General features: G+C 39.4%; 1 protein-coding gene across 2 annotated transcripts; it reads right to left on the reverse strand.

Moving 5' to 3' along the window:
• Positions 1-7,123: 7,123 nt before the first annotated feature.
• Positions 7,124-104,398, reverse strand: CALCRL (calcitonin receptor like receptor). Of its 2 annotated transcripts, XM_046019647.1 has the most exons (16): positions 104,144-104,398; positions 85,233-85,300; positions 45,263-45,353; positions 45,002-45,092; positions 43,454-43,546; positions 40,364-40,499; positions 37,605-37,715; positions 37,383-37,495; positions 35,893-35,984; positions 25,617-25,743; positions 22,520-22,673; positions 20,872-20,932; positions 20,721-20,787; positions 16,411-16,629; positions 16,217-16,258; positions 7,124-10,186 (listed from the first exon to the last, which is right to left on the reverse strand). In XM_046019647.1, exons 5-16 carry the CDS (start codon positions 43,502-43,504, stop codon positions 9,971-9,973), a joined length of 1,389 nt encoding a protein of 462 aa, XP_045875603.1. In that variant the 5' UTR covers positions 43,505-43,546; positions 45,002-45,092; positions 45,263-45,353; positions 85,233-85,300; positions 104,144-104,398; the 3' UTR covers positions 7,124-9,970. The 2 variants fall into 2 exon arrangements, with proteins under 2 accessions (XP_045875603.1, XP_045875604.1); XM_046019648.1 differs by lacking the exon at positions 85,233-85,300.
• Positions 104,399-114,210: the final 9,812 nt, after the last annotated feature.

Genomic DNA, 114,210 nt, shown 5'->3' on the forward strand with positions numbered 1-114,210 from the left:
AAGAAAGGACAAATCTACTTTCGTCACGAGATAGAAGAGACAACAGACTTCCAGGAAAGGAACATGCCTGTGCTTTGTAGATGGGTCATTGAGCGAAAGACTTTTTGCCAATTCCGTGTTTCAGAAGCTGTTATTTGAAAGTCTTGTCTTTCCTTCCAGCTCATTTCTTTTGACAGATTCTTCCCCCACACCCTGATTTTTAAGGACATTTTAAGGTCTTCTGAAGGGCTTTCTTACGTTTTCTCTTCTACATCTTTCTTGTTGGCTTGAATAATTTGATCTTGTTTCTAGTATCAATTACTGACATAGATTTCTAGTCTTGGCTTTTTAATCTGGAAACAGAGTGATATTAACACAAATTTTCAAAGGCTCAGTTTTATTAATTATCTGAAGATTACATTTTCCCTACTGATTCAAATATAGCTTTTCATAGATAAAAGAAAAAGAAGGAGTATTTATTGAGTCGCTGCCATGTGCCAAGCTCTCACAATATAGAAGAAGCTGTATAATACAGGGAAGGGGTCAAGGTATCCCGTTGGGCAGGTGGAGAAAAGGAAAAGATAGAGAAAGAAGGAGAGAAACATTGGCAGATGTTACAGCTATTCAGGAAGCCAGAGAGAAGTGAGAAGGCAGAGAACAGAGGACGGTGTAGGGAGAACCCATGGGCATCTTAATGAGGTAGAAGCGTCTGCAGAAAATCAGTAGTAGTGGGAACCAGCCGAAGTATTTTAGTTATGTCGAGTGCTGAGTTTTCTCCGTCAGCTTTTTTGTGGGTATAGAAACGTCCATAGGCAGCTGCAGAGAGAAAATTAAGAAAGTTGGAAGACGGGATGAATCTGTGTAATGCGGAGCAGCACAGACTGCATTTTTAAAGGAGCAAGAGGAAGGACAGCAGTGTTTTCTGTTAGTTTCTATTTATCATACATAATGTCTGCATTTGGAGAGTTGAATAAAAGCAGAGAGGAGAAACAGCGAAGCTTACGACTTTCCAGGGGACCCAAGACAACTCCACTTCGCAAGTCAGAAGAAATGTTAGTCTTTTTCGGGACTGGCCCGTTCCAGACAGGACCAGGAGACCTAATATTTGATCAGTAAAGTTTTAGAATAGCAGTTGTAAAAACAGCTATTTTCATGGTTATTGCCAAGAATTGTTGAATTGTGACTGATTGAAAATAGCAGATAAACATGGGGTTGTAAAAGCATGAAATAGGGGCGCCTGGGTGGCTCAGTGGGTTAAGCCTCTGCCTTCAGCTCAGGTCATGATCTCAGGGTCCTGGGATTGAGCCCCGCACTGGGCTCTCTGCTCAGCAGGGGAGCCTGCTTCCCCCCCTCTCTCTGCCTGCCTCTCTGCCTACGTGTGATCTCTCGCTGTCCAATAAATAAATAAAATCTTAAAAAAAAAGCATGAAATATTTCTCTGTGAAAAACAAAAACGGTCTTAACCATTTAATAAGTACTTTTCGCTGGAGGCCAGGGAAGGGTTAGAGTAGAAGTGAGTTAGGAAACATATAATTCATTATCCAGACCAAGAAATGTTTATCTAAGAAAACAGCTCAGGCTCTTCCCTAGTATCTGTGGAGCCTGAAGGAAGAGCATACACTGAGCACATATCTGACACACCTCAAGGGTTTAAAGGAAGCCAGAGAAATAATAGTATAATATTTAATATAATATCATATAATATATATAATATAATATAATATTAAGTAGCTTTCTCTTCTATCTTGACAAATAAGTATTCAAAATAGCCAAAAATATTAGTTGCAAATTTAGATTTCTCAGGATTCTTAGAGTTTTGTGCAGGGACATGCTGGTATTGGGTGAACCAGCCCCCGACGCAGAGAGCCCTTTCTGTCCGTCCTCAGCTTCTCCTTGCACTGGGGGCCTCCCATACAGATCTGATGCACCCCTCAGCCTGCATATATGAATTTATTCACTTCTCAGTATAAACAATGATTCTACAGCGACTCCTTGAGACTAGGGGTGGACATGGAAGAGGCAAGGTCCATCATCAAATAGAAATACAGCCAAAAGGCTGTGTAGTTCCTGGGTATGAGCATACGTGGTTGGGGCTGGAAGCCCTGGGTTGCAAGGTGCCCAGGGCATGGTTACAGCGGGAGGATCAAGCTCTGGGTAGACCTGTCTTCTTGGCTTGGATAACTCCTAATCACATGGAAAGACGTCAAACTAGAATAAGGCCAGAGTTGGGATCACTAGAGTGCCAGGACAAGAACACGGTCCCTTTCTCATGGATCTGAGACCAGCACTGCAAGTACCAACCTGAAATGGACACCAGAACAACAAGCAATAAACCAGACTCTTGAGGAAATTGGAATGCTCGTCAGCTTAAATTTGTGGAGCACATGTTGGAGCGTGAACAGCAGTCTGGAAAAGCATCCTGGGTGTGTAGACCTGGATCAGGTGTTTCATAAAAAGAGCTCTTTGTACATCATCAGAGACGAAGAGCGTTCTTACGCAAACTTTGCATGAGCAAGTAACACTGACAAAAAGAGAGAGACAGCTGGAGAAGCTTTCTGGACACAAAGTCAGAAGGAGAAAAGTTGACTCTGGCTGCATCCGTTACATGAGCGTGAAGAAAGAAAAGGTTAAAGTGACCTAAATGAATTCTAAGGAGAGAGAATCTAGAAGTTTGTGAAAAACCTGGATATCCTCTGAAGAGAGATCAAGAAGACGGCCATCACCATCTGGACACAGACTTATGCAACAAGATAACGTTTGCACAACTCCTCTTTCAGAAAAGGAAGCAATATCTGATTTGCAGGAAGAGTGGAAATTTTAGCTTTGTTGCTGTGCTTTATTTGCTTTAGTATGGGGTAATGAGCAGTACACAGAGAACTTCTGAGGAAACAATGGGTGTTATGAATTGAATGTTTGTGTCCACACCACTGTGACTGTATTTGAAGACAGGGTCTCTACGGAAGTAATTAAAGTTAAAGGACATCATAAAGGTGGGGCCCTGATCCAATGTGATTAGTATCCCGATACGAAGAGGTCGCCGATTGCTCACTCATTATGTCTCCACTTGCCAAAGAAGTCACGTGAGCGCACAGCGAGACGGCAGCCGTCTACAAGCCTGGAAAAGAGGCTTCAGAATGAAACTTTAGTCTTGGTACTTTGTTGGCACATGAGTTTGGACTTTCCAGCATCCAGAACTGTGAGAAATTAATTTCTGTTGATTAAGCCACTCAGTCTATAGTATTTTTTTGTGGAGCTTGAGAGACCACAATATGGAGTAAATAGTAAGAGACTGGGGATTAGGTATACAAATAGGTTTCCAGAAAATTTTGGGAAACAATGGAATGAAATATAACACATAACCTGAGCTAAGATAAAGAGGCCACAGGAGGGGTGGCCGGCCGGCTTGTAGCTCTTGATCCAGCTGTCGATCCCAGGTTCATGTGTTCAAGCCCCACATTGGGCATGGAGCCTACTTGAAAAAAATTTTAAAAACGTAAAAAAAAAAAAAGGGGGTAAAAAGAAATTTTGAAGGACAAATTGAATTAACAAAAATATTTAAGAAACTACTTAAAATAAAATTACATGATAAAAATATTTGAGCTTTCAGGAAGTGAGGAAATGCCTTGTAACTGGGGTTTGAAAGAAGAGAATTATGGAATTTGGAAACAACAGAATATCCATTCAACTTTGCTATAAATGTAGGCTCACGGTGGTTACTTGGGGTTTAGGTGCTCCGAGATCTTCCACGTGTCTGTTTGGAATCCCTGAATCTATTAACTCAGTGAAATAAAATGCAAAATCTTCTATGCTTGTACTTGTAACTTGAAACAGACCATTGGCATCCCCACTCCTTCGCAGGCAAAAATTGAGGAGGAGGACGGCTTTTTCCTACAGACTTTGGCGCTCACTGGATGATCATTTCTGCATGTTTGCTTTTCTAAAGCCAAGACAGCAGCAACAGCCGCACATGCATGCGGCAAGTCTGTCTCATACACCTGGTATTCCAGGGAGGGTGTGTTTTTCAAAAAGAGAAACTGAGAAAAGAGAATGAATGATTCTCTGGGGTTAGTGTCATTTCATTCCCTATTTGGATTAACATTTCTGGCTCTGTCTCCAGCAAAATACTCATAAGAGCGGTCTACACACGACTTCTCTTGCATTCTCTCTGTCCTTTCCCCGTGTGCTATGACCACTGCTTCAACTGTTGGGTCCCAACTATGTCAAGCCTTATTTCCTCCCTTGTTTAGTGCTTTCATGACTTTTTTTGAAATTTAGAATCATCACGTTTGGTTTCAAAATAATTACGTATCGTTATTTTTACTTGGATCATAGGTACTTCACAGTTTATTTAGGGACAGACTGACATCTTTACAGTGATCTTCCGATTCAAGAACATGAGATCTTCCCATGACCTCATTGATGATTTCTGTTTCAATTGTTCATAGTGTTAAAATGTATTTCACTCATTTCTTATTTAATTTGTTCCTACATATTTTACCTCCTCTTGATGCTGCTATAAATCTGCTCCTTTTTACCTCACTGCATCTTCCACCTGGTCGTTATAGTTCTACGTGGGAAATACCGATCTGTGGACATTTACTCTGTGGGTTGCTACATTGCTGAACCCTCCTCCTGCTCAGATTAGTGTGTCCACATCTGTCACCTGTGTGTGCACACGTACAAGCATGTGTCGTCTGTGTGTGCGCACATACAAGCATCTGTCATGTGTGTGCACACGTACAAGCATCTGTCATGGTGTGCACACGTACAAGCATGTGTCATCTGTGTGTGCTCATGTACAAGCATCTGTCGTCTGTGTGCACACGTACAAGCATGTGTCATCTGTGTGTGTACACGTACAAACATCTGTCATGTGTGTGTACACGTACAAGCATCTGTCATGTGTGTGTGCGCATGTACAAGCATCTGTCATGTGTGTGCGCGCACGTACAAGCATGTGTCATCTGTGTGTGTACACGTACAAACATCTGTCATGTGTGTGCACACGTACAAGCATGTGTCATCTGTGTGTGTACACGTACAAGCATCTGTCATGGTGTGCACACGTACGAGCATGTGTCATCTGTGTGTGCTCATGTACAAGCATCTGTCGTCTGTGTGCACACGTACAAGCATGTGTCATCTGTGTGTGTACACGTACAAACATCTGTCATGTGTGTGTACACGTACAAGCATCTGTCATGTGTGTGTGCGCATGTACAAGCATCTGTCATGTGTGTGCGCGCACGTACAAGCATCTGCCATCTGTGTGTGCACACGTACAAGCATGTGTCGGCTGTGTGCACACGTACAAGCATGTGTCATCTGTGTGTGTACACGTACAGACATCTGTCATGTGTGTGCACATGTACAAGCATCTGTCGTCTGTGTGTGTGCTCACGTACAAGCATCTGTTGTCTGTGTGCACACGTACAAGCATGTGTCATCTGTGTGTGCGCACATACAAGCATCTGTCATGTGTGTGTGCACATGTACAAGCATCTATCTTCTGTGTGTGCACATGTACAAGCATGTGTCATCTTTGTGCGCACATGTACAAGCATGTGTCGTCTTTGTGCACACGTACTATCATCAGTCGTCTGTGTGCACACGTACAAACATCTGTCATGTGTGTGCACATGTACAAGCATCTGCCGTCTGTGTGTGCACATGTACAAGCATCTGCCATCTGTGTGTGCACACGTACAAGCATGTGTCATCTGTGTGTGTACACGTACAAACATCTGTAATGTGTGTGCGCACGTACAAGTATCTGTCGTCTGTGTGTGCACACGTACAAGCATGTGTCATCTGTGTGCGCACGTACAAACATCTGTCTTTTGTGTGTGCGCACGTACAAGCATCTGTCGTGTGTGTGTGCGCACGTACAAGCATCTGTCATGTGTGTGTACACGTACAAGCATCTGTCATGTGTGTGTGCGCATGTACAAGCATCTGTCATGTGTGTGCGCGCACGTACAAGCATCTGTCGTCTGTGTGTGCACACGTACAAGCATGTGTCGGCTGTGTGTGCACACGTACAAGCATCTGTCATCTTGTGCGCACGTACAAGCATCTGTCATGTGTGTGCGCGCACGTACAAGCATCTGTCGTCTGTGTGTGCACACGTACAAGCATGTGTCGGCTGTGTGTGCGCACGTACAAGCATCTGTCATCTTGTGCGCACGTACAAGCATCTGTCATGTGTGTGCACACGTACAAACATCTGCCATGTGTGTGCGCGCACGTACAAGCATGTGTCGGCTGTGTGTGCACACGTACAAGCATTTATTGCACGTGCTGCAATGCGTCTCTCATTGTATAGGCAAAATATAGGTTAGAGTCATCACAGTGTCCTTTCTAATGTTTTCTAGTATATTCTTTGAGGTTATCTCTACCTTTCATTATTTTGAGCTATTTTATATATTAGTTGCAAAAAACTGGTCATGATGCATGTTATTCTTGATCATAGAAATACACATTAGTTATTCAAGAGAATGCAACTGTTTAATGCCCTAAAAAGAGAGCATTTATTTATAAATTCATTTCAGCATTTCTTATATTTTTCTGTATGTGTGATATTTTAAATTCTTCCATGAATTTGTAGTAACATCTTATCCCCCATCAGTGAATGAACTAAACAAATTCTTTGACATGTTTTCATTTTATATATGTGTCATCATTATGTTCTTTTTAAAAAATTATCTTTAAATACTTCCTTTCCTTCTTTTTCTTTCTGCTATTCAAAACAAAACTATGTAATGGAATATAACGGAAAGAGGAGAAAAATCCCTGTATATTGTCCAATGTCTGACCATCCTTTCCCTTCTTTCAGCCTAGGAAGGAATTTGAATATATTGCAGTTTATTTGGAGTTTTCTAGCTTGAAAAACAGATTCATAATCTTTTTTTTTTCAAACTCATAGTTTTAAAAAATTGGTTTGTGGTACGTTTTACTTGCTATTGAAGATTATGAAGAGAATAATAGAGATAGAGTTATTGATTTTAAGTAGTATTCCATTGACTGCTGTAAAGAACTATGATTATAAATTATTCAGCACTTCAGCACACATGAGTGAAAATCAACTTTAACTCACATACTTTTAACATTTTCATACAATCAAAAAATTAAGATATACACTAAGTAGACATAACATGACTTATTTTAATTGATCAGAATATATTGTTTATGAGTTACAGATAAAAGAAATGGTGGTTTCTATTAGCCGACTAAAACCAAAAGAAAATTAAAGTAAGTTCACCTTTTAAAAAAATTATGAGCAATAATTCCAGCACTACACCTACCACTAATTCTGCATACACTGGACTACAGCTGAGCAAACGCAAGTTCCAGAAGGGACATTTTACAAATAAATACACTGGAAAATAACTTTGGAAAATTCAAAAAGGACAGATTAGAATTCTTTTTAATTAAAATGTAACTTTCACAAGTACAGAAAAATAGATCTACATTTTGAAGGTTGGAAATTACCCCAATTAGTTTTTAGAGACCAAAAAAGTTCCCTTTTAAAAAGTATTGATTTTATTTTTCTTCATAAGTAAGACATAAAGGAGATCTTAATAGCACTACAGATTTAGAAAAGTCTAATATTTAAAAATATTACTCATAAAAAATATGGGTACAAAAATAACACTGAGTAATTATTGGATGCTTTCATTTGAAGACTGCAGTAGATGATTCTTGGCCAGAAAGGAAATCTGATCTGAACTTAATATGATAAAAGCACAATGAAAAATACTGGAAAATTACATATAACTTTAACAGAATGCTCATGGAGAGTTGACATTTTCTATGTCATTTATGGTTGACACTTGACAGTTTGGAAGAAGGAGGAAACGTGAACAGTATTGAGCAAAGGATTTGAATCTGTGTCTTTGAGTAGTCATAGCTAAAAAGTGAGTTTATTTCAAGGAATTTTTGTATAATTTAGATAATAGCAAGTCCAGAACAGCCAAATTCTTTAAGACAGTTGCAATAAAATCCACAAATTTGAAACTAACAGTAAACCTCTGCATGTATAAAGATAAATTATGAATCTGTCGACCAGACCATTCAATATTTTAATTCTTGCAGATTTAGGTGATCTCCTGGACAATTTCAAATGACTACTGAACTCACAATCCGTTGGCAGCTTAAGAAAGAAGCTATGATTACTAAGTCATTAGTTTAATCCATTTAAACAAATTAACCCACTAGGAAATCATATACACATAGTGAATTCTCCTCAAATTGACTTTTACTAATTGAAGGCATTTTTGTTTTCCAGAAATTTGAGTGGAAAATAACATTAGGGAATATGAATCCCATTTAAATATCACTTTAATTCATTAGTAAGGTTTTCGTCCATCTTAATTACTCCCTGAACCTTCTGAAAAGCCTTCTTCACTGACACATTCAAGTCTTTCACTGATTTTTTAGTATCGTACTATCACAGCAGCTCTATTAAAGCATTGTATATGATATATACACATATATAGTATTCCTCTAGCTGTGTTTTTAAAAAAATAGTCTGGAACATTTCCAAAGCCATATATATTTATACAGTAAGAGTCAGAAAAGTAATATTTTTATGGGTGTAAAAACCTTAAGAGTGGCACTTTGACATTTATTACTGTAGGAATCCTTTAAAGTTTCTGGATTAGAATGCAAGTTCGTCGTCAAAATAAAAGGAGAAATATGTCAAACATACTTATTATTAAGTTATTAAAGAATCACCTAAGCTAATGTAATAAAACAGTGGCCTTGAGTTTTTTTAATAAATATTTTATATCGTATCATAGATATTTCTATTCTCTTGGTTCTCAAACTTCTGATGCTGGCATCTGGTTGTCTTTAAAATATTTACCAAAATTCCAGACTCTTTTTTCTTATAAAATCAGCCCAGACACAGTATCAGATATCAACAAGCATACATTGTTACATTATGATTTGTTTTTTAAACTTATCTAGATTATATGCATTTGATTGAAGACTATAAAATAGAATAACAGTATTTACAAGCTTATTTTTACAACACTTTTTTTTTTTTTTTACAAACTTCCAAGAAAATTAGAAATCCTTCACTGATTTCCTTCATGTAAAATAACTGCTAATTTGTCTACACAGTAGAAATGGAAGGGGCAAAGTTTCTATTTACAAATACAGGGAAACTGACTCCCTCCCACTTGTGTAGTAAGATAGGAAAGTAGCTGACAAGTTGTTTGTAGCATCAACCAAGATGTCTCCCTAGTGACCACAAAGTAGGATTGTGCGTCCTACAAACTATTCACCGAATCTCAAAATCAGACGCCGTTGGCTATGACTGTGCCGCACCAGCCAGTGGAGAGCCAGTAGCAGTTCTGTTCAGTCACTCCTCTTGGAGAGAAAAGGCTAAGCCAACAGAAATAATTACTTCTCTCTCCAGTCCGTCTGAAAGGGTAAATACAGAAAGGGCTAGAATACTTACTGGGGGGAAAAAAATCAACAGCATCAGTGAATATGGGATAAAGACTTTAAAAAGAAATGAAAAGCTAGTTTTCCCTTGGAGTCTGGAGGCCTTACCTAGCTCTCATTAGTCAGTAGGAATAGAATCATGTCCAATGTGTATGTGAACTTTGATAGTCCTACGTAGTTGTGAGTACATGCGGGGGTGTCCTAGAGCTGGTACAGACCAGCCTGTGAGAGTTGATTGTACTTGTATTTTCCCAACTTCAAGTTCAGGAATGTCAAATTTGTGGCCTGAAATCAACCATGGTGGGAATACACCACAGAAACTGGAAAACATTACAAATCAGGGTGTTTTTGTTTTTGTTTTTTCTCCCAAAGAGCTAGCTGTTAAGTATTTAACAAGACACTACTGAATCAATGTGGGGGTTTTCTTGGTGGCATCTGAGACTTTCATTGAATAGTGAAGTCTTGTGGTTGTCAGGTCATGGATCCACGTCTGTTAGTAAGGAGCAGCACAAACAGTCCCACAGTACTCCCTCGATCATCAGTCATATAACTTTTCTGGTTTTAAGGCAACATTTTCAATATCAGGGATGCTTTTTCCATTTAAGTGTTCGCTAGGACAGTCGTGACTGTAACCTGTACCATCACTGATCGTTGACACCGTGTAAGATGCGCTTCGGAGGGCATCTGTATGGGAAAAGCTGTTACCAAATTGGATTTTATATTGATTCCAATTTCTTTTCAGAATTGCTTGAACCTGTCAACCAAAAAGAAACAGAAAGAACAAGAGCAATCCATTATCTGAAATAAAGATATTGTATTTAAAAGCATAATGAAATAACTTATGTAAAACTTAAACAAAAGCATTGATGTTAGTGAATAATACTGCTTTATTTTCTTTTTTTTTTTTTTTTTTTTTTTTTTTAAAGATTTTATTTATTTATTTGACAGAGAGAGATCACAAGTAGACAGGCAGGCAGAGAGAGAGAGAGAGAGGGAAGCAGGCTCGCCGCTGAGCAGAGAGCCCGATGCGGGGCTCGATCCCAGGACCCTGAGATCATGACCTGAGCCGAAGGCAGCGGCTTAACCCACTGAGCCACCCAGGCGCCCCACTGCTTTATTTTCTTAATTAAAAGAATTAGGGGCCGCCTGTGTGGCTCAGTGGGTTAAGCCGCTGCCTTCGGCTCAGGTCATGATCCCGGGGTCCTGGGATTGAACCCCACATCGGGCTCTCTGCTTATCAGGGAGTCTGCTTCCCCCCCTTCTCTCTGCCTGCTTCTCTGCCTACTAGGTGATCTCTCTCTGTCAATTAAATAAATAAATAATCTTTAAAAAATAAATAAAATAACTAAATTGGTAACATTAGGAAATTTACATTTAGGAAATTCATTGCATTATTCTTTACTCTTAGATTCCATTAATATTTTTATGCTTTATCTTTGAAGCTGTAATAATGCAGATGAATGTATTATTGTCAAATAAGTAGTTAATCCAGACCCCCATTTCCAAGGTTGCACGTGTAACATTTAGTTTTATATCAGTATCTTAATAATAGAATGAGAAGACAATTAGTGAAAGTACAAAAGGAAAGAGAAAAGAGATAAAAAAAAAAAGAAGTTAGAGATACAGGGACTGCAAATCTTCATCATCATCATTACAAGCAGCAACTACTTTTTACTGAGTGATTATCATGTGCTAGGTATCATGCTACAGTCTGGAAAAATAGGTTGTTTTTTAAGATTTTTGTCCTCCTGAAGCTTACCACCAGAGGAAAGAAAGTGTTGAACAGGTGATTACAAATGGGATTGGCCTGTGAAAAGTTTCGGAATGTCACCACTCCCCTTTTTGATGTTTGGATCCCCCTCTAACTGGGTGAATCTGATAATTAGTGACTTCCTTCTTCTCTAGGGCTGGAGATCACGTCTCGTAGGCCATGTGACTCTGGTTTTAACTGAGCATGAGACACTAAGGTGATTTTCTTCACATTGAGTCAGTAAGCAGAAATGAGAATATTCAAATACACCTCCTACTTGGTAACCTGGATATTTCCAGGTATTGGATGATTGAGGAGACCAGTGTAGGTCTGTCTGCTTCTACTTTACCAGTATAATAGCCACATCCCTGTGACCTAAGCTAGGTCTGTCCAAAACATGTCTGGTTTTGAATGGTCTTCCCTAGGCTCTCTACTGCTCTTTGACGCTATGAATGCTACCTCGGAGGCAATCTGAGCATCACTAAAAGCAAATTTCCAGTAATACATGCACTAGAAAGATACTCATGCAATAATTGTCTACCTTGCTACTAGTTACATAGAATCCCTCAACTTTCCTTTCTCTGTATTCATTGTAAAAAATAGTATTAAACTCTAAAATAGGGCTGGTTTACTTGTCTACATTCTTTTGCCTAATAGATCTAGAAAACTTCTCCAAATTAGGAGCAATCTATTACTAATAGCTACCACAGGAGCTCTTTTAGGGAGAGGACTCTGTGGGACACTCAAAAGCCCTTGTAGAGTCTCCTGTACTTCGTCACTGAAAATGAGCACAAAGTTTTCCCGTGTCACTTGGTGTTTTACATATAGAAAAATGGGAGACACAAATACAAAGTCAGTGGGTTTCTTTAGTTATAATTCAGAATGAGTTATTAGAATTTCAGCTATTAATTACGTAATTAGAAATGCAATAAATGTGTTTTAAAGGCTGTATTTTTATGAAATTCAGAACTTCAGGACCTTTAAGCTTATTTATATATAAACGGTATCTCCTTGTCAATTTTCTTTGAAATAAAAGCATTTCTAGGACAACAAATACATTTATGTTGCAAAAAGATTATATACTACTGCTTCCCTCGTGGTTTCGTAGTGTGATCCTTAATTCTCCAGTTAGCACGTTTGAACTACAGCAAATCTAAAATAATGTCTACATATGAAACATCTTCACAAGCATAAGCAAAGGACAAATGGAATGGCTTTAGAGTATGCTTTTTAAATAAATATTCAAACATTTACAGAAAAAATTACCTTTGGTCGAATATCTAGATACTTCTGATGGGAATTGCTTTTGATCCTGATTTTCTGCTAAATTCATTTCTCTTCACTTTGTTACTAAATGATGGACGGACTGAATGCATTTACTATATGGTTTCCATTTGAAAGGAAATGGAGTGTAACTTTATACAAAATATTCTACATCAATGTTGGCAAGCAGCTGATAAGAAGAAATATTTTAGCTGTGAATGTAATAATTATGTTCTTAAAAATGAAATGAATTCAATGAATTCAATTCCAACAGTCAAAATGGCTTCTGAAATATCTGACTTCTCTTGAAATCTCTGTTTTGATTGCAGTCATCACCCTATTGCTCCCTTATGACTCAATCATCAGAAAAACCATGGAAGTTCCGTTTCCTGAACTGTGGGGACTTATTTATTGAGGTTAAAAATGAACCTAATTAAAGCTCGGGCCTTGTCAGGCATTTGTTTGTGTTATTCTCTGTAAGGATTTGTTTTTCACCGGCTTCCTCTAACGCAGCATCATCCCTGTTCAACAGAACACTGAAGTGGCCACTCTTAAGACACTTTCAATGAGAAAACGGTAATGGGAAAGGAGAACAGGAAACTTGCCATTGGAAGGGAAGGTAGCCTGATGTTATTAAAGATATGGAAATATTTTTCATTGTGTTACACGAGTGTTATACAAATAGTGAGGCCGACTGTTTTTAGAATTAACAACTTCATAGGCCCATTAGCATTTGATAAGGAATCAACTCTATACTCCTCAACCTAAGTTAATGAAAAAATAGTTACTAGAGCTTCGTATAAAAATGCTACCTGGTGGGGCACCTGGCTGGCTCAGTGGGTTAAAGCCTCTGCTTTCGGCTCAGGTCATGATCCCAGGGTCCAGAGATCGAGTCCCACATCGAGCTCTCTGCTTAGCAGGAAACCTGCTTCCTCCTCTCTCTCTGCCTGCCTCTCTGCCTACTTGTGATCTCTGTCTCTCAAATAAATAAATAAAATCTTTAAAAAAAAATGCTACCTGGTTCTCATTATAGAATACGGGTTTGGTTATTCTCAGTAAATCTTTTTGTTCATTTTTTACACTTTATAAAGTACCTTCCTCAGGTGTCGTTAGATTGACCTCCGAGGCCAGGGAGGACCTTCCAATCATCTCTAGTTGATGCTAACAGTCCCCACTTTCGGCTGCGTGGGCTGGAGGTGAGATGAATGTGGCCTGAGCATGTATCGTGCCGCAATTATTTAACTAGTGAGAATTGTAAATAGGAATATTTTGGCTAAAAAAATAAAAACAACGTGAGAGTCAAAACAATAAAAAGAAGAAGAAGAAGAAGAAGAAGAAGAAGAAGAAGAAGAAGAAGAAGAAGAAGGAGAAGAAAAGGGGTAGAGAGGAAGGAAAAGGGAAGCCCCCTGACCTCCCGCGGAAAGCAAGGAGGAAACGTAAGCGTGAGCGATGATTTTAAGAAGGACATGGCATAGTTGGAACCACACAAAACGAATCTGGCCGCTGTCTTCATGTTGAGAGTGGGAAAAACCAAGAGGCTAAGAGGCAAAAGAGGAGGGATTATAGTATTTCTTAAGATGAGAAATGAGTCATCCACATGACGGAACTGTATCTTGAGAGATGAAGAAAAGGGGACACATATTGGAGATGTTGTAAAGGACCAAAGGATTTGGCAACAACTAGGCTCAAAAGATTCTGTATTATTGTAATTTTTTACTGCCAACATTTTCTCAATTTTAGGACACGGCAGGAGATCACAGTCTCTGTCTCTTCTGCTCGCACGGAGAGAGTGCAACCAGAGCGCCGGGCACCCGTTGAGATATTCCCTAGGCAACCTTCCCAAACAGAAAGTCCGGTTTGAGATTGACTCCAACGTGATTAATGCTTCCATTCGTATTTGTATTTTTGAAAATGAATGATTTGACAGATCTAATACGGAATCTGTAAGGTCCTGGTGATAAACTAAGGGAGCGTATGGTGCTAAAAGCTCTATATTCCTGCCCCACACTGATCTTTGTGAGACTCGTGTAAGGAACTTGCTTCATTTCCTTTTAATAAAAGTAGACGCCGAGGCTCCAAGAGGTTCAGAATATTGCCCAGAGTATTACAGCCAGGAGCGGAGCGGCGTCCTCGGATTTAAGTGCACTGATCTGTACCTGTGCTCTTATTCTACCCTGCTTCCCATTACAAAACCTCTCACTGGTGATTAAGATTTGTACACTTAGAAATTACCCTTCGTAAAAATGAAGTCTTTCTGCAAGTGGAGAGCTGTATTGTTCATATTCTCTGTGGTCCATTTCTTTCTCGTCTATTTTTAACTGTAAAAGCCTATATAGGCAGCAGATGGGATTGGCTAATCCAGCTCATGCAATCATATGTTTACAGAGGTACATAATAAATGCTATTTGAATTTTATTATTGAAACGAATGATTTATCTATTCTTCCTCATTGAATTTTGCATTTGTACTTCTCATTGACTTCAGAAAAAGTCACTCTTGTACACTGTACAGCAGAAAACCATAGAAACACCACTTAAAGACATGAAATATAGCCCACTATGTTTGACAGTTCTAGACTGCATTATAAATAAATAAATGAAATAAAATTTTCTAAAATCAGTTTAATAAAATCAAACATGAAATTTCATTATATGCTAAGAGAAAGTAATAAACTATTATTAGGCAAAGGAAAGCAATATTTTATAGTTTTTCATGACATGCACCTGATTTCTAATGTTGGTTTTTTTTTTTAGGACTAGTTCTCATAAAGTTACACCTACTGGTTCATACGTTTCCCACCTGAAGCTTTGTGATAAGCTTCACGGTTACCAAGTATTTGAGTCTCACTCAATTGCTATCTAGATTTCTAAACTTGGTTGAATTTCCCAATATCCTCCAACAGGTTGAAATTTGTCAAATAGATTAAAAACATAAAGAGCTAAATCTGTACAGCCCAAATCACTGAGCATGAAAACCACAGCACCAGCTTCTAAAACACCTGAAGCTTCTAACTCAGAAAGCCTTGGATAAAAATCTTGAAATATCCAAGAGCACATTGCCCTGTTACAAATTACAGCATTCTGCTCGCATAAGTTTTCTAACTGACTGCATGTCCTCCCTGCATAACTCAGAGTTTAATTTTTTTTAAATCTTTTTGTAACCACCATAAAACTATTTTCCAAAACCACATTGTGAGCCAGTCAAAACAAAAAACAGAGAAAGGGGGAAAATGAAAATGAGCCAATTCTATTTCCTCTTAGAGTGTATGTTTTATGAGGTTAAGGATTGTCTAGCACACTGTACCTAGGACACAAGCCAGGCTTAATGGGATTAGTGCAAAATGTAGGTCAAAGACTGCATGACAAAAATCATTGATGGACTATTTTATTTTTAAGATTGTATTTACTTAATCGAGAGAGAGAGTGAGAGAGAAAGAGAGCATGAGAGGAGAAAGGTCAGGGGGAGGCTCCATCCTGGGACTCCAGGATTAGGACCCGAGCCAAAGGCAGTTGCTTAACCCACAGAGCCACCCAGGAGCCCCCAGTGGACTATTTCAAAGTGAGGCTGGATTTGTCCTGCTCTTGAATTCCTGTATGACCCAAGCCTTTGGGAAATAGAGTTTCATCCATGAAAAGAGATTCTATATTTTTTTCATGATCAAAATTGAATTTGGAGTAATTATCCCTAGGGAATATAAAATTGTCTTTCTTTTTAAGAAAAGGATAGATTGCAAATATAAAATGATAAAAGGAATAAAAAGGATTACCATACCTCTCCATTAAAGAAACAGAAAATTGTAGAAACCAAAAGGCCCTGTAAAAGAAAAATAGAATTTTCTGATTCCAAATGGAAAAGATACATTATTTGTAACAACTTGCTACACACATTGTCAAAACTAAACCAAAGCTATAGGCAATTTAATGCCCAATTTCACAAGCTGCCTTCCTGATTCAAGAGTGCCTCACCTGGTAGTGCATAAGGATGTGCATGACGTAATCATATGTCTCCTCCGCGATCCTCCCTTCCGGCCGCCACGGAATCAGCACAAACTCAATGCCGAGCAATGGCACCAGGATAAGCGTAGCTCTCACGGCTTTCATGTAGAGATTGGATTCTGCTTGGTGGGTGACTTTTAGCTTGGTAATGAGAACACGCACAATATTCAATAGAAAAAAAAGATTCACCTGAAAAAAATAAAATGGCATATTGAAAATTATTTCATATTTAATATTAAGCATTTTTGAAGGATTCTTTGATTTTATAAGTCATAGATTATTTTCCATGTACAAGAATATGTTCTACTGCAGAGAATATACACCTAATATGTTAATTTGTATTTCTAGAATTGTGATTTATTAATTTAAAAAGCACATCAGTGTTAATGGACTTAAGTTTTTGAAAAATAGAATTTATGGTGGAATTATTGTGAGCCACATTCAGTTAAGGAACACCTGAGTGTTTTTCTCAGTTCATTTTCTTACGCAGTTTTTTAAAATTTTGCAATGATCCAAAAACTAAGTATTTTGAACATTTTCAGCTGAAACAAAGAATTGTTTACAACAAATGCTAATTTGCATCATTGTTCATATTAGTACTTTCCACGTACGTATCATACCATAATAATCATTTTCGGTTTTTTTGGTTTCTCCTTCCTGTGTTTCTTTTTGTGACAGTAACCCTCACAACTGCCCAAGATAACTCTGTAAGCTGCTTTATCTTTCCAAGGAGGCCCAGCACACACCTAACCACGTCGTGTTCAACCTAGATCATTCTTGAGTTAACAATTTTGGCCTCCCACGGGGCTTTCTGTGAATTACATTCCTTAATTACATTTACTGTGTGTTAAAAACTTTCCTTAAGAGAAATCATTCTCTTTGAAAGGGAGTTAGAAAATGTCAAAGTTATAAGGTGGGTAACTAATTCCTCAGGAAATGGAGTCTGCTTTGATACATCTCGTGCTCTCTTACCGTGAACACGGCTGTCTTACGTTCATTCAAGTCAAGACCTTTCATGCCGCTCTGTTTTCTCTGTGCCCATATTTTGCATCTTCCCTAAGATTGTGGCTATTCACTCCAGAGGAGCCCTCAGGGCTCTTTGGTTATTTATATCCTCGTTGCTTTTCTTCACCCTGACTTCTGGAATCTGTGCTTCGATAATCTAAAACTTGAACTACATGCTGTAGGTAATGTATATCTGCTCACCTCAGTAAATTGGAATAATAATGATAGCACCTCATTTAATACAGAAAACAATGAATAAATAACATATATTTGCTGGTTTAAGGCAGGTATTATGAAAATAACTGGGCATTAAAATAGTCCATTGCTATTCTTGGAGAACCTAATGGAACATATGCTCCCAAATTCACTACAATCCCGATGGAAACACATCTATGAAAAGTAACATGGTTGTAGGCGCAGGAATGTCTCTGCTGAAGACAAAAGCAGAATAAGCCATTTCAACAGGTGCAAGAATGAAACACGACGAACCAACACACCAGCTGCTTCCCACCCGTCCTATTACAGGCCCTTCCTAAGCACTCATGGCTGTTTTAAAGTTTTGACTAAATGGAAATTACTACCAACCCAGGAAGAAAATATAATAATGCCCTTTTATCAGCTTATAAATTTAGAATATAAAATATTTTATAATCCTTACATGCAAAAATCATAAATTATAAAATCAGTAGAAATGTTGCAATTTAGATGCTCATTCTTTGAAAATCTCTAAATGCAAAGTGCTTTTCCAAAATGACAAATCTGATGTTAAAATGCGAAACTAGGAAGTCATCCTCCTTTATTGTATGCAAATACTTCCATTTATTTTGAATAGGAATGGAAGAAGAATTTTAAATCTCAGATGAACTATATCTGAATTTCATCTATCTTAGAGCAAAACTAGTTAAGGGGAAGAAAAGAAACCTGTTTTTACTCCAGCATCAGAAAGATCACGTAACTGGTAGGCCCCACAGGACATTTTCATATCCTGGTGCCACACTCGGGTCATGAGAGGAAGCGACGTACCCCAGCACAGCGACTGCGGGAGGGTTCCGAGAAGCCATCCCAGACGAGAACAGCCAGCCACCACTTACCCATGCACCGAACTGACTTAAAAATCCCTCACTGAACACAAATTAAACGTATCCTCTCTCAACTTCCCTGTGGCAAGAGCTCAAAAGTGCTGCAGCCACTTGAATACCGTCCTGCTCAAGAGGAAATAGGACAGGGAAGTCTGAATGGAAACAAACTGATTGAGCTTGAAATATTTTATTTATAAAAGTTGTACTTAAGCATGTGACCATATAAACAATTGCTAAGGCCCCTCCCAAGACCTTGGAATTGGCCAGAACCAGTGAAGAGCCCTAGAACCTAAACAAAGACAGAACAATTTATGCTGTTAGAAAAATAGGCTCCTGTCCTTTTTTAAGCAAGAAAATGGAAAATGATTTATGCAAATACTGTGGATTTTCACTTTCTTTCTTACAGAGCAGCTCGGTGGGTTATATCTCTGTGTGATGTTCCACTCTCAAGTGCACTGTCTTCCCTGCCCTTCCAGGAGTGGCTGGCGGGGCCTTTCCACGGACGGCCCGAGTGCGATTACACTTGTCATTTGCCGGGTGCTTTCACTTAATTTCCTGAACCTCTCTGGTTTCGGCATTTGAACTGCCGCTCTGAAGAATCGGTCAGGTCTCCTGTAATAACGTTTTGCCTCATATTTGTTCTGTAAGCTCCTGGGTGGCCCAAACAGTGTTTCTTATTTCTTTGAACAGTTCTCAGAGCAGAATCGTAGCATCATGTCGAAATTACAAGAAACTATTTAAAGCATTTTTTGGGAGAGTTTATTATATTCTAGGCACTGTTGATGAGATAGATCTCATTTGATTCTTACAATGCCTCACGTGGTATCTATTCTCCTTATTCCCTAATCACAGAAGAGAAAACAACGGCACCAGGAGGTTAAACACAACGAGGTTAAGCGCACTGAGAGGTTTATACATGCCAGGCTAAGTCCTTTATAGTTATTAACTCCTTGGGCTCCTTGTTAAAAATGTGAATTGTGTAAGACTGATGAATCACAGACCTGTACCCCTGAAACAAATGATACATTATATGTTAATTTTTTTAAAAGATTAAAAATCAGTACTATTATCTTCTTTATTTCACCAGTGAGACACTTGAAATGCAGAGTGATTAGTTTAGTTGCCTAACGTCAAGCCCAGGCCTTCAGCCTCCAGAAGTTTCTCTCTAATTGTGACATGCTTTTGAGAATGGCTCCAACACTAGTTTACCATCATCGTGCGCTAAACTGCAACTAGCAAATATAGTAAAATAACAGAAGAATCTTTGTCTAAAAAAGAATTTGAAAACAAGGATTAGGAAGTTCCGAACTTTAACTGAGAAATGTAACACCTTTATGTGTCTCTGTACAACTGAGTATCAGCTGTAATTGTAATCTTGGGCATTAATTGCATCCTGGTCTCTAAGGCTTAAGAAAAAAACCATGTTAATGTGCATGAATTTATTTCCCCATGGACACAATGTAATACAAGCATTGAATGTGACTTCTGTTTCCCTGTAACCATAATTAAAAATGTCCGATGGGTGTATTCATACTGAGTGATGATCATTATCATCTGAAACAATACCTTCTTTCTCCAAATCAAAGTCTTTTTTTAATTGGACTGTGACTCTTATTACCAACATAGGTGTGTGGTTTTTCCCATTTGCCATTCCCTCACTAGATCTCTCCTCTGTCCTTCTCTGTTCTGCTCTGTGTCCCAGAGAACTCGGAGGCACCTCAAAGGACTGCGCCCCTGCCCAGGCTTCTTGCTTTCCGACATTTGCTGCGTTGGCCAAAGGGAGAACTGAACAATCAGGGAAGAGAGATGTTTGAGTAATTCTTCCTCCTTCTTCCCTGCCAGGCTGCGGTTTGGGCAGCAGATATGTTTCCCAACTCAGGCCAGACCTCCTGCTGGGCCACGCCTCCCAGCACCAGCCCACACCCCACAACGCTGTTGTGTCCTCTCTGTAGGTCTAGAGCATTAACAGCTTCCTGCAGCAGGTCCCTGGTGCCTGGCCATTCCTGATGAATTAGCTCCTTTCCTCTTCCTGCCAACACTTCAAATTAACATCTTCATTAAACTCTCTTCAATTAAACACTGCGAGCATGTCATTTACGTCCACCAGGATCCTGAAGGATACCACAGGCCAGATGAGTCAGGAAATAAAGTTGAAATACGAACAATGATGAAACAAGGAAAATTTTCGTTACATACCAGTAAAGCAGCACAAATCGGACCATGGATAATGTAGAGGAGATGGGTATCAGAACTGATCCAGCAGCTTGGGGGAAAAAACAGCAAAATTATGTTGAAGATTTTCATTTTACTTAGTTGCAATAGAAATCAGAAAGAGAGATTATCTTACTTGTCATTATAATATAAGCTTCTCGCAACAGCATGTATACAAGCAGGGATCAGTGGAAATCCTGTAAATATCAAACAAAAAGAAAATTAACAGGCAACTTTCTCTGTAGATGCAATCCCTATAATGTGGTCCCAAAATATGGATCTCAGAGGACTCTGGGAGCAAAAATAACTGGTCACTATATGCTTAATGAGTACTATTGCCTGTATAGTCAAGCAGTAAATATGGCAAATATCAGGTATTTCTATATCCAGGTCTGGGTGTCTTGTGTGTGTTTTCTCCTAATAGAAGTCATTTTGAATCAGTGCATTTCAGAACCTAAGTCCATAAATGTGCTGTTTGAGCCCCAAGGCTTAGCAGAAGTCAGGTATATTTTCTATGATATGGAATTGGTATTTATTCAATCGATGGTCTGACGTGGGAAGTTCAGACTGATCAAGTGAGAGAGATGGTTTATATATTAGGTGTTTTTCATGTTTTTAGCATTCTAAATCCGACCTTTCCAACATGAAATGAAGAAAATTTTTTTAAAAGATTTTATTTATTTATTTGACAGAGAGAGAGATCACAGGTAGGCAGAGAGTCAGGCAGAGAGAGAGAGAGGAGAAGCAGGCTCCCTGCTGAGCAGAGAACCCGATGCGGGGCTCCATCCCAGGACCCTGAGATCATGACCTGAGCTGGAGGCAGAGGCTTTAACCCACTGAGCCCCCGGGCGCCCCTGAATCAATGTTTATGAAGCTGAGCTACACTAACTGTACTGCGCACACTGCCGCGCGACTGTACGTGGCTGTGTCTGTTGTCCGGCTGGTAGACGGTAGATGGACATAGGAGAGGTAAGTGTAAGTTCAGTTATGTTTCTGGAAACTAGTCCAGCTGAATTCATTTCCAGCATTTCATATTTTGAATTATTCTAGTTGTTTTTAAAAATACACTAGAGGCACAAATCAAGAACAGTTTCTTAATTACGGAGAAAAACCGGCGGTGGCCAGCGGACAGTGGGCCTAGGGGAGCGGCTGCAGGGCCAGGTATGGAGTGCTGAAACACTACACCGTACACAGGAAACTAGTACAATGCTGAGCGTTAACTAACTCGAAATAATTAAAACCGAAAAAACGGGAAAAATATGTTAAAATGTGTCATTTGCATTGTGAATAATATTATGTCAGGAGATTCTGTGGAAAAATAGCTCTTTTGTGTGCCTTTATTCAATTACTGCTCCCTCTGTTCTTAAGATAAAAATGACATTTTTTTAAAAAATGAACTTTTTTTGACTGGAATTTCAAAGCTGGCTTGGCCAAATGCCCTCATTTTGCAAAAGGAAAAAGGAGAGTCGAACAGTATGAAGACTAGATCCTAATACATGACTTCGGCTCTGTCATGCTGGCCACTGCCTACGTAGCCAAGACACACACTGGGATACTGAATAGAAAAACCCCAACAACATTGTATTATTGACCTGTGACTATGAAAACAATGAGTCAGTGGTTCTTTGTTTAAATATTTCAATTTACAGCAATAAGCAAAGGTTGGTCACCTGATGTTGTTGAAGAATGATTAATAATAAGTATATTTTTGTTACAAAGGAGCCCTGCATCCCCTGAGAGCTTTCTTAAAAAGTGAGTCAGCAGACACCCGTAATAGCACTTACCCCAGCCAAGAAAATAATACCACATCAAGTGTTGCTTCTCTGCGAACACAGCCACCACAATGAGTGTGTGTAGGTAAATGCCTTCACAGAGCATCCAAAAGTAGTTACAGCCCATTAGGTAAAGATGAATGAACTGAGATACTTTACAACTAACCTGTGAGGAAAAAAAGAAAGCCATCAATATTTAGTTGTTCATGAATTCGCATGTAAAGCAATGGTCTAGTTTAGGTTAGTTACACAGAAACATGGAACTTTCTCTCCTCTATGAGAAATCTTTATACTAACAATTATGATTTGCAAAATGCCAGTCTTCATCCTGATCTGATGGGGCTTCTAAAGTTTTTAAACACTGACTCTAAAGTTTTATAATGGTATACCTCCCAGGAAATGTGTAAATTCCAAATTTATTACAGCAAATGGAGGTGTATTTTCCAAATACATTTTTTCATGAAAAATGGTCAATAATTAAAAGTCTTCCAAATTACTGCTACCAATGCAATTAGTTAGTAAATGATAACCTAATGGGCTCATATTTTATATTATTCATATATGAGGTTGATGATTTCATGTAAGTAAAAAGAAGAAAAAGTTATGGTTTCCTTCCTCTTTTCCTGAGATATTCACTTTCTCTTCTCTATTCTTTAGGAGATCAGAAGAGGAAGCTTCAAATACAGGGTAAAATAAGCATGAAGGAGTAAGAGATTGATTTTGCTTCCTTAGAGAGGAGAGTAAACTTAAAACTCTCAGAAATATGTGGCCAGTTACTCCCAATGGCTCTAGTCTGGTCAATAAATACTTAGTGGCAATTATCATTATTTGTGAAATAAATATTTTTTCACTAAAAAGAAAATTGGAAGGGAGGTACACTAGAAAATAAATATTGGGTTCTCATAGAACAGTAATCATGACATGTGCCTATTAGTTAGCTTAAAATACTTTTAACATGTTATTTTATTTAATCCTGAATTCTGTGTGGCGTAATTTATCGTCACATATTTTACAGATAGAAAACTGAGAAGTTAAGTGATTTGCTAATATTCATGCAACATCAATCAAAGCTATACCCTGAACACAAGTCTTGTAACTACTATTTTGTTTCATGATTACACACAATGCCTTCTGCCGTAGGGCATTTATAAGACCCGTTCTTCCATTAAACACATTGGCAGAATGCATACATTAAGCTTTAAGTACCTTGATGTCAAATATCACGTTATATTAACAAAGTCTTTCTTCTCAAGGGTAAAAGTGAGTTATTCAGCTATATTATATAGAAATAACGGACTTCAGCTTCAGATTTTTACCTAGAAGCATTTTTATTTAGAAACAGTTTTTAGGCGTGCATATCTAATTGGGCTTCTTACTCCTGATTTCACGTAAAAAATTTATCTGTAAGCCACCATGATAAAAAGAACTTAAAACATGCTTCAGAAAAGTGTTTTTATGAAGGGCGTTGCTGATATAAACAAACAATAAATTTTCCAAGAATATATTAAAAATATATTACAACTCGCAATTTGTACGTTAAACACAAGGTATATCTAAACGTGAGCCTTGGACTCTCGTCCTGCAGCTTCATGGCAAAACTTCTGATCTCGTTGCTCTAGAGAAAATCGCTCTAAAGCGGTAGATCATCGGCCAATTTTTTATGCTGCTGGTTCTATCCCAGGGTGTCTCCTCACCCAGTGAGGCTGGAGTGGAACGGACACGAGATCAAGCAATCCGGACACACGTGTGCAAACAAGGCAGGGAATTGTAGGGTTTTGGAAATTATCCTAAAACACACGTAAAACACATAGGAAAGTATTGTTTATTGACCACTGAGTGAAAATTCCTTCCCTTCCGTGATTCCATTAATAGATAACTTAATCTTTAAAAAAACTACTTTACGTACACCATATATACATACGCTCTTCCACAGACCCATATCCAAAACTCTAGTGTGGATACTATAAACATTATGAGAGCAGATAATTTTAAATACTTGGAAATGTGTTTGTTATTTATGCAGATACTTTAAATACAGCTCACATATGCATATAGTTTGCATAAAATATATACACTTACACAAGTAAATTTTAGCTTATGTTTTAAAATATGGCTTTTGGGTATTATGACAGTCCCTGTACTTATTTTTATGTGTCTTTCGATACTCATCCTAAAAATCGTGCTTCCAGAAACAGACCCCAAAATACAGAGAACAAACCATGTACGGTTACCAGGGATGGAGGCTAGGGGAGCAGGAGATGAGTAGACTGGGTAGACGGGGCGGGAAGTCCAGGCTTCCAGGTACGGCGTGAGTGAACCGTGGGAATGGAGGGGACAGCACGGGATGACAGTCAGCGACCCTGTGCTGCTGGTGGATGATAGATGAAGAGGGGCTACTCTTGTGGTGAGCAGAGCATACAGAGTTGTTGACTCGCTAGGCTGTACGCCTGAAACGCATGTGTGAACTATACTTCAGTTAAAAAAAAAATTCTAAAGAAAAACAAATTGTACTTCCAAAGGTATGATAAGGAAATAATTTATAAATATTTGCTGAGATACCAGGACCTGGTAGAGTCCTTTAAAAGTTTCATGTTAAGGCCCTTTAACATTACATAGGGGATGTACAATTCATTTTCCCCTGGTTTTATGAACTATTTAAAGTCACTTGATCCCAAATATATAATTTAATTAAAATGTTTCTATTTTCATGCCTTGTGTTTTCTAACTACATCTGTAGCTAGTTGTTTTGATTGATTTTTTAAATTCTATGGAGTATATGTTACGTGTTCATAAACCTTATGTCCCACCAGCAGGAGGATTCTAGCCATAACAGGAGGTGAAGATGTGTACAACATGTATAAATAATTGAAGCAAGAAATGTATTCCTCCTTTTGACAGTCAACCTCTATAGCTTGGAAAGATTGAGACGTATTTACCTTTAGAGTATAGATACATTACTCTCAGAGGCCAGACCTTCGGATACGTATACGGGTACTTACACACATTTACGTGTATCGGGATCCCTGCCCGCTACCCCGCACTCCAACACCCTCAACATTTCTTTCCCTCTAACCTCTTGAACCTAAGGGCACAACCTCATTTTACTTACAGGATTTGTGGCCACTAAAGCCTGGTTGTTGGCCACTGCAGTGAGATGAATGATTGTTACAACAGAGTTACAAACGAAAGAGAAAAACAGATTTTTGTGCAAGGTAATCCTTTGGCAACTTAGGCTCCTAAAAGGCAAAAGAAATCAAATATTTTATTTTTATTAATAATCATTCAAAGAAGATACATTCACAATTCATAGTAGGTGTTCCAAATCTGGAAGAATTATTTTATTCTCCCCAAGATTGACTCACGATAAAATCTTAATTAGGGAAAACCTATAGTTCCTTAAAAGAGAGACAAACGAGTTGTTTCAGGACAGGCAGACATTCATAAGAATAGAAAATTGCCCATACAAATATTCTACATACATTTCTTCTGTGAATCTCTCAACATGATTAATATTTTGATTTATTCTGAAAATGTAGAAACTCAGGTTCGGTGAAGTTAATTGATAGAAAGATCCTGCAGGTAATCAGTTTGAAAACTTTGGATTTGTCTGTCAGAATCTTACACAGAAAATGCTGTTTTCATTATACCACATAGGTTGTTCTGTTTATGAAGCCTGTTTATGAATGTTTATGTAAGTAAAATGAGGGCGCCAGGGTGGCTCAGTGGGTTAAGCCTCTGCCTTCAGCTCAGGTCATGGTCTCAGGGTCCTGGGATCGAGCCCTGCATCACGCTCCCTGCTTGCCAGGGAGCCTGCTTCCTCCTCTCTCTCCGCCTGCCTCTCTGCATACTTGTGATCTCTGTCTGTCAAATAAACAAATAAAATATTAAGAAAAATAAGTAAAAGGAAATGCTAACTGTAGTTCGTTGAAAACAATTTTAATTTTTTGTGTACACTGAAGCTTCCTTCTCTCGACACTGTGATAGTGAATATTTCTGTTCCTCTCAGAATTCCCACTTTTTTGATCACTCTCCTCCCACATCAGTCTGGTTTGAACATTAATGACTTAAAAATGACCTGCTGGCATCTATGCTTCTAAAGATGTAGTTATCGTAGGTCCACTAGCAAAAAAAAAAAAAAAATTGCTTGTTACTCTCTTACTCTATGATAAATTGAAATACTGCATCTTTCCCTCTGAAGGCCAAGATAATGCCATAATATGGGCAAAGTTTTGAAAAATGAAATCCTTTTGTAAGTAAAATATTTAATATAAAATCCAAACAAATACTTAAGAAGATTCATGGAATCATTTCAGAATACAGAAATAAAGTTTATTTTGAGTGTTTTATAAAACCATCTAACTAATGTGGTCAACATGGATAATCTAGCCTGTATAATGCAAACCAAACACTTCTGCTTTAGAAACCTTGGTAACCCCTTTAGCTGCTCATATGGTTGTGTCGAACTGAACCATTGCAAAACAGACCAACTTTGTGTGAGTCCAACGATCTGTAATATTAGCCTGTGGCTATTGTTTTGGCTTCTTCCATCCTCTAGGTTCTGTGCAACTTAAATGCAGACAGATGCTATCTGACATGCGTTTTCTATCAATGTCTAATGGTAAAAATGCTCAAATTTTTCTAGTTATGTATGTTGTTTTTCTCTAAACATATTCGTTAACACATGTAAGTTCATCAGTATGAATAAAATCAATTGGAAAATGGAAACCAAAATATGAACTTGGTAATAAACACATTGGTTTGTCTAAATAAAACCCTAAAAATACCCAGGTTTTTTTCAGATGTTAACCTGAAACCAGTTTCACCTACTCTAAGCTTTAAAATGTGCTTATTTTACTCAAAATATTAAAACAATTGTTTTATACACTTGGAGAACGTTTTACAAAAAGCGCTCTGCTTTCTTTATGAGTTATAATACCTCTTTCCCTCTGAGCAGACCCACAGAACAGAAAATGTGGTCTGTGGGTTTGGGTTGTCTCCATTTCATATTTTTGCATACAATTATTTTAGGACCCTGTTTCGGGATGCGATTTGACAAGCAGGTGGTAGAGGCGGCTAAGGCCGCGGCGCAGCCGTCCTTCACTCTCCGCGGGTCAGGCCTCCACCCACTCCAGTTCTCCTTCAGCCTGTTGGGCCTGGGTAGCGTCCGTCAGTACAGACTCCAAAGACAGCTTTGAAATGGGCCTGAGACTGCATCTGAACTGTGTTACCCCCTGACCCTATGACCTCGGGAAAGTTACTTGAAAACTCTAACCCTTAGTTTCTGCATCTGTAAAATAGGGATAACAATGGTACTTCTGGGATTGGCCGCAAGGTGAAGCGAGAGTAACCCTGTCTAGTGCTCAGCCTGGGATCTCAGCACGTTAAGTGAGCTATTGCTTTTTCAACATGGTTACTGTACGGCTGATTTTTGTCAAGTTCTCTAAGGATTTTCTCTCAGAAATAACACAGTAGCATCAAGGTTCCCCTTTGTCATCTAAACTGTCACATTCTAAGTAGCACAATGGAACAGTGAAGTGCCGTCTTCTCGTCGCAAAGCAGAAGAATGTAGCACTGGAAAGACAGTTTCCTATGAGGAAGGGCAATCGATGGAGCAAACGGACTAGTTTCCCAAGGAGTCTCCTCCTTCCCAGAGTTGTCCCCACATGACCGCTTTCATTATCATACAGGCCCCAAGTTTTAAAGATTTACCTATTTGAGAAACACAGAGTAAGCACAGGTTGGGGGGGGCAAAGAGGCGGAGAGAGGGACCATCTCAGGCGAGTCCCCCTGAGCCCGGAGCCCCATGCGGGCTCCGACGCGCCATCCTGAGAGTCTCGAGCCGAAATCAAGAGCAGGACCTTGAGGCAACGCATGCAGCCCAAGTACTGAGCTGCTCCGTGTTCAAACTCGGCCACAACACGAACAAAACACTTGCCTTTGCTTCCCATTTGGATGTGAGGGAGAAATTTCCGGACTGCTTTCACTCAGTCCTGATCCTGAGCAAAATCAGTGACAAAAAGAGCAAACACAAGCAAGGTAAAAACTACCCAGGCTGCAGGGTCCTGCTTTCTCAACGCGGGTGTAACGGATTTAACTCCGTAATGCTGAGCCGTTTCCCAAGAAAGCACAGACCACGTATCTGGGAAGAAAGCTCGTGCCGGCTGGGTCACGGCCAGAAGAGCAGGCCGAAGGCAACCAAGGTGTTAAAAGGAAACGCAGGACAGCCATCTGCTGTCTGCTGAAGGGGACACGGAGCTGACGGTTCACCTGGTTAGGTGTGACCTAAGCTAGGTACGAGCTCTACCGACGGCTTCCGAGGCTGCCGGTGATCCCCTCCGTCAGGTTAGAGAGAGGACAAGAGTGTCAGCCAAGGTGGTCCCCGCAAGTCCCGGAGCCAAGTGGTTGCTCTAGCTCCGTCACACTCCCTCCCCCTCACCCCTGCCTGTCGCGGCTCCTCCGTTAAGGCAGCTGCTGGACACGGGCTGCAGAAGGAGCAGACGGGCGCCTGTTGTGGGCTACATGGCTTTCTCACGTATGAGCTGCCCCATGCCAGAGCTCTCCCTGGTCTTCTGATGGGCAGGAAACCAAGGGGAGAAATGGGCTTTCTGAATACCTGTGACTCTTACACTCCCCCAGATTTCAGAGATAAAATTCATCGTAATAGCTGCCACCATTTATTGAGCTTTTAGAATACCCCGGACCCAGAGGTAAGTACTTCACATTCATGAGGTCATCTAATAACCTTGAAGCGTCATTAGCCTTCAGTAGAAGGTCAGTATGTTGCTCCAGATTACAACCCTATTAAGTCATCTGCTGAACTTGAATGTTGCATTTTAAGAAAATGTCAGGCTTTCGTCTCTTTTAATATTAATTTAATCACTATAACTATTGATGCATAAGTAATATATTGGACACTATTTCTAGAATTTGAGGAAACACTTCTGAATATTATAGATGGCCTTCACGTGGCGGTAGGGATAAATATACAAGTTACATCACGTAATTCCTGAGAGTGTTATATGCTTTTTAGTAATTAAAATAGAATTAAGAAATACAGACTGTAGCCAGAGGGGAGACTCAAGATAGACCTGAAACAGGAGAAGATAGGGGAGAAAAGCACTGCAAGCAGATTAAGAAGTTACTCAAAGTCAAAGTTCAAAAAAAAAATTGAGCTTAGAGTTTTTACAGGGCGCAAAGAACGATGTGAGTAAAGACATAGGCAAGACTCCACGTTGTTTTTTTTTTTCCCTATTCTAAGACGAAGAAAACTGAAGAGCATAATTTACTAAAAGACTTTTTGATTATAAAGCTCATACTCATTTGTGTTCCGTTTTAATGTTCTGGTAGTGTTAGCAGTGTACTATCCAGTCACGTCCGGGTTTTGTCTTCCCCAACTCCTGCAAGGACGCGGCACGTCGGAGGACTTACTGTGGTTTCTCCGCTTCTGCGGTCATGTCTGTGCGTACAGTCTAGCAAAACAAACTGTGCCCACAAGAGTAGAAAACCCAGTTGCAACCTACGTTATGACTTTGAGGAGGGCAATGGTATATTATTTATGTTCTCTAGTTCAAATTATGAAGTTTTAATCCATTCAAATGACTATCCTTTTAACCTCAAGCAATGGATCATGTGTTTTCTTAGAAGGATTTGTCATTCTGTTCCCATGAAAATGTAGTTATGCTTAAATAGCACTCACGTTTCAACTTGCTCAAGCCAAACAGATTACACCTATAAAGAAGTTGCATATTTGTCAAAAAAGATTAACATAAATATGTGACCTTTACCATTCAGTTACAGCTTTAAATAATAAATTTGCTGTTTAAAATAAGTCCAAAATCTTTAATTCAGTTATTTACTTTACGTATCCATACTTGGGACTCCTCACCGCAAACCAGTGACAGCAGTTACCTTGTAGCAGAGCTGGTTTTGTTAGAGTAAATCTGTTAGTTCTCCCGCTCTCTTGCCCTATTCAGATCGGACACTAATGAGGAATTACAGTGCTTTATTACATAATCACAGCAAGTGTTTCTAAAAAGCCTTCCAACTAAGACTTTTCAGTTCTCACCATGTTTAGTTTGAGGGGGATAGACGTTTCAGCACATTGATCAAAACTCATTAATTTGGAAATAGACTGAGCATGTTCTAATAAAATGGTACATGAAAAATTACCAATATTCAATGTTAGGTTGAGGGAAGCCTGGGATGCATAGAGCAGAATGAAATGTGCTCAGAACGGCACTGCCTCCAAGGACTGACGCGCGCCAAGGAGCTGAGAACGCCGAGATGACGCCAGTGGCCTTGAACCATGTGATTCAGGGCCACCGGCTGATTGTTTCTGAACTCGGCCGCTGTCGAACCTCTGATGGGCAGATTTGCCTGGTTTTCAACAACTTACGGAAGTGAAAGTTCTAATTTGCCAAAACAAAAACATAAGGATATGGTTTATAGAGTTAAGACTTTTTGTTCTCTATGTTCCTATGTAGGATTTCTTTGACTAGTTAGCTTTGTTTAAAATTGATTTGAAGATTGAACCATGAACAGTTTTCAGGACGAATGTGTCGCTTAAAGAAGAAAACCATACTTTGTTCTAGTTCGAGAGACATGTGAAGAAACTGGAATTGAGGTAGGTGTTCACAGCATTGGTTGGGCATGTTCAGACAAGATCTGAGAAAAAAAGGTGAGAGTGAATCACTTGTCCTGAAAAGCAGAAATATAAGCATTAAAGGATTATCTTATTAAGGAAGTTTAGCCTATCAACTGGATAGATTTTTGTTGAATTTTATTTAAAACTATCTCAATTACCTAAACATGACATCACTGCCTATATAGTTGCAAATATGCAACTTGGCTTTGAAACTACTTGGAATCAGAGTCTAAAAGTTGACAACAATTAAGATGTCAAAAATAAAAAGAACCATTTTCCCCCATACAAGTCAGATGTTGTATGTGCTCTTTTATGTGCAAGAAGACGGAGCCCTTTATCTGGGTTGAAAGTCAGAGCCAGATTTGCTCTGCTCTCCAATTTTAAACAGTAATTAAAATGTAATTTATAACTAATTCTGGTAAAGTTTATTTTTTTTTCTAAAGGGTTGTGCTTTGTTTTTCTAAGGATCATTATGAGTAAGAGTCATTGCCTCTCAGGGCTTGGCAAACCCCAAAGCTCTGTCTCTCTGTTCCCCTCCCTTTCAGTTCCTTCTCTTTTTATCTCCCGCTCTGATTCTTTCCTCTGGCTCTAACATAAAACTGAAGAATATCTGGTAAATAGTATTTTGAGCTCTCTCTTTCTAATTTAAAGCATGGATGAGTAGGAGACTTTTCTCTTTCTAAATAAACATAACAAACAACACCCGAAATCAACTTTTTTGTTTGGTTCTTGGTTTTTATTAGGACGGGTCAGAAACCCTGGATTAGCAGACCCCCAAAAACGTTACCTCTACCAAAGACGAAGCACGAACGACTGTGTTCTGGGGAACTGGGGCAAACAGCAGAAGAGAGATACTGGTAGCTTTCAGTACACAGTGATTTCGTGTGAAACATCAACTCCTACAGGGTGTTTCCAGGTTGGTGGGAAGAAAGCTACAATTTCTAGTGCTCTCGACTGTTTGAACGTGCTTTATTAACCCTTCAATTCAGCATCCTCTGAGGCAATCTGTGTCTTCCTTCAGTCCAGCTACAGAGTATCCTATATTGTTTTACACAGATCCTCCTCCTGATTAGAATTTTAAGGAGTCTTGCTCGAATTCCTTTCTTTGTTGATGGAGACAACAAAGGCCAAACTCAAGGGACTTGTCCAAGGTCATAGATAAGTCATGGGAAAGTCAGTCTTAGAAATAAGCTTCCAAGTCACTTCATGTCCTTCATTCCTCAAAAATGTATTAAGAGCCTACTGTGAGCAAAGCCTTATGCTAAGCCCCGGAATGTGTTTAAAAAAAAAAAAAAAAAGCAGAGATGATTTGTGCTGTCATGGGACTAACTTTGTGATGTTCTTTCTAGTTCTTGCCATTACTTGCTGTCCAGCGGACGGTTGTTTTCAGTAGATGGCGGCTTCGACTGTTCTGGTAGACAGTTTTGAGGAGTACATAGTATAAGTGTCTTAAAATCCAAGGTCCCAAATTCATCACTATGGTTTCAAGGACTGAATAAGCTAGATGGTATCTTGTGGGCATAAAGAGCTTTATTATTTTGGGCTAGTTTAATTAAGCATAAATTTTTTGATATAATTATATTAATACCTTTAATAAAATTTTTCATTCACTGTTTACTTATTTTCCTATGTGAAAATTATAACAATTTCTTTATAAATTGTGTTTTTTAATTTTGTTTTTTTAAAGTGCCCACTGGTATAATGTGCCTAGCAGGGCTGAATGTTTATATAAAAATATTTTAATGGACTAATAAGAGTGATAACTATACCAATAATAGACATTTCCAAATTAGGCATTCCACTTAACACTGAATATTTACTATGTTAGTCCTTACGCCGAATCTATGACATAAATCTGATAGAATAAGATGTGAGGGGCACCTGGGTGGCTCAGTGGGTTAAGCCTCTGCCTTCGGCTCAGGTCATGGTCTCAGGGTCCTGGGATCGAGCCCCACATCAGGCTCTCTGCTCAGAGGGGAGCCTGCTTCCCCCTCTCTCTCTGCCTGTCTCTCTGCCTATTTGTGATCTCTCTGTGTGTCAAATAAATTAAAATCTTTAAAAAAAAGAAGTTAAAAAAAGAATAAGATGTGAAATTCAGGATTACAGAAATGAAAGAAATTGCCACACAGCAGGTCAGTGACGGAGGTGGTATCTGTCAAGGAGAACACTCTTAACACTCTGTGCGTCAGGATGTCCGGAGACACGAAAAAGGATTTCAAATGTTATATGTAGGTCTTAACTTGAAGAGAGTTTTTCATGTCTTATATAAGGCCTGAGCATGTATAATAAAAAATAATTTGTATTTTTACTTCTTTCTGTCCAAGTGTTCCATTTTTAAAAGAGAATTAAAGTCAAATAAAATGACTAACAAGCAGAAAAAAACAGAGATTGGGAGGAAGTATGGATAACTTAGTTAACGACTTAGAACACAAAGAAAATTAGGTGTTGGACTAGGTAATCTCTTCAGTCTATATTTCTCAAGACTATAGTTTATCTTTGAATAAGGAGTGAATTCTTTTTCCTGAGGTTAGAAATAGTTAAAACTTGTAATTTTCCCCCAAGATGTGTGAGACAGTGTTAAACAACTCTTATTATTTCTATTTTATGCTTTTAGGATAGAGGCTATCTTTACATTCAGTCATAGTTGTAAGAGCTTTCGTATTAAAAAAACTTAACTAATATTGGTTACATTTAAATTCATTCTCTCAGTGTGTTTGTATGGTGTGGTGCCGTGTGGTGGGTATGTAATTGTCATGAACTAAAAGTCTGAGCTCTACAGGTATTGTGTGAACTTAACGGCAATTAATTGATTATTTAGTTCTACAAGCCAAGAGTGTCATATTTTCAAATTTAGACAGTTTGTATTTTTATTTTTTTAAGATTTATTTATTTATTTGACAGAGAGAGGGAGACTACAAGCAGGCAGAGCAGCAGGCAGAGGAAGAGGGAGAAACAGGCTCCCCCACTGAGCAGAGAACCTGATGCGGGGTTCGGTCCCCGGACCCCGGGATCATAACCTGGGCCAAAGGCAGCTTCTTAACTCACTGAGCCACCCAGGCGCCCCCCTAGACAGTTTGTATTTTTAAATTGTAAAGATTCTGTCTTTATGAATGGGAAAAGAAGTGAACTATATCTTTTTGAAACTGTTTATTTTATTGTACTAAATAAGAATTTGAAATTTTAATTTCATTTTGGGATTACAAAGTCAATATTAACTAATTTTCATTGCCTTATTTTACCAATAAGTGTGTTAGCACCAGCAGCATGGCTTCGCTTGGTCAATTAGCATGAATTCTATAGCACTATGGACCAAGGACTTCATTTAAAAATTATCCCTCTGGGTGCCTGGCGGCTCGGTTGGTTAAGCATCTGCCTTCAGCTGAGGTCATCATCCCAGAGTCCTGCAGGCTCCCTGCTCAGCCGAGGGTCTGCTTCTCCCTCTCCCTCTGTGCCTCCCCAGCTCATGCTCTCTCTCTCTCTCTCAAATAAATAATTGAAATCTTTTTAAAAATTTTTAAATAAATAAAAATCATTACCTTGAAAAATGGTTATTTTTCTGTTTTTTAGAACAGACATTTTTAATTTATTATACAATCATAAAGTTTTTCTTACTCCAAAGACAGTGTTCATTTAAAAAATCTGTTTAAGGAGAAAATATATTGAAGAGTGAAGTCATGAAGTTGTATTAAGCTATATATAAGCAACTGATATGACATAACAAATTTGAGTAAGAACCTTTTGATAACTTGTTGCAAAATATGGTACAGTAAATTAAATTCCTTAAGAAATGTTTTCTATATTTTAGGATAAAAATTCTTTTCAACTGACTTTGATACATTTTTACATAATTACTAAAGAAAACATGTCAAATATAAAAGTGTACACAGATGCTTAATTAGTTTTATTCAGAGGCGAGTTTTTTAAAGTCATTTTCTTTTTTTTTTTCTAATGGTGCCTAGATAATGTTATAAATCAAAGTGCCATTAAAAAGTATCTATGTGGATTCCTCAAAGTAACCGATCTTGAATATTTTTTAAAAGGCACAGGTTTCCAAAAACAGCAATTCTGATGCAATCTCTAGATCCCGTGATTTTGAAGTCATGAGAGACCATGGCTGGTCGGTTCATATATTATTCAATATACTCTAAATATTTGATTGGCTGTGGGCCAAAAGCTGGTGCTCTAGTTACCTATGTATCTAACATCCAGCTGCCTGGTAATTTCCGGGTTTGGATTATTAGGACGCTGATTCTGAAGCTGCCAGGGTTCCAAGACAGTTGTCGAAGTAGAAAAATACAGAAGAAGGAGGAGGATGTCGAGGAGGAAGACAATGACAGGGGTCATGCAGATACATTGCAATACAGCAACTCACTCGTCACACTGCATTCCGTAATCATCGGTGGCGATCAAAACGATGAAAACCTTGTTAATGCGTAAAATATCGTATTCACATTTTGGAATTTCTTTCCCATCAATTTAAAACACAACTTGTTGACTGGTTAAATTAAGACATGGGAGTAGACACTCCCTCCCAAGAAAGGAAGTAAATTTCAAATAAAATTCAAAATGCAAGCTAACTGTATGAATGATGACCTCCCAAACAAGGAAAAGTAACCTACCATATATATTTCGATCATTAGATCTGATAATGTATTTTATCAGAACGTGACGGAAACATGCACATGGCACCGCATTCTCCAATGACAACTGGTAAACGTGGAAGTATTTTACATGCACTTACTTGAAATAAAAGAAAATGCCCAGCGAGATGAGCAGTGAGGCGATGGATAGTCCGTGTCCGATTATCGTCAGGTAGAACAGGTTCAGCGCGGTCTGTACGTCGGACGAACAACAGCACAAGTAAGGGCCGTGTCAGTACCGTAACCTCCCCGTGTAAAACTGAGCACAGTGGAGTAAACCGCGTTTCTGAGACGAACGTGCTCTGACGGCCTTGCCCTCTAGCCTGTATTCGATATTTGAATACGTCTGGAATGAGGGATAGCTACACAAATTTATCGAGGGACGTCAAAATTGACAAAGGGTGTGCCCTTTTTATTTAAGAAATTAGAAGTCCTATGAGAGGAAGGATTAACTTTACTGACCTAGGTTGTGTAATATAAGAAACTAGCCTTTCATGTAGTGAAAGAGATTGGCAATTTTCACTCTATCACTTTGTGCACATTGAATCGAATGCTCTGCAGTTATTTTTGTGTGTTTTCTTTAGATAGAGTTTTCTTTATTACTGGGTTTTTCTTTTTCCTTTGACTATTTGAGACTCCAAGACAAATCTCAATATAGTAATTATAGGAGCCTCTGATATGAACGTACAAATACGTTCTTTTGCATGATTTTGACTTTTCCTCTGATTTTTAAATTTTTCTGTATTCTATTTGTAACTTATTATTGTTTCGTGTATTTTTATAACTCTCTTTAAACCCTTCTCTGAGTTAACAAAGAATACACGATTTATAATTATACTGATAGCAGACAGTTATCAAATGCTCAGTCTATGCTGTAGTTTTCTGAGGTTTTTCCTTGTATTAAGTCAATCCAAACCGAAACCTGGGGGGTGAGTTCACTGTTATCTTCATTGCTTACTCCAGGGAGCAGAGGCTGAGAGAAGTCAGTTCGCCTGAGGTCCTCGAGCTGGTCAAAGGCAGGAGCGGGAAGTCCGATGTCAGGACTGGGCCTCGGTCACTGACCCGTGTGTCTGTGTCCCCCACGAGCACATACGTGCGGACACCTCTGCCAGAGCTTCATCGTGACAGACCGTGACCAGCCTTGACTTTGTGTGTGGTGCTGAGAGTGGGAACGTGAGTGAGAAGGACCTGGAACCCGTCAGCAGGACAGTCTGCCGTGGAGGGCCAGAGAGGGCCATTCAGACCCTGCTGGGCTCCCTTGTTCACTGGAGCACAATTCCTGAACTTAATTCTCAAAATTCCCACCACTGAAACGGTCCCTTTTCTTATGCTTCTAAATTATGCTTTCTTGGGGAAATTTGAAACTCCAGTACTGACACACGGTCGTGTAGACACACTGTCACCTAAGGGGGTTCCTTCCTCCGCGTCGTGACAGAATGAATGATTATTTCCACAAAGACTTTTCTCCATTGTTTTTCTCGAAGTATGTTATGAACATCGAGCGGAACACAAAGTAAATTTCCTCCAATCTGTACCAGCACTAACTTTTTAAGCAGTGTGGACCGCAGGTCGGTTCACGCGCATTCCGTACCTTCACTTTCTCGTGTGTGTTAAGGTTGCACTGGGTGTAATTTGTCCACGTCCTGTTGCTCAGTGGGTGTCGAAACCAGTTTCCATCTTGGTCACAGATCTTTGTAACTTTTTCTTTATAATTAAAAAAAGAGAGAAGTAGACAGTAATTTAGTTAACTTGGGGTTTATTTAATTTTCTTTAATTAATGTAAGTGGATCTTTATATAAATTTCTGCTTTTACCTGACGGGTCGAAGTCCTGAAAGTAATCAGGGCAGTGCTGGATCGACTCGGTTCCGGCCGCGACATCGTTCCAGCACAGCCACCCATCCCAGGTTCTGTTGCAGTAAATGCCTGGAGGGGAGGAAACACCAGCGGTTGCTAGAGCTTCTCCTTGCGCCTGAAGACGTCAAAATCTTACTGGCGCGTTAACACCGACGTGAAATACGGACCACCGACTGAACATGAAGACGGCATATACAACCTGTAGCTATTACTTAAAATTTTCACTAAGTAATTATTGGAAAAACTGCTAAACTCAACTCAAATATCTGAGTATATTTAAAAGTTTAACTTTACTTCCAATTCTCAAAGGCAGCTCTTCGCTCAATAAATCGAGTGGTCTTTGCTAGCTGTCCTTAACCATAAAAGTAGTAGCTACTTAGTGTCCCTACACTTAATTTTTTTTTAATGGGAAATTGGAAAATGTGTTATCTTAGAAACTGTGTTCTTAGGGCTAGGTGTTAGTATTTTCTAGAAAAAGAAATGAATACTCCAACAATTCCCATTTCACTACGTTGACCCCAACAGATATTTGGACCAAATACTAGATCTTACCTGCCTTCCTTTACTTTTCACATGGAGTGGAGAGTGGAGAGTCTAACATTCTCACAATTTTCTTTTACCACCCTGTTACACTAAAAATGTTTTTTTTTAAAGGCATAGAGAGATGACCAGTGTTCCAAAGTTATAACAGTCTATAATCAAAGAAAATAATTTTACACCTTGTCAGGCAAGCACTCATAGATAGAAGCCCGAATGTCGTATGAGACGTTTATTATTTTTAACAGATTTGTGCCACAATCTCAGAAAAATTCTTTTGGTCTGAAAGTATAAATAATTCTGATTAAAACAAAACTCAGATCGTCTCCTTTTTTCTCCTGTGATTTTTCAAACACTTATTCACAAAGTCTGCATTCATATATTACTAAATAAAATACATTTGGGGCCTATCAGAGAAGAATTCCCTGATAGAAAGCATCTCAAATAAGTCTTATCACTGATCCAAAAGATTCTATTTAATTAATGACAACAGTGGCAGATAGATTTCAAGGCCCAGAAACTTTCAAACTGTGTTGTATGGCATTTGAGCGAGACAGGAGTAGGTATTCCATTAAAAGAGTTTCTATGGTCAAAAATCTTGGTAAGCACAAAGTGAACATAATAACAGTTCTTCACTGCAAGACGTTCTGGAGTACTTAAAATTATAGTGTGTTACGAAGCTCCAACAGAAGGATTGATTACTGTTATTCTAAAACTATTGTATCACAAAATTGTCTCATAACGATATTCCTGCTATTCAACAATTAGATTTGAAGCTGCTTTTACATATATCTACATGACCTGGAAAGGGTCCATTCAATCATTTTGAACTCAGGGCACTTAGATTTTAATGGCACAAAGTGAGAAGCCAGAGGGATTAACACAGAATTTGTACACAATTCATGTATACTTGATCATTCAACCCCTATTGATGTAATACCAGATATTTTTGTCATTGTCTATATATTTCAAAGATATTTTAACCGGATAAATTTCTCATAATAGGGCGTCTGGGTGGCTCAGTGGGTTAAAGCCTCTGCCTTCGGCTCAGGTCATGATCCCAGGGTCCTGGGATCGAGCCCCACATCAGGCTCTCTGCTCAGCGGGGAGCCTGCTTCCCTTCCTCTCTCTCTCTGCCTGCCTCTCTGCCTACTTGTGATCTCTGTCTGTCAAATAAATAAATAAAATCTTTGAAAAAAAATGTTTGAATAGATATATCTAGATAGTTCTCCAAGGATAAGCAAACTACATTGTTCATTAAGATTCTTCATTAAGAAGAATTGTCCATTAAGATTCTAAAAGTTGCCCAGTGTGGGAAAATCACCTTTTTCCTCACAAACAAGTTCATTTTGTCAGTTACAAATATCAATAATAAACTACTTTTAACATTTTGTTTATATAAGAAACATTACATATTATACCATCAAATATTTCCCCCCAAATTTTATGATCTTTGTTTCCACTGATAATTTAGAAATAGCGAAAGTCTTTACATTTTTGGTATGTTTCATTGTGAGTTTTACATGTTATATTTGGAAGATATATCCTGTCTTTATGGTTGCCAGATAAAATATAGAGCCTAGTTTTAGTTTTAATTTTTTAGTTTGTTTTTGTTAAATCTGGCAACTCTCCTTGTGCCACTCATCTGTGTATCTTAAGAAGCTAAGCAGACATCAGGCATTTCATATTCCCTCAGTAACGTTACGAAAATATCTAAAGAATATCTTAATAGAAACAGAAGCACTTAGAATTTATTAGCATTGCTACAAATACATTACGCAAAACACACGTTATACAAAAAAAAAGTTATAATTTTGTTGTGCCAACTCCTATCAAGCAGCTTGTGAAAAAAAGAAATACAAATTACATAAACTGAAGATCAATGGCCACTGATTTAATTCAAGATGCACATTTGATATTTTAAATATCTTTGTACCATAAGAACTGTTACTAAAAATATTCCTGTTACACGTATTTCTTAGTAGAATTTTTTAAAAGAAGCAAGATAAATTATGTCATAAAATGTTCATATATTATTAAGAATGCACACATGCCAGGAAAGCTAACAACTAATCCATTTTTAGTAAGGGACCTAAAGAACCCATAAATGATGTAATGGAGTAGTTTTCTTTTAAGAATACATCAAATGCACTTAAAATTTAAAATTTTATCATGTTTACCTTCCGTTTGTTGAATAGGGTCTTGCATAATTTTTTGGTAACATTCATATTGAGCTGTCATGATTTTATTTCTAGTGTAGACACCAATCTGACTTAAGCCATCAGTGTTCTCTTCTGATTCTGCCATGTCAAGAATCTAAGGGATTAAAAAAACAAAAAACTTCAGGATTGTGAGAGTGTCCGTCAGAGACGGTCTGTCCCATGGAAAACGGTCACTGCAGTGGTGTGCTACACCGTCATCTGGCTCTGGGGGGGATCCAGCCAGTTTTCATGGTTTAAATATCCCCCCATGTTTAGTTTCAAGGGCCCCAAAGTGCCCTCAGTGGCAGCTCTGGGAGTGTGGTCTACAGACGGCTCTCCGAAGCCTGTGGGAGCCGGCCCTGGACATGCCTTCGGGAATGTGGACGGAGCCGTGGTCGAAGTCGTCCCTGCATGTTCACCTGCTCTGTGAATAGAGGCAAGTTCTTTAAGGCCCCTAAGCCCCTGAGCTTTCGTATTGTCCAGTGGAGTAAGTCAGTACCAGGATAACAGAGGGCACCATCTGATGCTGGCAAATATTCAAATTTGTCATTCTGATCATCCTATTTTGACAACCACAATATTGAGAATATTCATCTATGGTGTGGGCAAACGGATTTTCATTGTCTGCACATCAGCGAGTGTTTTGAGACGAGGCATGTATTTATGATCTTCTAACTCAGAAGCACTATTTCAAGCTTCACTTCAGTTTTAATATCTACATGACTTGTTTCTGTTTTGTAGTATGAAGCCTGTCTAGCCTGTTTTTGACTTTATTTCTTCTTTACTTTTCCATTATTTCTACCAATTTCCATATGCAGTAATTTTCTACTTTTATTTTGTCACCTTTTTCTTTTATTCTATTTAAATTCAACTAGCCAACATATAGTATATCTTTAGTTTTTGATGTAGTGTTCATTGATCCATTAGTTGCGTACAGCACCCAGGGCACATCATATCACGTGCCCTCCTTAGTGACCATCGCTCAGGTACGCTGTCCCTCCACCCACTCCCCGCCAGTAACCCTTGGTTTGTTTCCTGGACTCTTGTGCTTTGTCTTCCTCTCTGATTCTTCCCATTCAGTTATCCCTCCCTTCCCCTATGGTCCTCTACCCTATTCTTTATATCCCACATAATAGTAAAACCATATGATAATTTTATGTCTCTGATTGACTTATTTCATTTAGCATAATACCCTTGAGGTCCATCCATGTCCATGTAAACGGTGGGTATTCGTCCTTTTTGATGGCTGGGCAATATTCCATTGGATACATGAAACATTTCTTCTTTATCCATTCGTCTTCTCGGCTCTGTCCACAGTTTGGTGATTGTGGCCATTGCTGCTATAAACATTGGGGTACAGATGGCCCTTCTTTTCACTACATCTGTATCTTTGGGGTAAATACCCAGCAGTACAATTGCGGGGTCATAGGGAAGCTCTATTCTTAATTTCTTGAGGAATCTCCACACTGTTCTCCAAAGTGGCTGCACCAACTTGCATTCCCACCAACAGTGTAAGAGGGTTCCCCTTTCTCCACATCCTCTCCAGCTCTCGTTGTTTCCTGTCCTGTTCATTTTAGCCATTCTGACTGGTGTAAGGTGGTATCTCATTGTGGGCTTGATTTGTATTTCCCTTGTCCCCTTACTCTTGATTCTCTGTTTCCTAGCCCAAATTTGTATTTAATAAAATCTAAATAGTAATATTCCCTCAGTGTGTGGCACCACTTAATTTCAGTATCGCCTGCCGACCATTTAACACACACATTCTCTCTCTCATTCTTTGATTAGTATAATTTCCTAATAAAGATTTATGCACCAGTTTGCTGCACAAAAAATCAATATAAATTTACAGCATTAAGAAAATTAATATTTTTCTCCTGTTCTCAGGAAGTTTATGGAATTGCATAAAATCAATATTTTTACTCTTAAAAACTCAGATTTGAAAAAAAAAACCCTCAGATTTGCACACTGTCTGAATTCAAGAAAAATGGTCACAATCCTTAAATTACAGTAATCAGATTGGTAATCTGATACAGAATTACCTGCAGGCAAGCAAAGCTGGCAGGCGCCTCGCACCGGCGCCCTCAGCAGGGGAAGCAGCTGAGGGAAGGGATTCCTGCTCCTTGAATTCTAGTCTGTTACCGAAGATAAGACCACAGACGTGCAGGGTTTGGACGGCTCCTAGGAGAACGTTTTCAAATACAAATGCTGACAGGAATGTCCTGCTTTTTTCTGTTTGGTTTTCTACATTTTTCTTGAGTCTCTCTGTTTGAATGTTTTTATGGGGTTGCTGGAAAACACCACAGGAAAATGACGTGCTGGCACAACGTTAGGTGAGATTCCGTCCTGCTTCTGAGGCATGTAATGAGATAAGGGTAGACACTCTCTCTTGCAGGGCGGGGAAAAAAGCAAACAAGTACTGCTGTAAATGAAGACATCGTGATAGGTATTAAGACTGGGGCCCTCCAGGATGGCCCGCAGGGCTGTGCTTTCCTCCACCTCTAGCCTGGCTCCCTGCAGAGGAGCCGCGCACAGACACACCTGCTCCAAGCCGACGTCCAGGCCTGCCCCGAAACAGACACTTGGTACCTACTTGAATGAATGATAAGGAAACTAATTGAAAAGCAGGGCATGGTTTCGATAAGCGCAAACTACTTAGGCAGAACGAGAGAAAAACCAGCGGGTTGGAATCTGCTTTTACAATAGATCTAACTCAGAATCACCGGGTCTGGCTGAAAGTATTTCACCTACTCTGTCTGACTACACTTTGGAGCCGTTTCATTCTTTCAGGCTCTGGTGAAGCCTGTCGTCCGCTGCCTTCTACATTCATTCCATCACCGACCTTCCTCCCTCGCCCTCCCTCGCCATCCTGCAGTGGCCCCTTGAATTAAACCTGAACGTGTGCACTGAAGGAGAATAAAGTATTGCTTCGTTGATTAAAACGTACTTAACTTATGCATCAAAGAACTGCATGTCATTCTGTTGTTATTAATCTTTATTAATAAAAGGTAAATTGGAAGTTAAAACAAATCTTCATAAATGGGGATTGACATGAGAGGAATTTGTACCTACCATAAAGAAAGGCAAGACTAGCAGTAAATACAGGATACGCTTTTTCTCCATCACTGAAGCCAAAATGAAGTATGCTATACAATGTAAGTCAAACTGCAAATAAGATGAAAGAAACATAATAAATCAGTATTTATAAAATATAGGTGGTACTCAGTGATAAATTTTTTAAAACTATATAGTAATTTTGCTTTAAGGATTTGATTGATAGTTTTATATATTACAGATGTTAAGAGCATTGGGTGCTTGGGTGGCTCAGCCAGGTAAGCATCTGCTTTTGGGTTAGGTCATTATCCCAGGGTCCTCAGATCTTGCCCTCGTGAGGCTCACTTTTGCCCCTCCCCCGTTTGTGCACATGCTCTCTTTCTCTCTCTCTTTCTCTCAAATGAATAAATAAAGAGCATTATGGCTTAAAATACTAAAGAGCCTAAATACATTTTAGTCTTACAAACAGAAAAGCTTCTTACATATATATTTTTAAGTAATTAAAAAATGTCTTGCTTTCTTTGCCTTTACCAAAATTGGAATAAAATGATTAAAGTATCAAAATAAAGAGCTTCACAAGAATATAGAAGCACAAAATTTGATAACATATTTTACTATAAAGCTCACCTTTATTTCCTATAAATAATTAACCTCATTTAAAATTTTCCAACTCTTCAATAATTTAAGGGGGAAAATTGTTAATCAGGCCAATTCCTTGAGAATTAACAACCATGTGTCATAAAAATAGCCTTATAACTTAATAGAAATTCATCTTTAATCAGAAAATAAAAGATCCCCTATCTATGTTTTCCCCCATCTATGTTATTAAAATAAAGTTACAGGAAATGGGCAATACTACATAAAGTATTTTTGTTAAATATTTCTGACGGTAGATACAATTCTGAACTAGTGAAAATGGCCTCTAAAACTATATCCCTAACTTATTAATTCTTAGAAACAAACATTTGCTGGGCTTGCTTATTCACTATAAGGTCCATGAGCAACCTACTTTGACAGTATTTTTATGATATAAATTATCATGATGTAGTCATAATATAATATTTATTTAACTGAACGTGTAAGCAGTATTTTTCAAGGCAAGGGAGATTTAAGAAATCCAATCAAGGGGCACCTGGGTGGCTCAGCGGGTTAAAGCCTCTGCCTTCAGCTCAGGTCATGATCCCGGGGTGCTGGGATCGAGCCCCGCATCAGGCCTTCTGCTCAGCAGGGAGCCTGCTTCTCCTTCTCTCTCTGCCTGCCTCTCTGCCTACTTGTGATCTCTGTCTGTCAAATAAATAAATAAAATCTTTAAAAAAAAAAAAGAAATCCAATCAATAGATATCTGCCAGAAAACCATGAACTTAGACTTTATTGTTAAGAAACTTGTCATGGTTTTTATTACAGGGCCAATGTTAGAGTAAGACTTATAAAAATCATTTCCATAATCATATTTCCATAAAATCATTTCCAATAATAATATTTATTTTTATTATCACTTGCAACAGGAGCACATCAGCGTCTAGAGCATAGACTCTATGTCATTGTTGACCCTCACCAATGACTCACCTAGACACAGCTTTTCTTCTTAATGGTAGCAATCTTCCAAACAACGTTTTCTCTTCTATCAGCTATACTGGGTTTTTATTTATTAGTTGATCTAAAAAACCCAAAAAATCAGGAGGCATTGTATTAATTTTAATATTAAAAAACATGTTGTAACAGAAGGAAAATAATGAATCAAGGTTTTTGTAATTTAGTAATGAATGTGTTGATATTTTAGTTTTTATTATATTTTACCCTGAGAAAATCTAATTTTCTAATACTTACATACGCAGTTGTCTCCAGACTCAAATTACATCTTCCCTCGGATCGTATTGGACATTGTCCTGAAGAATCCCTTAAACCCAAGGGTCATGACCTGAAATATTGATTGATGTAATAATTCAATGTTATTTCAAGAAGACAATAACATTTCCATGGTAAATTGAAATTTTCAAAGAAAAAAACCACTATTAAAATATTTTTATTAAGCTATTCCAATTTTTCAAAACCTCTTTTGCTTACAATATATTTGAATTTTTTCACAAATGTTTGTTGTTTTCCATTATATAGAGAAAGTTAAATTAATTTCCAATCATCCCAGATAGCTAAGATACTGAAATTTTAAGTTAAACTAGTTTAATTTTCCTTTGAATGACTTTCTTTAATAACATCTTAAGATGTGTTAATAGTCTTGGTGACATATACCCATTTCTTTTGCTGGTTTGGTTTCTCAAAGCCAGGAACCATATCTGATCACTCCATGTATCTTTGGTGATTGGCAGTTAATTTACATTTGCTATACAAATAAATGAGTAAATGAATAAAAAAAAGTAAACCAATAAAGTACTTTAGGAATTTAAACTTAGAATCAAGAAAAATAATCATAAATATTAAATAACTGTCATTTCTTCTACTAGAAGGCTTTTGATAGTGTTGGAATCTATAAATTAGGGGAAATAACAATAAAAATTATGGGGGAGGTCTTATATTGGCATTTTTACTTTCTTAAAAAGCAATGTGCTGAAAACTTTATTTTTCAAGGTCTGAGACTGCTTGGGTTGAATAAACAACCCTCTACTGACTTTGGAAGCTCTACAAAGGTGGAACCGAACTTAAGGCCTCGGTTGTTCATGTTTCTCTGTATGTGGATGTACGTGATCCAGAAATGTACCAATGAGAATGTAAAGAAGTATTATTCTATTTGGAAGTTTTTTAGTTTTTTATGAAACTATGCTTTGATGACTTACACGTGAGTCAGGACTAAACTAACTATAATACAGACCAAGGCTCAGAAAGTGCTTCAGAACCATGTTCGGAGTTTTGCCAAACCCTGCGTATTTGAAAAAACATTTCACCCGACACCTGGAGCTATTTGTACTGCTTATCTCCTCGGAGCTTCAAAATCAGTTCCAGAAAGCATGTCAGTGAAAGCCCTCTCCGTGTTTATTCATTTCAGGAAATATTTACCAGCGCAGGTGCAGCCCCGAGTCGGCCGCCTGCAGCCCGCTTTCAGCAAGGACGCAGCAGCGAGTTTAGGTGGCAGTTCCCCAGACCCGTGGCGGCACCTGCACTCCATGACACGCGCCGGTGGCCCCTTCACGTGGTCGCCCCTGACAAAGGAGCCACCAGCGCTCCTTGCAGCAGCCCCACGGGGTTCACCAACGTTCTCCAGGCCAGGGACGGAGGGCTCGTGCCTGGACGTGCAGCTCACGCCACCGAGGACACACCTGAAGGCCGTTGAGAGCGCGTGTCCGACCCCAGAAGCAGGGCCCGGCCGTCCCCAGAGTGTGTCCAACTGTGTCCTCAGTTTCGCTCCGTGGTTCTTCGCTCGCTCCCTCTAGCACGATCGTTCAGCAAGGGCTTCTCTCTTCTCTGTTTAGCTTATTCCGAATTGACCTTTGCTGGAATACATCGGATGCGCACTGACTCCAGCTCCTGGGGACATCAGTGCCAGGGTCTCCCACGGACACCTGAGTGGCCTGCGGTCGCCTGAGACACAGTAGCTCCCGCTCAGCTCTGGAGGTGAAGGAGGCGTTGAATGACTAAACCTGCCAGCGGGTTTTCCCACGTGTCCTTAGATTTGTTTAGTAGGAAAAGGGCTTGTTCAAAACGAAGACAGCTCTAATTTACACTCTTAAGTGGATTTGTAATCATAACAGCACTCACAGTCCTTACTGGCGTTTTCTCTAACTGCGAGCCTCACGGAACCCACCAGGACCGTTTTATTTTCACTTCTCAGAAACTAAAGTGGAAGATTTGGTTCTATTACTGTGACAAAACTTTCTTTATGTACACATGGAATAAAATAGTAGTTTATTTTTAAATTGTCTTCATTTTTTGGCCAAAGAATCACCGACATAAAGTAAAAATGATTTATTTCATCATAGAACTTCGAAGATGAAGAATATTGTAAAACCTCAAAGAACTTTTGAAATATAGCTTCCTAGTCACTCGGGACTTTATGCAATCTCATCCTGGTTTCATTTCCTAAGATTACCATTCACTGTAATACAAGACAAACTTCATGGATCTCCATTTCCAAGTTCGAAACTTTCAACCAATCTTTTTTGCTTGCTTCAGTGTAAAAGCATGTTTTATTCTGCATAAAAAATTACAAATCAGTGTGACTTAAGCAGTACTAAGTTACTAGAACACAAAAATCCTATAAACGCAGAGCATTACATTGCAAACCTGCTTATTTTCTGATAATTTCATTATTCCTGTACACACTTTTTATTAATGTGCTTTTCTTTATAGCAGTTCTTCGTTTTAGCTGAATTACCTAACCCTGCCACTAAAAGTGTATGTTTGCTCCAAGATTAAGGAAAACAAAACCAAACAACTTCCACCCCTCCATTTCCTCCAACTTCCTCCGTTTCCAAAATATCTTGGATGTGGGGGTCTCTGCCATGTTTTCTTCTCCCCTTACTTATCCAGTCACGACAAAGTGGGCTCACGCAGCACGTATCTCAGGTACCTCATCTGAGGATTTTCTGTTTAGTGCAGGCCTTTCCCCTATAGCAACTCAACATACACATTTCTTTTTTTTAATTTGAATTCAATTAATTAACATACAGTGTTGCACTCAGCGACCCCGTCCCATCCCATAATCCTCAGTTGGTTTCCTACGATCAAGAGTCTTTTACGGTTTGTCTCCTGCTACCTTCCTGAATCAAAATAGGGAATAAGCCCTCCTCCACCCCAGGTCTCCACGCTGGAAGACAAACGGAAACTTCTGTCCGAACCTACATAGGTTTGCTGTGTAGGAGATGGTGCCACTGAGTAAAAATGTCAAAGTATAAGATCCGGGTTACCTTTAATTTTCTCCTCACTGCCTTCGCTTTTTTGTTTGGGTCAAAACCTAAGTGTTTCTGCTAGAATTATCTTTGCAAATTACTGTCTTTACTTTCAACAAAATCTTTAAGAAATATATACAGTATAAGGTTTTAAGTCACTACCCCATTCTGGCGCATAATGTCCTTAACACTTTCAATACATGAAGCAGTAAGAAAATTAAAATATAAGGACCTCTTCCTAAATATCTGTTACTGATGTAAGAAACTCAAACATAAGGTTTTTTTTTTTTTTTAATAGTATCACTTGGGGCTTCCCTAGTTTTCAGAACCGAGTCGCTGACGGAGCATAAAGTGGGGCTCCTCAGACTGTGGGCTCGTGCGTCGTCTGCATGAGAATCGCTAGGAGGACGTCGCTGACCACGTTAGAAGTTGTAGGCCGCACAGCAGTCCCTCTGCATCAGAATCTTTGGGGGAAGAACTGGGAATCTGCATTTTTAGGAAGACTTTAAGGAAATTCTTGGCCTGAAATTTTGGGGAGCACACCATGAATACAACAGCCTCATTGGACCATGCTAAAACCTGGACACATTCATATTCCTCTGTCTTTAGGTACTACCAGATTATTTTATTTTTTTCAAAGATTTATTTACTTTTTTTTGAGCGAGAGGTGGGAAGGGCAGAGGGAGAGGGAGAGAGAATCCTTAAGCAGATTCCCCAGTGAGTGCAGAGCCAAACACCGGGCTGGATCCCAGGACCTCATGACCTGACCTTTGCTTAATGGACTGAGCCAGCCAGGTGCCCCTGCCAGATAACTAGTTAAAGGAAACTACTAAGGAGGCACCTGCCTGGCCCAGTTGGAGGAGAATGTGACTCTCGATCTACAAGTCATGAGTTCAAACCCCACGTTGAAAATAGAGCTTACTACAGGAAAAAACAAACAAAGGAACAAAAAACCGCTATCAAATATAAATCAAGCAAAAGAATCTGTCCTGTTCCCAGGAACAATAAATGTCTCGGAATTCCCACAGCAAATGATTCGAAAATCTATTTTAAATCTGTTTTGAAATGTATCCTTGAGGGCACGCGGGTGGCTCAGTGGATTAGGCGACTGCCTTCAGCTCAGGTCATGATCCCAGAGTCCTGTAACCGAGCCCCGCGTCGGGCTCTCTTCTCTGCGGGGGCCTGTTTCTCCTTCTGCCTGCCACTCCCCCTGCCTGTGCTCTCTCTCTGACAAATAAATAAATAAAACTTAAAAAGAAATAAATTAATAAAATGTATCCTTTAATGTCGTAATTCCCTTTCTATGTGTTTGTTTGTGCCACTAGATTGTGAGTGCAGTAAAAATGGGAGATGCAGTGTGTCGACCTCATAACTCCAAGCCCTAGGCATAAAGAGAATAAATCAAAAGTGTGTTTGAATGAATTATGTACACAATGAATTTAACTAAGCTGAAGAAACTGGTGTTTGGGGTGCTCTCAGCCCTATGAAGCACATTATAATTTCTGACACCTTAAAAAGGTCCCTCACTGGATTCAACTCCAAGAAATGTGGACTCAGTTCATATCGACTGGGGTCTAGGGAGAACATTTTCTCCAAGTTTCTAAGGTGATTCTCGTATGGAGCTGGAGTTCAGAATCAGTGGTGCAGACAGAATTCTGTGACAGCAGGAATAATCAGTCCCAAGTATTCCTGTGCCCTAATCCCCGGAATCTGCCATCTCAAGGTTATGGACCGTAAAACAGGAAGGTTATCCTAGATGACCATGAAGCATCCTGGTAGCCTGGACTAATCACCTGAGCCCTTCAAAGCAGAAGAGGAAGGTTGAACAGTCAGCCATGAGATGCAATGGAAGAAAAGGAAGCAGGAGACCTATGGCCTGGCTGGCGACTTTGCTGGAGAGCCACTGCAGAGCCTGGAAAGAAGCCTCCAGGACGTCAAGGTGGCTGTCAGATTAATAGCGGCCAGGAAATCGGGCCCCAGCTCCACCCCTCAAGGAATTAAATTCTGCCAACAACCCGAATGAATCAGGAGGTACATTTTCTCCCAGAGCCTCCAGAAGAGAATTCCTTGACTGGGGCCTTGTAAGATTTGCAGCAGGAAAACTAGCCAAGCCCACAGGACCCCTGACCTATGGAGCCACGACGCAATACATGTGTGGCATTTATCATAATACATCATGGCCATTTGTTGCAGACATACTGCAAATCTTTACTTGATCAGAAATTACATTTTCCCGTCAAATGTAAGTGATGACTTTCTGCTTCACAACTGGTAGTCATTCCTCCCAACTTTAGGATACATTTGTCATGGTGCAAAGATCACATCTTCCAACTGCTCCTGAATTGTTAGGTGATTTTAAGAAAATCATTTCAACTCTTTTCTCCTTGGCTTAGCCAACCAGAAAATCAGCACTTAATGGTCAGCTCCCTTTGCCTGCTGAGAGGCGGGGGCTGGAGTCAGAGAGACCCCCTTCCTGGCCTGGGAGGGTTCACAGAGCGTGGCTCCGTCCATGTTGCCAAGAGTTTTCATCATCACTCGTCTTGCCGGGTCGTTTTAAGTGTTCAATCTTGTGGTAGATGTAAAGAACTTATAATAAACTCCCAGTAAGGAGTCACTGTTGTTATTATCTTTATTATTCTGTGATTTTAATTAGTCATAGCTACGTTAATCTCATACTTCATATCTCATCTATATCTTAGTGACTTGGCCAAGGGCACACAGATGCTTAGGGCTGACCCCAAGCTAAGAACATAGATTCTCCAACTCTAAATCTAAAGCCCTTTGACCCAATTATATTGGACAATTTTTTTGGACAATTAATATTTAGAAAGTAGTGCAGGATACATTTCTGTTTCGCTTATTCAGTTATTTTGTCTAACCACGTTTCATCTCACTTTCATTTATCAAACACTTCTTTATTTTTTCTCTTGTAATTTCTTCTTTTGATTCTTTTTCTTAGTAAAGTTGGGATATTTTACTTTTTTTAAGCTTACATGAGTAAACAGGTTCACAACTCAGATTTGCCATTTTGGTAAGGCACCAAGATAAAACCACACTCATTTTAATGTAAGAAACACTTCTGGAAATTCAGTTAATCATCCACCGTGTGTTTGCAGTGTCCACCTTCGCCTACTTGCGTAGGCAGATGGAAGTGAATAGAAGTTATGATTTCTCGAGAAAAATATTTATCAAGTCAGAGAATGGTGATCTTACATTTAAGGACTCATTCATAAGGTTCTAAAGAGGGATGATTCCACCAACATTTAAGACTGGAAGTTAGTCCCAGGGCTCAGCCAGTGTGAGCCATTCAGTGAGCTTGAGCAAGTCACATACCTTCCCAGGTATCTCATTTGTAAAGTGAAAGAGTAGAATAAGATTATTTAAGCCTTGGGTAAGGGTTCAAAATTTATGTAAAAGGCAGGAGGAACAGTTTTGTTCAAATTAACCCAAATCCAAAATATCCTTGAAACCAAGCCTTTCTGACACTTTTTTTCTGGTTCAGGACTTTCCCTAGGTCTCCTCCTTCTTACTGCCCAAAGGACTTTGAGTTTGAATCTAAGACAGTGGAACGTAGACCCATGATTTTTTCTTTTGCTACATGAGAATTCAGGAAAAGGTATCTAGGCCAAAAGGATCACATTTTGATTTCAGCTCTTCATATAATGCCTTTTTTTAGAGCTATTCTTACTTTTGAAAGGCTTCTTGGGGTAAGTCTAGCTCTTTCCTCTCCACTGCAGAAAACTGAAATTAGAAAGGCAAACATACTTCTTCATAAGCCCTCTTGCCAGACTTCTTCAGAGTGGGGTCTGATTGATTCATCTAAACCAACGTATACTTATTGTCGTCAGCATTATAACAGCCTGAATGCTCCTGGGACTGGAAGCCAACTATTTACGAATTTGGGATACATTGGGTTTTCATATCTTTTGCCTTTACAGGAAATGACATAGGTAAAAATAATAATAATAATAATTAAATTATACAGCTCCAAAAATTACAGGACATGTTAAGGAATGATTCAACAATGCATAAACTCAACAAGGTATCCAATAAAATAGCAAGAAAGATTATTAAATTTAATTCATCAAAATCTTATGAATGACTTAGTATATAAAAACACATCTAAGGGGCACCTGGATGGCTCAGTGGGTTAAAGCCTCTGCCTTTGGCTCATGTCATGATCTCGGGATCCTGGGATCGAGCCCTGTATCTGGCTCTTCACTCAGTGGGGAGCCTGCTTCCCCCTCCCTTTCTGCCTGCCTCTGCCTACTTGTGATCTATCTGTCAAATAAATAAATAAAATCTTAAAAAAAAAAGAAAAACACATCTAATAGCCAATTTTAAAAAGTCAATAAAAATCTCCCAAAACTATTTTATTTTGAAGAGACATCTGAGTTTAACTACAACTATTAAATTCCATGTGCTAAGAAAATATAAATATTGCCTACTGACCAATGATACAATTTCCCTTTTCCAGGGAGATAATAAAATAAATAAAGTAACATCCTCCTGATACTTAATAATTAGCCTGATAGAGGGACAACTGTGATAAGTAGAGGCAGGAGTTGTACTGGTTACAAATTCTGATTTGAAAACCCAAACCAACCTCACACTTTCAAGTTAAACAACTTCTGTAAGAATAACTTTCTCACTTGCAAAACAGCTCCTACACCAGAGGCTGTTGTGAAAAATAAAATGAGATAAAGTACACAGACCTTTTAGAACTTAGTAAAGTTAGATATTATTGTTACTACTATTATATTATTATATCACATTAGAATTTTTAGAAACATAACCAAGATTATACCCGGTTTTGAGTTATTTGCCACAATTTCTATAGCATCGTAAATGAAAATTTACCCTATATTTCAAGGGGTGGTCATACGCATTGTGAGTTTATCTTCTTTAGATATAATATGCTCGGTTTTTATTCTGTCATTTAAGTCAGTTATGAAAATATCAAATAAAGTGAATGGTAACAAGAATATTCCCAAATATGAAGTCCATTTAGTTAACATAACTGCATATTTCCCAATATTGAACTTACATAAATTAAAGCTCTAGCAAATTTTTTGTCTACATTGTAATCAAATAGTCACATCTTAAAGACTATAACATGCTAATCCAATTAAAAACAAGTAAAAAATCTCCCAAATTTGAGATTAATTTTAGGTTGACTATAACAGCATTTGCTAATACTGTATTGGAACAAAAAAAAAATATTGACTCTATGCTTACTTGCTTATCTAACGAACATTCCAGGTTGAATAGCTGAATAGCCATTAAAGACAGATAAAATTGTGATTAAATTTGGGACTTCATTTTACACTCTGAAGTATGTACTCTTGGGAATAATTTTCCCATTGTGGGCATGATTAGCCATTTTCCGGTGATTTTGGTTACCTTCTTTTTATTTGAAAGAGGCAAGTGTCCAAATCTCAGCCCAATTAGTAAAAGGTGGGAGGGAGACTGAAAAAAAGCTTTGTACTTGATGGAAACACTCTCCCTCCAGGAGATCTAATATGGAAAGAATTGCTGCTCAAAGAGCACAGAAACAAAACACATCTTTCCAGCGTTTTGGACTATGAGCTTTACACCTATTTCCCTTTCACAAAGTCAGGAGTCAAATTCTGTGTGAAAACATGTTTTCTTCCAAGGGCAATAAAATCAGAAAACACATAATTCTCCTGGAATTTTAATTTAACATAATAGTTCATCACCAACACTGTATTTCTGTTATTTGGGGCTTTCAATTTTTCTTAAAAAATCGAATTTATACAGTATCTCCTAGCATATCTCAGCATTTAAGAAGCAAGAACTCTGATGATACTGTTGATCCAGCACAATTCCTTTTTTTCCCTGATAAAACGAACCCCTCTTTCCAGCAGAGAATCCATTCCCTCTGGTTCAAGTGAGTCTGTCTTCCTGGTCCCAGAGGTAGGAAGTTCCTGAAATCTGGTCAGATTAGCATAATCCTCTGGTTTTGGTTTGTTTGGGCTTGGAAGCATGGTCAAGCTACATCATTAGTGTTCTCTCTAGGACTTTTCTGCTAGTGTTATCAGGAAAGGCGTCCTTTTTCTGAGAGTTGCAAAGCAAGTAGGAGAAGGTATATCCTAATGCATCCTTCTGACCAAAAAAAAAAAAAAAAAAAAAAAAAAAAAAAAAAAAAAAAAATTTAAAATAAGAAGCCAGTCAGAGCTAGGGATTGGCGGAGAATCTGATGACATTATTAGAGCTTTTGAATCTGGCCACCCAAAATGAGCTGTAATAATGTACTTCTTCATCAATGTAGCCAGAAAGTTATATTTATGTCTAAACAGGATTGACTTGGAATTTCATCTCCAAAACATTTGTAACATTTCTAGAAATTCTGGTGTAGTGGAGCGATCAAGAAGAAGATTCCATTTTGCATTTTGCCTAGCTTACAGAGCCTGAATACTCTCAGGTTAGTGACCTTGCAAGGCCTCCGTTTCCTGACCTGTAAAGTGAGAGGACTTAAAACTTTTCTCCACTGTAATCTAAATATCTACAGATTGCTTTCCTTTTCACCAAAGCAAGACATTGTTATTCATCCCCAAAGCATACCAGAAGCCCAGCCAATTGGCGTTCAGAAGCTTTTCTCCCCAAAGTAATCTATGAAGTGATTGCTTTTTTAAAAATCTGAAATAGACTTTGCAGTATATGCTCTTGGATAGTCCATAACTAGTATGTGCCTATAGCAAGATAAGTATAGCTTGATCAAAAAATAATGGGACACCTGGATGGCTCAGTCAGTTAAGTGTCTGCCTTGAGCTCAGGTCATGATCCCAGGGTCCTGGGATCAAGTCCCACATTGGGCTCCCTGCTCAGAGAGGACCCCCTCCTCCCTCAGCCTGCTGCTCCCCCTGCTTGTGCTCTTGCTTTCTCTCTGACAAATAAATAAATGAAAATATTTATTAAAAATTAGAAAGAAATGCAACTCTTAAATGACAATGTATGAATACATTTTTATGACCTTGGGTTAGGCAGGCAATGTGTTTTTAGATATGATACCAAAAGCACAAATAACAAAAAATAGATGTTGGACCACATCAATATTAGAAACTTTTGTGAAGAAATGATAGCATCAAGAAAATGAAGAGACAAATCACAGGAGAAAAGATTTAAACGTCACATATTTGATAAAGGACTTCTATCTAGAATATACAAAGAACTTTTATTATTCAATAATGAAAAGAAGAACAACGCAATTAAAAAATGGGCAAAGGACCTGAATAGACATTTCTCTTCATAAGACATGCAAACGGCCAAGTCTATGGAAAACATGTTCAACATCGTTAGTTATAGGGAAGTGCAATTCAAAACCGTAGTGATACCACTTGCTACCCGCTAGGACAGCTGTCATAGAAAGGGGGACAGTTGTAAGTGTAGGAAAGATACAGAGAAATTGTAACTTTGACTTTGCTGGTGGGAGTGCAAAATGATGGTAGTCACTTTAGAAAACAGTTGAACAGTCCTTCAAATGGTAAACATAGAATTACCATAGGACCCTGAAATTATACATATGCACATATGTATATTTGTATATCTATGTACGACAGAAATGAAAACATACGTCCAGAAAAACCTTGTCCATGAATATCCATAGCAGCATTTGTTTCCGTAGCTGAAAAGTGGTAACAACTCAATGTCCATCAGCTAATGGATGGATAAACAGAATGTGATATGTCCATACTACGGATATTATTTGACCAAAAAAGAAGGGGGTAGTAACACAACATGGATAAACCTTGTAAACATTACACTAAGTGAAAGAAACCAATCTCAGAAAACACATACTGTATGATTCTTTTTATGCGAAATGTCCAGCAAAGAGCGAGCCCAGATTCGTGGCTGTGCGGGGCTGAGGGAGAGTGGTGATGGGGACTGCTTGCTGACGAGCACAGGGACCCTTCCTGGGGCGATACAAGTGTCCTACAGTTAAATCGTGCTGATCGTCACATCGTCCTGTGAGTGCACTAAAATCACTGAACTCCACACTTTAAGTTGGTGGATTATATGGCAGATGATTTGTAGGTTAATAAAGCTGTTTTTTAACAAGTAAATGCAAGAAAAAGTATGCGTATGTAAGGGAACAGAACATCTAGTTTCCTCTCTTCTTTGTCAAGAGATAATGTTCACACCGTGAAACAAAGCACAATGAGCAAAAACCTGCCTAATTTACAGAGCAGCCCATGGACATAAATTCTGCCTTCAGTTTGATGCATTAACTCTATTTTACATGTTTAGAACTGTCTTATTTATAAGGAAAAGTACATTTTCCTTGAAATTTGCTTTCGGAAACTACTTCCCCGCTCATACACAAAAATATTATATATCTTTTGAGATAGAAATTTCAGTTTATAAAAAATAACCATCATACATAATTGAGACAAAAGCTATTGTGATAAACTTAGAAAATATTCCTTAGGTTTAAAGAATTTATAATTGTTCTTTCTTTTCTCCTGTCAGCTGTCAGTAACTTCTTTTATTTACATTTCTACAGTCTTATTTTATTTTTCTTACAGGGGTGGGAAACTGACAACTTATATACAAAAAACTTGTTGTTCCCATTATTTTTGTAAAAGAGCAAACATGTTGAATGAGCTTTCACTTATTTATCTGAGAGCGAGCGAGTGAGCTTGCAGGGAGCAAGGGAGGGGCCGAGGGAGAGGGAGAAGCAGCCTCCATGCTGAGCAGGGGCCAGGCAGGCCTGACAGGGGCCTTGGTCCCAGGACGACCTGAGCCCAAGTCCCACACTTAACCAACCGAGCCCCCGGACACCCTGGCGACCCCGGAGTTTGTTTCTTTACAGGATCTGTATTTCTTTCAACATGAAACATTCTGTCTTCGTGTTTTTGAATACTTCCATTCACTTGTCTGTTCATCCAAACAGCTATTTGGAACCCAAGATATTCTGAAAGCAATGTTAGCTGCTGGGGACCCAGAAAGGATGCAGTTTTGCTCTGAGTTGGTTAAAACCTTGTAAGAGAAGTAAGGCATGTGCAAATACGGGTAATGGAGTGTCCTAGGTAATCAATAAATATTTTTAGTGTTTGATCAGATGAATGATGCATTTTACATGGGAGTGGTTTATGCGTGTGTCTCACACCCATGTGGAAAGAGCAAGAGGGACACAGAGAACAGGACTCTCCAGTGGAAGTTTTCAAAATAGTACTTGATGTTCCAGGTGCTTGCAGGATGCAGGTACAGAGAGATGAGGCTTTCCAGGGAGGCAGGGAGGCAGGGAGGCAAATTAGAGACGGCATTTTCCATCTTATTGAGGAGTTTTTGTTTAATGTTCTAGGCTGGAGATTCCCATCTAGAAAAATCTAGATTTGATGTGCTGGTTTTCAAGATTTCATCTTGAACAAACCCCGCTTTGATGTGCTGTGGCTGTGATTAGTACGACTGCGATTAGCATCAGTAAGGCCGAGTCTGGCCTCAGCGAGGGGTTCTGACCCATCGAGACGTCTGCCACACGCACCATCCTAAGGAACAACAAGTATCCCAAAGACCTGTTAACGCCGCTACAAAAAATAATCATCATAGTAGAGCACTATGACGAGTTCTTCATCTGAGAAAGCAGGAGGATGGGGCGCCTGCGTGGCTCAGCGGGTTAAGCCTCTGCGTTCAGCTCGGGTCATGGTCTCAGGGTCCTGGGATCGAGCCCCGCATCGGGCTCTCCGCTCCGCGGGGAGCCTGCTTCCCTCTCCTGCTCCCCTGCTTGTGATCTCTCTCTCTCCATCAAATAAATAAATAAAATGTTAGAAATTAAAAAAAGAAAGAAAAGAAGGAAGCAGGAGGAATTCAAAGACGGCAACAAGGGTGCTTGTAGAGAGAGAAATTAGGAAACTGTAGTGACTTGTGCCTAAGTGAAGGAGAAAATGGTCATGAAGCCTAGACCCGAGAATAATGCGGACAGAAGGGATATTTAACAGAGACACGAAGAATACTCAACCGCACGCCAATTTCAGGAGTGTAAGAAACCGAGGCCGATTCCCCGAGTTCTACCGTGTCTGCGTGAGGTCCGACCGCTACTGCGGGGCGCGGCAGAGGCACGGGCGCGGCGTCCTGCGTGTGGACTTCGCGGAGAGCGCCCTGGACATGCGGTACGGGAGGCCCCTGAGACGGACACTTCCCAGCCGTCTCGGGAGCGAACTCGGTCCCGAAGGACCGTCACCCTGGGGGCGCAGACGGGGCTTCCGGGCGGGGTGTGCGAATGCCCGGAGTGTGTGATTTCCCGGGCGCGGTGTGCGAATTCCGGGCGCGGTGTGCGAATTCCGGGCGCGGTGTGCAAGCGGGAGGAGCTCCGCGCACCGGCCTGCGGCGCCCGAGGCGGTTCAGGGACGAGGCCGAGGACGAGGGCGACACGAGGGCGACACGAGGGCGACAGGAGGGCGACACGAGGGCGACACGAGGGCGACAGGAGGACCCCGGCCGTGGGCACTCGGGCTTCTCCGGGGACTGCGCCGGCGGCCGGGCGGCGGGTCGGTCCAACGCTCGCCCAGGCGCGCCCCGCAAGGCCCTTCTGCGGGGGAGCTCGGGGCCGCGGGGCGGGAGCGCGTCGGGAGCGCGGGCCGGGCTGTGCGGACGCGCCTGTGGTTTCCTGTTTCCCACGCACGGCCCCGAAGCGGTTAAAATAGCTTTTTCCTGCGAAAGTGCGCGTCCAGCACGTCCCGCGGCGCGGCCGGCCAGGACGTGCGGGAGGAAACGCGGCCTCTCCCGGCCTCGGCCCCACCAGGTCCCCAAGTGCGAAATACCGAGGCCAAGAGACGATTTCCCTAAACCTCGGGCCTCGAGTCTGCCACTGCGCTAGGGTTTGCTCCTAATGAAGAGAAAAAATCACTGTGGAGAATTGATGTTTTTTTCTTTAATAAAACTTAGGATAACCTAAATAAAGCCCGTCCATCCTATGGGATGGTTCCCTGGGACCCATACGCTGATCTTTCTTTTCTTTTCTTCTTTGGAGGAAAAGGAAAGCTCCCCGCGGGCTGAGGTCTGACGAGGTCACTGCCAGTGACCTCCGTGCCCTGCTGGGCGGCGCGGGCTCGCAGGCCGGTGGGGCACTGGGTGTGCTGAGTCCCGGAGCAGGGCTCCCCGCCAGCAGTCGTGCTGAGCACTCCTAACCCCGGTGGCCTCGGGGGAAACGGTGATGACGAACGTCAGGACAAGAAAAAAACCCTCAGTGGCCGTCCTGATAGAGAGGACAGGTGGAAAACCCTCCCTGCCCTTGTGGGGCAAGTCAGTCCACCTCGCCGAACCGTGGGCTGCTTTTGGCAGGAGGAACAGCAATGACGGAACAAACAGATAAACAACAGTAGGGACCGTAGGGAATTGGGGGGCTGGGAAAAGACAGGAAAATGGTAGAAAGTGAGATACAGGGCAGAGGACACAGGTTTTCACATCTCTGGTTTTGGATACGAGTTGCCGTATCTACAAACTAGGAATGTAGGCGGAAATTAAACCCGCAAACTCTCCCCGGGTTTCTTAAATTTTATTTATTTATTTGAGAGAAAGAGTGACTGAAAGACGACAAACAGGGGGAGTACAACCAGGGACAGAGAGAAGCAGGCTCCCCCCTGATCAGGGAACCCGACTTGGGGCTCCATCCCAGGACCCTGAGATCGTGACCTGAGCCAAAAGCAGATGCTTCACTGACTGAACCACCCAGGCACCCTTCACCCTGAGTGTTTTTAGCTCTCTGATGGGCATGACACAATGTCTCTTAACAACACACTCACACAATCACCCACTGCGTTCCAGGACCTGACAAGTACTTAAGAACTTTCTCTCTCCCCTGCGCAAAGCGGGAACGGCTGGGTTTGCTTTAATTCGTCCCAGTGACAGGATTTGTAATTTCAAGTAAAATTATATATGGATATTTAACAATATCAACTCAGTATTTGCAGAAGAACTTTATCGGCCATCCTAGGCACGGGAGCACCACATTCAAGTGAGTGTGGACAAAGGCACTACTTCCAAAGGCACTTACCTCCTTATCAAAACTATTCTGCCCGGGCGCAGAACACTGCTGACTGCTCTGTCAGGATGTGCCTTTTCCTATATATATTAGGACCTTCCTCTAGAAATGGTAATAAATACCTGTGGTTAAACCTCTAAGATCATTTCTTTAGATCCCCAGGACAACACTATTTAAGAAGTGAAGTCTTTTGTGCGTTTTCACAAACCCAGACCCTAAGAAGACTTGTTTTGCATCATCAACTGCTGGCATTTATTTGCTTAACCAACTCCTGGATGAAGAAACCAGTGAAACTGAAGCTATCCGAGGCACCGCCTTGAGAGAGCCAGGGGTAATTAGTTGGAGATCAAATGGTGCAGGTGCAAAATGTAAATGGTTCAAGGAGGAAGCAAGCACCACTTGCTGTCGCTCCTGAGTAAGCTTATTTCGTTGTCCAAAATACTCAAAACACAATGACACACACATGCAAAACACTTAATAATTTGTTATTAATTAATGCAATAAAATGTACTGTCTTGTGTTTTAAAACATAGTGTTGTCTTCTAATGTAAAATAGTGCCAGTATGGGGTTGTGGTGCCCTCAGGACTCTGGGCCGCCCACACCATCCCCAGGGAAGAAAAAGTTCGTGTGTCCGTGTGTGGTGAAGAAAGAATAAAACAACAGAACGCTTTTTAAGCTAAAAAATACTTTCTTGTTCTGTAAAATTGCATATATCTTGATTTCGGTCTTACTATTTTATGAAAATTACTTGTAAGAAAGCATGTGCTTTTAAAAATTGGGAATATATTCTTGAACTAGTAGAGATGCACAGAATATTCAATTTACAAATGAAACTGAAATTTTCTGCTGCATGTCTCCATCATGAAGAAAATCTTAGGAGGATGCTGCCTCTCTGTAAGAGAGGTTACCAGTTGGTAAGAAAAAGGAGAAAAAAAGAGGATGTATGGGGGACATTTGGTTGGTCAGTTGGTTGGTTTCTATGGATTTGTAACTAACCGGTGTTTGTAATGCTATGGTTAGGACTTAAAATAAGAGGCCACATAAGTCGCTGAAAAAAAAATGCAGGTGGTTTGGTCCCTACTGCAGAGTGTGTGTGTGTGTGTGTGAGAGAGAGAGAGAGAGAGAGGGAGGGAGAGAGAAAGGGGGCTAAAATTAGAAGATAGGCTCTGTTTCCTGCTTATTTCCTACTCAGGGAAGGAATGACGGAATCAATAGCCTTGAAAACACATGTTAACTAATCAACTGGAAAATCTTCTAGTCTGATGTAAGAAGAGTAGAATTTTGGGGAAAAAACACTGTTTTATACAATAATGCTAACATTGCTATATGAAGGATGTCATCACTGTCTCTACAGGACCTAACTTTAACTTGACCGTCCTTCAGAACTCTGAGCTTATCCCACGTGATGCCTCCACCACACACGGCTTCATGGCCCTTTTTTTGCGTCCTCTAATGACACGTTTTAACACTAGACCTGGCAAGTTCTGGTCTTTGATCTTCCCCACTGATATGAGGGCTACCTGAGGGCATTGCCTTCCTGATCCTTAGGTCCCTAGGTGTGTAGCATCCTTTGGTAAGCATTTTAATGAATAAGTAAATATTTCCCATTACCAAATATGTGTCCATAGTTATAAAAATTAACATTGTTCTAATGATTTACGAGACCTTGGGGCACCTGGGTGGCTCAGGGGGTAGAGCATCTGCCTTGGGCTCTGGTCGTAATCTCAGTCATGATCTCAGGGTCCTGGGATCCAGCTGGGGGTCCCTGCTCAGTGGGGAGCCTGCTTCACCCTCTACCTGTTACTCCCCCTGCTTGCGTGCATGATCTCTCTCTCTCTCTCTCCATCAAATAAAGAAATAAAATCTTTAAAAAATGATTTACACAGGGGGGAGGAGTCAAGATGGTGGAGAAGTATCAGGCTGAGACTACATCAGGTAGCAGGAGATCAGCTTGATAGCTTATCTAAACATTGCAAACACCGACAAATCCAACCGGAGATCAAAGAGAAGAAGAACAGCAATTCAAGAAACAGATAATCAACCACTTTCTGAAAGGTAGACTGGCGGAGAAGTGAATCTAAAACGATGGGAAGATAGACCGCGGTGGGAGAAGCCGGCTCCAGAGCACAAAATCAGGACTTTTAAAAGTCTGTTCCACGGAGGGACTTCGCTCCAGAGGCTCAACCGGGATGAAGCCCACGCGGGATCAGCGTGGCCCAGGTCCCTCAGGGTCACAGAAGGATCGGGGGTGTCGGAGTGTAGCAGAGCTCGCAGGTATTAGAACAGAGAAGCCGGCTACAGAGACAGAGCCGAGGACTGAACTCTCAGCTCGGGGTTACCTTGAACTGGTCGCGGGCTGGGTGAGCTCGGAGCGCGGCCCGAGGCCGGGGATACGGGAGTGATTGGGTGCTGTCCTCTGGGGGCGCACTGAGGAGTGGGGCCCCAGGCTCTCGGCTCCTCCGGGCCGGAGACTGGGAGGCCGCCATTTTCATTCCTGTCCTCCGGAACTCTACGGAAAGCGTTCAGGGAACAGAAGCTCCCAAAAGCGAACCCGAGCCGATTACTTAGTCTGGCCCCCGGTAAGGGCGGTGCAATCCTGCCTGGGGCAAAGACACCTGAGAGTCACTACAACAGGCCCCTCCCCCAGAAGATCAACAAAATATCCAGCAAGGACGAAGTTCATCTATCAAGGAAAGCAGGTTCAATTCCTAAGACAGCAGCCCACTTCCAGAGGAGGAGAAAGCAAAGCACGGAACTCATGGCTTTCTCCCCATGATTCTTTAGTCTTGCAGCTAATTCAATTTTTTTTCTTTTTTCAATTTGTTTTCTTTTTTTCTTTTTTCTCTTTGCTAAATTTTTTAAAACTTTTACCCTTTTCTTTTTTAACGTTTTTTGACTAGTTTATCTAAATATATATTTTTTTCTTTCTTTTTTATATTTTTTCTTTATTTGTTTTATTTTTTAAATTTTTTTCTTTTTTTTTTCAGAACCTGTTTTTATCCCCTTTCTCCCCCCCCCCCCCACAATTTGGGGTCTCTTCTGACTTGGTTACAGCGCATTTTTCTGGGATCTTTGTCACCCTCTTAGTATTTTATTTGATCCTTCATATCCTCTTATCTGGACAAAATGACAAGGTGGAAAAAATCACCACAAACAAAAGAACAAGAGGCAGTACCAAAGGCTAGGGACCTAATCAACACAGACATTGGTAATATGTCAGATCAAGAGTTCAGAATGATGATTCTGAACATTCTAGCCGGGCTCGAAAAAGGCATGGAAGATATTAGAGAAACCCTCTCTGGAGATATAAAAGCCCTTTCTGGAGAAATGAAAGAACTAAAATCTAATCAAGTTGAAATCAAAAAAGCTATTAATGAGGTGCAATAAAAAATGGAGGCTCTCACTGCTAGGATCAATGAGGCAGAAGAAAGAATTAGTGATATAGAAGACCAAATGACAGAGAATAAAGAAGCCGAGCAAAAGAGGGACAAACAGCTACTGGACCACGAGGGGAGAATTCGAGAGATAAGTGACACCATAAGATGAAACAACATTAGAATAATTGGGATTCCAGAAGAAAAAGAAACAGAGAGGGGAGCAGAAGGTCTGCTGGAGAGAATTATTGGAGAGAATTTCCCTAATATGGCAAAGGGAGCAAGCATCAAAATCCAGGAGATGCAGAGAACCCCCTTCAACGTCAACAAGAATAGGTCCACACCCCGTCACCTAATAGTAAAATTTACAAGTCTTAGTGACAAAGAGAAAATCCTGAAAGCAGCCTGGGAAAAGAAGTCTGTAACATACAATGGTAAAAATATTAGATTGGCAGCAGACTTATCCACAGAGACCTGGCAGGCCAGAAAGAGCTGGCATGATATATTCAGAGCACTAAAGGAGAAAAACATGCAGCCAAGAATACTCTATCCAGCTAGGCTATCATTGAAAATAGAAGGAGAGATAAAAAGCTTCCAGGACAAACAAAAACTGAAAGAATTTGCAAACACCAAACCAGCTCTACAGGAAATATTGAAAGGGGTTCTCTAAGCAAAGAGAGAGCCTAAAAGTAGTAGATCAGAAAGGTATAGAGACAATATACAGTAACAGTCATCTTACAGGCTAATAATGGCACTAAATTCATATCTCTCAATAGTTACCCTGAATGTTAATGGGCTAAATGCCCCAATCAAAAGACACAGGGTATCAGAATGGATAAAAAAACAAAACCCATCAGTATGTTGCCTACAAGAAACTCATTTTAGACGCGAAGTCACCTCCAGATTTAAAGTGAGGGGGTGGAAAACAATTTACCATGCTAATGGGCATCAGAAGAAAGCTGTGGTGGCAATCCTTATATCAGATCAATTAGATTTGAAGCCAAAGACTATAATAAGAGATGAGGAAGGACACTATATCCTACTCAAAGGGTCTGTCCAACAAGAAGATCTAACAATTTTCAATATCTATGCCCCTAACGTGGGAGCAGCCAACTATATCAACCAATTAATAACAAAATCAAAGAAACACATCAATAATAATACAATAATAGTAGGGGACTTTAACACTCCCCTCACTGAAATGGACAGATCATCCAAGCAAAAGATCAACAAGGAAATAAAGGCCTTAAATGACACACTGGACCAGATGGACATCACAGATATATTCAGAACATTTCATCCCAAAGCAACAGAATACACATTCTTCTCTAGTGCACATGGAACCTTCTCCAGAATAGATCACATCCTGGGTCACAAATCAGGTCTCAACTGGTATCAAAAGATTAGGATCATTCCCTGCATATTTTCAGACCATAATGCTCTGAAGTTAGAACTCAATCACAAGAGGAAAGCTGGAAAGAACCCCAATACATGGAGACTAAACAGCATCCTTCTAAGGAATGAATGGGTCAACCAGGAAATTAAAGAAGAATTGAAAAAATTCATGGAAACAAATGATAATGAAAACACAGCGGTTCAAAATCTGTGGGACACAGCAAAGGCAGTCCTGAGAGGAAACTATATAGCGGTACAAGCCTTTCTCAAGAAACAAGAAAGGTCTCAAGTACACAACCTAACCCTACACCTAAAGGAGCTGGAGAAAGAACAAGAAAGAAACCCTAAACCCAGCAGGAGAAGAGAAATCATAAAGATCAGAGCAGAAATCAATGAAATAGAAACCAAAAAAAAATAGAAAAAATCAATGAAACTAGGAGCTGGTTCTTTGAAAGAACCAATAAGATTGATAAACCCCTGGCCAGACTCATCAAAAAGAAAAGAGAAAGGACCCAAATAAATAAAATCATGAATGAAAGAGGAGAGATCCCAACTAACACCAAAGAAATACAGACAATTATAAGAACATACTATGAGCAACTCTACGCCAGCAAATTTGACAATCTGGAAGAAATGGATGCATTCCTAGAGACATATAAACTACCACAACTGAACCAGGAAGAAATAGAAAACCTGAACAGGCCCATAACCAGTAAGGAGATTGAAACAGTCATCAAAAATCTCCAAACAAACAAAAGCCCAGGGCCAGACGGCTTCCCAGGGGAATTCTACCAAACATTTAAAGAAGAACTCATTCCTATTCTCCTGAAACTGTTCCAAAAAATAGAAATGGAAGGAGAACTTCCAAACTCATTTTATGAGGCCAGCATCACCTTGATCCCAAAACCAGACAGGGATCCCACCAAAAAAGAGAACTACGGACCAATATCCTTGATGAACACAGCTGCAAAAATTCTTGCCAAAATACTAGCCAATAGGATTCAACAGTATATTAAAAGGATTATTCACCATGATCAAGTGGGATTTATTCCAGGGCAGCAGGATTGGTTCAACATCCGCAAATCAATCAATGTGATAGAAGACATTAATAAAAGAAAGAACAAGAACCATATGATACTCTCAATAGATGCTAAAAAAGCATTTGACAAAGTATGGCATCCCTTCCTGATCAAAACTCTTCAAAGTGTAGGGATAGAGGGCACATACCTCAATATTATCAAAGCCATCTATGAAAAACCCACCGCAAATATCATTCTCAATGGAGAAAAACTGAAAGCTTTTCCATTAAGGTCAGGAACACGGCAGGGATGTCCATTATCACCACTGCTATTCAACATAGTACTAGAAGTCCTAGCCTCAGCAATCAGACAACAAAAAGAAATTAAAGGCATCCAAATCGGCAAAGAAGTCAAACTATCACTCTTCACAGATGATATGATACTATATGTGGAAAACCCAAAAGACTCCACTCCAAAACTGCTAGAACTTCTACAGGAATTCAGTAAAGTGTCAGGATATAAAATCAATGCACAGAAATCAGTTGCATTTCTGTACACCAACAACAAGACAGAAGAAAGAGAAATTGAGTCAATCCCATTTACAATTGCACCCAAAACTATAAGATACCTAGGAATAAACCTAACCAAAGAGGCTAAGAATCTATACACAGAAAATTATAAAGTACTCATGAAAGAAATTGAGGAAGACACAAAGAAATGGAAAAATGTTCCATGCTCCTGGATTGGAAGAATAAATATTGTGAAAATGTCTATGCTACCTAAAGCAATCTACACATTTAATGCAATCCCTATCAAAATACCCTCCATTTTTTTTTCAAAGAAATGGAACAAATAATCCTAAAATTTATATGGAACCAGAAAAGACCTCGAATAGCCAAAGGAATATTGAAAAAGAAAGCCAAAGTTGGTGGCATCACAATTCTGGACTTCAAGCTCTATTACAAAGCTGTCATCATCAAGACAGCATGGTACTGGCACAAAAACAGACACATAGATCAGTGGAACAGAATAGAGAGCTCAGAAATAGACCCTCAACTCTATGGTCAACTCATCTTTGACAAAGCAGGAAAGAATGTCCAATGGAAAAAAGACAGCCTCTTCAATAAATGGTGCTGGGAAAATTGGACAGCCACATGCAGAAAAATGAAATTGGACCACTTCCTTACACCACTCATGAAAATAGACTCAAAATGGATGAAGGACCTCAATGTGAGAAAGGAATCCATCAAAATCCTTGAGGAGAACGCAGGCAGCAACCTCTTCGACTTCAGCCACAGCAACATCTTCCTAGGAACAACGGCAAAGGCAAGGGAAGCAAGGGCAAAAATGAACTATTGGGATTTCATCAAGATCAAAAGCTTTTGCACAGCAAAGGAAACAGTTAACAAAACCAAAAGACAACTGACAGAATGGGAGAAGATATTTGCAAACGACACATCAGATAAAGGGCTGGTATCCAAAATCTATAAGGAACTTAGCAAACTCAACACCCAAAGAACAAACAGTCCAATCAAGAAATGGGCAGAGGACATGAACAGACATTTCTGCAAAGAAGACATCCAGATGGCCAACAGACACATGAAAAAGTGCTCCACGTCACTCGGCATCAGGGAAATACAAATCAAAACCACAATGAGATATCACCTCACACCAGTCAGAATGGCTAAAATTAACAAGTCAGGAAATGACAGATGCTGGCGAGGATGTGGAGAAAGGGGAACCCTCCTCCACTGTTGGTGGGAAGGCAACCTGGTGCAACCACTCTGGAAAACAGCATGGAGGTTCCTCAAAATGTTGAAAATAGAGCTACCCTATGACCCAGCAATTGCACTACTGGGTATTTACCCCAAAGATACAAACGTAGTGATCCGAAAGGGCATGTGCACCCGAATGTTTATAGCAGCAATGTCTACAATAGCCAAACTATGGAAAGAACCTAGATGTCCATCAACAGATGAATGGATAAAGAAGATGTGGTGGGGGCGCCTGGGTGGCTCAGTGGTTTAAGCCGCTGCCTTCGGCTCAGGTCATGATCTCGGGGTCCTGGGATCGAGTCCCGCATCGGGCTCTCTGCTCGGCAGGGAGCCTGCTTCCCTCTCACTCTCTCTGCCTGCCTCTCTGCCTACTTGTATCTCTCTCTGTCAAATAAATGAATAAAATCTTAAAAAAAAAAAAAAAAAAAAAAAAAAAAAAAAAAAAAAAAAAAAAAGAAGATGTGGTGTATATACACAATGGAATACTATGCAGCCATCAAAAGAAATGAAATCTTGCCATTTGTGACAATGTGGAGGAGCTAGAGGGTATCATGCTTAGTGAAATAAGTCAATCAGAGAAAGACAACTATCATATGATCTCCCTGATATGAGGATGTGGAGATGCAACACGGGGAATATTCTCCTAGGGGAATAGGAGAAGAATAAATGAAACAAGATGGGATTGGGAGGGAGACAAACCATAAATGACTCTTAATCTCACAAAACAAACTGGGGGTTGCTGGGGGGAGGTGGGGTTGGGATAGGGGGAGGGGGTTATGGACATTGGGGAGGGTATGTGCTATGGTGAGTGCTGTGAAGTGTGTAAACCCGGCGATTCACAGACCTGTACCCCTGGGGATAAAAATACATTTATATGTTTATAAAAAAAAAATTGGAAGGGGAGGCGAACCATAAGAGACTATGGACTCTGAAAAACAACCTGAGGGTTTTGAAGGGTCGGGGGTCGGAGGTTGGGGGAACAGGTGGTGGGTAATAGGGAGGGCACGTTTTGCATGGAGCACTGGGTGTTGTGCAAAAACAATGAATACTGTTACGCTGAAAAAATAAATAAATTAAAAAAAAGTTAAAAAAATGATTTACAAAATCTGACACAGTAAAATTCATGTGTATTTAGGAAGAATAAAAGAAAAGTTAAGATGATTTGTCCAATGATTTGTTTTTGTTGTTTTTTTAGTATATATTTTTTCATAATCTCTACACCCAATGTGGAGGTCGAACCCACAACCTGGAGATCAAGAGTCCTGCACTCTTCTGACTGAGCAAGACTGGGGCCCTCTCCCCCCCATTTATGAAATAAAAACAAACACTATTAAACTAGTCAGAAAAGTGTTCTCTCATAATTCTGAAAAAATACATAAAAATTGACAGGTGAATAGGTCATAGCAATCCAAATGAAGAAGTTCGTAACAGTTTCTTATGAACTATTGCTTCTAATTCTTAAATATGCATATGCAAAAGTTCAGTAGTATGTTTTTGCCTGTTAACCCTAGAAAGTTGTGACAACATTGACTTTTATATTCTAAGAGAAAAAAAACCCAAATTTAAAAATAAAAGAATGAGAAGTCTTTGGTCATGAGAGGAGGACTGAGCTACAGTGAGATACAAATATACAGTGATTGATATTCAAGCTTTCCTTGGCAACAAGCATATATTTAGGTAAATTGTAGCTTCAAAAAATTCAAATAACATCTGGTCGAATATGACTAAGCCCAGGGTTCAGAATTTCAACCCAGCCTGGGGATCACAGGGGCAAGGGAGTCAGGGCTGGATCTAGCAACAGTTGTGATCTATGCATTCCTGTGCGTGACGCACTGAGGTTACTAATACTCTAACCTCTACCTGTTGTCTTGGCTTCTGTTACTAAATAAGCTGTACGTAATTTGAGCAAACCCATTTATCTTTTTTTTTTTTTTGGTAATGTAAGGGAATTGGACTAGATTCTTAAGGTTCTTTTTTGTTCTTGAATTCTTTAATCCTTTAATTCTATTGTTCTGAGTGGAAAATACTGTTACTACATTTGATATATATATATATATATATATATATGCAAATACATTAAGTATCAAAGGCCAAACTGGAGGGGGGGTGTTGAGAACATTTCCCTACTAATTTATTTCAGATACACAGGCACAAAATAGTACAGTTTGCAAAATAATGCCATTTTGATATTTATTGGTACACTTAGAAAACCTAATTTTGGATTTTGTTTTTAGCTATAGGGAGTTGTTTTTCCCCCTTTCTCCTCAAGGCCTTAATTAATGAGTTGTCAACACTCCTAAGAAACACTAGTCAGAAATAGGGCATCTAGAAACAAACCCCGAAGATGCCTAATAGGACACTCATAAAATTCCATCACATGTTAAGACGATGCAGAAGCCCAAAGGCTTGCAGCAGAAATGGGGACATGAATTCACTATCATCTTACATTGGAGTACTTTGTCCTGTATAAACGAAAATTTAAAAACTCTCTTCTGCACCTGGTTTTATTCTTCTGCTCTTGTGATAATCCAGAACAACGTTGGATGTTATTGTAACTCGTGTACAGATTCCCATCTCAGAAAAGTGGACAATGAAATTTCAGTGATAGAAATTAAGTATGTTGATCACTGTAGAGTGGATGAAGGGATTATACTCCGGGATAGCTAAAGCATAACGGCACACCCTGAAAACATTTACATGAAAAAATGCATGTAGTGAGTTAAGAACACTTTATGACATATTAGTTATTATGGATCATTTCAACGCAAAGTTAATATTTTCATAGTTGGGCCGGCGGCTGGGGAGCGCAGGAGAACAATAAAATGCCCGCCAGGCCCCCTCTTCCAGGCCGCCCTCCACCTTTACCAACGACTCTCGGCAGGAAGGACAGTCACCATAAGTAAACCGATACCTATGCAGGAAACAGGAGCATCAGGATCCCCCGACCCACCCTCCAGCCACCAAATACATTCCCATCTATAGTTGTGAACCCACACCCCAACACCTTACCTTGTATGGCTGCGAACTTATGCCCTGTCTGAACCCAAATAAAAGACCCTGCACGACTTCCCCGACTCCCCTCTCCCGAGTCGGGGAACCTCGCCCGAGGGCCCCTTTACTAAACCTCGCCTTGCACTTGCCTCGCCTGGTGTCCTATGTATCTCCCTGCAAGACCTTTTCATTCATTAGTTTCACCCCGCAGGAGGAACGGAGAGCTACATTGAGACATCATAAGCAGATACTTTATTTATACAAAAATTTCACTTTTGGGAGGAACTTTTTTTTCCCATCAAGTTTTATTAGCGTGTGAGAATGGGTAAGTTGTATAATTGTAGTTGCCTAAGAAAGTCAATTAGCGTATTTTATCCAACGAGGTTTTTTAATTCCTCAGTATTTGTCAACAATATTTCATTTATAAATGCAGAAGTTACTTTAAATAATAAAGTTATAAGTAGGTGACCACATTTTAAACTCACTGTGTTGAGAGCAACATGTCATAATGGACTCATTTAAATCCACTTTTTTAAAGAAAGGCCATAATTATTAGCTGCAAAATCTGTAGGGGGTTGAAAACACGATCTTTCTTTTATTATAATAGAAAAAATCATACCTAAAATCAAAGTAGGTATGTAAATCCTGGCTAAAAATAGCAACTGACTGGCAACCTCGGCGGTCTGCTCTCTTTAATCTACTACACATAGAATGCACAAAAGTTGAAGAAAAACCCATGGAAACACTGATGTTTACGACAGAATGTTCCAGGACTGTGGAGGCATTTCTAATGAACATACAACAGGATTCAGAAGCAATCAATGCCTACCCAACAGACAGAAAGTTGACAAACACATCATCCCCAGATTCCTGTCTTTTCTGAGGCTCATAGGATTAAGAGTTGTGCCTATCAGGAAATTAATAAGTATTGGTGGTTTATTTCTTTTAAAGTAGCCGGAGAAATGAGTCTGATCTTTCTGTCCACACCTCCTGTCCCTGCACCCCGCGTCCCCCACCCGACTTCCGTTTATTCTGGAATTCCACACTCTGGAAAATAAGGTACATTTTGTTTGTTGACTGGTTGATTGAATCGGTTAGGAGCAGACCCTGGTGTTGTCTCAGTCATCTCTGTGGTTAAGAGTTAATCTAACAAGCCAAGCCCTGTAGGGAAGGAAGGAGAGAGCAAGAGCCCTAGCAGCGATGTACTGAAGCTCCCAGAGAAGAGGTTTTCGTGCATTCTGGTGGTCAAAGTGTCCGAGCTCTAGGTGACAGGACAGGGGATGTGCACAGGGTATGAGACAATTCCACATTAGAAAAGTCTAGATCACTGTTTAGATAAACGCTTCCTTAGTGTTGGGAAATTGGCTAAAATCAGTAATTATATGCTTGCCTTTGAATTTCTGGCCAGAAAAGAGGTTTTTGGGAACCCCTAGAGACCAGTGAGCATAGCCAAGGTCGTTTCTCAAAATGTAGAGGTCAGCAAGCAGGTCTGTCTTTGGGCTGTATTCAGCAAACAAAATAAAATCAATTTGTTCTTTAAAGGGGCATGCTTGAAAAATATTGAAGAATTAGGGAAAGAATTGAAGAATTAGGGAAAGAGAACTCTTTTTTGAAGAATCTGAGGGAGAATATAGATCTGAAAAGTATGTTTACTAGTATATAGAAAATTTTTCACAAACCATTGCGGCATTTAATAGTGTCTCTGGGAGGAAAGTAGTAGTATCTCTGATATCAACTTGACATTAAGTCATAGAAGTGTTTTTAATTATATAGAGTTCATGAAATATTTGGCTGAAAAATTCTTTTTGAAGGACTGATATGTAAGAAGTTCTCACACAGCAATTTAAATTGAGGAGTTATTGGTATATAGAAGATATGATGATTATTTTCTACTTAGGGATTCAACTCCGTTATTATCTGGAATAACTTTAAATGTTTAAAGTAATTATTACCTATTTACATCTACTCCTTTGAAATAATTCTTAGAAATTGTTGGCATTAGGGACTAAATTCTTTCTTCCAAAAACTTACATGTTGAAGCCTTACCCCACAATGTGACTGTATTTGGAGACAGTTCCTTAAGGAGGTAATTAAGATGAAATGAGGTCATAAGTGTGGAACTGGAAGAAACACCAGGGATGCACACACAGAGAAAAGGCCATGTGAGGACACAGTCAGAAGGTGGACATCTACAAGCCAGAAAGGGAGGCCTAAAGAGAAACCAAACCACCCAACAGCTTGATCTCGAACTTCCAGCATCCAGAACTGAGAGAAAATTAATTTAATTGTTTAAGTCTCCAAGTCTGTGATTTTTTAATAGCAGCTCTAGCAGACGAATACAGTTAGGTTTTAGTCAGTTCTCAGAACTTGAATCTAAAGTGAAACTTAGAGAAAAATTTCCAAGAAATTTATAAATGGTATCAGTATAAATTATCTCATTTTAAACACTTTCTTACTAATAAATAGGCCATTTCATTTACTCAAAATTTAGAACAAAGAAATATATTTCAATTTGCAAAAGAACAATTTGTGTTAACTGAAGAAAATACTATACGTGAGGTTAAATTAAAATGCATTAAAAAGGCCTTCCAGGGATGCCTGGGTGGCTCAGTCATTAAGCGTTTGTCTTTGGCTCAGGTCATGATCCTGGGAGTCCTGGGATCCAGCCCCACGTAGGGTTCCCTGCTCAGCGGGAAGCCTGCTCCTTCCTCTCCCACTCCCCCTGCTTGTGTTCTCTCTCTCGCTGTCTCTCTCTCTGTCAAATAAATAAATAAAGTCTTTAAGGAAAAAAAAAGGCCTTCCTTAGATTATTTTAACTAGTGGCATAAATCTATCTCTAAAAGATCTATGGCATCTGCCTGAAGGCATTGGAAAGACGAATAGCATAATATTAAGCCATTAAATGTAGCAATTTAAAAAATGCTATGATTAATAGCTCAGTTCTGGAGTCACATGCTCACCTTTTTGGAAGCAGAGACTGGCTCGAATACCAACTTACCCTCTGTTTGCTCTACTAATCATAGAACATTCAGTTGTGATTCCAAAATCTATAAAATGTAATAGATGCTAACATTCCTAAGAGAACTTTCAGAATGAGAACATTGAAAATAATTTTCATGGAGTGGTTGAAGTTAATCAAATGTGTTATTTCATGTTTTTAAAAGATCCTATCTTTCTGAGATAGGGAATATAAGATACAAGTCTGTCTTTTGTATCAAGAATCAGCTTGATTAAAAGAATCATTGATTTTTCTTCTTTTTTTTTTTTAAGATTTTATTTACTTGAGAGAGAGCAAGAGAGATTGAGAGAATGAGTCTCGGAAGGGGCAGAAGCTGTAGTAGACCACCCGAAGGGAGCCTGCCGTGGGGCTCTAGCCCAGGACCCTGGGATCACCAGCAGAGCGGAAGGCAGAGGCTTTAACCCACTGAGCCACCCAGGCGCCCCAAGAATCATTTAAAATAACTAGTTCTGGATGAGATCAAAGTTCTTTCATGACATTATAACTTAGTGTTCATAATGCATATATTGGAAAAATCTCTTATTTATTGAACTACTATTTTTTCCAAAGTGTAACAGTAGCATTACAATGAACTGGATAAAAGTATAGCTCAAATAGGCTAATACTCATAATTATTTTTCTTCTTCTTTTGATAATTTTTTTAAAAGGAAAGAAGTGGACCAGCAGGGAGAGGCAGCTGTCTCTGTGGTGAAGGGCATGCTGATGCTCTTGCCAAGTTTCACATATTTGCCCACAGCTACAAAGAGCTCAGCAGGCCAAAAATCTCTGCTGAAAGAATACATTGAAACTGACGACACATTCTTTTCAACTACTTCCAGGAGGAAAATGAATCATTGAGGGCTGCGTATGACTGAATAGGAGTCCAGACTCAATAGGAGATAATATGAATTTACTTTCCAAGAGTATATATGTTTAAGTGGTATCTTCAGAAAAAGAAAAAGAATTTTGACATGTTCATGAAAGGGACCTAAGACAGTAGAGTGTGGGGGAACGCTAGTGTTCAGACAAGGAATGAAAGAAAATTTCTAATATCTAGTCCTAAATTATTTACACTTAAATGTATCAATCATACATGTTTAGGAGTTTATCTTTAAGTAGACCTATCAAATATTGAATGCTTTGCGGGAGTTTTGAGAAATAATTGAGTTAAGGGTTTCAAAGCCATTGGAGAATTTCCTCTGAACGCACCAAATGTTGACTTTTGAATGCTGACTTACAGGAATTTACATGTTGGCTCTTAGCTAGAACTATCTAAGCCATGAATAGATTAATCCTAGGGGTTACATAGAGCAGCAGCAAGACCTCCCATGTGGAAGTAGCTATGCTCATTTTTGCCTATTTGAAAATAACTTTATTAGGAAATATCATCCATTTTCTTTATCGCCAGGTGACTCACATCAAACCACAGGATACTTCGAATCAAGCAGCTAATACCATAGCTCACTCACTATTTCCATAAATCCAAACACTTTGAAACCTACTCTTGGTTCCATACAATCAAAATATCTTAATTATCAATAAGACTAATAAAGAACTAAGACTTAAAAATCTCTTTTTTGTGTGACTGAAACCTTAAATCTTAAATTGTTAGACCCCAGAAGCCTATGGATATTTCTGATTTTGTCTGCCCCTTGGAATATATGACTTCCAGCATCCTGCAAAGTCTTAAGTGTCTCTTGAAATCTCTAAAGAGATGCGTCGCAAGCCAGTCTCTTTCGTAGGAGCAACCAACACCATTCTTCCTCCAGCATTCGACTGCCATTGCCTAGGCCCTCTGCCCTTAGAATCACTGTAAGTGACCTTAATCTTACCATGTCTTATTACTTCAACCTGACAACGATGTCACAAAAACTATACCCTAATCCTCTCCAAGTCTTCAAATCTAGAGGTGCCAGAGTCCTACGTTCTATGCAGAATGGTAGAAAATGGCTTCTTTAAAAAAAAAAAAAAAAAGAAAAAAAAAAAAAAGACTTCTAAATTTACCCTCTGTATTGCCACCTGAGCTCTAAAACAGCACAATTCCTGACCAGAATTTCACTAATTTTCTCATGAAAATATTCCCTCCATCTTTGAGTCCTTGGAATCTCCAAACTAGTTCAACCGTCCAGTAAAGTCTAGGTTTGTGCCACACCAGGAATTTTTATGTCTTCCTCGTCTTAAGTTAGGCATCAGCAAACAAACAGAACAGTCTCCCAGTTCCTTCTTCAGCGACATTCACAGTCCCTCTGTGCTCCTCAAGCATATACGTGCTGGCGGAGGGCGGTAGGAAGACCAGGCATCTCATCCTGGTTCCTCTAATTAATAAAAGGAGCTCATCGAGGTAGCATTCAATAGTCTATTATCAAAATATCAAAAAATATATACACTATCTAAATATCTAAATACTACCTAAAATAAATTGCTATAAACCAAGGTTTAATTTGATGTGACTTATAACAGTTACAATCAGGACTATAGGATAATTTACATGGTAATAGCACCATTTATTGTTTACTGTGTGCTCAGCATTGTCAGGCACAATAGGCACACTATCATTTTCAGTTCTGAGGGTCACAAATTATTACATCCTTTCTCTTATTTTTTCCAGATTAGGAAATTAAAGCTCAAAGTTATCTCACTAGTGAAGTCAGCAAGGTAAGATTCCAACCTGAGACTCCCTGACCCTAAACATACATTCTTAACCAGAGCTACTTCTGGACCCGGTTCTATTTCACTTCCCCCAATAGTCACGGGTTACCTAGATACTTATCAGTACTATCTTTACGTTTATATGAAGCACATGCTACCCCCCCCATAGAACCGTCACTAAAAGATCCGTGTTTACGGAGCACTTGCTTACTTTGTGCCCACGAGCATGGTAGCTCCTCCTGAGAGAGGATATGAGTATAAATAATCCTTACTGTTCATTTACATTCAACTTGATTTCTTTGTTTATGGTAAGAGTATAAGCGTATACTTCAAGAAAAAAATGGACCATATTAAATAGTACTATGCAACTTCTGCCTTAAAATTGTTCATTTTAGCAATCACATACAGTTTTAAATCTTTCTGACTCCAGAAAATATTTTTTTTTCAGAATTAGTAAAACAGTATGTAACATGATTTTTGGAAAATGATGTAGTAAGGAATCTTTCAGATAAGCCATATAAGCATGACCAGTTAACAGTTGAGGAGACTTAACCATAGAAGACACTTTAAATTTTTTTAAATTTTATCTTGATACTAGTGAAACACAGTAAGTACCCATATTTTTACATACAATTCTAGTGAAACACAGACTGTTGGAATGATTTAAAACAGAACACCGTCAGACAAAACTGAAACAATGCCATTCATAGAAATTATTAAAAGAACCTAATGGTTTCATTAATAACAATAGTAATAATAATAATAAAAGCTTTTATTTGATGAGAACCAATTATATGCATGTTGTCTTTATTATTTTGTTTAAATGTCATCATTTCACAATATAAACAAGATCGAGTAAGTACAAAACCTTTAGTTTATAGATGAGGACACTCAGGACAGGGGACGTGAAATGTCCTGACCACATTAATGCAAATGGTCAGGCAGAGAGAAGACTAGAAACATGTTCCCTACCTCAAACCCCTATTTGTTATCCTATGCTGCCTCGGGGAAATCATCCCAAAGATACAAAATCCTGTGAGCTATGTAACAGCACTTTTGAGATAAAATGTGAACAACCAATTCTATCCACAAATGGTCATGTGTTCTTTATCACTGAGATTTCAGTAGAAAATATATATTTACATTTGGGTTCAGACATATTTAAAAATCAGTGACTTAAAAGAGTTATGTTTAATGAACAGAGTCTGTGCTTTGTCTTTATTTTTGTCGATTTCACCAATGTTTGAAGTCAGCTTGGTGCCCCTACTAAGTCTGGCTTTATCTTCTGTAATAAAATAAATTTTATCTCAAACCTTTTTCAGTGTAAAACTTAATGCCTCCTGAGTGTCTTCAGGCCCTGGTGCTAAGTCGGTTGCTACATAAAGAGAGAAAAATGTAATAAAATGGCAGTTGAGAGACCTGGAAGAGACACTGTGGCCACAGTCTCTGTGCACATATGTGTGCTCTCTGTTAACTGGGTAGTATTTTCATGTCAGGTTGTGGAGAATAATTTCAAAACTTTGACAGGTCAATTTTTTTCAACAGAGATACAATTGCAGTGCTTATCTGAGCAGAGTTTGCACCAGACTGCCTGAGAGCACTTGAGGCAATGATCCTGAAGTTACGGTACATCACCACATGATGGGAGCCCAGTTCGAAAATAACTGGACAAATGCAGTGAACACCGAATTGGACAAGAACTCAAAACAGGGTGATTTCTTGAAGTTCGGACTGAACAGGATGTGACTGGGGACGTTGTGAGAAAGATTTACCAACTTTAACAACAGCGATAGCCTAAGGATAACAGGTCCTTAACCAGAGAATGCTTGAAGTTCCGAGTTCGTCATGTAATAGGACATCCAGAACAAGGAGGAAGGTTAAGTTTATGCGAAGAGTGGAGTGTTGCTTACAGATAAGTTCTAAAAGACATAATTACGTATTTGTAGGCATTATGTAGAATAGTCAATACAGGTATATTGAAGAGAAACATATTAATTTTGGTTGTGACACCACGTTACTATTTTCTTTTACCATTTTTTATTTGCCTATTTCTCTATTTTTCATTTCAGAAATGTAGAGGGTTGAATCAAAAATCTGTAAGGAGAGCACCTGGGTGGCTCAGTTGGTTAAGTGGCTGCCTTCAGCTTGGGTCATGATCCTGGAGTCCCAGGATTGAGTTCCATGGTTGGGCTCCTTGCTCAGCAGGGAGTCTGCTTCTCACTCTGACCCTCGTCCTCATGTTCTGTCTCTCATTTTCTCTTTCTTTCTCAAATTTAAAAAAAAAAAAATCTGTAAGGATATTTATGGCTCTACAAAGCTATAAAGCTATTATATTAGAATATTGAATATTAGGCTTTTTAAAGCTCTGTGCCAAGAAACGGCATCAAAGACCTACAAGTTACAGAATTATAATAGAGAGAATAGAAATTACAATTCACATTACTATATTTAGGTAGGTAGGGTTTATCAGAGAAAACTTGACTATTCCCTGTTCACTACTAAATTTTTCAAAGATTAATATGATCTTCAAAGACAGTAATAGAAAACAATAGAATGTAATAGAAGAATTTTTCTTTTTTTTTTAAGATTTATGTATTCATTCAGAGAGAGAGCGTGTGCATGTCTGCAAGCAGGGGAAGGGCAGAGGGACCCACAGAGAGGGGCAGAAGGAGCAGGAGAGGGAGAGAATCCTTAAGCAGACTCCCTGCTGAGTGGAGAGCCCCACACGGGGCTCCATTCCAGGACCCTGAGATCATGATATAAGCCAAAATCCAGAGTTGGATGCTTAATTGACTGAGTCATCCAGAAGTCACCCTAGAAGAATTTTCTGGCTACAGAGATTTATAGAACTTTCCAAACCATTTTACATTATAAAACGTAAACCCAAAAAATAGTCTTAGCTTTTAACTTAATGTATCTGTGTGAACACACTTTTTCTCTTCGTTGTTATTGCATGGATTTTTTTTCTCAGAACGCATTTGAAGTTCAGCTAATGTTCTCTAAAGTTACACATATGTGTGCATGTTTGTATATAAATTTCCACCAAATATGCAAATGTAAGACAGAATCTGAGATGTTATAGAAGTATTGAATATTATTCTTCCCTTGTTAAGAAAACACAAAACTTATCTCAATAGGATACTGTGGAGGAATATTTTTATGATCTGGATATAGCCATAAATTCTAAGGTCCAATGTGATTCAGAAAATTTGGACTTATGATGGGAAAAGTACTTCATGATGTGTGTGTGTGTGTGTGTGTGTGTGTGTGTGTGTGTCCAGTGGGTGGCAGCCTATGTGTCATACCACCGTCTGGATCCTTCACTGAATGTCCAAGGACTTCAGAAAAATTTGAGAGTAAATAGGGAATAATAAACTTTTTCTGGAAATAAGTAACTAAGATTAGCACATCTGTAAAGTGGAATCCCAAATGATTTAAAGTTGGAGTTTATTACTAATTATCCAGTAAATGTGAAAAACAAGTTTACTCTATTTTGGAGATACTAAAAAATAAAAAATTCAGCATTGGCATCATTTTTTCCTTATAGATAGGGGCTATTCTGCTTAAAGCTTCATTAACAGTAGTCAACTTTTATTTTTAAAATATGAATATGCCCCCAGGGTGCCTGGGTGGCTCAGTGGGTTAAGCTGCTGCCTTCGGCTCAGGTCATGATCTCAGGGTCCTGGGATCGAGCCCCGCATCGGGATCGAGTCCCACATCGGGCTCTCTGCTCGGCAGGGAGCCTGCTTCCCCCTCTCTTTCTGCTTGCCTCTCTACCTACTTGTGGTTTGTCTGTCAAATAAATAAATAAAATCTTTAAAAAAATGAATATGCCCAACGAGGTAATTCTTTACAATGGGAATTGGTAGTTATTGGTTGCTTAAATTTCTTTTACTTTTTGGTGGCATGTAGACAAAACATTTGACAGAAGTGTTTAATTTTCATCTGGTGGTTTTGGGGTCATACAAAACAGCCTAAAACAAATAAAAGTGTCTAAAGGCTGGCTTGAATTAACTAATTGTCACCAGGTCTGTTTGCCAGGGTTACTGAATCACAGCTTTAGCTCCCTTCAAATCCAGAGTCTCTTTCTCAGGGCAGCAAACTTTAGACTCAGCATTAAAAGCTACAACCGTTTGCATGGGTTTTCCTTTGTCTTGTATCTGGTGCAGTCTGGGAGGGCAAGGAGCTTTGAGCCACAGCAGGAATTTCCTGTAAATTACAATAAATGACCGTGCTTTCCTCATCGTCCACATCCTTTTTTAATTCCTAAGTCCCAGGCATTTTTCCACTCCTTTAGGTAGAAATCTCCTCACTTTTACAGAAGCAGTACTTGTAAATGTTTTTCGGTTTCTAAATATCTCATGGACATATAAATAATACGTCGTTAAATACATCAGCAGGACGCGGTACGTGAGTGGAGCAAGCCACAAAGCGGAAGGCTTGCCCAACTGGCACTTGTTTTTATTTTTTAACATTTTATTTATTTACTTGAGAGAGAGAGAGTGAGAGCATGAGCGGGGAGAGGCTGAGGCAGAGGGAGAAGAAGGTTCGTTGCTCACCGGGGAGCCCCATGCGGGGCCAATCCCAGGAGCCCCATATGGAGTCGAAGGCAGATGCTGAACCAACTGAGCCCCCAGGAGCCCCCTGCCCCCCACCGAGTCTAGCATTTATAAGTGTAATGTGACCGATGGAATGACATAAACGGAAAATGGCATACTCTCAGAAACAGGTTAGTTTGGGCAGTTTAGGGAGAGAGGCCAGGAGCTCATCACAGTCCTGGTGGGTGTAACTGAAGAGGCAAAATCCAAGTGATGGTTTCCTTGTCACACTCGGGCTGAGCTCCGCATATTTTAGAGAGAGGAAAGGTTTGGCAAAATCGATGTATTCCATAAAGAGATAAAAAATTTGCTTTGAAAAGAAGCTTAAAGGAGGCCTGGGAGATGGGATGGAAGACAGATGAAGCAATAATAAAATATTTAAGAAAACAAACAATGTTTTCTGTGGGGGGTGGGGAGGTGTTTCTTTTCATGTGGGGTTTTCCTGTGTAGGGAAAGTCCGCATCACATCCACTATTAGAAGCCGTCTGGAGTCTGATAGACTCTGGCTGACATTTGGCCTGAAGGATCTGATTCTTAACCATAAGCATGGGTCTATCACACTGAACAAGGTTTTCAAATACAAAAATTCCTTCGTTGTAGGTGTTCCTGCTCAACTGATTGCTAATTTTATGAGTCAATGCATTTTGGTAAGTGTTAGGGAGTTTCCCCACATGTAATGGAAACCTCTTACATTTTTGCAAATGTATAATGTTCTTCATTATCAAAAATGAAACTTCATTATCAAAAAATAAAAGTAAGCTATTTGTTAATGGTGATAAATTACAAATATAAGTTATTCAAAATAGAATTATAAGCCCAGGTTCAAAGGAACTTTCTTAACCTCCTTATAATCTGCTATCCTTCATAACAAAAGAGAAGCCTTTTTGGTATGTTCCAATCCATTGCTTATAAAGCCTTATATTTCCTTGTTTACTGGGAACACCAACAGCTCACTTCCCTATGATACATGTGGTGTCTAGTCACATTATCCCAGACCCAATCCATCATACTGCAGGTAAGCCAGAAAGATAAAGACAGGTAGAAGGTAGGTCACTGAGCAGAAGAGCATTTTAAGAACAGCAGTGTTTGTTCTCTTCCCTTCCTGTAAAGTGCCTGCCAGGCCAGCCTCTTCTCATCTTTTCACAGGAGAATTTTCAATCAAATCTTCCCTGCTCAAATCTTCCATGCGACAAAATATGCACCTTGGTGAAGTTTTATTAAAAAATTTCCCGTCCAAATGACTGTCAGTGAAAGTTTTTAAAAATCATACTTGATTGCATTACTGTTACAATTATAATTATTTTATAAGCATAAAATAATTTTTCATAAATAGACACTGTATTAGTAGATGAAAACTAACATGTATGAAGATGCTTAATTTTCTCCCCAGTAATGCATAAGTGTAATGCAGACAAGATAATGAGTGATTCTAAAGGTTAACTGAACCAATAAAAGACAAATGGACCTTAGAATCCAAATAATTTTTTTGAAGAATTTATTTATTTGAAAGAGGGAGAGAACAAGAGATTGCAGAGCAGGGGAGCAGCAGAGGGAGAAGGAGAAGCGACTCCCCACTGAGCAGAGACCCAGATACGGAGCTGGATCCCAAGACCCTGGGATCATGACCTGAGCCAAAGCCAGATGCCTAATGGACTGAGACACCCAGGCACCCCTCCAAAATAATTTTGTTAAAAGAATTTAGTAAGTATGATAATTTAGTTAAATTTAAAATCAGCAATAGTAAAGATTAACTATTTAATGAAAAGTGTTGATAAACCTGTCCATCAATTTGGAGGAAAAGTTTATATCTCAGATTCAATTTCAGTTGGATTAAGATTTAAATGTGAAAGTGGACTATCAAGTTATTAGAAATGTAAAAATTAATATTGTTGCAATGTTGGGACACAAAAGAACTTTTAGTCAGATTATTAAACGTAGTGATAACTACAAACTCGACCCTTCTGTTGCCAATACTCAGTCTAGCCAGAGATAGCCTCCTATTTTTTTCTCTTTCCCACCTCTCAACCATAAGTTCTATTTCAGAGTCTAACCGATGAAAGAAGGGCAAAATGTCCAAAGTTAGAACTGAGCTATGACAAGTCATTTTATTCGTTACGGAAAACTTCGGAGAGTATTTACACTTGTTCCTGTCTTTAATTCAGCACAGTTACATTCAGAGGCTCTAGAATCTCAGCGCTGAATGAACCTGAGTAGTCTTATAGAGAAACTTGCTCATTTTACAGATTTGGAAAGTAGAAGTATAAGAGACTTTTTGCCTCCTAAGCCACAGCTGTGGTAGATGAGCTAAGAGTTTGAGTTTCGTTTCTGTGCTTCTTTCATTAGGTTGAAATTAAACCATAGATGAGTCAAGCTAATACGATAGCAAACTTCAATCCTGGTTCTCATTTGTATTTTTTTTTTGATCTCAGACAATTTTTCAACATCTTTCCTGCTGGAATTTAAACACACATTCACTTTAAGCTGTACTTGTTGAAAATAAAATTTTAAATAATGCCAAAGAGGCAGTAAATCTCTCCCCCCAAAATCTTACAAAACTCCTCAGAGATCAATCGAATGAAGAGAAAAGAGTTTGAATTTGAACCTTTCATTTTCAAGCCACTTCCAATTCATGTCATTTACAGTATTCCAAAAGATGTTAAAATTTATTAAGTTAGAAAGACACCTAGAAAAAACATTGTATAATCCTCTTAAATTCCACATGAAGATGACTGGTACTGTTTATCTTGACAGATAAACTGTGGAAGTCAAAATCAGTTTTTGCCTAGTAAGTGAATTTTCTTCCATTTTATGCTCTTTCCGACATGTCTTCATTAAGCAAAATTGGAGCTTATAAAAATTGATCTGGCTCCATTTCACATAAAAATGCTCAGGAAGAGAAATTCAGCTGTCAGATATAAGTAGGCATTTCGAGCATCCAAACCTCTGTACAAGACATTGAGTCATGTGAAACGTGCTGTGCAGAGGAAGGCTGACACATGGAGGAGGAGAACAACAATGATGAGTTCCCAAAGATATGCTGTGGGAAAGAATGGTGATGGAGAGTCTATTTTTGGGTCCAGCAGGATGACTTGGGAGTTTAAAAATCAGAAGAAGGAATTATGTCACTTAGCTTTGAATTTAAGATGAAATTATTTAGGAGGCTTTTTTCATTAACGCTATTATAGTTTATCAAGATGGTACATAATCTAATTGCTTAAATACTTTGCCGTCTAAAAATAAGTTAGGACAGGAAAACGACTTCAGTTTTGTCAGGGAGGGGGCTGTGACGTGTAATAATAATTGCATAATTAATACGTTATTGACATGGAAGTATAATGCTAAACGTGAATTAAAAGACGTGTCTGTCTACAGCAGTAATCTCCTCGGAAGCACCCGTGCCCTGAAGCACGTAATTAATGCCCAGGATTGAAATGGAAACTGTTCAGCAAGGGAGTTCTAAAAATAGTCTCTAGAACAACTTAAATCTTTAAAACAGCTTACCCCCCATTTTCCTGTTCTCTTATTGACAAGTGATATCCTCTTACGTTCCAATTATGGGAAAGTTTTATAATCATTTATAGGAATAGAACGGCGACTATGTGATTCAGAAAAGAAAGGACTCTACAGAGGAATGTCATTTAGTTCAAATGAGCAACATAGTTCTATTATTTAATAACGTTAAACATAGTTTGTTTTCTATGTATGTAATATGGAAATATAGACATAGTTATAACAAGGTTAGCTACAGACATTACATATATGCATATATGAACATACCTCTGTGTGTGTGTGTGTGTGTGTGTGTGTGTGTGTTTGTGGCAAATATTACCAAATTACTAACATTGCTAAATCTGATAGGACCCATTTAAATTAATTTAACGCTCCTAGTTCTCTGGCCAAGGTAATAAGAATTTAGGAGCTACATTCATAACCTAAGGCCCAGGAAATGACTTCATAAGGTTGCTGGATGTCCATAAGTCCATCTCTACCAATATCTTGTTGGACTATCTTTCAAAGTTTTCCTTTATTGGGAGTTATTTGGCATTAAGTTATAAGTCAGTCTGTGAAATCTTCCTCACTATTGTCAACATGTCCGTATTATTGTCAGTTCCACTGGAAATCCAATATATTCCTCTCTTTTTGTCATGTAGACAATACCTGAAAGTAGGGCCATCCAGAGTTTGGACAGGTGCCAGCACGAATGGTTGCTGTTTCATCGCAGAGCCCTGGAGGACAAGAGAACATTCCTGTGAACTTGGTAATATTATTAGTGAATAGTGATTTTACAGAACTTCAAGTTATACACTAGTGTGGGCTCTTTTGTTCCAACCATACACCCTGTATTTTCGATGTTGAATTTTAATGGGAAGTTAGGAGAAGAAGTGTCCGTACTTCTAGGTTGCCATCGTGCTAACCTGGAGGGAATCAAGAACTTGGTTCTTGGCACGTTATTTTTAATGAACAAGATTTTAAGGGACACAAACGTGAAGGATGGTCCCTGTTGTTCAAGATCTTAGCAGTAGGAAGAGGTGACCCTGAAATGTTCAGGGGAAAGTTTGCTCTTGGAAGAAAGGAAGGATCTGTCAGTGGTTCTGAGAATGGCATGACGCAGCGGGTTCAGAGCACAGAAAGAAGGTCAGTGTGATCAGGGTGGGCTGAATGAGGGGCAACGAGTGTCCTAGACCTTGTCGAAGAGGAAGGCAGAGCCTAGATCATGGCAGTTTAGCATTTGACTTTCTTTAAACATAGGACATTACCAAAAAGTGAGATTCCCCACCACCAACGAATGAGGACTTAATGTATTAAATGGGGTTTATATGCCTCTTTTTGGGCTCAAACTAATGTTGAAGGCAAGATACTAGGATTTAATCTTGCTTTGCATTTACATGGTATTTGGACTTACTGAACTTCAAAAATGTCAAGTTGGTGTTCACAAGTTACTTATCTCCATTAGTTCCTATTGTGATTTGAGAAGTTTTTATTGGACCTACTTTTGTGGATCATCAATTTGTTGCTACTTCTAGCAACAGCCTTGGAATTGTCACCAAGGATTTCTATGAAGTCAATAAAGATATTTACATGAAAACTCAAAAGTTAAGAGCGATCTTTGCAATCAAATTTTTGTGACTCAAAAACAATTTTGGATTACTTTGTAAAGTAGTGCACCTTCACATACTTTTAGTAATTTATTATGTATTGTTATAAATTGTGTGGTGTATGTTACAGTCAGGATCATGACCAGTCTTATTAAGGAGGTGTGTATTTTTACACAACAAACACTGCACACTTTTAGAATCTGGATTTTCTACAAGCTATTTTGGAAAGAATAAAAACTCTTGTCCGTCTCGGGCTTTATTGGCATATATATGGAATTCGGAAAGTTCAAAGTGGAAGTTTATTTTGAGTATTTTCCCAACTTGCTAGAAAAGAACACATGAATTAGAAAGGACCATGAAGTGTTGCTCGTTTTCTTCTGCAGGGCTCTAGAGATTTTGTTTTCGCTCCAACTGAAAATGCTGGGAACAGTCTTTCCACCCGTTTGGTGACTTGGGATAAATAAAAACCAAATATGTCAGTAGTTTCTTCTGGCTACCAGAAATTTTACTGATGAGGTAACTTCGATTAGTAAACGCACTGTACTTTTTTTAAAGATTTATTTATTTGTTTGAAAGAGAGAGAGCAGGGGAAGGGGCAGAGGGAGAGGGAAGAATCGCATGCAGACCCCCACGGAACGCAGAGCCCTTCCCAGGGCTCAATTCCACAACCTTGAGAACATGACCTGAGCCAAAGTCAACAACTGGGCACTTAACCAGCTGAGCCACCCAGGCATGCCAGTGTGTCGTACGTTTTAACAAAATCATGCATGTGTCAGCATGGTCTGACTTCCACGTTCCTCTGAAAAATATCTGTATCTGTGGTACCAAAGGTTAATTGACATCCCAGAAGAAAAGATGCAAAGAAAACATAAAGCCTCTAGATTGATGTATCTGGAGAAAACTCAAGAGAAGCTGGTTTTGTTCAAGTAGTGCCGTTGCCTAAGCTGATTAGACAATGAAATCAAAATCAACTAAACCCTGAAAACAGAGAAAAGAAATAGAGCAGATAAGAATAACAGATCACCCCTCATAATGTCACGTCAAGGTGATGCACAACAGGTGGGCTAAAAAGATGCAAATCTAAGTGAATTTAGTAATTTGAAAAAATATATTGGTTAGATTCAGCTGGTGTGTCTAAGGACAAGCAAGTGGTTTCCAAAATGGGAGATTACGTGAAAGACACAAACTCCAGCATCTTCTAGAATGTTTTTATGTATGAGAAATAATTTTTACCACAGTAGACACTACCTCTTTCAAGAGATTTGTAAGCTCCATAAGTGATTTTAACTCTTTGGAAGATTACAAAAAGCTGAAAACACATGTCATTATATATATATATATATATATTCCACTCCAAGAGGGAACCCTAACGTGAACTTTGGATTTGGGGGATCACGTGCCGTGTCTGCTGCAGGTTCCTCCGTCGCAGCAAGGGTGCCGCTCTGGGGCAGATGTTGACCGCGAGGGAAGCTGTGCACGAAGGTGGACAGGGCTGCATGGGTAATGTCTGTCCTTCCATTCAGTTTTGCTGTGAACTCATAACTGCTTCAAAAACTAAAGTGTATTTAAAAAAAAGTGCACATCCATCTGAATGGACTTGTTCATTTTCTTCCTCTACGTTTCAAAGAGGTTTTGGCGTGTGTTTGATGGAGGGTTTGAATAAAGGAAATGGGAAGTTAGAGATATGACTGTCAGGATTGCAGTCTGGGTTCTTGTCACGCTGAGAAAGGCTATTTATACCTTTCAAGTTTTAAAAGTAATTTTTAAATTACTTTGTAAAATTTAAAAGTATTTTTAAAAGTTTTAAAAGCAATAAAGTACATTTTATACATTAAACATGTATTTAAAAGTAATAAATCAACTAAACCTAATCAACATGTATTTAAAAGTAATCAATCAACTAAGCCTTCTTTTCCTGGACCGCCGAACCAAAATGAGGTAGTTAGTCCTTCTGCTAAGTTCTTATCCCTGAAACTGACTCACCTGTCACTCTAGAACCTCCAGTCACTGCTACCCTTTCTCAGAAAAATGTTAATTCTTTTTATATACATATTCGCTGTGATTAATGATCAGGGCAATGCAGATTAAAATCACAATGAGATCCTACAGTACTCCCACCGGTCTGGCAGAAATTTAAAGTTTAACAATAATAGAAAATGTTGGAAAGGACGTGGTGCCGTGGAAACGTCACACACAGCTGATGAGAGTAGAAATTGGTACAAGCACTTTGAGTTTCTAAATTCCTGAAGTCCCTCTCGGAAGGACAGTCCCTGAAGAGACTCCGGCATTCGTGTACCAGGAGATTTGTGAGAAATACACTCGCTGCGTCGTGGCTTGTAGTAGTAAAGCGGAGGAAGCGATGCACACGTGTGTCGTGTGTCGGGAGGAGAGAGAACTAGCGTCTGTCGGCCGCACCCCTGCCATGTGCTACGGTGTGTCCTACCGGGGAGCACTGCCACAGTGGAAAAGAAACCGCCGCCTGCGTTCACAGGGCTGCATCCCCAAAGATGCTAAATGGAAGAGGCCGTCTCTGAAGGCTGCATTCAGAATGACCTTCATAATGACCTTCCTAAAGATGAAAGCAGCAAACTAAGAACACTCTGCTTAAAAGCGTGCGTGTGGGCGGTCATGCCACAGAGTAAAGCCCAGGGACAGTGAGCACGAGTCTGGGTCAGGGTGTCCTTCTGGGGCCGTGTGAGACTCAGCTAAGGGGACACGGTAGACGGGCTGGGTCCCATGAACACGCGTTCGCTTATTTAAACAACGTGTTTATGCTGTGCATAATCTTCTGTGTCTCCAAGATTTTTAAAATAGAAAACATTTTTGTAGAACAGTAGGGAGAGTATGATTCCTCCATCTGGAATTGTGTATTTATTGTGGATTTATGGATAAAAATATCAAAATGCACTAAATTTTGGACAGGTCAGAGCCCTGGGGTGGGAGAAATGCAGCTGCCTCATACATCACCGACCCAACAGGAAAGTTTCCTTACTTTTGTCAGGATATTGTTAAGATTAGACCCTTCAAAATGCGCAAGTTAAATACTTAGAATTTTAAAAATATGATTTAGGCGTATGAATTCTATTTGATTTAGGTTACTTTCCTAGCTGTATGGAGGGAATTTTGGAACACCAACAATGAACAGCCCATGAATCACTCATGTGTGTGTGTGTGTGTGTGTCTGTGCGCTGACCCCTGTGTCCAGTGAAAGAGGAAAGGTCAGTAAAGTTATATTTTGGATTATTACCAGGTTCTCAAGACTTTTAAGTTATGATTATTCAGATGGGGAAATGCACCTGCAAATAAATCACAAAACTATTAATTTTCAAATCAAAATTAGAAGAATTTTGTCTTGTTATTTATATGTAGTTCATGTGAATTAATGCTTGTTATTTTATTATTTAGAAAGAGAATCTCTTGGTTTAAACATGTGTCTTGTTCATGCTTTCATTTTGTCCTTGTAAATTTAAACCTAACTGTGTTTTTATGTCTTAATTCTCTCCATATCCAGAGTTCAATAGAGACAAAACTATTTTCAGGGCGCACAGAGATGATTTAAGCATTCTTCCTTCTCTACAGAAGGAGGCTGAGCGAACTCGGCCTGATTTGGTAGATTTAGAATGACCCAAGGGATTTGTATTTTACCAAACAGTTCTGCTGTTACAGATGTGCTAGGATTAAAACAAAGTCTTAAAAATAAGTAATTAATTAAAAATTAATTAGTAAAGTATCTTACTAATATCATTAGTAAGATACTAATATTAGTATCTGGGCTAATATTAATGTCTGGCTGCCTTTTGAGAAAGTGTCCCAGACAGATAGACTTGCCAGTAGTCAGACCCCATGGACCCTTAAAAGTACAGTTATTATCTTGACCAATCGGGCCCAAGCATTAGAACATGATTGTCATCCAGGAGGTGGTGTTTGCCTCTCCAACTTCGTCATAAACACTTCCCACCTCAGAAGGAATAACTTCTGGGCTTAACCCTCAACCCAGTTTCCCAAACAAAAGGGCAGATGCAGTCTTCCTATCTACACTCTTGGGCCGAGCAGCTGGGAGCCATCCGCCGACTAACTCTTGTCCACGGCCCTGTGTGCTGAGTGTCTCCACGTCTGAATTTATGCAGTTCAGGGCTGGGTTTTTACTTTCTAACCTTTCTGGCAAATAAAATCTGTCTTAGTGAAACTTTTGGTCTTTTATTGCCTCCCCTTTTATCTTCTCTCTCTTTTCCTCTCTATTTTGTTCACTCCCTTGTCTTGATCTGATTTCTTTTGCTTTCAAAACCCGTCTCTGACTGATTTTATGTCGGTCTGTTTACTCAGTGAGCAGTAATTACTAAGCTAATTACGTTCTCACAGTCATTTATGTATCTGTTCTCTAGAGGAAAATTTTCTGAATCTTCTATTTTCTCTGTTCTCTAGATTGGCCCTTCCCTCCCTAATTTGTTCCTTTCATGCCTTGTTTTATCAACTTCTGGGTGAATCTTCAAACCCTTCATCTTGCCATTTACCAAAGATGCGGTCACCAGACCTGGAACAACATGCAGAGCTCGGGTTTATTCCGGGATGTGATGCATGTCAACACAGACACCTCTGCTCCGTCAGAGACGTCCAAGGTGAGGACAGCTAGAAAGAGGAATTCGTTAGAATAGGGCTAATTAGAGAATTGTCAATAACATTTGTTTGGGCAACAGCATGAACCACAAAGTTGATTTGGTGTCCTATTTTATGCCTAGGTTAGCTAGCTCTGTCTCTGGTGTTACTGTCTCTCCTGGAGGAGAGATACCTAACACAGTCAAGGTGATTTAGCAAATAGAAAAGCTGAAAAATTACTAAAATATACATATATATATATATATATATGCATATCAGGATATATCTTAGATTCCACGGCGCAGTGGAGAGCCAATTGTAATATTGAGTGAAACTATTTTAAATTGACAGCAATTTTTTACATCAGGCAATTATTCAAACCTCAGAACAGCCTTGTTCATCCTGCAAGCAGCACCGTTAGCAAAGCCTCTCAAGAACGCATGGAGTCTCTGCTGAGTCTTGATGAATGAGAACACAAATTTTGGCTCTGCCGTTTACGGACTCAGACTTCGGGAGTGTCTGCTGTCATTGTAAGGACTGATACTAGCTTGAGAAAGTATAAAGTCTCTGCTCACTGTCAAATATTAGTAATTCTGCATCTTATTTTTTAATTAGTTACTTATTTCTAAGACTTTATTTTATTTTAACTTATTTTAAATATTTTATTTTTAAGTAATCTCTATACCCAATGTGGGGCTTGAACTCACAACCCTGAGACCAAGACACTCTTCTGACTGAGCCAGCCAGTACAATAATTTAACATGTACGATAATTTAACATGAAGTACTTGAATTGAAACTTCTATTGGGGTCTTTACTGGTTTAAAGCTCATTTTTTAGTGCTTTTCCCACCAATTTACCAAGATTGGTAGATTAGATTAAAAATTGTCAGTTGGCGCTGGTCTCAGCTTTATTTTATTATTATTAATTTTGTCTATTTTAAGCTACTTAGGACAAAGAAAATGTGTTGTAGAATATTGGGTTGCTATATATAAACATACCAAAAATAAATTGAATGTAGACTAATCCTTAAAACAAAATACAGTTTTTGTTAGGACATTGTTATCATTTATGTTTTGCAATCAGAAATTTATTTTAACTACATTATTTGATAATGACCATATCCAGTAAAGTCAGGAAGTTCAAGAAGAGTTAAAGAATAAGAAAGGATGGTGTAAGAAGCTATTTGACAATTTGCTTTTATGTTTTGAACAATCCTTCATTTAGGACAGAGTTGTTTAATCCAGACTTGTTTTGTTGCTTATGGTTTAAAATTCAGCCACTGTGTTATTAGATCATATGTTGAAATAAACAGCAAAATAACTTCAACATATTTTATATATTTTCTCTGAATACTATGAGCATAATTTGAGAAGCAGTATTTTTCTCAAAGGAAAATTGTTGTTTCCATAAATGACATGCATATCTGGGCTCAGAAGAAAAAAACCCGATTATTATATTTCTAGGTAAATGAATGATTAGCACTTTGATTTATTTTTTTTAAGATTTTATTAATTTATTTGACAGAGAAAGAGAGAGGAAACACACGCAGGGAGAGTGGGAGAGGGAGAAGCAGGCCTCTTGTTGAGCAGGGAGCCTAATGTGGGGCTCCATCCCAGGACCCTGGGACTATGACCTGAGCTAAAGGCAGCCACGTAACAACTGAGCCACCCAGGCGCCCCTAGTGCTCTGTATTAAAAGAAAATAAAGTTAGCTATATGAATCACAACACATAGAACATCTAAATTTAAAAAGACAAGTATTGTCATAAGTTGTGGGATGAGTCAGTTCAGAAGATATATTTTGTGAAAATCCATCATGAAGATTTCAAATAATTTGTGAGTTTATTTAATGACAAATATACATTTCAGTTTATGAAAAAGTCCTCTGATTTTACATTTGGAAAATTTCCAAAACTATACAAGGATAAAAGGGCATTTACAGTTGGTTTTCTTTTTAGAATTACCTCAAATATTTATAAATCAATACTTAGAAGCTTTACAAAGTATAGATTTTCAAACACATAGCTCATGACTTATCAAACAGGTATATAGCTTTTTGTGAATTAAACAAACTTGTATTCTACATATATTTTTTTAAAGACTGATTTATTTATTTATTTATTTTCATTTCACTGCTTAGTTTTTTCTCCCTCTATAGACTTTTTACTGTCAGTGTCCAGGAAGGCCGTCAGTAATGGAGTAGGACGTTTGTTGGGAGGCAACGGTTGGCAGGTTTGCCAGTTTCAACGGGAAATTCTGCCAAGTTCAGCCATTGTTTGGCCATTTGGGGAAATGCTTCAACATTTTCTGTTAAAATACCGAGCAACCTTCTCGTTTACCCTCGTTTGAGGTCACTCCTTGGAATTCAGTGAAACCTGAACACTGCATTATAGAAAGCATCTTTACTAATTTATTTCCCTTCGCAGGAGTGGGGGAGGGATAAATACGAGGTTGACCTAAGAATAATAAATGATAATTAGTTTCTGAATATTTTCTCTTTGTCAGTGGGTCATGTTTCTAACACTTCCACAGTCTGTATTTTGTATTGTATCGTACACTGCACACAAAACTACATAGAGTCAACTATCTAGTTTTCTGTGGACATGGATACGAAGAAATATATTCATTCATTTAATCATTTATTAAGCAATATTTAAGGACCTACTAGGTGCAGTCCCTTATCGAGATGCTTAAGATACATTAGTGAAAAAAAAAGCAGGCGGAAGTTCTTGTAGAGTTTATGTGTTAAAGATATGGACAGAAAAGAACAACATAAAGTATATGTAAATGATAGTCAAGGGTTGGTTGCAATGTGATTGATGTTATAGGAAGAAGCCAAGACAAAGTAAAATAGATGAGGACGGGCTAAAGGGTTATGGTGGTGCAGGCGTAGCTGACTTTAAGTATTAGTGTCCAGGTTAGGTCCCAAAGGAAACGTTGTATCTGAGCAAAGACTCCAGGGAGGAGGGGGCTGACACGCGGGTTTCCGAAAGAGCATTCAGTACTCTTTGAGAGAAACCCGATAGTTTTTAACCTTAGTTCAGACAATATGCTTACCTTTCTTTACTTTTATGCCAATTGATATCAGAAGTGCTAACAAGAAGTTTGTCTGGAGGTGAAGGAAAAAGAAATACTGAAGTCCAGAATCCAGGAACTATAGACCCAGAAATAAAGATTAGCATTTTTTCATATTCAGGGGCTGTGGGGGTGGGTATGTGATGGAGAGTAAGGGAGACATGGGAAGCTTGAAAAATTACTCAGTTAATTCATTCCAATAAGTATTCTTTCACTAATTTCTATTGTGACCTTATATCAATAAATACTGTGCACAATGATCTTTGTTGTTTACTATAAATTTAATTTAATTCTAGAGTTATCCAAGCTAGAATTGATAAAAAAGCTAGAAAAGCTCATATGTTGTATTTCCACTCTGTGTCCCTCCCTGCTTATAAAATTATGCATTTATATCTGGAAGTAAAAACATAAGCCAGAATGGAGAACAAGCCTTTAAGTCTGTGTGACTCTGAGTAATTAGGAGTGGAATGTTGTCTAAATATAGAAATCTAACTTTTTTTTAAGCAGATGCTATTTATTTATTTATTATTTTTAAATTTTTTATTATTTTTTAAAGATTTTATTTATTTATTTGATAGAGATCACAAGTAGGCAGAGAGGCAGGCAGAGAGAAAGGGGGAAGCAGGCTCCCTGCTGAGCAGAGCCCTGAGATCATGACCTGAGCCGAAGGCAGAGGCGTCACCCACTGAGCCCCCAGTTGCCCCGCAGATGTTATTTAAATATCTACACCCTAGTTACACTTAAAGAAACCCTCTGGGGACATATGGATCTCGAATCTCGTATTTCTGTTAGGAGCCCATTAACTAGACTTATGTAACTTGTTCAGGACTCCAGCTTCAGAAACCGTATGTAAACTGTATGTAGCATGAATAGTTTTGAACGTGTGGTCCTTCGTGGTACAGATGGAACTAGATAGAACCAAAACTGATGCAGTTGTGAGCTCACAACCTAAACTATGTAGTCTTTACGATGTTGAGAATTTGGTGAATGATCAGCTTTCACAGGGTTAACCTGAAAAATCACACAATTAGTGAATTTTCAAAGCATGTTTGAGGTATGCAATGACTCAAACATAAACTCTTTGTTAATTTTGGTGTATTTATTTTGAAGGAAGTGGGCTGGAGTCTGGCTCATTACATATGGACATATATTAATTTTATGATGAAAAAGATTCAGTGTTTTCTAATAATTTTGAACTGATAACATGGAACACAGCACAGGAAATCCTTTTGGAAAGTCTATAATTAAGGAAGTTAACTCATGTGAGGAATTCGATTAATTAAAATATTAAACAATATTTAGGAAAGTCATTTTATGGGCTTCACCCAGGTCAGTTTGTTCTAGACCTTAATACTTGCTCATATCTCATCTGAAGGCCTTCCTGTTCAAAGTAACGAAGTCAAGCATTGTTCAAAGCTTTATTCTTAGAATATCTTTCCTTCACCACATTATTTCTGTCTTAAAAATGAACATTTTTGATACCCAGCCATGATGCTTGCCATTGATTTAGATGCAAGGAAATAGTTCTGCGAAAATCATGAAAAGTCAGAGTTATAATAGAAGCAGTTGGAAGTAAGATATTTCAGAATATCTTAACCAAAGCACATACAGTTGTGAACCAGGTAGTGTCCGTTCAACTGTTCTTTATTTCAGGGTTGGGTTTTTTTTTTTTTAATGTTTCTTCTATAATCCAAGGTTTCCCAGATATAATCATATGCACAGAAAGTATCTGATTTGTCAAGTTTTTTCATTTCACAAAACTTCCTACTTCGAGCATTCAGTCCTGCCCTTGTGACCAGATGAGAGGTCACGTGGTGGTCGGCGGCGTGGAGGAGGAGGTCTGCTGTAGTCGGCGGCGAGCGCAGAGGCACTGATGCTGCCCAGAGCGGGCCTGGCCCACTCACCTCTGGCAGCTAGCGGGGGGCCGACTGGCTGGCCAAGCTGAGGGCCATTATGTGTACCCACACCCCTCAGTAGGAATTAGTCATGTGACTTAAAATACAGCTGTTCTCTGACAGGACTAAACTCTGGTGTGAACAGAAAGTTCCCCAAAAAAGATATGCAATGAGAACAGACTTTAATTTTATAAGGAGAGAGCAATTCTGGAAGGTCTTATGTGAATCATGAAGCAGAAAAGCAAGCTACCTTTTTTTTTTGGAGTGTAAAAACCTTATACCTTTTCAGCCTCCCTCATTACTAATATAAGTCTTTTAAATATTTCTTCTACCTCTACTTAGGACCAAATCGGACTCCACCGCTCTCCAAAACAAACAAACAAACGAAGCCACCGAGCAGCGGGAGAATAGATACCCTGCTCTGCTCACAGTTGGGTAACACCACATTATTAAGATGTTCATCATTTTCAGTTTAACTAATGCATTCACTGCAGTTCCAATTGTTGTTCCAGCAGGAATTTTCAAAGAATTTCCAAAATCTAAAAACTTAAATAATTTGGGGGAAAAAAGAGCAAGTATGGACAAACGCCCCTAACTAGTTGTAACGGTTGCTTGTGTACGTTAACCTAGCCAGGCTTCGGTGCCAGCTGCTCAAACACTCGTCTGGGCGTTGCTGTCAAGGTATTTCGTAGATGTGATCAGCATCTGCCATCCGCTGGCTGAGCAAAGGAGATCATCTGGATAATGTGTCTGCGTCCCATCCAGTCAGCCGAAGGCTTTAAGAGCAACACTGAGGTTTTCCGAGAAAGAATTCTTCAAAATTTTTGTTTTCCAAGCTCCTCTTAACTACCAGAGGCTAGAGAGCAACCGCCGGGCATTTGGTTTGGAGGAAGGCGAGGGAGAAGCAGGTATAGACGAGGAAGTCAGTGAAAGAAAATGCAGCAGGAAAGATGGGAAATGTTCAGGGACAGATCCCACCCAGCACACGCAGGCATACTCATTTTCCTGGGCCTCTCAGCTACTGCAATTTTTACAAGTTGAAAGTTTTGGTAACCCTGAATTTAACAAGCTTCTCAGTCCCATTTGTCTAACAGAATTTGTTAACTTCATGTCTTTGTGTCACATTTTGGTAATTCTCTCAATTTTTCAAACTTTTTCATTATTTTTACGTTGTTCTGGTGATCTTGGATCGGGGTTCTTTCACATTACTGTAGTCCTTGTGTTGCGCACCACTGACCATGCCCGTAGAAGATGGCACACGTAATAAATGTCGCATGCATTCTGACTGCCCACCCATCTCTGACCCTTTCGATAGGCTTCCCTATTCCTGAAGATACAACCACCTTGAGATAACCCCACAATAGCCCCGATGTGCTGAAGTTGAAAGGAAGAGACACAGATCTCCACTTAAGGTCAAAAGTGGGAAATGATTAAGCTTGGTGAGGAAGACATGTTGAAAGCTGAGATAGGTCAAAAGCTAGCTTTCACGCAGTTGGCCAAGGTGTGAATACAAATTAAAAGGAAATTAAAAGTGCTACACCAGGGTACACACAAATAATGAGAGAGCTGAAGAGTCTTGCTGATGATCTAGAGAAAGCTTCAGGGGTCTAGATAGATCAAACCAGCCCCAACATTCCCTAAAGCCGAAGGCCTAATCAAGAGCAAGACCCTGACTCCCTTCAGTGCAGGGAAGGCGGAGAGAGGTGAGAAGGCGGAGTAGGAAGTTGAAGCTCAGGCTGGTTCATGAGGTTTAAGGAGAGAAGCCGTCTCAGCGACACAAGGGCGTCCACAAGTGCTGACGCAGAAGCCGCAGCAAAGTACCCGATCCAGCCAAGATGACCCTGAAGGGGGCTAAGGTGGCTACAGCAAACAACAGCCTTTCAGTGTAGACAGAACGGCCTCCAGGAGGAAGATGTCCTCTAGACCTTGTGTGGCTAGGGAGGAGAAGTCAGTGCCTGGCTTCAAAGGACAGGCAGACTCTCCTGTCGGGGGCGAACGCAGCCGGTGACTTGAGGTTGAAGCCGGAGCTCATTGCCCCTTTGAAAATCCCGGAGCCCGAAAGGTTATGTTACATCTACTCTGCCTGTGATCTCCAAAATAGAACCACAACAGACAACTGTTTACAACATGGTCTACTGAATATTTTAAGCCCACTGTCAAGAACCACTGCTCGGGAGCCTGGGTGGTTCAGTGGGTTAAGCCACTGCCTTTGCTCAGGTCATGATCTCAGGGTCCTGGGATCGAGTCCCGCATCGGGCTCTCTGCTGAGCAGGGAGCCTGCTTCTCTCTCTCTCTCTCTCTCTCTCTGCCTGATTGTGATCTCTCTCTGTTGCATAATTAAATAAAAAATATTTAAAAAAAGGAAAAGAAAAAAAAAACCACTGCTCAGAAAGTTATTCCTTTCAAAAGATTACTGATCATCGAAGATGCACCCAGTCACACAGGAGGTCTGATGAACAATGAGATTAATGTACAATGAGATTAACGTTGATTAATATCGATCTCATGCCTGCTAAGACATCCATTCTGCAGTCCATGGATGACGGAGTGGTTTCAACTTTCGAGTCTTATTATTTAAGAAATACATTTTGTAAGGTTAAGACTTCCATACATAGTGATTCCTCTGACGGATCTGGGCAAAATAAACTGAAAACCTTCTGGAAAGAATTCACCATTTCAGATGCCATTAAAAACATACATGATTTGTGGGAGAAGGTCAAAGTATCAACACTCACTGGAATTTGGGAGAAGCTGATTCCAACCCTCAAGACTGACTTTGAGGGCTTCAAGACTTCAGGGAGCGAATTCCTGCAGATGTGGTAGAAACAGCAAGCGAGAGTTCGCAGGAGAGACTGGGGATGGACTGGACTGTGGGGATCACAGGACAGAACTTGAGCAGGTGAGCAGGTGCTTTTTGAGGGGAGCAGAGACGGTGACTTGAAATAGAATGTATTCTTGGGGAAGATGTTGTGAAGACTGTTGAAATGACAACAAAAGATTAGAAAAGTCCACAAAGTTTGTTGATAAAGACACCGCAGGGTTGAAGCGGACTGACTTGAATTTTGAAAGTCTAGTGTGGTAAATGCTAATGAACAGCGTCTCATGCTACAGAGAGTCTCACGAAATGTGTCCGTGGATGCAGCAAACTTCATGACTGACTAATTTTAAGAAATTGCCACAGCCACCCCAACCTTCAGCAACCCCCACCCTGATCAGTCAGCAGCCGCCGTCATCAAGGCAAGACCCTCCACCAGCAAGAAGACTACAACTCACTCAAAGCTACAGGTGATGCTTAGCGTATTGTAGCAGTAAAGTGTTTTTTTAATCAAGGTAGATGTGTTGTTTTTTAAACATAATGCTATTGTACTGTACTATTTACTTAACTTTCATATGTACTGGGAAACCAAAAAATTCACTAACTGGTGTTACTTTATTACGATGCCACTTTGTTGATGATCTAGAACTGAACCCTCAGTATATCTGAGGTCGGCCTGGGCTTTGACCTAGGGTTCCGGGACCAGCACCCATTCATCTGGGTGACTAGAGAGCAGCCGCTAGCTGGAAAGGGAAGCAGAGTGGTTAGAGCCCAAGCTCTGGATTGCCAGGACTCAGTTCCTGGAACCTCCGCCTGCACACCTGCGTGGTTTGCACATGGTACTTAGAAGCTCGGTGCCTTGGTCTTGGAGTTTCTTATCTGCACAACAACAGCAACAATTCCTGAGGCTTTGGGGAAGGTTGAATGAGTTTATACATGAGGAATGAGTGATGTACATGGCAGAAGGTAAACCCTCAAAGAAATGAGCCAAATATCTCAGTAGGGCAAGCCACCCTGTAAGACGAGGCTCTCCTGGACGAGTGCGGTCTGGAAACACTCATCCGCTGCTAACCTGGGAGGAAGAACGGCCACAGGGAAGCAGACTCCCCTGTTTGAGGGGAAAAAAATTATTTGTCCTCAGGAATATGAAGACATGTGCACTTGTCTAATAATGTCAAGGACCAGAGGCTTAAGCTGACAATAAATGTATATATTTACCCAAATAAAGCTGACAAGTTCAAAGATATTTTAGTGAGTTAACCGGGACTTTCATGAAATTGTGTCTAACAGATTCAAACTGCAGCAGCCTCCTCGCCAGCTGGGACATGACTGAGGTGCTCTCCATTCCAGGAGTTGGGGCAAACGGGGATCACGCCCACAGTTGCAGGCACAATGGCGTGAGTTACAGTTTTTGCCTCAGCTAAACATTACATTGCCTTGTTTTGAAAAAGATTTAAAATAAAAAAAATTATTGAAAATAACTTTTTGAAGAAAACATATGTAGACTGATGAGTAAAATATGTAAACACATTAGTCTAATACTAGGTTTCCATTAAGTAGAAGTAAATCTGCTGTCTTGCCTTGCATTTGAAAACAGCTAAAAACAACTACAGAGTTAGGCAAAAAGCACCCACACACGCACATTCTGTTTGACGACATTCCCTTCGCATAATTTTAATCCTCCTTATTTTCAGTTATAACATGCTTTATTCTTCTCCAGTACTTACCAACTTCCAATTTTCCCTTCAAATTATCCTTGGAAAGAAGGCAGAATTGAGGTGTATGCACAAAATATCTAGACAGCAACCGACATCATGTCAATGAACATGGATTTGATTAACACTCGTTTGCAGAACTTACAACATTGATACTTGGACATAAGACAAACTGAGCTTTGATTGACAAAACCCAGCCTATGTGCTCATGAATATGCTAATGAACCCCCATGTGACTAAGCTGTAGGAGAGGCGCTCTGGTGTCACTCTTGTTTAATAAACCAAATGACGTGCTCAGGCGTCTCTGTGGTTTCATGAGAAACACAGTTGGACTTAGGTTAGCCTAAACACAAATAGGAAAATAAAGACAGATTTATACAAAAGTTTATGCCATATTACCATTTTTTAATTAAAAAATACATTCCATGTTAAGGGGATAAGGTTTCTCTGAAAATTGGGCTCCATCCAATCCTCAATGAAGTTAATGTTAATATTATAAGGGTAGGATGGTTATTTATTTACTTATTTATATTTATGTTGGGTTGAGCAGAGTTGAGATTTTTGACCTTTTAGTTGGTAGTAAGGCAAAAAAAAACACATACATTTAATTAAAAGCACAAACGAATAAAAAGATAAAACTTGTTTTACATTTAAAAAATAAATTCAGTATTTTGATCATTTTTCTAAACATAATATATTAGTGTGCTAGTTTTGTAGAATATTTTCTCTTTGAATCTTTGAGATTAAACAAACTAAAGGGAAAAAAGGAAGAAACTTTTTCTAGGAAAATATTTGCGATTTGTCATCAGATAATTAATATCAGTAAATGCAAAAACATAGACACAAAAATAATCTAGATTTATTGAGGACTTTTCTGTTTAAATTGGAATGGCAATGTAATGTATAAAGATGCATTTCCTATAATTCAAATGGTTTGCTGACTTAATTTATCTAATCATATGTTCTTTTACCCTAAAGAACACTAACGCAGTATTTGCATCCCAGATTTTACAATTAAAGGTATGCAACCTACTGCTTCAATTTTGTACTAATTAAGACTCTGTACTTCAAAATTATAAGCCAAATTATAGGTACCTGAACCAAAATTAAGGTGTGGAAGCTGTCTGGATACTTCGCGTTGTGTAACTGCCTTGATGAAGGAGTTTGGGCAGGAATTCCTAAGGGAATTCTATGAGAATAAACGGGAAAATGATTGAAGTATCTGGTTAGTGTGTAGCCCTGATCTTCTGTTTCTCATAAATTTTTATTTTCCTTCTAATTTCATCAGAACCTTTTCTTTCTTTTTTTTTTAAGACTTATTTATTTGACAGAAGAGAAATCACAAGCAGGCAGAGAGACAGGCAGAGAGTGAGGAGGAAGCAGGCTCCCTGCGGAGCAGAGAGCCTGATGCCTGGCTGGATCCTAGGACCCTGGGATCATGACCTGAGACGAAGGCAGAGGCTTTAACCCACTGAGCCACCCAGGCGCCCCAGAACATTTTCTTGTATTAAATGAGAAGATTTCTTAAAATAATGTAATATTATTTTGAATTTCTTACTGAAATAAATTTGTTATGCATAAAATAATGGTAAAATACATACAATGAATGTGAAGGTTTTCCTAAATATGCTAGAGGTTTGGTTCCATTTAAACTTAGGTTCGGCGTCACCAGGAGTAAAGTATACACACCTTGGTCTTTCGTTTAACACAATTTTTAAAATCACAGCGTCAATTTGAATTTCTTTTTGTTTTCCTGTTTTTCCAATCTTTGTTTTTCAGAGTGAGTGAATAGTTTTGTATATTCTAGAAATTTACATATTTTAACTAACAAAACAATTTGGAACATGCTAAGATATATTAGGAAAAAAAGACCTTGTAGTAATAACCTCAAGCACATTTCTTAAAGATAACTGAATATTGCAGGTAAAACATACCTCAGCTCACATTATTTTTATGATTTCTGAATCTTATGTTTTATACTTAGAACTGGCCTTAGACTCTGCATAGCATCTAGAAAAAGAAGTAAGTTCTTCATGACTGAAAGCATGCAAGGGTCCTCTGATATTCTCTTATCATTAAAGAAAACAAACTCTAGAATATAACAATATGAGTTCTTACTTCAAACTTTCAATTATTTTCTCAAGTAACAAGTCTTTTTCTAATGACCTTTGAAATTCAGTGCCTAGTGGTTTTGAAAAACAGTATTTTCTGAAAATAAAAGATGATAAGTCATACTATTAGTAGTTTTAAGATTTTAATTAAATTATGGAAAAAATTATGGGGAGTTCCTTATTATAAAATATATTAGTGTAATACCTCCTTCTAAGAGAATATCTAAATTAAAAATAATGCTATTTTAATTTTTGTTATTAATCCACGGCATTGGGTTGGGCATTTAATGTGTTCCTTTCACTTCCTTCCCTAATTATCTAATGGCTATTTACAAAGTCACCTTCTAAAAACAGGTTTTCCATTTCGACACATGTATCAGGGAATTCGATACAACTAATGACTGAAAGGAAATAGGAAATCAGCCATAATATTTTTAAGATAAAAATAAGACAAAAATAAGACTTAATTGAAGTTTCCATTATTTAGAGAAATTTGTGGAAAATTGAACGGAAAATTAGGAGGGATTTACTCAGAATGCGTTTGTAGTGCAGTGGTGAGCACGAAGGACAGGTCCCCACGCAAGGGCATGCTGCAGAGTGTGATTACGTAGGTAAGAGAGACTACATATTTGTATTCTGTCTGTGTTATTTATTATGTGTGAAATACACACATGTAGTATCAATCAATATATTTGAACCAAATCTGGTGTCTAATTTGTATACAAATAAATTATATCAGTCAATATAATTTGGACCCGAATCCGACATCTCATTTTTCTTGGCAACAGCTTTGGGATGTCTCTACACCGAGGCTTGCACAGACCCTGGTTTCTCCACAGTCCCGCACAGCCTGTGCCGGTGAAGGAAGCCTAACAGATGTTCCATCTCAGCGTTACCGTTTTCTGGACGTTCTTTTTTCAATGCACCCTTTAATTTCTCTGGCGATCGGGCGTACACATCTGGGAAACTTTGTCACTTTCCCTGATTCCCAGTTACCTCTATTTCCCACCCTCGCCCGAACGCTTGCGAGGAAACCAGAGTGCCGGAGCGACACGCTGCTAGCTGAGGAGTTGTGAAAGTACAGCGGCCGCACGAACACCGTTCTCCCGGTCCTAGCTGGATTTTCTTGTTCCCTTTCTCTCGCAGCCCACCCCATGGGAAACGAGGAAACGAGGCAGGGGGAGCAGGAGAGACACGGAGCCTCATCTGGCCACAACCAAGGAGCCCAGCGGTCAGGGCTGTGTGCACAGAAAGGTGAAGGCTCACAGCAGACACGTAGTAAACCCAGAGTGATTCCTTTTCTTTCAGTTCTCCATTTTGCTCCACTACAGAGTGACGGAGACCCGGGACCCTGTCAGTAGTTCGTCTCCCCCTTCCCCCGAGTACCGACTGCATAAAAAGTTTAAAGACCCTTCCCCAGGGGAAAATGTTTTCCAGCTGTAAAAACCGAAGCGTAGCTAACAGTAGACCAGTCTGAAAAGGCATTGTTCCCCGACGAAGTTACTTGTTTGAGGTCTGCCTTTTAACCCCTTCAGATGTGTATTAGTTGTGGATTTATCTCGCAGGATGTCACTGCACAGGATAACGTCTACATCTAGTGCTAGATTCTGGGCACATTTCAGAGTAACAGACGTCGTTTCCTGAACCTGGGAAATAAATGAGAGCTGCAGAATGACTTCAGAACCCCTGAGTTCTAGGGGATAAACAGCTTCCAACTAGGTGAGACCCCCACTGAGATGCATGCATTTGTGTGGAATCACGGACTCACCCTGCACAGCTTCCGAGGACACTCTGGGCGGGACGTGCTCAGGCTGGAATTTGATCCGAGACTCCGCAGGACAGATGTGGCCCAGGCGAGGTGGGGAGCCAGAGCCCCCGTGCGCTCCTGCAGGCTGAGGTCGGGCAGCAGAGCCCGGGCTGCTCAGCGGGGAGGGGACACTGCGGAGAGGCTGTTCTGCGGGCTGGAGCCTTGTCACACTGTCTGTGCTCGGCAGCAGGGAAACTCCAGAGCTTCCTGTGACATCACCCTGACCCCGCCTGCAGCTCGTGTTGGGTTACTTCTCTCCGGAGCTCACCCCAGGGACGCAGCCGTCCTCGCCCACCCGCAGCGCAGGCAGCACGGAGCAGAGGCCACCACGTGCTGTCCCAGAGTCGCCGGCCCCCGCTTTCACCTGGACGGAGCATGTCAGGACGTGCCCCACACTGCCTGCGGCTGAAGGGGTGTGGATGCAGCGTCCTGCTCCAGCACTGAAAGGACTTGGGGGTGTGAGTGTGAGTGTGTGAGTGTGTGTGTGTGGAATTAGACTTTACAACTGTTGCCAACGTCTTTCTTCGTAATCAACACAAAAATAACAGCCACATCCATCAGAATCTGCTCCGTGATCCGACTCCCACCCACTGAGCCCTCATAACCAGGCTGTTACCTGGTCAGGCTTTCACACTTAAACCATGAAGCTTTATCCTCTAGGTTTTTGAGTTTTTACTTGGTGCGTGACATGACGACCCGCATGTGTGTGTTGTAAACAGAACCACTGTGTGTGTGTGCACATGTACATAGGACCGTTTGTCATTACATGTCGGTTGAATTATCTCATTGCCTAGGACATAAAAAAGAAACTTATATTGCATTTATCCCTCAAAGTAAACCTTGCCAAAAACGCAGATAACTTATAAACATAATGATTATGTAAAACATGTAACATATTCTAATTCTTTAGAAAAAGTTTTCCTTCAAAACATAAGTTTATTCCAAATGTGTTTAATAAATCATTGGACATTATCTGGGAAGAATGCTTTAAATTTGAAATGTGGTTATCTTTTCATAGTATGGTAAGTATGTGAGATTCAACAATAATCATAATTGCTGAACCCTGAACAGCACTGGGCATCGATATCTTCCTCTGTAAACCAGAAGAGATGAATCAAATAATATACAAAATTGCTTATATCTCTTAGAATTTCAATCAACAATTTATGTAACACTTAGAAGTAGATAAGATACTGTGATAATTATTCAATTCCTAGTAAATTTGAGGTAAGAGGCACTGGAAAAATTAGTAAATTACTGCAAAATTCAGGAACAAAATGAGATGCTCACACTTTTTGTTAACTAATAAAGGAGCACAAGACAACATAAATTAAAGGGAATTTAATGAAGCGGTATGCTCTCGTTGACATGTTTATTACCTGGATCCACTGAAGAAACTCATTACACATCTTTGATTTTAAAGATCAGTAGGATCAAGGTGAATAAAAATAAATACATATAAAAATAGGATATATACTAATCTCTGTCGGTTATAGTTAAAAGATTTGCAAGAAACTGAGTGTCATACCTTTGGTTACTGAGAGAGAGAGATAACCAGAGGAGTTAAATTGCCAGGTTACAGAATATTGTATTTTCAGGGACAGTTGGTGAGCTTTGCTCTGGGAGGCTGCTGAAACGTGCTTTATTTCCTTCTGCTCATCAGAGGAAAAGCCACGCTGCAGGTTATTCTGGCTGTGCAAACCAGGGTTCTTCAGCCGGAACACTGCTGTAGAAACCCCAAGTGCAAGCGTGACTGACTCCTTCCACAGAGGAAGGGCGCTGTTCAGGGAACTACTAAGAAAGAAGTGCAAAGTCCTGGGATTGGACCCAGAGGCACGAAATTCCAGTCCTGGTTCTGACACTCTCCAGTGTGACCTTTGACAAAACTTTTTAGGCCTTGGTGTTCCCGTCTGAAAACTCACGGTGGAATCGAGTACTGGATTTTAGTCCCCGAACGACCACTGTCCACGTCTTCTCATCTCCCATGCCTTGATAATGATATTGGACCCCTGGAAAGAGATGAAGATAGCTCTTGAAGTTTAATTATGAAAAACTAAAACTTTTCCTAGTAAGTTCACAAAAGCATTAATACTTTTTTTCAAAGATTCATTTATTCATTTGTCCAACACCGGTGAAGTCTAGTGAGTGAAACATCAAGCTGGAATGTGCGTCTTGAGACTCTCACACCAGTGCTCTTGTCCTTTACCAAACAACAAGTCGTGTCCTAAAGGCTAACGGACGTTACCACATTCCTGCTTAAGTGATGGGTCAGGCGTATGGTCCGAGTTCATGAAGACTCATGGATGGTTCTTACCGGTATCATCTATAAGCCTTGCTCAGAGGTAACGGGCACCCTGTGTCCCGCTCATCAGATCCTTGAGAGTTGCCATTTTGTAAATTCCAGACGAAATAAATGGCATGAGGACCTCCAAGGACCCCCTCTCTGTCTGGAGGGACAGGACAAAAGATGGATAATGCAGATTTCCCAAGGGCGCACTGAAATATGATGACAAATATTTAAGAAAATGCAGTAGAACAAAAAAAACGTATTCAGTAATCAACAAGGTGGTTCTTAGGCAATGTGTGATGTCAATAAATTAACTCAGCAGGATCTATTTCATATCTGTAGCATAATCTTTTTCCATACAGGTGGAAGACACTGGTGAGCACACTCATCCGTGACCAGGCGTATTTTTGAGTTACAGGCTATAACAGTTGTGTCGGGGAGTTCTGGAGAACAGGATGTGTCCCACTGGGTAGGTGTTCATGGCACATGGTGATGGCCCGTGAGGGTTCAAGCACCGGACTCTCTGCGGTTAGCAAGGGACCTGCAGAGGCTAGAGGCCGCTGTGTCGAGCGCTCAGTGGGGTTTTCCGCAGACTGAGGGATGATGTGCGACTGAAGAATGACACGCGTGATGATAAATGGTCGTGGTTGTCCGTGTGAGAGTCCTACCTGCGGGATCACACCTACCCTGTGGTCCCGCATAAGGCTCACAGGTGCCACAGTCCCACAATAATGAATACCAATTGCCAAGTGAAGTGCACTTTTTAAAACATTTTATTTATTTATTTATTTGAAAGAAAAACAGCAAGAGAGAGTATGAGAAGGGGGAGGGTCAGAGGGAGAAGCAGACTCCCCACTGAGCAGGGATCCCGATGTGGGACTCGATCCTGGGACTCCGGGATCATGACCAGAGCTGAAGGCAGTTGCCCAACGCACAGGCCCCCTGAAATGCAGTTTGACTCATACTCAGGAGGAAACAAACCCAAAATCTCTGGATTACCTCTTATATTATTTTCCTAAGTTAGTCAAATGGGCCAAAAATGTGTCTTGACAAATTTAGTTCTCTACAGGCTGCCCTGACCACTTATTTTGAGTTTCTGTAGTTACAGTCTCCGGGGATGGTTCGGCCACAAAAATAAACAAAGCAAAACAAAACACTTTTACATAAAGAATATTGCGGACAGACTTACCTCTGAGGAGAAAGTAAGAAAGATCTTTACAAACGCTTCCTATGATGATGATGTGGATTAAAATATTTCAGGTGTTATGATGTATGTTAATAATTCCTCTGGGTCCGCAATTGTCTGAAAGTCGTTACACCCAGAGATAATTTAGGCAGTCAACAAAACTACATATGCCATACCTTACTAAAAATGCACCAATAATTTGAGGAGAAACAGGTGATTTTTACAATCTTGGCATCAAAAAATTCTATGAAGGTAATAAGTTGACCCGACCTTTTATTTATTATTTTACCTAGCAATTGCTTAGTATATTTAAAGTTATTTCATTACGAAATGAACTGGATTCAGTAAAAGGACCAGATCAAATGAACGGCTGAGCCATTAAAAGTGGATTTGCTGTTTTCTGTTATTAAAACCAAAGAACTGATCTTTAAATCTAATCACGCAAAAAAAAATAAAAGATAAATCTAATCATGCATGTAATTTATCATCTTTGAAATCATGTTATTTTTCAACTACCTACTGTGACTACAAATTTGAAAAGAGCAGAAAACTTTAAATTTGAAATGAGTAACATTACATCCATATTAGGTAAATAAAACGATTTTACTATCTACAGCTAGTATTTGTTTCAGTATTTTATAATGCATTTCCCCAAGAGAGTCAAGCAACGTATCAAAAACAATTAGCTAAGAATCTGCCTATTCTTTTCATTATTCTCATTAAGTTCTGATGGATTTGCATCTTCCAAGAAATCAGTTTGTTTTATGGTATTCATGATCATTTGAGCCTCTCCTCCTCCCAAAGGAATAACCCTGGCTAGAAAAAAGGGCTAACAGAGGCAAGTGAGATACATGACGGGCGAATTTAAAATGAAAGCTTCAGCACAACAAGATTATTAACGCTCAGCGAAATGAGAACGCACATTGTTAACTCGGGGGTCATATGCCCCGGTTTGCTAGGGTAGTCCCAGTTTACATTTCCACCTCAAAATGTCATGATTTGAATGGGAAAAATATACATGGTCACCCGAGCCACGCATATCCATACGGCACTGACCAGTGGTAACATAAATATCGACAGTGATTAATGCCTTTGGGAAACCTGAGTCTGTTTCCCAGAAGAGTTTAAAATAGTTCCTCCTAATTCTAGGATAGTTTTAGTTGGCCTTGGAAAAGATGCCCTTTTCGTCTCTGGATATGCATTTATTGTGAATTTCTGCCGAATTGCTTCTTATTTGAGAATGTCAATCTTGATTACTAGAATAAATGGTTTATTTGAGTTTATGCATGTTGATGTAAGTAGCATATATTTAAATGCCCATGTCTTAAGTTCTAAAGATGCCGAATGGCCTGAATGTTTTCCCACCAAAAACTTCTTTATTCAGCTGTCATGTTGAAACAGCTTGTAAAGTTAATAATTATTTATATTTTTCTCTTCAATAATTTACTCAGATTTAACATCACTCTATTACTGATGTTAACATCAGTGAAAGTTTTTAAACAGAAGGGAATGTGGAACTACATGTATATATTTTTAAAAATACAGTATATTCGCGTAAGAATCCCCAACAGTGTGGAGAGAAGCAGCAGATCCTTTGAAGGCTTGGCTGTGAGGAAGGATGGACCTACAGTCTCATCCTGCCATCTAGTGCTAAGTATTTTCAAATGGCCAAACGTTGCTCTACCTGAATAATGAAATTCTTTCTTTCTCTGGTAAAAAAAAAAAAAAGAAAGAAAGAAAAGAAAAAAAAAAGAAAATCCCAATAACTAGGGAAGATTACAAAGAAAATATTCTGATCCACATTAACTGGAGTTACAATGGGCACGTACTTGCTCTAGCCTATACAATTAAAGTATCAACTTATATATAATGGAAAATATACATCATAAAATATTTAGATAAAGGCAAACCAATAATTAAATGTTAAAAACATAATATAAGTTAAAAATATAAACTAAAAAGACCTACAATCTTTTGTCTTCCAGTAGATATATATATTACATACATACATATATTTAAATTTGAAGCCATCTGAAGCTAGACAACTCGGAAGTCCATGGCTAGGCTGGAGTGGACTAATTCCTGTGTGTCTGACCAGGGATACAAATAGATATTCAAAAGCTTGGGGAGCCTGGGTGGCTCAGTGGGTTAAGCAACTGCCTTTGGGTCAGGTCATGATCCCAGGGTCCTGGATCAAACCCCATGTCAGGCTCCTTACTCAGCAGGGAGCCCGCTTCTCCCTCTCCCTCTGCCTGCTACACCTCCTGCTTGTGCGTTCTCTCTCTGTCAAATAAATAAATAAAGTAATAATAATAATATAAAGTAATAATAATAATAATAATAAAAACTAAACTAAATCTTCAAAAGCTTAAGCAGAGTTTTCTCTGACGTCTGTCAAATCAGTCTCTCACTATATCCAAGCTTAAAAAATATATATTCCATCACTATGTGTTAGAAAAAAAACAGACATTAATTGGCTATACTCCTATTCTGGCTAAATACAGCTGACATTTCAGAGAGACATTATTTGGGGGCATAATTATTACCTCCAAGATTTCTCTCTATAAACATTTGTATCATAAGAAAACAAGGTTTCTTGACAACAGCCATTAAACACATATTAATCAATCACCGATCGTGTGCCAAACATTGGACAGATATTAGAAGTACAAAGTGGTCCTTCATACATTGTTATGTACAAGAGACATGGTCCTTGATCTCAAGGAATTTATTTTCTATCCCCAGGTAGACATTTAGAAAAATACATTTATTTTTGCTTATATTGGTTAAATAACTCAGATTGCTAAAAGCAGTGTGTCTGATGACTGGAACAAATCAGACTAAGAAGAAAAGCATTTTCTCTGAAGATAAGAATTACTCTGGAACCTAGAAGGGAAAAAGTAGGAGACATTCCTTAGATTAGAAAGAAGGATTCGGTTGCCAATAGTTTACTGAAAGAGCGCTCAGTAGACTTGAGGCAGAAGCATGAAGGGAATGAAGCAGGTTTGGAAAAAGGATGAAGTGAGAAAACCTGTTGTCTCAAGTAAAATCTGGATTTGACCAAAGCAGTCAAAAGCAGAGTCCTGGATCAGGGTAGGACTCTGGAAAAGCATTTGCATGACAGAGTTGGCCTCCCTGATGCAAAGGAACCTGTCTTCACCCGCTCCTCATTTAATCAGTCATTGTATGAGCCACTCTGGGCATGGGCAGCATAATTTCTAGAGAAAGAACTACCATCAGCCGCCATCAGCTGAGGACCATTTGGAGAAGGATGCGCTGAGGGCTACGGAGAACCGACTCCCCCAGCAGCTGCAGGACGAGACCCTGGCTCAGGAAAAGATGTGTGGGAGGGGCACCAAAGTAGAGTTTGCTGGAAATCCATCACAGGCCAACAGAACCTGTCCAAGGGTTGCACCCAGAGGCTGGAGACCGGTCAGTGAGAAGAGAGAGCTGCACGAGTGCATCGGGACGTACGATGTAGGACCTTGTAGATTATGGTAAGGAATTTGCATTTACTCTACGTGTGATGTGTCCTACAATCCAAATCAAGTTTTATGCTTTGTTTTGGTGTGGTTGGGTCTGGCCGGGGTGGTGGGGCTGGTCTGAGGAGGTGAGTACCAAAGCTTTTCCTGTGAAATGTTTCCATGTCTTTCTGTGGTTATCAACGAAGATAATGTTCACAACATTAGCCATGGCTCCTTATGTATGGGACCCTTAAAATTCCCTTCTCATGGTATTTGTGGGTATTCAGAAAATAAAAATACTACAGTTGAAGGAAAGTCTTCTTTTATTAATTGTAAAACATAAAAACAAGTTCAATAACAATTTGTAGTGATTAGTAAATCTTTAAGTACTTAACCTCTGGTCCTGCTGCTGGGTCTCTGTTCTGTTTTAGGAGAAATTGAGGAAGTAAAGTAAAATTGATAACTGACATTTTTTTTATATCTGCTCTATGCTTTAGATATTTAAAGCACATAGTGAGGATTTTAGTCTCACCCTTCAGATGAGGGAATGGAATCCTAGTAAGTTTATACAACTGGAAATTGGTAGAACTGGAACTTGAAACCCAAGTGGTTTAGTCTTTAAACCTGTCCTTCTTTACGTTATTGTCAAAATATTTTATCTGGCAAGCTACTGCAGATACTTTCGGAAGAAAATTGTGTGGAGTATAAGTCAAGTGATGTTGACTACTGAGGCTTCAATGAGATAATTGCACATAGGAAAAAAACAAGTGTTAGCAAGATAGGAAGACAGCACAGTGTTGAGCAAGCTTACATGAAAGCTTCCCCACTAGCTTGGCTATTTTTCTGTTTAAAATATTTGTATTTTGGTTTCTACCCAGATCATGCATTTTTCAATGTTATTCCTATATGAATGCTAGTATAAGTTTTTGAATATTTAAGAGGATGACATAAGGAATAAAGGTGGTCATTTCTTAAACTCAAAATTTCTTAGGAAGAAGACATTTAAACTTTGTAAGGTAAATTTTACCTCTGTAAAAGGTACATTTCACAGAGAAATAAAAACATTCAATGATTTTTTTTTACTCCCCCCTTTGCCCTTGTTATGGAACTTTCCATATTAAAAATATTTTTAGCACCCCTTAGGCAATTTTCTCAAAAACAAAATATGAAAAGTTTTTAAAATTCTCAAATACATAATTTTTACATTTTTCTCAGTTAATCTTAAAACCACTTATGTCAATTCCATTTCTCATTTATTACTTTAGCAAACAAATTTTACCTAAAAGTTCCTGCTTTAACGTTTATTGCCTGACTTACTTGAGTAACTGTTAGAGCTCAGAGACCATATTCTGAAGCCTTAAAATATGAAATATTTAACAAATTGTAGTATGACTAGTTACATTTTCATAAATGCTTATGATGTAGCAAACACTACGCTGAGTACTTTACAGGCGCTCCTACCGTCTCCATCATTTAAGAGGCCGTGAGGGATACGAAGGCTTAAAAAGCTCGAATCTAGGTTGATTTGAATTCAGATTCTATGCTGTTCATTATTTGATTTGTTTTTTTCTTCCACAGCCTTTGAAATTGTACTCATTTGCGTGAGCAAAAATGCTGTTTTACCGTTGAAGCCATGAGATACGCTACGCTTTAAAGATTTTCCTCCCTGATCGATTGTGTACGTGTGTAATTTGTGAGAGAGGAACAGAGAATATGCGGAGTTAAATAAAAAGTTTCCTGTCATTCTTAACATTAGTTTCAAGACTTTCTCCTTGAATAATGTCAGATATTTTGAGTAAAAAAATGGTAATTGTTTATTTCTTCTCTGGAGCAGCGGTTTCTTGGCGAGGTGGATCATTTAGTAGCTCACAGATGTTCACATTTAGAAACTCTGGAAATTTCCCTAGAGTGATTTGCAAATTTTGTTGAACATTTGTTGAGAGTAGGGAGTATGTTTAAAAAGTAGACTATTGGAAAGTAAAAGTTCTTGCTTTCTGATTCCAAAAATTGATGAAGAAGGCAGTAGTAGCATTTTCCTCTGGCTTCTAACTTGAGAGCACCTGCAGCTTAAAGGATCAGTACATTTAAATTATAACCTCTGTGAAAATACAGACTAAGTATACATTAAAACCCTCCAAATAGGTTCATAATTGATTTAGCTGATGTTATCTCATAATGAGAAGAAGAGCAAATCATCAGTAATGCAGACAGGAATGAGTTAATTTTGGCTACAGTTAGATTTAACTAAAACTTGTTAAAATAAATTTTATATTGAAACACAAGATTGGGGTACTAGACATAATTTATTTTCATTAAATTTTGCTATTTTCTTTTTGAATGATTTTAAAAAGATGGGTGCCTGCATGGCTCAGTTGGTTAAACAGCTGATTTTTGGTTTTGGTTGGGGTCAGGATCTCATGGGCCCTAAGGCGGAGCCCCCCGTAGAGCCCGGCCGGCAGTCCCCTTGGAGAGTCTTTCCCTCTGCCCTCCCCCAGCTCATGCACCGGCTCCCTCTCTCTATTTCTCTGTCTGAAATAAGTTTTTTAAAAGAATGGTTTAAGAAAGGTTAAATGCTTTTATATTTATTTAAAAACTTTCATGATCATACAATGCCTTGATGACCTCATGTGAATCAGAAACACATGAATTCCTTTCTCCAGAACGCATAGAATCTTGAGAGGAAGAAAAGTTAATGTTTCAGAAATTTTTTTAAATCATAAGCAAAACCAAAATGTTAAGGCCTTCAGAATCTCCCAGAGTGAGTGGAACCCCGCAAAGTAATAAACCGGAAACTTCTCATCAAATCTTCTGGTGTCTGGCAGTCAACGAGGCGCTGAAGAAGAAAATACAATTTGGATGTGGTCCACTTGCATATGGCAAGCGGCATCAACATAGGCCAGTTCCGAGGGAAAATCGCCAAACGCTGAAAACGACCACTATATGCTCGAGGAGATGGCATGACCGAGGGAACAGCCTGGCCAGGGTGGATTCTGGATGGTCTTCCTGGGCACGGAGCATCTGTACACTTTTTGGCATACTATGTGTTGGCGTCGAATGCTTTTAAATAGAGAATATTACCAAAAAACCCTAA

The sequence above is a fragment of the Meles meles genome, chromosome 9 (assembly GCF_922984935.1).
Source record: "Meles meles chromosome 9, mMelMel3.1 paternal haplotype, whole genome shotgun sequence".
Taxonomy (NCBI): Eukaryota; Metazoa; Chordata; class Mammalia; order Carnivora; family Mustelidae; genus Meles; species Meles meles.

Excerpts from the sequence above, each read along its gene's own strand:
- CALCRL (XM_046019648.1), bottom strand. The coding sequence starts at position 43,504 with ATGGAGAAAAAGCGTATCCTGTATTTACTGCTAGTCTTGCCTTTCTTT. Across the intron at positions 35,985-37,382 it reads ACACACACGAGAAAGTGAAG|ACCGCGCTGAACCTGTTCTA; the intron begins GTACGGAATGCG and ends TCCGACGTACAG. Across the intron at positions 16,630-20,720 it reads CGATTTGTGCTGCTTTACTG|GTGAATCTTTTTTTTCTATT; the intron begins GTATGTAACGAA and ends TATTTTTTTCAG.